Source organism: Macaca nemestrina, chromosome 17, assembly GCF_043159975.1.
Source record: "Macaca nemestrina isolate mMacNem1 chromosome 17, mMacNem.hap1, whole genome shotgun sequence".
Classification (NCBI taxonomy): Eukaryota; Metazoa; Chordata; class Mammalia; order Primates; family Cercopithecidae; genus Macaca; species Macaca nemestrina.
The window spans coordinates 68,632,054-68,751,375 of NC_092141.1; the positions used below are offsets into that span (position 1 = coordinate 68,632,054).

Below are 119,322 nucleotides of genomic sequence, written 5' to 3' on the forward strand. Positions count from 1 at the left end.
GATGTTAGGCTCCTAGTGGCGCTAGTAGCAGTGGGGCGGGGCTCCGCCTGGCCCAGCGGGGCATCTCACTCCAGCTCCTCGCTGGGGCTCCCGCCCTTGGGAGCTCCATCCTGCCGGCCTCCCTCCCTCCCAGGATCTCATTATATCCCTAAGAGAAACTGACAGCCTCAATATCTTACTTTGCAAATATAGTTTATTCCTTCAATAAAGCCGCCTTCGCAGGGGAATGTTTAAGACCCGCTCTCCCCCGAGAGCCTCATTTGAATTTCTAAAGTCTTCAGTAGGCTTCTCCAATGGGGCAGCTGGGTGAGGAGAACGCAGCAGCCGCTTACAGGGGATTCATTTCCTGTCTGGGTCTCCGCCGCCGCCGCCAATGGGGGAGCTGAACTGACAGAGAGGACTGCTGGCTGCCTGGATGCTGGTGGGCAGAGGACAGGGAGGCCTTGGCCTGAGTTTGTCCTCTGGTTGGGGCGAGGGGGTGCAGACCTGGCTCATGCTCACGTGGGTGAATCTGTGCATTCACTTGGGGGCCTCCAGCCTCCATTCCTGTAGCCCAGGTTCTTCCTCGAGGGCTCAGATCAGGGGCTCCTCCACGGGACCTCTCAGCCCAGGAGCTACTCTATGGGGTCCCCCTGCCCAGGGACCCCTCCGCTGTGTCTCTATACCGAGGGGCCCACAGACAGTATCTCTCAGAGGCCCAGGCCACCGTTCCCTGGGGATGGGGCCTCCTCCCTGACTGGACCCCCTCACTCCAGGGCAGCCCCCATCCCAGGCCCCCGTGGGAGTCTCTAATTAAAGGCCCGGCACGCCCCTTGGGGACTCATTAGGCCCGCTGTGCAGAGAACATTTAATCATTGCTCAGAGCATCGATTGGAAAATCAATTTCTTTGTCTCTCCGCACGCGGCGCTGGAGAAGTGGGGGGAGCGCTGACCTCCTTCTGCTGCCATGTAAAGTGCTGCACATTTAATCAGGGAACAGAAATCAATTAGCCACTTACGAGGCTGGCTTTAGTTACCGAGTCGGCAGGGCCTGCGCTGCAGTTTGACGCTGACAGAAGCGAATCTCAACGCGCTGGGCTGGTCAGCACCGGCCCGTCCCCACAGCTATCCAGGGCCCTCGGCTTCTCTTTCCCACGCACCAGCACCTGCCATCTAGACAGGCCCCCTAGACCCGCCCCACAGAACCCCTGGGAAGGCTCCCAACCCTCCAGCCTCCCTCACTAACCTCCTTTCCGGTGCTCAGTTCTGTCAACCCTGAGAAGCCACCTGGAGACTCAGATGCAAATCTCAGCTGTGCTGCAGAACGCGGAGACAGGTGCCTGTAATCCCAGCACTTTGGGAGGCCAAGCCTGGCGCATTGCTTGAGGTTAGGAGTTCGAGACCAGCCTTGCCAATATGGTGAAACCCCTCTACAAAAAATAAATACAAAAATTAGTCGAGTGTGGTGATGCACACTTGTAATCTCAGCGACTTGGGAAGCTGAGGCACAAGAATCGCTTGAACCCAGGAGGTGAGGTTGCGGTGGGCCGGGATAGGGCCATTGCATTCCAGCCTGGGTGACAGAGCAAGACTCTGTCTCAAAAAAAAAAAAAAAAAATTATATGGACATGGTGTTGCACACCTGTTGTCCCAGATACTGGGGGAGGGGGGATTGCTGAGCCCAGGAGGTCCAGACCTCAGTGAGCCGTTATTGAGCCACTGCACTCCAGTCTAGGCACCAAAGCAAAACCCTGTCTCAAAAATAAAGAAATAAATAAATTAATTTAATTTAATTATACAAAATAAACACAAACCTCAGCTTTTCTTCCTACTGGCTTCCATGATATCAGTGAAGTTTTGAACTGGACTTTCAAGCACACTTTGCTCATCAGATGGGAATAGTAATAGTTACCTACCTCACCAGCGTGTTCTGGAAATTCAATGTGATCATCTTTATTAAGCTCCTACCAAATCAAGCTCAATTGAAGAGAACTTTGAACTCACATCAGCAGGACCATGCCCTTCCCACCCCACAGTCAGCCAGGGCAGACGAGGGGATGGTGTGCGTGTGAGTGGGAAGGGGGACCTCTGGCCACTGTTACCCTTCAGCACAAGGACAGGTGGGCCCAGTGTCCCCATTTGCCCACTTTCATTTCCCCACTGCCTCCTGGGGGTTGAGCCGGAAGCCCCTTTGCACCTACTCTCCACCTCCTATTTGTGCACCTCCTATAGCCACGCATGCTGGCTGCTCCCTCACCTGTGACTGTGCCCCCCTTCAGGCTTTCCAGTGATGTCTCACGCACCCAGAGTTACATACACCCAATTACACAGAGTTGGACGCGGTCTGCACGGCCCATTACACACAGTTTCGCAGTTTCTCCCACAGTTGCAGTCCCAGCCTCCTGGTGCTCACATGCAGCTGCGCACACAAGCACCCTCACCCAGTGCCACCCGCATGGGTTCACCTGTGGGCCCCCACCCCAGAGTTGCACACTGGTGGCACACACGCATGCACACACACGCACTCACACTGGTTCTGTAATAATATTAGACATGCCATTTCTTTTTCATGACAGTTCCGGTGGAGATGCTCAGAGCTGTCACTTGGATGAAAAATAATGCATAATCCTCGTCTTCCTTCCTTCCCTTCCTTTTCTTTCTTCCCTGTTTAATGAGCTCCTAAAAATATTCCTTGCCGTCTCGCTGAGGCTGTGGGCTAAGTATGAGTCGGGCCTCCCCCCCTCAACTGTCACCATCCTTGTTGTTTCCCTCAGCCCCCTGAGTGGGATGGGGGATGAAGGGGTACAGTGAGTCCTGGTGGTTGGCCCAGTGGAGGTCAGGCCAAGGGGCTCTTATCCAGGCCTCCCGAAGATCTCGGAGTCCCACTTGTCCCCTCTCCTGGCTAGCCCACTTGAGGTGGGGATGAGAGAAACAGAGACATGGGGGAAGAAAGATAGGCAGGAACCTCCTTTCGGTACCTGACCACCGTCGGCCACTCCCTCTGCAGCGCCTGACCAACTGCACAAGACCAACCTTACCTATCACCCCTCTACCTCAAGAGGAAAAAGTCCCTCTCCACCCCCTTGCACACCTGGTTCATCCTCCCTCCCAGAACCCGAAGTGAAGGGGAATGGGAGGGACAGTCAGAGCCCCTCTGAACCGCCAGCTTCTCCCAGCACCTTATCTTGGCTCTGTTGGGAAAACTGCAATGCTCAGTTTCCTCCAGTTCATCCTTTAAGCCCTAGATCAAAGTCACCTCCTCCCTGAAGCCTTCCTGATTCACACAGGAGATATTTGTTCACTGCAGGTATCAACACACTTTAATAATAATAAAATTCATCAGCCAGGCATGGTGGCTCATGCCTGTAATCCCAGCACTTTGGGAGGCCAAGAGGGGGGATCACCTGAGGTCAGGAGTTCAAGACCAGCCTGGCCAAGATGGTGAAACCCCCGTCTCTACTAAAAATACAAGAGTAACCGGGAGTGGTGGTGCATGCCTGCAGTCTCAGCTACTCGGGAGGTGGAGATAGAGGCAGGAGAGTTGCTTGAACCCGGGAGGCAGAGGTTGCAGTGAGCCAAGATAGTGCCACTGCACTCCAGCCTGGGCGACAGAGCAAGACTCCATCTCTAAATAAATAAACAAATTAATTAATTAATTTACCAAAGAAAGCTATTGTGTGTGGTACCTGGTGGGAACTCTCTTTATGGGACTCTCGCCCCTATGTGTCATTTCCTTATTTACGTGGGTCACTCTCACTGGATCTGAGTCCCTCCAGGCTGGGGACCTTACTAGCCCACCCAGCTCTGGCTGAGTGAGAACTTGTATGCCCCGAGCTGTTGAAGGGACAGAGTCAGGGGCCTGAATGTTCATCCAGTTCCTGCCAACATTCACTGAGTCTTGGGAAAGGCAAAGCTCTCTCTAGGCCTTGGTTTCTCCATCTGTAATATGAGAGAGCTGGGTCAGGTGGTGTCTGAGAGCTCGGAGGTCTCTTGCAGCTCGGGTAATCTTCATTCTGTGATTCTCTACAGTGTCAAGCACAGTAAGGCTTTCTAATGCTTTTCACATCCCACCTTACTGGGTGCAAGGGGCTGGGTGGTGCGACAAACAGGACAAGAAGCTCTCTGCACAGCTATCTGGAGCTTTGTTTTCCCAGCCTTTCCTCTGTCTCTCACTTCTTCCATGCCTGTTTTTTTGTTCTAGTCTCCTTAATTCCACTTGTATGACTTCCTTTCATTCTGTTCCTTTTCTTGCTTTTTCTGGGCCCGCATCCTACCCATTAGAGGCTCATAGCGAGCAACCCCCTCCACCTCCTTTCCTCTGCCTCCCTCCCCCAGCTCCACCTGCTTCAGAAGCCCCTCCCCGTGGCCTCCCCATCTCATCCCAGCAGCTCCAGTCCCGAAAGGTTAAGCTAATAGCAACTCCCTCCCCATCAGCTGCTCTTGTTTGCTCTACATAATTGCAGGAGATGGGGGCTGAGATGGGAGGGCCCTCTCAGTGGTTACGAGGTATAGGGAGGGGACTGTGCGGCTTTGTCCCTGGGAAGCGGGGCTGGGGGAAGGTGGTACTTACAGAAATGGGGTAGTGGGCTGTGTGGGAGCTGATCCAATGGGACAAGAATTGGGCAGAAGGCCATAGATGCCTACAGAAGGGGGAATGGAGTCCAGAGAGGGGCTACAAAAGAGGAAAATAATCATAACACTGGCCATAGGTGGCATTTATCAAGCATGTACTATCTGCCAGGCACTGTGTCAAGCACTTTACTGGCTTTGTCTCACTGAATCTTCCCAACAGTCCCAGGAGGCTGGTTCAGCTTTTGGGAACATTATTTTTTTTCTTGTGCCCATTTTACAGGAAACTGAAGCTCCAGGAGGCTAAATCATTGCCTGAAGTCATGTGTTGCTAAATGGCAGAGCCTCAAGCAGAGACTGCTGTTAATCGCTCCTGCTCAGAAGGGCTCAGTGCTTGCAGGGACCTGGGAGGCCATTGGGCCTAGCCCATTCATTGTCCAGAGGGACAGAGGGAAATAGACTTGTCTAAATTCACACAGCAAGTTGTTGGCACAACTACGCAGAGAATTCAAGCCTGATACAGAAGGAGCTTGGATCATCTTCTGAGCCTAAGTCCCCCTGGAGACTTCCTGTGGATGCGTGCTTGGGTGAAGGGTGGCGATGTAGATAAGGCCAGCCCCAACTGGAGGAGGCCATGGTGTGCGTGGTGTGCGTGTTATGTGCACAGTAGGGGGGAGGCCCACCTGGAGAGCTCCACCTGTCTGCCAGGGAACAGCAGCCCTGGCCTTCTGCTGGTTTGAGTATCTCCAGTAATTCATCAGAAGCCTAGTGGAGCCCAGAGCAGCACACATAGAAGGTGGGGCAGGCTGTGTCACAGCCAGTGGGAGTGAATTTAGATCAACCCTGAGAATTTGAATCTGGAAGTCAGCATGCCTGGGTCTCAGTCCATCTCAGCTGCAGACTTGGGGCTGTGTTGGCCTCCACATTCCTGCCTCCCATCTCAGGTCCTGTCTCACTGGCACATCTGCTTCAATCAGGACAGCCTGCCTCTTGTTTTCCTCCAAGCAATGGACACTCTCAAGGCAGGTACTGCCTCCCACTTTAGATTTGAGGACTTCCCAAAGCAAGGACTCTTATCACATTAGAGCTTCCAGGACAGTGATTGAGTCTCCTCCATCAGAGTAAACATTCACCTAAGGCTGAGATTGTGTCTCCCCCATCAGAGGCCCCCTCCAGCCTCTATCCCTGTGATCTGATGGTCACAGCAGCTCCAGCATTGGCTCCATCCTGAAACATCCCCCCTACCCCCACTCCATCCCCATCTCATAGCAATGAGTTATCCTGTCCCTTCCCGGCTCCTGCCTGGGGACCCATGAGACTTCCCTTGCAGTGATGTGCTATTGGATGGGTTCAGCTCTGCCCAAGTGGCCCCCTTACCTCTGCCTGGCCCCTTAGCAATGGTTGTCAGAGCAGCTACCCTCTGTCCTTTCGTAGTGAGCATCCATAGGCCCCTGGCTGGGTATGAACTTTTCCTACCACTCACACCACCAATGGGACCCTCATGACAATATAGTGGCAGGGCTAGGGGAGAGGGGTGCCTCAAAGGCCATCTTTCTTGAGAGGGGGTCTTCTAGGCTCTGCTGGGACACACTGCCTCTTGAAGTAGGGAAGCTCTCTCTTGTGGAGAACGACCTGCTCCTGGAGAAACTGTCCTCAGAGGAAGCCAAAATCCATCTCCCTGTGACTGTCCCATGGAAATCCAATGCTCCCGCTCATCTGTCTGCAACTCTGCTACAGTGCTGGGGTACTCCCACATCTGCAGCTCACCGCATGCCCGGGTGCAGGCCCCCAGCTCCGACCAGCCCTACAGGGGGCAGCTGTGAAGGGCCTGGCAGACGAGCAGGCGATCTCATTTGTATTCTGAGTGGCCAGGCTGGGCCATGGCTTTCTCCAAGATAACCCTATCCTCTCCCTCAGCTCCGTCTTTCAAAACTTCTCCAAGCAGCATCAATAATGGGAATCGATTCATCAATGAGCATCCTGGCCTCGCAGGCCGCATCCCCGCTGCGGAGCTTTGCTGCATCCCTAAGTACTTCAGCTTCTTGCCCACTCCATCCCCCATGTCCCATGCAGCACTTCTAGGGACCTGGCCCTGCCTTCCAGCCTGCCAGGATCCCAGGAGACCAAGCCTCCACCTCTGCCTCCGGACAGCTTTACTTTAGCTGAGCAAGGAGGATAGCCTGAGCCTGGAGGAAGACATGAGGGCAGGGAACCTGGGGCTGAGCTCAGAGCTGCTTGAGCCCTTCAAGCCCCATTCAGAGTGGGAGAGGGGGTGTCATGCCTTAGAGATGTGGGGACTGACCCCCTTATCCCAGCCTCTAAACACTGACGACCCAACATCAACCTCTTAACACTGCCTAGCCAAGACTGATCATCTGCCAAAGTACTGACTACACACTGACCCAACCCAACCTCCTAACAATGATGTCCCAGGCCCAGCCAACAGTGTAATGTCTCCCCAACCATCTACTGATCAGCTTGATAGCCCAACAGTAGTACGGAAGGACAACCAGAACCAACTGCCTGGCATGACCACCCATCACTGAGATCGCTACAACCAACATCCAATAATGACCTTCCCAACAGACCTCCCCTAGTGGACCACCCCAGATTACCTGTCCCTAACCATTCTCCACTGCCTGTCTATCCAACAAGGATCCCCCAATCACTGATCATCATGTCACTTCCTGCTGGACCCTTGTGTGTCACCAGCAGCTCTTCAGTTGGCTGCTGGCTACAGCTAGATTTCCTTGGCACTGGATGGAACTAATCTGAACCTCCTCCAGCTCCTAGGACTTGTCCAGTTGGCCAGTGGTTGAGCTGTTGGGTGTCTAGACCTGTCCCTCTCCTTCTCACCAGACCCTATCGACTCCTACCAGCCAGTACTGCCCAGCTGCACTAGAGTTGGGATGGGAAGAATTTTCTTCACTTCAGAGGAAGGAGGAGAGAGGGGAGGCAGAGGAGGCCTGGAAGGGCAGAGACGAGGCAGAGGCTGGGAGCAAGGGGAGGAGGAAAAAAGGAGTTAAGAAATGGCCAGGGCAGGTCAGGCACGGTGGCTCATGCCTGTAATCCCAGCACTTTGGGAGGCCGAGGTGGGAGGATCACTTGAGGTCGGAGTTCGAGACCAGCCTGGCCAACCTGGTAAAACCCTCTTTCTACTAAAAACACAAAAATTAGCTGGGCGTGGTGGCAGATGCCTGTAATTCCAGCTACTCGGGAAGCTGAGGCTGGAGAATTGCTCGAACCCGGGAGGTGGAGGTTGCAGTGATCCGAGATCACGCCATTGCACTCCAGCCTGGGCGACAAGAGCAAAATTCCATCTCAAAAAAAAAAAAAAAGAGAGAGAGAGAGAAAGAAAGAAATGGCCAGGGCAGAAAGGAGGCTGAGAAGTGGGAAGGGGGTGCAGTTCTCAGCATGTAGGCCCTGCGTGCTGCCTCGGCCCCTCCTGACCCCTCCTGGCTGCCCCTACTTAATGGAAAGCTCCACAGAGACTCAGAGACTCAAGCAGAGCAACGGCTCCTGATCCCCCTTCATCAAGGACCGAGGACCAGGGCCATTTATTAGACGAGGGAGCAGCTGCTGTGAGCCCAGGGGCCGAGTGGCAGGAATTCACTCCGTCTCTGGAAGCTGTGGCTTGGCCCCAGCCTCCTGGGTTGGGAGGCTGTCTGTCCACCCTTGTGCTCTGTGGGATCCACCTGGGGATCTGCATGTGCTAACTGTAATCCCTGCCTGCTGCCAACCTTGGAGCCAGGCCCAGGAGATTCCACTCAGGGAGAAACCGGCTCCTGGACTGACTCTGACTTGCCATGGTCAAGTCATGTCCCTTCCCCAGGCCTCAGCTTCCCCATCATTCAATGAGGAGACTCAGTTCTTTCTCTGAGGAAGGATGCTGTCTCCGGCTGCCCTGAGGGGTGATCTCTGGGCTCTCTTTGTCCATAGGCCCCCTGGACTTGTCTGGAGTTGAAACAAGGCTGAGCCCAGTGGCAATGACTTCTGGATTCTGGGTCCTTTATCTGCTCTCTAGCCCCGCTTTGGGAACCCAGGGAGAGTCACCATCTGTTCGGGTGCTGGACTCACATCACCGGCTGAAGCCAGGGGGGCTCAGAAGCTGGAAGGCTGCTCAGGGCTGCTGGCTCAAGACAGAGGGCGAATGTGGGAAGCATGAAGGGCTTGAGGAGCTGAGTAAATTGGAGATGGGGGAGATGGAAGGCAGGCCAGATGTCAAGACGCTCATCCCACTTCCACTGGCCACCTCCAGACGATAGGGCAGAAACTCATAGAGTGATGCAAGGACTGTCCTCTATCATGAGAATGTTCCGAGTTGGTGGGAAGGAGATGAGATGTCCCAGTGGTTGCTCCCAGCTGCCGGAGTCTCTGAGACTTGGAGTCTAATGCTGACCAGGCAGCAGCTGCCTTCTCTGCTGTTTCCTGCAGGGGTGGGGACAAGGGAGATGGATAAGATGTGGCTCCTGATGGATGGGTCCTTTCTCTCCAGTGGAGGAGATGGGACTGTTGTCCAAGAAATCACAAGAGTACAGCATTCATTGAGCCTCTACGTGTAGATACACACACACAGACACAGACACAGACACACACACACACACAAACACACACACACACTCAAAGACGGCAGGAGTGAGGTTGCTTGGTATAGACCACAGGAGTTTAAGGAAGGAAGAACTCAGGAGGCTTCAGACAGCTTGGAAGGCTTCAGCAGGAGTCAGGAGTTAGTCTGGGTCTTCAGGACTCCCAGGACACGGCTTCATGGAGAGGAGGGAAGGCATTCCAGGCAGAGGGAACAGCCCGGTCGAAGGCACAGAGAGGGGATGGTGGGAACATGGGCGATAGAACCAGCTCCAGGAGCCAAGGGTGCAAGCAGGATATGGAAGAAGTTGAGGAGGAGTGGTGGCTAGGGGACTTCTCAAATGCCCTTTTATTTTATTTTTATGTTTTAATTTTTTGAGACAGAGTCTCCCTTTGTCACCCAGGCTGGAGTGCAGTGGCATAATCTTGGCTCACTGCAGCCTCCGCCTCCTGGGTTCAGGCGATTCTCCTGACTCAGCCTCCCGAGTAGCTGGGACTACCAGCGTGCACCACTATGCTTGGCTAATTTTTGTATTTTTGGTAGAGACGGGGTTTCACCATGTTACTCAGGCTGATCTCGAACTCCTGACCTCAAATGATCCACCTGCTTCGGCCTCCCAAAGTGCTGGGATTACAGGCATGAGTCACCGCGCCTGGCCTCAAATGCCCTTTTAAGGCACAAAGATTATTTTCTGATCCCCACATATGAGCATATGGTATGATTGGTTGTGTGTGCTTAAGGGAGAAATGGGCAAGATGTTTGAAATGTGGGCCATTTTGGAAAAGCAGGCAATTTTGGCAGTGGAATCTTTTTCTTTTGCATTTTCCCAGCCCTTCCTAACTTGCAGGTCATACCGGGTGGAGCTGGGGGCCATCTTCCAGGAACCTGCATCCCCAGAGGTGGATAGAGGAAGGGTACCATTTCCAGAGGACACAGCCAAGGACCTCATACCTACATGAGGTGCAGGGCCCTGGGTGTCCTGCTTCCTGACTTTGCCTGCCTGCCCTAAACTAAGCTGCCCTTCCCACTTTAGTTCAAAACCAATCCTGTTCCTGCTGGTCCCAGGCCTCTGAACAGGATGGCAATCAATGAACAATTTGCTGCTATTTGTAGATCTCATTTCCCTGCTGGTCCCTCAACCCTAGCTGGTCCTGACCAAGTTCAGCCCTGCCCACCCTACTCAGTCAGATGCACTGGCACTGTGCCCATCCACTCGGAGTCCCATGCTCAGTACTGAGGCTCAGTACCAGGGGAGCCGCAGCCCAGAGGCCCCTGCAGGGGGCCGGGCTTATCCTTTAGCTGGGACTAGAGGGTATGGATCCCTGAGAGCCTAGAGGAGATAAAGACAAAGCACAGACTCAGGAATCTGAATTGTTTAAAAAAAAAAAAAAAACCCTCCAAGGGATTCAAGGGAAGCTGGTACAAGAATTGCTGGGAAATGAACAGCATTCCCACCTGCCAGCTGTGTGACTTTACTTACCTTCTCTGTGCCTCAGCATCCTCATCTGTGAAATGACAGCACCAAGAGCTCTGGCCTCAAGCCTCTGCCTGGAGGGTTAACAGAGGAAAAGTAGGCATAGGTCTTAACTGAAAGCCAAGCACTTAACAGGCATTCGTCAATGATTGATAGCAGCAAGTGAGACCAAGGGCCAGGAGCACCAGCACACTGGCCTTCTGCCTGGCCAGCCAGCCCCTCCTGGACATGCTTGGGGTCCCTGGGTGGGTAAGCTTGGTAACCTGTCCCAGAGCAGTGTGCCCATGCTGCACTCGAGGTCCACATTAGTCTCCTGGGTGATGAGTGGGAGAGGCTCCCAGGAGGATGAGCAGGGGTAGGCTGGGCCTGGTGGAGGGAAACAAAACTTTGACTCCCTAGGAGCTCCTGATCTGCCAGTCGGGATGATGCTGTTTGAGGAAGCTGTAAGGTGTCGCCTTTAGGAGGGGTAAGGGAGGAGTCCCAGCAGGAGGCTAGACACTTCCAGGGGTGGTCAGTCCCTCAGGTCAAAGGGAAAGCCATAGAAAGCCTGGGGCGGTGGGGCCAGTAAGGCAGAGGGGAGCTGGATGCTTCCTTCCCACCGGGGACAGGTAGTTAATTCCAAATAACCACAATCTTTTCTATTCTTTGATATATCTCTCTCTGTGTTTCCTTGCCTGTATGCATGGTAAAGCTTTCTCTTCTTCAAAGGGGCCCCAGGTGCCCAAGACTCCCTTCCCACTACCTTGAGACACACAGGGCATAACAGTTACAGATGTGATCGAGTTCAGCTCAGCTTGCTTGGTTTCTTTTTTCAACTTTATTGAATATAATTTACATACAATACAATGTACACGTTTTAAGTGTTCAGTTTGATGAGTTTTGACAAATTTATAGACACATAATTACCACTACAATGAAGATATAGAGCATTTGCCTCATCCCAAAAAGCTCCCCTGTGCCTCTTCCCAGTAGTTCCCCACCCTTCCCCCAGTCCCCGGCAACCACTGATCTGCTTTCTGTCACTATAGATTAGATTTGTCTTTTCTGGATTTTCATGTAAATGGAATTATGTAATATGCACGCTTGGTTTCTGGCTGCTTTAACTGAGCAGGATGTTGATGAGATTCATCCTTGTTTTTATGGCGGTAGTTTACTCTTTTTGTTGCTCATAAGTATCCCATTGTTTGCACTAACAATCTGGCCACTTGCTGATGGACATTTGTCTTATTTCCAGGGTTTCAGTTGTTGTGAATAAAGCTACCATGAGCATGTGTGCACATACAAGTCTGAGTAAACATATATTTTCATTTTTCTTGGTTAAATACTTAAAAGTGGGATAACCGAATCTTGTGGTTATTGTATGCTTAACTTTTCAAGAAACTGACAAACTGTTTTCTGAAGTAGTTGTACTATTGTACACTTCTATTATCAGCGTGTGAGAGTTCCAGTTGCTCCACAACCTCATCGACACTTACCATAGTCAGTCTTCCAATGGCTGTGCAGTGTATCTAATTGTGGTCTTAATTTGCATTTCCCTGATAATGAATAATATTGAATATTTTTTCATGAACGCACTGGCCATTCTCTCTCTTCTTTTGACCCTTTTACAATGGGATTGTTTGTCTCCTTCCTATTGAATTGTAAGAGTTTGCTAGATACAAGTTCTTTGTCAGATATATGTATTGAAAATATTTTCTCCCAGGATATGGCTTGCTTTATTTTCTTTTCTTTTTTTTTTTTTTTTTTGAGACGGAGTCTCGCTCTGTCGCCCAGGCTGGAGTGCAATGGCCGGATCTCAGCTCACTGCAAGCTCCGCCTCCCGGGTTCACGCCATTCTCCTGCCTCAGCCTCCCGAGTAGCTGGGACTACAGGCGCCCGCCACCTCGCCCGGCTAGTTTTTTGTATTTTTTTAAGTAGAGACGAGGTTTCACCGGGTTAGCCAGGATGGTCTCGATCTCCTGACCTCGTGATCCACCCGTCTCGGCCTCCCAAAGTGCTGGGATTACAGGCTTGAGCCACCGCGCCCGGCCCTTTATTTTCTTAGTTGTTTAAATCTTGATTCTAGGCTGGGCACAGTGGCTCATGTCTGTAAACCCAGCACTTACGGAGGCCAAGGCTGGTGGATCACCTGAGGTCAGGAGGTTGAGACCAGCCTGGCCAACATGGTGAAACCCCATCTATACTAAAAATATAAAAATTAGCCGGGTATGGTGGCACATGCCTGTAATCCCAGCTACTCAGGAGGCTGAGGAGTAGAACCACTTGAGCCCGGGAGGCAGAGTTAGCAGTGAGCCAAGATTGCGCCACTGCACTCCAGCCTGGGCAACAAGAGTGAGACTCTGTCTCAAAAAAAAAACAAAGAAAAAAAGGAAAAAAGAATCTTGATTATATTAGTTCCATGTTGTGCATTCTTCAGCAAGTTACTTAGTCTTTCTGACCCTTCGTTTCCTTATCAATAAAATGGGGCTAAAAGTACCTAGCATATAGAAGTGTTATGACATTTAACTCAATTAATATATGTAAAATACCTAAGCCCAGAGGAGGTCCTCAACTCATAGTGGTTATTACTGCTATTATTAGGCTGGTGCAAAAGTAATTTGCTATTAGTTTCAATGACAAAAACTGCAATAACTTTTGCAACAACCTAATATTTTCGGGCAGTTAATGGCCTCTCTTTCCTGTCTCCTGGATCTGGCCCTGATGGGGTGATATCTCTTTTCTGTCCACCTGGCTCCTGAGGATCCCATGCGCAGGCAAGGCAGGGGCAAGATGGGAATAGGATGATGACCTAAGTCATCCTGTGCCCATTCTGCCCAGACACACAAATTTGGGAACCACAGAGTACTGAGCCCAGGGGCCCACCAACCTGGAGCCTCAGAGAAAAGGAAAATGTCTCTGGGACCCCATACCTTCTACTCGTGGACCCATATGTATGCCACCCCATCACACTCTGCCTGGCACCTGCACACACTCAGACACTTACATGGGAAGAGAAATGCAGTGATCACTCTACTCCCCAACCCCCACTGCCACTGGTCCGGAAGAGCCGGCTTACTGGCCAGACCATGTATAATTCAGAGGTTTGGCCCAAAATAGTTCTAGTCAGGCCCAGCTTCTCCAGTGGGGGTTAGGGAAGAAGCAGGAGCAGCAAAGGGAGTGGGGAGAGGCATCTCAACTTGGAGAAGATCCTAGAGTCTGCCCCCCGCCCTGGGTTCCTGGGCAGAGCCTGGGGGCCAGGGGAGCTTCAGAGCAGCCTAAAGCACTCACTTCCCAAATTCCCTCTCCCCCACACACATCCCCAAATCCTCCCACCCTGGGGAGACAGGGTCACCTGCAGGCAGCTGGGAGTACCAACAGCTGGCCATTCACATCTGCTGGGGCCTGGAGTCCCCACCTGTGTGTGTCAGGCTCCCCAACACCTCCCTAGAGCCCAGGCTGAGAGGGACACTGCTGAGTTCTCAGGCATCTTTGTCCCAGGTCTCCTGTTTTCACTTCACCAATCAATCAGTTGATAAGTCCACAAATATTTACTGAGCACACGTCTGGGCAAAGCTGGGTCCTAGGACATCAGAGGGCACCTGGCTGTGCATGGAGAGGCTCAGAACTTGCTGAGGAGGCAGGAAATTCACAGAAAGGACAAAGACTGGGTCAGAGAGGGACAGGCCATGGAGCTAGGGATGCAGGCAGGGAAAGGCTTCCAGCTGAAAGCCTGACTTGAGCTGGGCCTGCCCAGGTGAAGGCCTGGATTCAGGGAGATGGAAAGGCAGGTGGGAGGGACAGGGTTGGCTGGATGGGGGCGGAGGGTCTGAGGCTATCTGGATGTTAGTAAGAAGATTGGCTGATGGAACTGGAGTCACATGAGGAAGACATGGGGCAGGCCTGGCATGGCCCACAACCTTTGGTAGTTCAACGAGGATGGGGACTACACCATATACAACCCCCGGGGGTTTCCCAAGATTCTCCAACATGGTGTTAAGTGCTTTGCTTTGGAGTCAGCCTACTGGGATTCAAATCCCAAAATCACTATGTCATTGCCCCATGACTTTGGGCAAGTGACTTAAGGTGTGTTTTCTCATGTGTTAAATGGGGGTAATAACAGTCTGTACCGGCCGGGTGCTGTGGCTCACACCTGTAATCCCAGCACTTTGGGAGGCTAAGGCGGGTAGATCACTTGAGGTCAGAAGTTCAAGACCACCCTGGTCAACATGGTGAAACCCCTTCTCTATTAAAAATACAAAAATTGGCCAGGTGTCACTGCACGCCAACCTGGGTGACAAAGCTAGACTCCATCTCAAAAAAAAAAAAAAAAAAAAAAGTCTGTATCTCTTGCCTTGTTGAAGAGATTAAGTAAGAAGTGAACATATGTTGGGAGACCGAGGTGGGCAGATTACCATAGATCAAGAGTTCGAGCCAACATGGAGAAACCCTGTCTCTACTAAAAATATAAAAACATTTGCTGGGCGTGGTGGCAGATGCTTGTAATCCCAGCTACTCAGGAGGCTGAGGCAGGAGAATCGCTTGAACCCCGGAGGTGGAGGTTGCGGTGAGTCGATATCTTGCCACTGCACTTCGGCCTAGGCGAAAGAGTGACACTCCGTCGCAAAAAATATACAAAAAGAAGTGCACAAATGGTGCTCAGCCTAGCCTCCCACGCTCTTCCCACCTGCGTGGAGAGAGACACAGCAGCACAGAGTGTCTTCAGGACCTGGGTGACTGACCAGGAAAGAGTGTTACTGCCCAACAGTGAAGAGATGGTGTTGGTGAGCCGGGCGCAGTGGCTCACGCCTGTAATCCCAGCACTTTGGGAGGCTGAGGCGGGTGGATCATTTGAGATCAGGAGTTTGAGATTAGCCTGGCCAACATGGCAAAACCCTGTCTTTACCTAAAAATACAAAAATTAGCCAGGTTTGGTGGCACGCACCTGTAGTCCCAGCTACTCAGGAGGCTGAGGCACAGGAATCGCTTGATCCGGTGAGGCAGAGGTTGCAGTGAGCTGAGATCACGCCACTGCCCTCCAGCCTGGGTGACAGAATGAGACTCCATCTTAAAAAAAAAAAAAAAAAGGCTGGGCGCGGTGGCTCACGCCTGTAATCCCAGCACTTTGGGAGGCCAAGACAGGCAGATCACGAGGTCAGGAGATCGAGACCATCCTGGCTAACACGGTGAAACCCTGTCTCTACTAAAAATACAAAAAAATTAGCTGGGCATGGTGGCGGGCGCCTGTAGTCCTAGCTACTCGGGAGGCTGAGGCAGGAGAATGGCGTGAACCTGGGAGGTGGAGCTTGCAGTGAGCCGAGATTGCGCCACTGCACTCCAACCTGGGCGACACAGCAAAACTCCATCTCAAAAAGTAAATAAATAAATAAAATAAATAAATAAGAGAGATGGTGCTGGTGGACAGAAAGCAAGAGGGCTTCCTGACAGAGGAGGTCTTTGAGCTGTGATTTCAGACAAGGTGCCTGATCCAGAACTCCTAGAGACAATGTGAACTGGTGGGCCCAGTGATATGGGGGCCATGTTATCCATGGGGCACCATACTTCCCATGACACCCTGGGAGTCACGGGAGGGTTTTGGTTTTGCTTTCCTGTGTTTTTTCTCTGCAGAGTCTGCACGAGGGTTGCTTCGACTCTAAGTTCTGAAAGGCTCCTTTCCTTCTCTCCAGTTCGGGCTCCATCCATCTCTTTGGGCCTCTGGCTCAGTCTCTCCATCACTCTGCCTCCACCTCTTTTGGTCTCACTAATTTTGTCTTTCCCTGAGCCCCTTTCTCCCTCTCTTCCTTGTTCCAAGCCTCTACAGGCTCTGATTCCATCTTCCCCACCTCTCCTTTGCGCTCTCTCTCTCTCTCTCTCTCTCTCTCTTTCTTTCATCTCTCCAGGGACCTTTGTAAAACTCTGCACTCTCTTCCTGGAGACTGGGGGCAGCTGGGGAGTGGGGACCAGAGTCCCCGCCTCTAGGGGACCCATGCCCCAGGCCCAGCTCTGTTGATTAGGGCTTTTCTTCAGAGGGCTAGAGACATCAATGACTGTTACAAGCCTCACCAATGCTGCTAATATTAGCCCAGGAAGGCAGCTCACTGATGGATTAGGAGAAATTAAGAATTCAAATTCTGTAATTTGAATTGGAGGGCTGCTGCTTGCTGACAGCTAATACTTCCCCAGAAATTAATGAGTGAAGGAGGGATGGCAGCACTGGTTTTCTTCTTTGACAATAAAATTTCCCCCCCACCCCACCCCCGTGATCCACGCCTTTGAAACCCCCATCTCCAGGCAGGCACTTGCCTGAAGGACTGGGGTCCTGTTTGTCTCAGATCTTATTTGTGGATCCCAGAAACTCTTGGGAACTGGCCTCTCATTCCCAGCTGAGCCCTCTGCATCTGCCTGCTGGTGCCTCAGCATGAGGCCAGCTGGCTCTGGGAGAGGCGAGGTGAAGCTGGAGAAAGGACAGGGTCAGGGCACCGGCAGAGCTTGCTTTCAGTTCCCTCCTGGCTGCGTGTGACCCTGACAAAGGTCTGAACCTGTCTGTAAAATGGAAATTATAATTCCCCGCGTTAGGGGATGTTGGAGGCTCAGAGGCAAGCATCTCATGGCTACCTTCCTCTCTCGCTGCTTCCCTTTCTCCCTGGGCATTTCTGCTGTTTGGTCCTTCAGAATTCCCACCAACCTCCTCTCAGCCAAACCACACTGAGACCTCCTAGGAACTGCCTCCTCCAGGAAGTCTCCCTGGGCTTTGTTCTATTGGGATTGACTGGCTGCTGAGTGCTCACGGCCTCGTTTCTGACCCATCTCTCCTGCTGTCCCAGAGTTTTAGATGATTTCTAAGAAGAGGGTGTCCTGTCTCCCAAACCAGATTGTTATTCTCCTGGAGGTGGCATTGGCCCTGTGCCTCAAACCCAACAGGTGCTCAATACCTGGCAAATAAATTGAACCAACACCTTCTGTCCTCTTTGCGCCTGCCTCACTGTCCTTCCACCCGTGCCCAGTGATGCATGTTGATGGCAGGTGAGTGCTGGTGCTGGGGTCTGGCCAGTCTTCCCTGCAGTCCCAGTGCCCATGTCTTGGGTGTGTGTGGGGGAGGGGCGGTGGGGAAGACACATTCCTGCTGTGAGTAGCACATTCTCCAAAATGGTACCTTCAAGGCATTATGTATATGTATGTATGTGTGTATATATATACACATACACACACACCTACATATATACACATTTATATATATTTGCCATATATATATATAAGTGGTGCCATCACAGCTCATTGCAGCCTTGACCTCCCAGGCTCAAGTGATCCTCCTACTTTAGCCTCTAGCTGAGACTATAGGCATGGCTGTACCCAACTAAATTTTTTTTTTTTTTTGAGATGGAGTCTTGCTCTGTCACCCAGGATGGAGTGCAATGGTGAGATCTCGGCTCATTGCAACCTCTGCCTCCCAGGTTCGAGCGATTCTTCTGCCTCAGCCTCATGAGTAGCTGGGACTACAGGCACGCACCACCACACCCAGCTAATTTTTGTATTTTTAGTAGAGATGGGGTTTCACCATATTAGCCAGGCTGGTCTGGAACTCCTGACCTTGTGATCTGCCCACCTCGGCCTCCCAAAGGGCTGGGATTACAGGCATGAGCCACTGCGCCCGGCCACCCAGCTAAATTTTTAAAATTTTTAACTTTTTGTAGAGACTAGGTCTCCTAACATTGCCCAGGCTGATCTCAAACTCCTGGGCTCAAGTGATCCATCAGCCTCAGCCCCCCAAAGTGCTGAGATTACAGGCATGAGCCACCTAAGTGATTTTTTAAAAAAAGTGTTGACTGAGGCAGGAGGATCACTTAAGCCCAGGAGTTCGAAGTTACAGTGAGCAATGACTGGGCTACTGCACTCCAGCCTGGGTGACAGAGCAAGACTCTATCTCTAAAAAAATAAGAAATATTTTAAAAGTGTTGACTGGGCACTGTGGCTTATACTTGTAATCTCAGCATTTTGGAAGGCTAAGGTGGGAGGATTGCTTGAGCTCAGGAGGTTGAGACTAGCCTGACCAACATAGTAAGACCCCATTTCTTTTTCTTTCTTTTTTTTTTCTTTGAGATGGAGTCTCCCTCTTTCATCCAGGCTGTAGTGCAGTGGCGAGATCTCGGCTCACTGCAAGCTCCGACTCCTGTGTTCACACCATTCTCCTGCCTCAGCCTCCCGAGTAGCTGGGACTACAGGCGCCCGCCACCACGCCTGGCTAATTTTTTTGTATTTTTAGTAGAGACGGGGTTTCAGCGTGTTAGCCAGGATGGTCTCAAACTCCTGACCTCGTGATCCGCCCATCTTGGCCTTCCAAAGTGCTGGGATTACAGGCGGGAGCCACCGCGCCCGGCCAGTAAGTCTCCATTTCTACGAAAAATTTAAAATATTAACCAGGAACGGTGGTGTGCACCTGTAGTCTCAGCTTCTCATGAGGCTGAAGCAGGAGAATTGCTTGAGCCTGGGAGGTAGAGGCTGCAGTGAACTATGATGGAGCCAATGCACTCCAGCCTGGGTAACAGAGCAAGACCTCATTTCTAAACAAAATAAACAATATTTTAAAAAGTGTTGACATGCTGTCTGTTAAGGTGTTGAGAAAAGGAGTTATAGAGAGCCCTGAGAAAGCCAGACCTCAAGACAATGAAGATGCGTCCTTCCTCCTGGCCCCTCAACTTTTCAGGCATACCTCACCCCTCCCCTCCTGCCCCAATCCCAGGCCCACTCTCACTCCTGGCACCTGGCTGAGCTCTGGCTCGGGGTGGTGAGGGACATCCTTAGCTGCCAGGCAGATGGGCTCTACAAGGCTCGGTGCCTACAAGCCCTTGCAGAATTGGCCACCAAAAAGTTGGTGCTGGACTTTCTAGCCTCATGGAGAGCCAGGGCACAAGGAGAACCAGCGCAAATGGCTTCCTTCGTTCCTGGGAGGGGTCTTGGGGGTCACCTAGGACCCTCTCTTTGACAGATGGGTAAACTAAAGCTCAGAAAGGTTAGCATATGTTCAAACAAACACCAGTCATCTGTCTAGCAGGGAGAAAGGGTGATCCCAGGAGCAGATAAATCCAAATCCCTTTCGAAGGCCCTCCTGGATCCTGGAAAATCAAATGTTCTTTCCAACTCTGCTTCCTCGGGCTAGCGTTTGAGCAAAAGTCTACTCCAGGTGGGCTGGGGGTGGGGTCAGAGAAGGGAAGGAGATTGGCAGAAAAGTAGTTTTCTATGTGGCTGAGGGGTGCTTTGGGCAGGAGACAGGCTTCTAGGAACCTGTCCCCTCCAACCGCCTCCATGACCCACTTGCCTGGGAAGCCTTTCCCCCCACACCCATTTTCTCTTTCCGACTGAGGCTTACCCTGGATGTAGGATGAACGTGGGGGGCCTGGGGAGAGGCAGGGGGCTGGGAAGCAGTCCTGTCTGCCTTTCGAACCTCATGGGCGGGTGGGGGTCCTGCCTGACATTCCCATGCTGCTCCCACCCCCGCGTGGCTCCTCTGATGCCCAAATCGCCTTTTCCCAGATCCAATTAAAACAGCATTTGGAGCAAGGTTGAAATAATCACATAATCATTTTCTCCAGTAAAGTTACTGGCTGGAGCCCGATTTGAAAGCTGAGCTGGTAATTGAATCTGAGGGGCAGCGACAGAAGAGGAGCTGGCGGGGAGCGATGAGGACTCTGTGGGGCCCAGAGGCTCCTGGCTATGATTACCCCTCCTACCGCTGGTAATAGAAGGTGTTGAAACTCCCTCCTACTGTCCATCCCCATCTCACTCCCTCCATCTAGTCACAGACATCTCCTGGGGCTATAGAACTCCCAGACTTCAACAGGACAACAGGCCCAGAGCCCATGCCATCACACTTTTTCAGTTCACAGGCCAGATTGGGGAGGCCACCTGCCCATAGTCACCCAGAGAGGTCAAGCAAAGCCAGGAATCCAACCCAGGTCTCGGACTCTCCAGCCACTGCTTTTTTTTTTTTTTTTTTTCTACAGAATTTTGCTCTGTCCTCCAGGCTGGAATGCAATGGCACGATCTTGGCTCACTGCAACCTCTGCCTCCCGGGTTCAAGCGATTCTCCTGCCTCAGCTTCCTGAGTAGTTGGAATTACAGGCGTGTACCACCATACCTGGCTAATTTTTGTATTTTAGTAGAGACGGGGTTCCACCATGTTGGCCAGGCTGGTTTCGAACTCCTGATCTCAGGTGATCCACCCGCCTCAGCCTCCCAAAGTGCTGGGATTACAAGAGTGAGCCACCGTGCCCGGCCCAGCCACTGCTTTGATCTCCACTTCAGGTTTCCTGACTCCTGGGCCCTCCCCACCCTCTCCTGCTCTGCCCATCTTCCTCCACCATCTCCCAGGATTTCCTGGTCCCACCCTATCCTCTCTGTAGCGGGGAGGGGAAGGGACTATCTGCATGATATCTGGGCCAGCGGGCTGTGCAGCAGGGGTCCCTGCACATCAACAGCTGACATGCCCAGACTGCGCAGCCCTGCTTGATCCTCCACCATGTCCTTCCTCTCAGCATTCGACTGGGGGCTCAGACTATCTGCCATGTGTGGCTCATTCATTTCTTCCCTCCTTCCTTTCTTTCCTCCACTCTAAATACTCTTTATGTCCCTACTGCCTGTGAGGCCCTGAGCAGGGTCCTCCCACAATCGGGAGGTATAGACGGAGCGGCAGCTGTGCTCACGGGCCCCTGGCAGATATGAGCAAGTTAACACAACAAGAGGGGGCTGTCACCTGCAGCTGGGGGATGGGGCATCCTGGCTGAAGTGACCTCTAAGTTGACATTTCAAAGCTGAAGAGGCATGCATGACTCAAGACAAATGCAAAGGCTTGAAGCAGGAAACGCCCGGGTGTGATCCTGGGCAAGTTGAGGTCTCAGTTTCCTCATCTCTAGAATGAACTCCTGGCTCAGTTTGCCTCGTGAGATTCTGGGGAAGAACAAACATGGAGGTGTCTGTAAGATGGAAAATCCCACTTAACAGATGATTGTTTTTTGTTTTTTTTTTTTTTTTTTGAGACAAGATTCCACCTTTGTTGAGGCTGGAGTGCAGTGGTATAATCACAGCTCACTGCAGCCTCAAACTCCTGGGCTCAAGCAATCCTCCTGCCTCAGCTTCCCCAGTAGCTGGGATTACAGACGTGAGCAACCTTGCCTGGCTAATTTTCTTTCTTAAAATTTTGTGTAGAGACAGGGGTCCTCCTATGTTGCCTGGGCTGGTCTTGAACTACTGGCCTCAAGTGATCCTCCCACCTCAGCCTCCCAAGGTCGAGGATTAAGGCGTGACTAGGTGCTGGAATTACAGGCGTGACCCATTGTGCCCAGCCAATGATTGTTGCTAATGGAGGGCATCTGTCCCCTATCCCAGACAAGGGACAGAGTCTGGGGGTGGGGTGGGTCAGTGGTCAGGGTGGTGAGGGAGGCTGGAGGTGGGAGGAATGAGAATCAAGGACTTGCTCTGCAGAGTCCTTGCGGCTATTCGAGATTGGAAGCCAGCAGCTGGATGGGGGTATTGTCTCACCACATGGCTGGGAGTTGTGGGAATGGAAGAAACCATAGGATTTGGCCGGGTGCGGTGGTTCACACCTGTAATCCTAGCAATTTGGGAGGCCGAGGCAGGCGGATCACCTGAGGTCAGGAGTTCGAGACCAGCCTGGCCAACATGGTGAAACCCCGTCTCTATTAAAAATAAAAACTAGCTGGGGGTGGTGGTGCGTGCCTGTAATCCCAGCTACTCGGGAGGCTGAGGCAGGAGGATCGCTTGAACCTGGGAGATGGAGGTTGCAGTGAGCCGAGATCGCACCATTGCACTCCAGGGTGGGTGGCAGAGCAAAGAAACCACAGGGTTGGTGGCTGCTGGCAGGGCTAAATCTGGTTCCTCTGGCCAGTGCCCAGCTTTCCCACACTCACTACCCTCTGGGCCTGGGGCACTCTAAGTCCCAGGAGTCAAGGTGGGACTCTAAAGGAATCTAGTCCCCTCCCTGCACCTCTCAGCCAATCAATATCTACTCTGCCCTCCCTGCCTTCAGCAGGGTCAGTGCCAGATGTGCCATCCTGGAACTGCCTGATTAGTTGAGGGAGCAACCCCTCTGCCCACCCCTCATCATGGAGGCTCTTGGAGAGACCTAGACATGGGCAAGCTTTGTGCCCTGCAAATGGCTCAGTGGCACCAACCACTGAGCTACGTGCCCTTGGGCCCTCATAAGACCATGCCTGCAGCCCCAGTGGCCTTCTGGGCACAGCTGGCCTCCTGGTCAGCAGCTGTAGGGGTGAACCACGGTTCTCATTAGAGCTTAATTAATCAATTGAGTTAATCAGACAGCTGTGATGTGCTGTGGTTGCAGATGGGGGTGGGAGAGGGAGAGAGTTGGAGTGCGAGGGACTGGTAAGGTGAGCTAGGGCTGGCAGGGCCTGGGGTGGCAGCAGAGCCTGGTGGATTGGCAAGGGAGGAGGGCACTGGAAAGGAGGATGAATGATCCTGACAAAGGCCTGTGACGGGTTGCTCTGAAAGGTGACCTTGGCAAGGTGCCAGTGACCGAGCCTTGGGGAGGAGGAAGTAGGACCTCTCCCACCTCCAGCTTCCTCTCTCATTTTTTATCTTGTCACGTGTGTCTCCAAAGCTTTTTGAAATCCTCCACTGAATGGAATGGGAAAAGGACACAAAGACAAAAAAAAGGTAGGTCCTTACATTCCCAGTGATCCCAGTCTGAGCAGGGAGGCCAGAGGTCTACTGGCAGCACAGATAGAGACTCAGACTAAGAGATGGAGACAGAGACACAGTGTCTCTCCAGGTGAGCTGCTCAGGCTTGGACATCTGGACTGGGTGGATGATGGGCAGGAGCCAGAGGGACCAGAGCCAAGGGTGGGCGGGAGTCCAGTAAGAATATTCGGAGGAGGGGAGCGCCTGAGTGGGGTTTACAATATGATGTGCAAAATCTTGTTTCATCTATTTTTTTCTCACGTCCGACCTTGGTGTTACTTTGGGGTGGGGAGTGAGCAGGTCCGGAAGTACAATGGTGGGAAGTGGATTCTGAGAGGACTCACGGACGCCCGGATAGCTCTGCCCTCCAGGGGCTTCCATTTCCAGAGGCTTACCGGGAGTCTGAGGCTGTGAGAGAGAAAGATCCAGGGCCTGGGACATGCAAGGGGCTACGGGAGATGGATCAGAGGAGGGCAGGCATTTCTGATGAGGCTACCTGGCAAGGGTTCCCAGAAGCGGTGGCATTTGAGCCAGGCCTTGCAGAATGGATGGATTTCAATCAGCAGAATTGGGTGTGGAGAGGAAGAAGGATGTTGCAGGAGGAGAAACGGCCCAGGCAAAGGCAGGGAGGCTGGACAGCCTTAGGCAGGGCCAGTTGGCACAGTAAGTTGGGTTGGAAACAAGGTTGTTTCTTGTGTCAGGTGGAAAGAGTTTGATGGTGAAGGGCTCCTAGAATGCCAAACCAAGAAGTTTGAAAGGGAATTTGGTAGACACTAGGAATCACTGTAAGTCTCTAACTGGGAAGAATAGGCTGAAAGTTAGTTGTACAGAGAGGATGTCTACGGAAATAGTTCTTTGTAGAATGGAAACAAGAAGGAAGAAACCTGAAACAAGAAGAAAGAAAGGCCAGGTGTGGTGGCTCATGCCTGTCATCCCAGCACTTTGGGAGGCCGAGGCAGGCAGATCACGACGTCAGGAGTTCAAGACCAGCCTGGCCAACATAGTGAAACCCCGTCTCTACTAAAAATACAAAAATTAGCCGGGCATGGTTGTGCATGCCTGTAGTCCCAGCTACTTAAGAGGCCGAGGCAGGAGAATTGCTTGAACCCGGGAAGCAGAGGTTGTGGTGAGCCGAGATTGTGCCACTGCACTCTAGCCTGGGCAACACAGCGAGACTCCATCTCAAAAAAAAAAAAAAGCCGGGCACGGTGGTTCAAGCCTATAATCCCAGCACTTTGGGAGGCTGAGACGGGCGGATCACGAGATCAGGAGATCGAGATCATCCTGGCTAAGACGGTGAAACCCTGTCTCTACTATAAAACACACACACACCACAAAAAAAAAAAAAAAAAAAAAAAAAAAAAGAAGAAAGAAGAAAGAAAGGCCGGCTGGGCACGGTGGCTGACGTCTGTAATCCCAGCACTTTGGGAGGCCGAGGCGGGTGGATCACTTGAGGTCGGGAGTTCGAGACCAGCCTGACCAACATGGAGAAATGCTCTCTCTACTAAAAAATACAAAATTAGCGGAGCATGGTGCTGCATGTCTGTAATACCTGCTACTTGGGAGGTTGAGGCGGGAGAATCACTTGAACCTGGGATGGGGAGGTTGCAGTGAGCTGAGATTGTGCCATTGCACTGTAGCCTAGGCAACAAGAGCAAAACTTAGTCTCAAAAAAAAAAAAAATGAAAAGAAAAGAAAAGCCAAGTGCAGAGGCTCATGCCTGTCATCCCAACACCTTGGGAGGCAGGGGTGGGAGAATTACTTGAGGCCAGGAGTCCGAGTCACCCTGGGCAACATTGCAAGGCCCCATCTGCACAAAAAAAGAAAAAAAATTAGCTGGGTGTGGTGGCATGCAGCTGTAGTCCTAGTTACTTTCGAGGCTGAGGAGGGAGGATCACTTGAGCCCAACAGTTATAGACTGCAGTGAGCTATGATCATGCCACCGCACTCCAACCTGGGTGACAGAGCAAGATGTGGGGTAAAAATAAATAAATAAATAAATAAATAAGAGGCTGGGCCAGGTGGCTCACACCTATAATCCCAGCACTTTGGGAGGCCAAGGCAGGTAGATCATCTGAGCCCAGGAATTTGAGACCAGCCTGGGTAATATGGCGAAATCTGGTCTCTACCAAAAATACAAAAAATTAGCTGGATGTGGTGTTGCATGCCTAGGGTCCCAGCTACTTGGAAGGCTGAGGTGGAAGGATCTCTTGAGCCCAGAAGGTTGAGGCTGCAGTGAGCCATGTTTGTGCCACTGCACTCCAGCCTTGGTGACTGAGGGAGATCCCCTAAAAAAAAAAAAAAAAAAAAAAAAAAAGTTAAATCCCAGATCTATTCCTTAGTTGCAGAGTCTGCAGAAGAAATAACTGAGGGGCTGGGCACCTCAAAGTGTAATCCCAGCACTTTTGGAGGCTGAGGCAGGTGGATCACCTGAGGTCAGGAGTTCAAGACCACCCTGGCCAACACGGTGAAACCCTGTCTCTACTAAAAATACAAAAATTAGCCGGGTATGGTGGCAGTGCCTATAATCCAACTAGTCGGAGACTGAAGCAGGAGAATCACTTGAACTTGGGGGGTGGAGGTTGCAGTGAGCCGAGATTGCGCCACTTCACTCCAGCCTGGAAAGAGTGAAACTCAAAAAACAAAACAAAAAAAGATATAACTGAGGGCTCACTGTGGCTCTCAGGGACCTGGAAGGTGGGCTGGGGGCTTGGTCCTGGGGTAGCCTGGTGCTTCTCTCCACATTCCTTCCCAGGCAGGGCAATTGTGCAGCTAGGACAGGGAAGACCAGTGGGAAGTAGGGGCTGTGACCACTTGGGCACAAGATCAGCTGGCCCAGGTGTGAGAGATTCAGGTTTCCAGGTCCTCTTCTCTGGCTCCCAGCATCAGTAGAAAATGTCAGACTAGACCCACAAGGGCCTCCCTGCCAGCATTCGGCTGCCCTCGCATTGCCCCAAAATAGCCCTGTCCACTCCATCCCACAAACTCTCACGCCTAGAGCAGCTGAGAAGGAGGGCCTGGGTATCCTGGCCCCAACCCAGCGTGTCCAGCGCACTCACTGCTGGATGTGCTGTGTGGCTCTCAGAAAATCACACCCTCTCTGGGCGTCCCATCCTACCCTCTTTCTCCAGCCTCCCCCTGAAGTTGGAGGGTCCCTGCAGACTGTGGGAGCACAGCCAGCAATAGCCAACCAAGGGAGAGGTGGCCTTGAAAGGGGCTCCCTCCCTCTCTCTCTCCCTCCTCACTTTCTCTTTTCCTCTCGCACGTTCGTGGCTTATAAGCACGCTGTCTTTGTGCAGGAAACCTTTTTACAGCCTTTAAAGCAGGGTTGATCACAGCTATTCCCATTTGAGTGATGGTGCACCTCCGAGAGGGGACTTACCTTAGATGCTACAGCCAGACTAGACACTGACTGGGAATGAGAAGTTCCCAAGCCCAGCTGTCAGGCTCTTCCCTGCAAACCAGCTGCTCTAGTTGCCAGGGAACTCCGGAAAGCGGAGCTCAGTGTCTGCCCCAGCCCAGCCCCTATCCTGGCGAACTGGCCATTAGTCAGTCGGCGGCCTCCCCCAGAGAGTCCCTGCTGGGGCACTGTAATGCCTCAGAAGCCAGAAAGTTGCTCCCACCCCCAGCAAAAGGGGGGCTCTGCCTTGTATTTCTCAGGGGTTCACTTCACCTTCCGCCTCCAGAGGTCCCTCCTCACTATCATGGGGGGCAGGTGTTGGGGCAGAAGCTCCTATCCTGCGGGCTTCTCATTCCAGATCTGTGCTGGCCCAATGTGATAGCTCCCGCCACATGTGGCTTCAGGGCACCTGGAATGTGGCTAGTGCCACGTGCTGAAATGATATTTTAGATATATTGGGTTAAGTTAAAAAATATTAAATTGAGGCCGGGTACAGTGGCTCATACCTGTAATCTCAGCACTTTGGGAGGCCGAGGTGGGTGGATCACCTGAGGTCAGGAGTTTGAGACCAGCCTGACTAATATGAAGAAACTCTGTCTCTACTAAAAATATAAAATTAGCCGGGCGTGGTGGTGCATGCCAGCAATCCCAGCTACTCAGGAAGCTGAGGCAGTAGAATCGCTTGAACCTGGGAGGTGGAGGTTGCAGTGAGCCGAAGTTGCGCCACTGCACTCCAGACTGGGCAACAAGAATGAAACTCCGTCTCAAAAAAAAAAAAAAAATTATATATAATATATATATATATATTTAATTTGAAGTGTTTCTTTTTACTTTTTACTTTTTTTTTTTTTTAGACAGGTTTTCATTCTGTTGCCCAAAGTGCAGTGGTGCAATCACAGCTCACTGCAGTTTCAACCTCCTGGGCTCGAGTGATCCTCTCAGCTCAGCCTCTCATGTAGCTGAGACTACAGCTATGTGCCACCACTCCTGGCTAATATTTCTGTAGACGCGACGTATCCCTATGTTGCCCAGGCTGGTCTTGAACTGATCCTCCTGCCTCAGCCTCCCAAAGTGTTGGGATTACAGGCATGAACACCATACCTGGCCTGTTTTTACCTTTTAAAATGTGACTATTAGAACATTTAACAGTACATTGGCCAGGCGCGGTGGCTCGTGCCCGTATCCCAGCACTTTGGGAGCCAAGGCAGGCAGATCACCTGAGGTTGGGGGTTCGAGACCAGCCTGACCAATATGGGGAAACCCCATCTCTACAAAAATTACAAAATTAGCCGGGCGTGGTGGCACATGTCTGTAATCCCAGCTACCCGGGAGGCTGACGCAGAACAATTACTTGAACCCAGGAGGCGGAGGTTGTAGTGAGCAGAGATTGCGCCATTGCACTCCAGCCTGGGCAACAAGAGCGAAACTCCATCTCCAAAAAAAAAAAGAACATTTAACAGTACATATATGGGCTGGGTGCAGTGGCTCATTCCTGTAATCTCAACACTTTGGGAGACTGAGGTGGGAGGATCACCTGAGGCCAGGAATTTGAAACCAGTTCGGGCAACATAGTGAGACTCCCATCTCTACAAAAAATACAAACAAATAAACTAACAAAAAATCCCCCAAAACTAGCCAGGTGCTCAGGAGGCTAAGGTGAGAGGATCACTTGAGCCCAGGAGGTTGAGGCCGTAATGAGCTGTGATTGTGCCACTGCACTGCAGCCTGGGCCACAGAGGGAGACCTTGTCTCTAAAGCAAATTAATTAAAAAAAAAATTTTTTTAAGTGCATAGGTGGCTCTCAGTATATTTCTACTGGGCAGGGCTCCCCAGATAGCAATAGCCCCTCAGCCCTGTCCAGTGTTTTGTATAATCTCATTTAAAAACTCTGAGACCAGTGGGATGGGGGACGCCTGCCTCTATTTTACAGACAAGGAAGGTGATACTCTATGAGGTCAGATGACTTGGTCAAGGTCATATAGCCAGGAAGGGGTGGAGGCCCAGGTTTTCCTGACTCTAGATCTGAGCAATCCAGAGAGATGTACCTGCTTCCCATGGGCATCGACCCACACTGGATCACTCACTACCCCCAGCCCCTGCTGCAGCCACTGCCCCCTCCCCACACTCTAGGAATCTTCCACTAGAAACAGCCCCCTGACAAATTCCATTAAGATGAATGCCTCTTGGGCCTCTGTTGAAGCTGGAGTCTTGATTTGAGTTAGACTCTGTGGCTTACGATTCCCCGTCAAAGCTGGTACCTTTGCCCTGCAACTAAAGGCATGGCTCCTTTGTACCTGCTGCCACTCACACACATCAGGGTAGAAGAAGCAATGGCCACTGCTCCCTGGAACATGCCCATTTCTCTCCCACCCATGCTCCTCCACCTGGGTTCCGCCTTATCTAGCTACTCCTTGAAGATGGGCATATTCAGTGATGCTAGGGGACTGTTTCTTTAATTTCCCCCCGTCTGTCCCTGGAACGTGATAAAAATACCCAGCATTGATCTTTTTTTCTTCCTTTTCTGCCAGGGTAATGTTTACCCAGGTGTCAATCAGGAGAAGAATTTGGCTTCCTAATTTCTCTTCTCCTCCCTGGGGGCCGCACATCTCCCCGCCTCGCATGGACACTGAGCTGGAATCAAGGTTACTAATAATCCCCCAGCACACACAGACACCGAGAGCACATATATTAAAGTCACATATTGATTTATATTTTCGGGTCCCTCTGCCTTTCTGCCCAGCCTCAGCCTTTCTCTCTGCCAAGGAGAAAAAAGAATTACAAAGCTATATTTATCGCCAAGATGTTTAGTGTAAAGAGCATTGTGTCCGAAGGTAATTCCCGTCCCCCCACCCTCTTTGGGGGTATTTAAAAAAAATAGTGTGACATTGCCTATCCATAAACATTTATCTTTTTGCTGTTCGTTCTTTCAATTTTCCCTGAGGGAACCAATGAGAGATTTAAGGTAGATTGTCAGAAGGACTTCCTGGCTTGACAAATGGTGGGCTGCCATCCCCAAAGAGGCTGGTGGGGTTGTTTTGCCAGCAGAGATAATCATGTTGCAGGTAGGGGTAGGGTGGGTAAGAGTGAGTGTAGAAGGCAGAGCAATGGATTCAGCAGTCTCTAGAGGTCACCCCAGGCTGGGTGTGGTGGCTCATGCCTATAATCCCAGCATTTTGAGAGGCTGAGGCGGGAGCATCACTTGAGACCAGGAGTTTGAAACCAGCCTGGGCAACATGGTAAGACCCTAAAAGAAAAAGAAAAAATTAGCCATGCATTATGATGGTGCACATCTGTAGTCCTAGCTATTCAGGAGGGTCACTTGGGCCTAGAAGTTCAAGGTTACAGTGAGCTATGATGGCTCTGCTGCACTCTCATTTGGGCGACAGAGTGAGATCCTGTCTCTAAAAAAATAAAAATAATAATAAAAGTTCGGACACCGTGGCTCACACCTGTAATCCCAGCATTTTGGGAGGTCGAGGCAGGCAGATCACGAGGTCAGGATATAAAACCATCTTGGCCAACATGGTGAAACCCTGTCTCTACTAAAATACAAAAAATTAGCCGGGCATGGTGGCACGCGCCTGTAGTCCCAGCTACTCTGGAGGCTGAGGCAGGGCAATTGCTTGAACCCGGGAGGCAGAGGTTACGGTGAGCCAAGATCACGCCACTGCACTCCAGCCTGGCAACAGGGCAAGACTCTGCCTCAAAATAACTAACTAACTAACTAAATAATAAAAGAGATTACACACCAGTTCAAATAGCACCTCATAATTACTGGCTGTGGTCCCATTTCACAGGTGGGAAAATCAAGGAGTGAGTTTGCTTCCCATTGGCAGGGAACTCAGACTCTGGATTCCATGTCAACCTTGCCTTTCCACCTGGACTCAGGATTTGATGGGAAAATAACTTTCCTCCAGGTGGGGCTGACTCCTGCACTGAGATCCTGGGGGCGGGATAGCTGGGGGTAGTGCTGGCGGGGGAGGAGCTTCATTCTTTAAAAACGGCTCTCAAAGCACTAAGCCTGAGGCTCACAGTCTTCCCCTAAACTCTCCTCCCACCCAGAGGCCCTGTCACTCTGGCAGAGCAGACATTTAAAAATGCCAGGCTAGGTAGGCATTTGACTCCAGTTCCCTCAGGGGCTCTTGGGATGGGAGCAGTGTTGAGCATGGGAAAGGAGACTCCCACACAAACTTGGCCCCATCTTCTTCATGCCGGTTGTGAGTTTCCTCCCCTCTCCCATACTTCACTGACTCCTCACAAATGCTCTGGGAGGTAGAGGGTGTCAGCCGCATTTTATATGTGGAAAACTGAGGTTAAGTACTTGACTAGCAACATGCAGCCAGGAGAAGGCAAAGCCTCAACTACAGCCCAGCTGTCCTGATTCCCCCCTGCCACAGGGCTGGCCTCCTGGTACTTAGCTTGGCAAGGGTCAGGAGCCCTTGGTGACCTTCTTCAGATCCCTCCCGCCTGCTTGCCTGGCTGCGGCCTTGGGATCATGGCTCTCTCACTCTCCACCCCTGGTACTGAAAAAGCGGCTTCTCTTTTGGTTGTGCCCAGATGCACTCGGGCTGGGGGTCAGGACTTTCCCTGATGGAGCTTGACCAGGGTCCTGGGGCATGTCCAGCCCCTGCCAGGCACTCTGGGGATGCTGACTGCTGCTTTTCCTTTGGTATTTTTCAGTGGCTTGGTTGAGTCGCCTGGAACTCACTGTCCCTCACTTCATTCTAGAGCCTATTTTACCCCGTAGCGGGTGAGAACTAATATCTGTGGAAAGTCACTGTGTGCCAGCTCTGGGCAGGGTGCTGTCCCTCCATGCTGTTGACCCCACAAGGTGAAGTTTGAGCCCACATGTTATGGGGGGACTCCGAGGCTCAGGGAGCATAAGTAACTTCCTCAAGGTCACCCAGCGGGTAAGGGGAGTTCCTAGGATAGGGCCTGGTCTTCCTGACCCCAAGTCCTTGCTTTGGAGCTCACTCCACCCATCTGCTGTCTCCATCAGACAAGCCAGGTGGGGACAGGGGCCAGACAGCACAGGGCGCGGCGGGAATCAGCAACGAGGACCCTCCCGGGGAACTTTTCCCATTGAAAATCTGTTCCCTCGCGGCCACGGGTGATGTATGGCTGGAGCTGATGAAAAACGTGCAGCGGGATGGAGGAGGGCGGCGCGGGCGGCCCAGGCGGGGGCAGAGTGGCATTGAGATTCCGCGGGGTGCGTGGGGCGGCGCGGGCCCTGACACCGGCCGGGTAATTGATCTGGAGGTGCCAATTTGCAGCAACTAAATATTTAGTTTCTGCCTTTGCCCGCTCCGCGCTCTGCTCAAACAAACTTCAATTAAAAGCGAAAAGCGAGGGGTGGGAAGGCGACTCGCCCGGGTCCCTGCGGTCCGATCGATGGCGCGGAGCCCGCGGGCTGGCGAGCGCGGCGCTCAGGGCGGGGACACGACGGACGTGGGCCGGGCGGGCGCCCTCTTCCGGATCGCCGAGCATCGGGCGCCCGGCCCGCGGGAGGCAGCGCCCGAGGGAGGGATGGCGGAGGCTGCGCCAGGAGCCCGGGAGCCGCGGCTTCAGCTCAGTTCATCTGAGCGGAGGCGCGGCCACCGTGTGCCGGGGGAGGGGGGGGGGTCACACACAGGGCCAACCCCAACACCTCCACCGCGGAGTGTGAGCCTGTGTACTAGGCTAGAGAACCCGGGGAAGGAGGGGTCACTGGGCGCTGACCCTGCTCTCCCCATGCACCTCTCCAAACAAACTTGCTTGGAGATTGCCTTGCTGTTAGGTGCAATCACTCAGGTCTTTCCTGAGAGCCACTTGATGCTGGGTGCACTGGGCTCCAAAGCCCGACTGCTCTCCCATGTCTGTCCACTCCTCTGCTCTTGGGCTGGCCAAAGAGCTGCCAGTGGATCCATCCCAGGACCCACTTGGAGGGGACAGAAGGGGAGGGCTCGGAATTGGGAGAAGCGCAGTGAGATCCTGAGGGGTTGGAGAAGGGCCTGGGAGGTGGCCACAGCTTGAAGCAGAGGAGGAGATTATTGGGTCACAGTTGCCTTTTTGGGGGTTCAAGACAAACAGCAACAATAGTTATTCACTGGGTGAAGTTAGCCCACGGGGAAGTTTCTCTTCCTCAAGGATCTTCCAGTCCTTTGAGGGTAGAGGGGAAGGGCTGGGAAGAAAAGCTGACCGTTGTGTGCGAGGCAGAGCATCTCTGGTCAGCGGGGTAGGGCAGCCTGGGGCACAGGAACAGTTCTGGGAGAGATGTGATGGGAGGAGGTGGGGCTGGCAAAGAGGCATCCAGGTTGGCATAGAAGGCAGAGGTAGATTCAGACCCAAGGAAAGAGGAAGGGAGCTGGGGTCCTTTCATCTGAGTGAAATTTTCTTGAGGGTCAGAGGCGGGAGCTGAGGCAGAGGAGCTGGGACAGTGAGGGCGGGGGACCTTGGCCTCTCCCACATTTCTGTGCCCTACCTTTTGGGGTGGAAGACTTACTTCTTCACCAGATGAGGCTGCTGCTAGTTCACTCAGCTGCGGGCTGTAGCCCCTTTCCTCCCCACTCCCTGTTGACCCCTTCCCCTGTCCTCCTAGGTACCCCCTTGGCCCACAGCAGGCTGTGAGAGCACAGGTCTTGCTTGTGTGGACCCCAGCCTCCAGGCCATCAGACGCCCACTCCTCGGTGCACAGGGATCTGGGAGAGGGTGGTCCCGCTATCTCAGCTTCTATCCCTTTTGACACTAAGATGTCTCGCTTTCCGAACTCTCATCCACACTCAGCTCCCAGCTCAGTCTCTCTTAGTGGCTAGGGCTACCAATCTCCCCATCACAGGGATGGGGAGAAGCTGGATCCAGAGCTCCACATAAGGCTGAGGATGAGCCTGGGGCTGGACTGCCCCCCAGGAGCCTCCCCACCCTCCACCCCTCAGGGGTAGGGGGCTGCAGTACTCCCAGCTTTCTGCCTGAAGCCCGTTCCCAGCCTGCAAGCTGGGCACCTGCTCCCTTGAAATCCCTCCCTCCCTCTCCCTCCCTGAGCACTGAGCTGTGGAGCAGAATGATTTCCTGTAATTGGCCAGCAATCCAGCCGCCTGACTTGTTCTATCGACATGCTGGTTAGCTGGAAATTGTATTGGAATCTGAGTGACTGGGAGGGGAAGGAAAGGTGGGGAGCAAAGAAAGGCAGTTTGGGTCCCAGCTGGGTGCAGCCTCAGCTCTGCAGGTGGGATGAGGAACCACCAGCCACGTCTCTCCTGGAGGGAGCAGGAAAGCAACCTATAGCACCACATCACCTCCTTCCTTTTGCTCCTTCTCTCCCACCATGTCCGGGGGTCTCCCTGCCCACTCCTATATGCCCCCATGGCCTTAAGTCATCACTGCCATCGCATTCCCCCTTCTGCTCTGAGACTGTTTCCTTCTGACCTAAAGTGCCTTTGCGAGAACTCAGGGCGCTCTGCAGCACGCCTATCCTGCTCCCATTCAATTTCTAGCCATGGAGGCTCATCATGGAATGCCCCAAACCTTCCCCTGCCTCTGCCCTGCCCCCTATGAGGAGAGAGAGAGAGAGAGAGAATGAACATTTGAAGAAGAGTTGTCAATTACTAAAGAGCCAAAGTGTATAACAGGGGCAGTGCAGATAGCTGGACGGGCACTGTACCGGGAGTCCAGAAGCTTGGTAGTTATACCTGTTGGCTACTTGGGCCCCTTGGCTCAACCTCTGAGCCTCTGTAAAATTCTGGACCTGTCTCCCTCACACAGCTGGGAGATTTCAAGGGGATAACCGGAACGTGCTTTGTAAACTGTGAAACTGCGAATGACCCTCGGACCAGGGGGTGTTTTAGAGGACTGCCTGTGCCCTTTGTCCCTCGCCAGAAGGTGTGTGCGTCTGCACCCTCGCTGGTGTCCTGACTGCTCCGCGCCAGGTGCTAAGGCCCAAAGTGAGGGAACGGAACGCGGAGGCTGCAGCGTCCCGTGGCCCTCGCGGTGGGTGGGCAGAGGGGACACATTCTTTGGCATCCGGGGCCCGCGGCCCAGGCTCAGAGTACTTGGGGGAACAACTCAGCTTTTAAGTTAGCGCCTGCAGTCAGGCAGAGCCTCCGCGCCCACCCGGCGCGCGCTCCCGCGGCCGCAGCTCGGCAGGAGTCTGAGGCCGCCCGCGGCCCGGGAGGACGACAGTTAGGCGGTTCGGCGAGGGCCCGCCGCGGAGGCCCGGCCCAGCCTGGGAGCGTGCTGCCACCTGCCGGCCTAACGGCAAGCCGCCAGCTCGGGCGCGGGCCTGGGTACCGGTGGCCCGACCTCTGAGGTTGCTGAGCCGCCTCAACCTCGTCCCCTTCGGAGAAAGTAGGCCTTGTTTTAAGGCCGCCTTGGACCCCCAAGGCCAGCAAGGGGAGCCCAAGGCAGGGAGGCAAGAGGAGCTGGAGAGGGAGCTGTGGCGAGGCCCGGACAGGGCAGGGTCGAATCAGAGGTTTCTCCACACCTGCCATGCTCTGACATTCCTGCTTCAAGCTCAGCTCACTGGGTCAGGGAAGAAGTTAATTCTCTGGAACTTTACAGTTTGCTAAGGGTTTTCAGTGTCCTCCACTATGAAGCCTTATGATGTTTGAGTAGAAACTAAAGGTGGGGCCGGGTGCGGTGGCTCACGCCTGTAATCCCAGCAGTTTGGGAACCAAGGCGGGAGGATTACGAGATCAGGAGATCGAGACTATCCTGGCTAACACGGTGAAACCCCGTCTCTACTAAAAAAAAAAAATATATATATATATATATACACACACACACACACACACACACACACACACACACACACATACATACATACATATACATACACAAAAAATTGGCTGGGCGTGATGGCGGGCGCCTATAGTCCCAGCTACTCGGGAGGCTGAGGCAGGAGAATGGCATGAACCCGGGAGGCGGAGCTTGCAGTGAGCAGAGATGGCGCCACTGCACTCCAGCCTGGGCGACAGGGCGAGACTCCCTCTCAACAACAAAAAAACCCTAAAGGCAGGAGGTCACATGGCAAGCGGAGCCAGAACCCCAGCCCGAGCCCCAACCCCAGGCTCCAGCTCCTCCTGACAAGAGGCTCAGGGCGCAGAAGAGAGTTCAGAAGCCTGGCTCTGCAACCTGGACCAAATCCAGCTTTCTGAGCCTGGGATGGAAATAATCAGTGTTATGTTAACTATAGGGCCTTACACATCCAGCAGTGCCTGGCATACTGTGGATACAAGGAAGTGCCATTTCCTCAATTATTGGGGTGACAGGGCACTGTGGGGGTCCATACCTTCCCTCTCCTTTCCCCCTCCTGTAGGATCGCACCAAACGGAGGGAGCAGCAGGCTCCTGCCACCCGCATCCTGCCTGGCCACCCATCCGGCAGCCCACCACTGCCTTACCTGGCCCTTCTTTGCCCCTTAGGGGTTTGCAGGAAGTTAATGAGCTAGACTCAGCACAAGCAGCTCTGGGAAAGGGGGCACTAAGTATGGCCACCACAGCATTCGCATCCGTCACACTCATTTCTAGCCTTAATAGGCTTCTGGCTGCAGGATCAACACATCAGCAGGTCTGCAGGCCCTGGCAGGGAAGGCTGATGTCTGCGCTGGTCTAATTGGGATGGGGAAGGCAGATGGGGAGGCAGCGCAAGGTGTGAAGCTGCCCCAGCCCCTCTATCCACGTCTCACAAAGGTACCTTGGGCCTGGCTGCAGTCCTACTGGGACCCAGGGAGAAGCCTGATGGTGAGTGTACCTCCTGGGGCCCTCCCTCCCGCTGGGCTCTGGGAGGACTCCAGTCCGGTGTGGGAAGAAGCCAAGTCTGAGAACCTTGGTTGGTCTGGGGCATTTCAGATCACACACTTTATTAAACAACAGCGGGCCAGGCTGTGCACTAAGAACACAGAGATGAGTAAGACACTGTCCCTGTCCCCTGAGGGCTTACAGTCTAGTAGGAAAAACCAGGCAACTTTTGGCTAATTACCATACTGTTGGATTAAGGTGAAACGTTGAGGGGGAGTTGGTATCCTAGACCACCTAACCCAGCCTGGGGCTTCAGACAGTGCCTGAACTGAGAGTTAGTTGTATGTTTAAAAAAAAAAAAAGAGAGAGAGAGAAAAAGAAAGAAAGAAAATAAAAGGTATCCCAGACCAGGAGCAGCAGGTTGAAGGCACAGAGGCAAGAAATAGCAAGCATGGTGCACATGGAGTACCAAGAGGTCCAGGTGAGGAGCAGGTGGGAGGCAATGAGCAGGATGTGAGAGCACTGCACAAACCCTACATGGGGAGAGGGGTCTCCCAGAAGAGGCTGGCCCTGCCTGCTACAGCGTTACCCACGAGAGAATCCTTGCTGCGTGCTGGCCGGGAGCTCAACCTAGGGGAGGGCCTTGTTGACTCTGTTTGAACATGGAAACCCTTGGTCCAACATGATTTTCCGTGGTCCACTGAGGAGGTTTAAGCCATAATGGGTTAGGTGCTCAGAGAGGGTTCAAGCCCAGTGAACCCTTTGCCTCCCAGCTCTGAGGAGGGCCACAGAGCCAGTACTCCCTACCCCCGCCCACAGAAATGTATAGCAGTCTCTGACTGCTGCTTTCACACACCATCACAGCTGCTGTTCTGTAGGTGGTGCTTGGGGAAGGTGGGAAGGAGAGCAGGCTGTTTCTTGACCTCAAACAGGATACACTCCAGAGAAGGGATGGCCTGGTACAGAGGCCCAGCCCCAGTTCAGAGAGTCCGTGTGTGTGTGTGTGGGTGGGTGGGTGTGGGTGTGGAGGGAGCTGGGAGGAAACAGGATGTGTACCTGCCTTCAGCCTCCAAGGAGACAGATGGAGGCCTGGGGCTCCCTGCCTTGAGTGCCTCGCTAGGCGTAAGGCAGAAGGTAGCGGGTGAGCAGGTAGAGGAGGCTGGCAATGGCAGCGAGCCCTGTGAGGACCCCGAGCCTCAGAGGCAGGTATTCCAGGGAGCGTTCCAACTCAGCGTGCAAGAGGATGACCTGGCGTTTGGTGACGCTCCACTCGCCCGAGTTGTCTAGGACATGGCGGGCCATGCGGGCCTTGTCTGTCAGGGGCAGCTGGGCATTGATGCGGGCCTCTGCGTCCTTGCGGTTCAGGCTGTTCCGCCGCATCAGCCGTGCCAGCTGTGTGTCCCGGTCACTAAGGACAGGGCAAAAGGGCACTGTAGGTCCTGCCTCCCTCTCACCCCAAGTTACAGGGCTAGGCAGCCCTGCCAGGCCCAGCCTGGAGCAGAGAGTATGGAGACTGGATCTTCCCTCCAGCCCTACCCTGCTCTGGGCTACTCAGGGTCCCACAGCCAGGGAGGGAGGCCTGGAAGCTCTCTGGCTGCCGCCCACCCCACTCCACTCACTGCGAGGACTCCAGAGCTCTATGGGCTACCAAAACCCCTTAATACAAACAAGGAGGGGAACTCTGGCCACAGGTTGTTTTGTTTTTGTTTTTGTTTTGCCATCTGGGGTCTCTTTGCTTTGCTACTAGACCTGAGATTCCCCAGTCATAAAGTGGGAAGATTTCATCACCTGGAACTGGCTACATCCTGGATCCCTGGATGGGTGACCTTTACTGAAAGGCCTATGCCTGTGAGCTAGACGCTTCCTGTGGTTCCCCTGCGGGCCTGGGCCTGCAGTATCAAAAATATCTCCTTGGGCCATCACAAAGACCCCTCTCCTTGCTGCTACACCCCTCCCCTGAACATTTAGAGTAAAAGGACTGTGCTGAGATGGTATCTGTTGTGCTTAATGCCACTGATCATGTGGGACAGACAAGCCCAAGGTGCTTCAAAGAGGATCAAGGACATGAGAATTAGTCCCCTTAGTAGTGGGACAGGATTCAGCACTGCAGATTAGGCTGGACAATACCAAGTCTCCCAACTCCAAGAGAAATTTAAAGAATACCTCCTTCACCCACCCTGAGGTCACCATCCGGGTCCTTCCTCAGGAAACTCCCTCTCTTGCCTTGGGCTACAGTCAGTCGTCGGAGCGGGGTTATCTCTAACACCCCTCTAGCTCTAAGAGCTACTTCAGCCCCTCAATGAGGAGAAGAGCAGAAAGGGTTGCAGCAGCTGTTTTCTACCATTTGGGGTCTTTCTGCCGTGTCACTAGGCCTGAGTTTTCCCAGTTATAAAATGGAAGGGTTTGATCACTACAGTTTGGTTCCTTCTTTTTTTTTTTTTCTGAGACAGAATCTCACTCTGTCGCCCAGGCTGGAGTGTAGTGGCATGATCGTGGCTCACTGCAACCTCTACCCTCTGGGTTCAAATGAGTCTCCTGCCTCAGCCTCCTGAGTAGCAGGGATTACCAGCATGTGCCACCACGCCCAGCTAATTTTTGTATTTTGTTTTTTTGTTTTTGAGATGGAGTCTCGCCTGCCCAGGCTGGAGTGCAGTGGCACAATCTCTGCTCACTGTAGCCTCTGCCTCCTGGGTTCAAGAGATCTTCCTGCCTCAGCCTCCCAAGTAGCTGGGATTACATGTGTGCAACACCATGCCTGGCTAATTTTTGCATTTTTAGTAGAGATGGGCTTTCACCATGTTGGCCATCCTGACCTCAGGTGATCCACCTGCATCGGCCTCCCAAAGTGCTGGGATTACAGGCGTGAGCCACTGCGCGTGGTGTTTTTTTTTTTTTTCAATAAATATAGAGACGACGTCTTGCTGTGTTGCCTACACTGGTCTCAAACTCCTGGGCTCAAGCGATCCTCCCACCTCGGCAGTTTGGTCCCTTCTTAGGGATTCTGGGAAGCAGACCAAGTGAGGCCAGAAACAAGTGCAGCCACTCGCCATGAAAATGAACTACACAAGCTATAGATTTCCTCTGTTATGGATTCAGTGTACTGTTGCCATTGTGGGGCCAATACCTGCCTGGCTGAGAACAACTAAATCCAGCCTTCATCAGGGAGACCACATATCTGTGGGTTGGAGAATCTGGTGTGAGAATGGAGATGGCCTGGGGCTCCCAGTAGGTGTACGTCCTCCTGAAAGTGTGGCCCAGACCACAGAGCCTCCTGGATGTGGGGAAGCACCTCCAACAGCCCTTCCTGGGGCTCAGAAATGGTCCCATCCTAGTTAGTCTAAGGCTTGGTACAATTTGTGGTAATAGGATTTTTACCCACTTATTCCACAATCGACAAATTTTTCAAAAACATGAAATTGGCTGGGCACAGTGGCTCATGCCTATAATCCCAGCACTTTGGGAGGCCAAGGAGGAGGATCACTGAACTCAGGAGCTTGAGACCAGCCTGGGCCACACAGCAAGACCCAATCTCTACAAAAAATAAAAAATTAGTCAAGTGTGATGATGCATGCTTGCAATCCTAGCTACTCAAGAGGCTGAGGTGGGAGGACTTCTTGAGCCCAGGAGGTTGAGGCTGTAGTAAGCTGTGGTCGTGCCACTGCACTCCAGCCTGAGTGACAAAGTGACACTCTGTCTTAAAAAAAAAGAAAACAGCATGAAATAATGTTTTGGTACAATCACACTTTGGGAGATGTCCTAAGTAACTTCAAATGCATCAGGGGTAGTCTCTCAGTTGAAGAAATCCACAAGGGAGTCCTTATTTTTGTAAAGCCTAGATCCCTTTGGTGAAAAGCATCACCACCTCTCTGGCATCTCTCGAGTTATACACCCATACCCACGAAAGCAGGGCATGAGTGGCACCCAGGACCCTGGCAAAGGCTCCTCTGGCTGGTGAGTGGGGCTGAAGGTTTCCTGGAGAGCACACATGATCAACAAAGCCCCACTCACCCACCAAAACCGATGGCCACCTCTGCTCTTGGCAAACAGACCAACCTCAAAGAAAAGCACAGGAAGGGTCGAGCACAGTGGCTTATGCCTGTAATCCCAGCACTTTGGGAGGCTGAGGCAGGAGGATCACAAGGACAGGAGTTCAAGACCAGCCTGACCAACATGGTGAAACCCCGTCTCTACTAAAAATACAAAACTTAGCCGGGCATGGTGGCGTGTGCCTGTAATCCCAGCTACTCAGGAGGCTGAGGCAGGAGAATCACTTGAACCTGGGAGGCAGAGATTGCAGTGAGCTGAGATCACGCCACTGTACTCCAGCCTGGGTGACAGAGTGAGACTCCAACTCAAAAAAAAAAAAAAAAAAGCAAAGCACAGGAAGGACAAACAGCCAGAGGTGGGCGCAGGGTCATCTGGCGACTGCACATGCAGGTGTCGGCCCCTGCTCTGTCTGTCTTCTCCTCTACACTCTAAGATCCTTTTTCTTTTATTTTTTTGAGACGGAGTCTCGCTCTGTCGCCCAGACTGGAGTGCAGTGGTGCAATCTCAGCTCACTGCAAGCTCCGCCTCCAGGGTTCACATCATTCTCCTGCCTCATCCTCCTGAATAGCTGGGACTACAGGCACCTGCCACCATGCTCAGCTAATTCTTTTTTGTATTTTTAGTAGAGACGGGGTTTCACTGTGTTAGCCAGGATGGTCATGATCTCCTGACCTCATGATACCCACCTTGGCCTCCCAAAGTGCTGGGATTACAGGCATGAGCCACCGCGCTTGGCCTTTGTGTTTTTTTTCTTTTTTTTTTTTTTGAGACAGGGTTTCATTCTTGTTGCCCAGGCTGGAGTGCAATGGCGCGATCTTGGCTCACTGCAACCTCCATCTCCTGGGTTCAAGCGATTCTCCTACCTCAGCCTCCCGAGTAGCTGGGATTACAGGCACGCACCACCATGCCTGGCTAATTTTTGTATTTTTAGTAGAGAAGGGGTTTCTCCATGTTGGTCAGGCTGGTCTTGAACTCCTGACCTCAGGTGATCCACCCGCCTTGGCCTCCCAAAGTGCTGGGATTACAGGTGTGAGCCACTGCACTTGGCCTTTTTTTTGAGATGGAGTTTTGCTTGCTTTTGTCATGCAGGCTGGAGTGCAATGGTGCAATCTCTGTTCACTGCAACCTCCGCCTCCTGGGTTCAAGCGATTCTCTGGCCTCAGCCTCCCAAGCAGCTGGGATTACAGGTACCTGCCACAACGTCTGGCTAGTTTTTGTATTTTTAGTAGAGACGGGGTTTCACCATGTTGGCCAGGCTGGTCTCGAACTCCTGACCTCAGGTGATTCACCCACGTCGGCCTCCCAAAGTGGTGGGATTACAGTCGTGAGCCACTGCACCTGGCCTCTAAGATCCTTTAAAAAAAAAAATGTTTTTATCCCTAGGTACAAAGTTCCAATTGTGCTACTAAGGCGAAGAGAATTTCAGGTCTTCGTGGGGTCTGCCTGACCTTAGTTGACAGCCTCACAAACAGGGAATGAAGAACCCAAAGAGGCTGCGGGTTTACTCACGTGAGGTAGCACGGCCCGGTGGGGGAGCTGAGAGGATGCCTATGTCCCTGCATTGGGCTCAAGGGATTCAGACTGGGCTTTCAATGAGAGCCCATGGGGACCCAGGGGGAAAGGCAAGGGAATTTTCAGGGCACTGAGTACTCCAGGCTACGCCTCCAGTGTGCTGGGAGCCTCCTATGCCTTAAGCTCCTGAGAGTCAACCTATGCCCGAAATACTGGCAGAGCCAAGTGCCCACCTGTGTGTCTCCTGTCCTTGTGGGTGGCATCCAGGAAGTTTCTGGGTGGCAGAGATAACCTGCAGACTCATCTCCTCTCTCACCCCACTGGGACAGGGACTCATTTTCCCTCACAGGTTGATCCTCCTCTGTTTGTCAAACCTGGATTCTGGTTGGCTCCATGTCCTGGGGAATTCTGAGAACAAAGCTCCTTCCTTAGCTGGGCTGTGACAGTCCCTTCCACGAAACCTTCTGCTCATAACAGGTGTTGCCAAAGGGTAACCCTGGACACATTCCGTAACTACCCCCTCTCTAATTTTATCTTCAGTAACTCAGGAATATCAACACCTGTCCTGACCACCTCCCACTGACAGGCAAACTGTGCAAAGTAATAAAAGTGCTACAGGAGGAAGAAGGAGCCACTAAGTAACAGTGTCCCAGGGCGAGGCCAGGCATCTGGGCTGAAGTACCTGCAATGGCCAGCAGGGGGAGCGCTCCCCAAACACTAGAGAAGCCCGGGGGCCATCCCTTTCCATACCTGCCCCCAGGATTATCTGCATGAGGCACAAAGGTTGGTTTGTGCCTGGGCACTGCGGCCCAAACCCCCATGCCTCCTGGCCGCCCCATGGGGAAAGGGCAAAGTGCAAAATGATGTGGGCTGTTTCCCAGATGCCCCAGTGGTCACTCACCAGTATACTACCACGGTGTGCTTCATATACTTGAGCAACTTCTTGGTCTCAAACAGCAGGGGGATATCCAGAATCACGTAGCGGTATCCTGGGGAGAGGTTGGAAAACCCCCAAGTTCAATTCTGCAAGCACATGCTGGGGACTGATGATATGCTGGGCCCTACCGTCCAAGGGGCCTTCCAAGGACACACATACCCTGCACACTAGCCGGTTCCAATGCCGTGCAGAGCAGAAGGCTGCAAAAAATCATTTCTGGATGGCTGATCAGGGAAGACCTTGTAGAAGGGCTGTCATTTGTGCTGGCCTTGAAAAGTAGGGGGCAGGTCTTTTGATACTTGAAAATGAGAAGGTGAAGATGAGGATTCCATGAATGAGGACCAGCACAGCACAAGAAGACGGAGATTCTACTGTGCGGGCTGAAGCAGAGGCCTCAGGCCGTGTGAGGCAAGGAGGTGATCAGGGAAGGCACTAAGGGTTTAGTTCACCTTGATCTTAAATCTCAAGTTGTTATTTCTCAGAAAAAACAAACAAACAAACAAAACACCCAAAAGATAGGTTCTCCCCAAAAAGCCGGTTGCAGGCCCAGCTCTGCTGACAAGAGCCAAGGTGGGCTGTCTCTACCAACTCTCCATGAGAGGCTCACATGGGGGCAGTACCAGCAGAAGGAAGCTGCTTCTCCCATCAGAGGCAGACCTACAGCCAGGGTAAGGCCTGGATCTGGAGGCAGAGGGGGCAGTTATGACTAATACTGTATAACACTCCCGCAGGGTAAAAGGCACTGGCTGGACCTCCTACTTTAAGCCAAGGCCAGTCAAGGGAGGCACCCCCACCCACTGTGAATGAGCACATCCCTAGGCTGCTGTGGGCTACACGCTCCTCGTTCTTTTTAGGTCAGTGACCCCTGTGCATGGGTACAAAGCTGGGAGGGCTCCAGGATAGCAAGGAGGGTAACGGACAGGGAAATGCTTCTCTGCCCAGAGACCCCTGGCCTGGCTGGGGCAGGAGACTGCACCCTTGGAGCATCCCACTCCAAACACTTCCAAGCACAGAACCAGACACACATCACACCAATTCCAGGGGTGTCACGGGCAACTGGCACTCAAAGTGATGCAAGGACAATAGGGGTAGGGGGTGGCAATCTCAGCTGCTTGGTTTCCTGTTCCCCAGGACCTGCTGCTCAGTAAGCCCAAGAGAAGCCCACAGTTGAACAAAGGGGTTAAAACCATGGGCTCTGATGATACACTTTGGTTGGTAGTCCCCCGCTTCCCCACCATGTGACCTTGGGCCCCCTTCTGTATAAACCTCATCTGTGTAAATGAGTAAAAAGAATACCTACTTCACAGGATGATAGTAAAGATGAAATGAGCCTTGAATACATGTGAACCACGCAGCACTCTTCACCAGTTCCTCGCTAGGTGCCCCAAAATGATAGTTACTGCTGCAGGGGGAGGCCAGCAGTGCGGTGCGCCCCCCAACTTGGAGCAGAAGCCAAGACAGACCAGATCCTCTCTGGGCCTCTTATCTCCCTTTCCTGCTTAGCTCCCATCACTTTCCTCTCCCCTCGCCGTCCTTTCTCCGGCCCCTCTGGGGAGTACATGGTCAGCTCTTTGGTTCACCAGCAAAGGGCTATTCAGCTGTCACATCCCTCCTGCTTGATAAGCTCTGCAAACCATCCTGACTCTATTAAGACATCCGTCTGCCTACACAGAGAAGTCCCCAACAGCTGGTGATCTTATCTGACGTTTGATTATACCAACTTTGACAGTTGTATTTGTTATACTCATCAGGGAAAAACTGGGACTGTGGAAGCCACAGCTGTCGTCCCCATTTTTCACCTTATCGAGCTGAAAAGGGCTCTCTGGCTTTTATTTAAGTGGTGGTGGTTGGGGAGGCGGGAGGCTGGGTGGATGACACAGTGAAAGAGCTTTGGAGCGGGTGACATTATCCGATGTTTAATTTCAGAAGGGGAGAGCCAGTGCCGCCTGGAAGCCCTGCAGATGCACCGGTAACTGGCCTGGGAGAGAATGCAGAAAGGGCAGGAATGAAAGGCAGACGACTTCACTCTGGGTGGGGGACAGGAAGGATACTGGTGCAGCATAGGAGGCAGCACAAAGAGTCCAGAGGGAGGACTCTCCTTGAGGGAGGCAAGGAGGAGGCCTGTGGCGCAGTGCTGAGAAGGAGCATACACATTGGTTCAGCAGGCAAGATGTGGGAGCCAGCTCCAGCCCGGCCGGGAGGGGGTTGGGGTCAGCATCATGGATGTCTGTTGAGTCATCCCTCATTTGGAGGCAGGTACTGGCCAGAGAGGGATGAGGGTGGGGGAGGTTGCCCACTCAAGGCATGACAGAATAAGGGGCTTGGCCATGGTCACAGTGTAAAAAGCTCCCCCAGCCAGGAACAGTGGCTCAAGCTTATAATCCCAGAACTTTGGGAGGGCGAGGCAGGCAGATCATGAGGTCAGGAGTTTGAGACCAGCCTGGCCAATAGAGTGAAACCCCATCTCTACTAAAAATACAAAAATTAACCAGGTGTGGCGGCGTGTGCCTGTAGTCCCAGCCACTCGGGAGGCTGGGGGCAGAAGAATCGCTTGAACCTGGGAAGGGAGGTTGCAGTGAGCCGAGATCGTGCCACTGCACTCCAGCCTGGGTGACAGAGTGAGACTCCATCTCAAAAAATAAAAATAAAAAAAAAAACCCTCCCCCATACTCTTGTGGAAGTAAAGTCTCAGTGTAATGACTGAGAGTGGGGAGACAGGCAGCCAGGCCTTCAACTCGGAGGACCAGGCTGGAGGCCACATGTGCCAAAGGCTGGCAGGCAAATCTCCAGCAGCCCTAGGCCAGCCTTTTGCCAGTTTCCAAGCCACCACCCTCTATCCTCCCTCCCACTTCTCCTGGTGATTGACCTCATCCTGGAAAGTAAGCATCAGGCCACCCCTGTGCAATGCTGTCCTGAAGAACACGGCTTAGGCCAGGTGCTGTGGCTCATGCCTGTAATCCCAGCACTTTGGGAGGACAAGGTGGGAGGATTGCTTGAGGTCAGGAGTTTGAGACCACTCTGGCCAGCATAGTGAGACCTCATCTCTAAAAATAAAATAAAATAAAATAAAAAAGAACAGGGCTTGAACCGTGGCATATAGCTTGGAAGAAGGTTCTTGCCAACTGGCCCCAGGCCCCTCCTTTTCAAATACTCCCCTCTTTTCCATCTGGGCACTGCCTGGCTGTCCCCACACCTGCACCTAACTCTCTATGGAGCCCAAGCTGCAGAGGATAGTCCCCACACAGCACCCTTTCCCCACCCACCCTGGCCATCTTGGTCCCTCCCCAATTTGCAGTCTACAAACTTGCTTTCCCAGATGGCTCAGCCAGACCCAAACCTGCCCCTGACTGCAGTTTACATGTGTGATAACTGACAGTCACTGACCTGGACCCTCAGTCTTCCTAACATGCTCACGTTGGAATTTTTCTTTTTCTTTTCTTTTCTTTTTTTGAGATGGAGTCTTGCTCTGTTGCCCAGACAGTCTGAGTACAGGGTGCAATCTCGGTTCACTGCAACCTCCACCTCTCAGGTTAAAGCGATTCTCCTGCCTCAACCTCCCAAGTAGCTGGGATTACAGGTGCACACCACCATGCCCAGCTAATTTTTGTATTTTTAGTAGAGACAGGGTTTCACCACATTGGCCAGGCTGGTCTTGAACTCCTGACTGCAAGTGATCTGCCTACCTCAGCCTCCCAAAGTGCTGGGATTACAGGCATGAGCCACTGTGCCCAGCCTCATGTTAGATTATTATCCCCGCTGCACAGATGAAAAAGTGAGCTGAGGGCTAGATCACTCAATGAGGTCACACAGCTAGAAACTGTCAGGGTTGGGATTTGAACTCAGATCTATGGCTCCATTATTCACCAGCTCTTATTACTCCCATCCCTACTGGAAAAACCAACTTACTTCCTGGGCTCATGGCTCGAAAGCCTCATGTGTCTCTTCTCTTTAAACTGTCAGCCTCCTTAAGAGCTGAGGGCACGTGCTTCTTTCCTCTGGGGCTGGCACGGGGCTCTGCGTGGAGGGGGTGCCAGTAAGCAGTATGAACTCATCAGCTGGGATAACCAGCTCCCCTACCCTGGCCAAACTTTCTGCAGAGGAGAAGGGCCCTGGCCCTGGAAGGAGAGGGTGTTGCCCCCAACCCTGCCCCAGGCCCCGGCACTCACCCCGGAGGAAGTACTTGAAGGTCTCCTTCATCATCTCCTTGCGGATCTCAGGGTGGGTGATGGCGTTGAGCAGCTGCCGCCGGTCAGGTTGGTTAAAGATCAGATCCCCCAGGACCTTGCGATTTATGTCGCCGTTCTCCAGCAAGACCTCAGTGCCGAAGGCCTCTACGATGCGCCGGTGGGCAGGGTATCCTGGCTGCACAACTGTGGCAGGAGGAAAAAGCTGGGTCACTCCCTGGAGCCTCAGGGCCAGCCAGAGGACCTCAGTGACCAGGGGCAAAATGATAGGGGAACTTGGGTGCTTCTTTCAGGTGGAGCAAAAGCAAAATGAGGGGAGAGAAAGCAGTGAAGGAAGAGCAGAGTGTACACGATCCCTTGTGCTGGGAATGGGGCAAAGCTGGGGGGTTTCTAAAAAGGGAAAAGTAAATAGAAGAGCAGAGATGGCAAACATGGGGCAGGGACAGAAGTCAGACCAGGGTCGACAGGAGCCTTCCCCTCCTCTGAGACTTATAAAAAGGGAGGTGTGGCAGAAGGCTGGAAGCACGGGGAGCTGCTGTGCATGGACCCCCAACCTGCCCCTCCAACTCACCATGCCGGGCCATGACGTCCACGTCAATCACTGCACAGCCCAGCTGCTGGAACACCTGGATCACTGAGCTCTTGCCTGAGGCAATGCCCCCTGTCAGGCCCACCAGGAACATCTTCCCAGGAAAGATAGCTGTCCGCGAGACTATGGAGCCAGGAGCCACAGAATCACTGGAGAGCAGGGCAAGCGTGGCCGATGGGGGCAGTCCACCAGAGGAGTGCCAGAAGAACCTGCCTGGGAGAGGCCAGAGGCCCTGATCAGTTTGGGCCAATAATTGGGAGAGAGGAGGCAAAGGAAGTAAAAGGAGATAGCTTGGCTGGGCAGGGACATGTCCTGAGCGTGGGGTGCTCTGGAGCCATCTGGAGAGGAGAAACTCTCCAGGAAAGGTCTCCAGTATTCTTTTAAAACACTCACAAAGAAGGCAAATCCCAGCACTTTGGGAGGCCGAGGTGGGTGGATCACCTGAGGTCAGGAGTTTGAGACCAGCCTGGCCAACATGGTGAAACTCCATCTCTACTAAAAATACAAAAATTTACAAAAAAAATTAGCGGCCTGGCGCGGCAGCTCAAGCCTGTAATCCCAGCACTTTGGGAGGCTGAGACGGGTGGATCACGAGGTCAGGAGATCAAGACCATCCTGGCTAACATGGTGAAACCCGGTCTCTACTAAAAAACACAAAAAACTGGCCGGGCGAGGTGGCGGGCGCCTGTAGTCCCAGTTACTCGGGAGGCTGAGGCAGGAGAATGGCATAAACCCAGGAGGCAGAGCTTGCAGTGAGCTGAGATCGGGCCACTGCACTCCAGACTGGGCAACAGAGCGAGACTCTGTCTCAAAAAAAATTATTTTTATTAATAAATTAGCTGGGCATAGTGGCAGGCACCTGTAGTCCCAGCTACTTGGGAGGCTGAGTTAGGAGAATGGTGTGAACCCAGGAGGCGGAGCTTGCAGTGAGCTGAGATTGAGCCACTGCACTCCAGCCTGGGCGACTGAGCGAGACTCCGCCTCAAAAAAACCAAAAAATACAAAAATACAAAACTTAGCTGGGTGTGGTGGCGTGCACCTAGAATTCTAGTTACTCAGAAGGCTGAGGCAAGAGGATCGCTTGAACCTCGGAGGTGGAAGTTGCAGTAAGTTGAGTTCCTGCCACTGCACTCCAGCCTGGGTGACAGAGCCAGATTCCTTCTCAAAAAAAAAAAAAAAAAAAAAAAAAAAAAGGCAAACGAACAGTATCAATTCAGCAATCAAAATGCTGAACAGGCAGGGCAAGTTCGGATGCTGTTAGGCAGCATGCTTTCTGGACAAGGCAGGAACTCGTTGGAGGCCAACTTCCTAGAGGAAGGAGACACCTGTCTCTCTCTGCGATGGACCCATGGCACTCTTCAGATACCCACAGGTCCCCTTGACCTTTACTTTCTAGTCTACGAGACTGAGGCTTAAAGGGAAGAAATGGCCTGCCTGCAGCCATCCACGGAAGTTGCAGGAGAGACCACAAAAGAGTCCAGGTGCTTGGGCCCTCTTTTGCTCCAAAGCCTCCTCCCCACAGAAGGTCCCATGGATCACTTCCCCTTCAATGCCAGCACAAGGACTGCCTGGGTGGCTGGTCTAGATGGAGACGCACAATCCTCTTCTTCAACCAATAAGTGGCCCAGATGGGGAACTGAGCCGCAAGTAGTGGCTCAGCAGCCACTAAGACTGAGGTTTAGAAAAGTACCAGTCTTGCCAAGAAGGAATGTGAGGGAAAGGCCTGGAGGCTGGGCGATGCTGGGGGTGTGACTTTGAGCTGGCGTCGTGGTTTGTGGCTCCCTCAAACCAAGAAGCAGCAGCAAAGCACAAAGGTTGGGGCATGGCTTCTTCACACCCAGCTCCTCCACTCACATGTGCTGCAACCCCAGGCAAGCCGCTTGCCTCCCTGAACCTTAGTTTTCTCATCCATAAAATGAGGTTTTATGGATCATAAGACTGCCTTGGCTGGGCGCGGTGGCTCACGCCTGTAATCCCAGCACTTCAGGAGGCCGAGGCAGGCAGATCACGAGGTCAGGAGATGGAGACCATCCTGGCTAACATGGTGAAATCCTGTCTCTACTAAAAATACAAAAAGTTAACCGGGCATGGTGGCACGCGCCTGTAGTCCCAGCTGCCCGGGAGGCTGACACAGGAGAATCGCTCGAACCCAGGAGGTGGAGGTTGCAGTAAGCTGAGATCATGCCATTGCACTCCAGCCTGGGCAACAGAGCAAGACTCCGTCTCAAAAAAAAAAAAAAAAGAAAGATAGAAAAAAAACCAGGCACAGTGGCTCAAGCCTGTAATCCCAACACTTTGGGAGGCCGAGATGGGCGATCGCTTGAGCTCAGGAGTTTGAGACCAGCCTGGGTAACGTGGTGAAACCTCATTTCTACTAAACATAGAAAAATTAGCTGGGTGTGGTGGCAGGTGCCTGTAATCCCAGCTACTCGAGAGGCTGAGGCAGGAGAACTGCTTGAACCCAGGAGGCAGAGGTTGCAGTAAGCGGAGATCTCGTCCTTGCACTCAAGCCTGGGTGACAGAGCGAGACTCTGTCAAAAAAAAAAAAAAAAGGCTCGGAGTGGTAGCTCAAGTCTATAATCCCAGCACTTTGGGAGGCCAACACGGGCAGATTACCTGAGGTCAGGAGTCTGAGACCAGCCTGGCCAACATGGCGAAACCCCATCTCTACTAAAAATACAAAAATTAGCTGACTGTGGTGGCACGCACCTGAAATCCCAGCTACTTGGGAGGCTGAGGCAGGAGAATCGCTTGAACCTGGGAGGTGGAGGTTGCAGTGAGCCGACATCACTCCCCTGCGCTCCAGCCTGGGTGACAGAGACTCTATCTCAAAAAAAATAAAGACTGCCTCATAGGGTTGTTGTGCAGACTGAATGAGAAAATGCATATGCAGGCCGAGCACGGTGGCTCACGCCTGTAATCTCAGCACTTCGGGAGGCCACAGTGGGTGGATCACCTGAGGTCAGGAGTTCAAGACCAGCCTGGCCAACATGGTGAAACCCCATCTCTACTAAAAATACAAAAATTAGCTGGGCATGGTAGCGGGCGCCTGTAATCCCAGTTACTCAAGAGCCTGAGGCACGAGAATCGCTTGAACCTGGGAGGTGGAGGGTGCAGTGAGCCGAGATCACGCCCCTGCACTCCAGCCTGGGTGACAGAGCGAGACTCTGTCTCAGAGAAAAAAAAAAGAAAAAGAAAATGCATCTGCAGTCCATGGAATGTTGCTTGATAAATGCTAAATGTTCCAAAAATGGAAGTGAGGATAGTGATACAGGGTGAAAAGTAGGAGTTACAGTTCCATTGCAAGGCATAGAAAGAAAAAAAAAAAAAAAGACTTTCATGAAATCATGTCCCTATTCCTCCAACCTCAGACTATCACACCGTAGACTTTTAAAAAGTCATGGTGCATTTTCTGGAGTAAATGAGGTTACCATGTTGTGGACTTTGTTCCCAGGCTGGAAGCAATTAAATCAAAGGGCAGGTCTCTCCCACCCTTCCTTCAGCCTCAAATCACTTCTCCAGGACTGTGAAATCTGTCATAGGACTTTTTTTGTTGCTGTTAAGCAGCAGACTTACTGTCCTAATTACACTTTGCTTGAGCTTACACTGAAATGAGTTTGCCTCCCGTGAGGACGCACCAAATGACAGGGGAGGCAGCTGCTTGGATGTGGCTGAGTTGGTGCTTGGCTTGGGGCAGCAGGGGACCAACCTAGAAATTGAAATCTGCCACTGCTCATTCTCACCCCGGAAAGCCAGAAGTGGAAAGAGGAAACTATCCACCACGGAGTCATCATCCAAATGGACAGACCTAGCTACATTATTCAACTATTTAACAATCATTTCTAGGCCACGCACGGTGCTCACGCCTGTAATCCCAGTGCTTTGGGAGGCTGAGGCAGGAGGATTGCTTGAGACCAGGAGTTCGAGGCCAGCCTGGGCAACATAGCAAGGCTCTCTCTATTAAAAACAATAATTTCGCCGGGCGCGGTGGCTCAAGCCTGTAATCCCAGCACTTTGGGAGGCCGAGGCGGGTGGATCACGAGGTCAGGAGATCGAGACTATCCTGGCTAACATGGTGAAACCCCGTCTCTACTAAAAATACAAAAAACTAGCCGGGCGTGGTGGCGGGCGCCTGTAGTCTCAGCTACTTGGGAGGCTGAGGCGGAAGAATGGCGTGAACCCGGGAGGCGGAGCTTGCAGTGAGCCGAGATCACGCCACTGCACTCCAGCCTGGGAGACACAGCGAGACTCCGTCTCAAAAAAAAAAAAAACAAAAAACAAAAAACAATAATTTCTCCTCAATCTCTCTGAGGCTGGTGATCTCCTTCCGGGTCACAAAAAGGACAGGGTTCAGTTGTAAAAACAAACAAACAAAACAAACAAACAAAATGTCAGCCACTCAGCTGAAGTTTTCAAATAGAAAATCTAGAAAGAACTTTTTTTTTTTTTGAGATGGAATTTCACTCTTGCTGTTGCCCACGGAGTGCAATGGTGCATCTCAGCTCACTGCAACCTCTGCCTCCCGGGTACAAGCGATTCTCCTGCCTCAGACTCCCAAGTAGTTGGGATTACAGGCAGCTGCCACCATGCCCAGTTAGTTTTTCTATTTTTAGTAGAGATGGGGTTTCACCATGTTGGCCATGGCTGGTCTCGAACTCCTGACCTCAGGTGATCCACCCACCTCAGCCTCCCAAAGTACTGGGATTACAAGCGTGAACCACCACATCCAGCCTCAAGAGCCTTTTTTTTTTTTTTTTGAGATGGAGTCTTGCTCTGTTGCCCAGCTTGGAGCACAGCGGCGCAATCTCAGTTCATTGTAAGCTCCGCCTCCCAGGTTCACACCATTCTCCTGCCTCAACCTCCTAACTGGGACTACAGGCACCGCCACCATGCTCGGCAATTTTTTTTGTATTTTTAGTAGAGACAGGGTTTCACCGGGTTAGCCAGGATGGTCTTGATCTCCTGACCTTGTGATCCGCCCGCCTCGGCCTCCCAAAGTGCTGGGATTACAGGCGTGAGCCACCGTGCCCAGCCCGCAAAAGCTTTTTTAATTCGCACCGTACTATTGTCCCTAAAGTAATGACAGTCTGTTTCTCTCCACCAAAGCCCAGTCTGGAGGAATGGGAATGGGACTTCAGACTAGGCCAGGACTAGCGAACAGGCAAGGGCCAGGTTTCCACAGGGCCCTGATCTCTCGTCTCTGCAAGCAAGCGACAGTTACTAGGTCATCCAACCTTGCCAGGTTCAGCTGAAGGAGCTGGAAGACCATCCATCCCCCTGTACACAGATGCCCAGGTCCCTCCTGATACCTATTAAATCTGAATCTCTGGGGATGGAGCTGCCTGGACAGTTCTTTTTTTTTTCTTTTCTTGAGACAAGAGTCTCTCTCTGGTCCCCAGACTGGCGGTGCAATCTGGGCTCACTGCAACCTCTGCCTCTTGGGTTCAAGAGATTGTCCTGCCTCAGCCTCCCGAGTAGCTAGGATTACAGGCATGCGCCACTATGCCTGGCTGACTTTTTTGTATTTTTAATAGAGACGAGGTTTCACCATGTTGGCCTGGCTGGCTCGAACTCCTGACCTCAGGTGATCCGTCTGCCCAGGCAGTTCTGATGTGTAACAGGGCTCAGGATAAATTCTAACTCTTCTTTTACAGCAGTGGAGACTGAGGACCAGAGAAGGGAGGGAACTTCCCACCAACAGCTATTAGCAAAGGCTGGATGGAATTCAGGGCTCCTAACCCCTAGTCTAGACCCCTGCCTTTAAAGTACTCAAGGAATGAAAAATTAATTTACCTTTAGACTAATGAGACAAAGTAAGGAAGATGAATCTGTTTGTAGGCAAATCAATTCAGAGCCAAAGATAAATAATTTCTTGATTATCATACTGTTTTCTTCCTGCAGAATGGGGGGTGAGGGGATGTGTGGACAATGGCCAGAGCACAGATGTAAATTCCAGCCTCCTGGGTTACCTAATGAGTATCTTCCCTTCTCAGTGCCTTGACCGAGCATCTGTGGAAACAGACCAACAGCTGTTTGGCCTCCGTCAGGAAGGCCAAGGGGATGAAGGAGCACACGCCCCGGGAGGCTCCGGGTCCCCAACTTCAAGGGCCTCGACAAGTAACAGCTGTTCCTGTCCAACGAGCCCCTCTGTAGCTCATTCCTTCACTAACCATCCACCGAGCTCCTCTGTGCTCTGCAGGAACGGTGCCAGGGACCTCTTGGATAACCAGAGGAAAATAAAAGTCTTGCCCCTTGGGAAAACTGGAGCGCTAGATAGTACCAGATGAAAACATCTAAGAACAGAGCGCTGACAGGTGAGCAGGAATGGTCACGTGGTGCTGGCCCTGGGCCTGCTGTATGAGTGCCTTCCCACTCACTTGGCTGCGCACAGATCTGCTGGGATCTGCCAGGGAGGAAGCTGCAGCCCACGGTCCTCCCAAAGCTCAGCAAGGAGGAAATGGAGGCTTAGGTACCCAGCGGCCTCCAAGTCCCACCTAGACCTGCCGGCAGCTCCCTTGTCAAGCCCACATGAACAAACGACCACCTTTGATCACCTGTGTTCATGACCCTCTTCCTGCTCTGGTCAAGTCATCATTCTACAGAATCCGATCTGGCTTCCCACATTCCACTGCCGCTTACACAGAGGCAGTACATTCCTCACAGCAAGTGCTAAACCTGGCTATAATCTGAATTTAATGTGAAACTTACAAAAGATACAGACACCCAGGTTCCATCTACCCCAGCCCACTGAATCTGAATCAGTTAGGCCTAGAACCACAGCTAAAATGAAAGGCTGTGGACTGGAAGTGGAAAGTCCTGGGTCCTCGTCTCTGAATTCTGTCACTGCAGGAAGTCTTCTCTCCAGCCTGGCCCAGGGTGGTAAGGACTCCATACAAGAAACAGGTGAGCCCCGGGTGCCTTCCTTCCTCTGAGCCTCAGTCCCCACACTTGTGAGTGAGAGGGGCTGGACTTTCAGCACCAAGAACGGCGCGGCTCCCCGGGGAGGCTGGGAGTCACACTGGTGACTTCTTCCTCCTCTTCAGTGGTTCAGAGCTCTCCTGGGAGCGGTCAATAAATGCTCCCCTGGGGCCGGGCGCAGTGGCCTGTAATCTCAGCACTTTGGGAGGCCAGGGTGGGTGGATCACTTGAGACCAGGAGTTTGAGACCAGCCTGGCCAACATGGCGAAACCCTGTCTCTACTAAAAATACAAAAATTAGCTAGGTGTGGTGGCACACGCCTGTAATCCCAGCTATTCAGGAGGCTGAGGCAGGGGAATCGCTTGAACCCAGGAGGCGGAGGTTGCGGTCAGCTGAGATTGCGCCACTGCACTCCAGCCTGGGCAACAAGAGTGAAACTCCATCTCAAAAAAAAAAAAAAAAAAAGCTCCCCTGGCAAACCAAGGGATGACATTACTGTTGGTGGCTGGGAATCTTCCTCCTCAACACCAAAAGCTGTTCACAGAGCTGGCTTGGCTGGAAGAGGAAGGACAACACCAAGCCACAGTAACAGAGAAGGAGCCGATGCCCTGTGCAGGAGAAATGGAAGCTGGATTCTGGAACCAATCCCAGGTATGGGATTCATCAGCCAAGGAGGAGCCAGAAGGAAAAGCAGGCCTCGGATCCCAGGGAAGCCACACCCTATCCTTTCTTTTCCTCATTCTCCATGTCAGTGAAAGGCAGCAGGGTGCAAAAAAAAAGGGCAAGGAGTTTGGGTTAGAGCTGGTGCCTGCGCCCCAAATCTGCAGTGAAGCTCTAAGGCCTGTGAAATGACGATCAGATTCTATTGTGCTCCATAATGGTGGGCTCTTCTGCATCAGGTGTCTCCAGATTGCCTTTCAGTTTTTACTTCTTGGGCCCAGTAGCCCCGAGAAGAGTAAGTATATTCAGAGAATGGTCTGTCTTAGAATCTCCCCGGCAGTGTTTCTCTTAGGGAAAAATTAATGGGCTAAATAAAGCTCTACTGCTCTGGGAGGTCTGGCCAAGTTCTAATCCCACTAGGCCCATTCTGTTAGCCTAAGCCACCAGCACCTGTGCCCGGACCACTCCAGTAGCCTCATGACCTGGTCCCTGCCTGGCTTCTCCCCAAGGTAGCCAGGGTCATGGTTTAAAGGAGTCATCTGATCATGTCACTCCCATCTGAAACCTTCACTGCCTTCTCCCGCCTCCTCCTGGCCCTTTACAGGGGTCTCCAGGCCCTGTATGACTCCCTCATTCACTCCCTGTCCATGCCTGGTGCCTGTCACACTGATCTTCCTTCTGTCCCTGAACATGCGGGCTCTTTTTGACCCCAAAGGCTCTATGGCGGTGTTCCCTCTGCCAGACTCACCTTAGGGCTAACTCCTCTTCAGTCACCCTGTACTGACTGTGTCAACCAATCAGACACCAGGCACGGGAAGGAGTGGGGGGAGGTGGGAGAGAATGGGGGGAATGGGTAAAACAATATTAACTCACAGTACCAGTAAGTGTGGTGGTGGTAAGTGGGTAAGGGTATCAAGAGCAGTGGTGGGCCGTGCATGGTGGTTCACGCCTGCAATCACAGCACTTTGGGAGGCCAAGGTGGGAGGATCACTGGAGCCCAGAAGTTAGAGGCCAGCCTGGGCAACAAAGCAAGATCTTGTCTCTTAAAATAAAGAAAAAAATTAGCTGGGCATGATGGCATGTGTCTGTAGTCCCAGCTACTCGAGAGGCTGAGGTGGGAGAATTGCTTGAGCCCAGGAGTTGGAGGCTGCAGTAAGCCATGACTGTACCATTGCACTCCAGCCTGGGTGCAGAACAAGACCCTGACTTCAAAAAAAAAAAAAAAAAGAAAGAAAAAGAGTGACAGGCACATCATTGTCTGAGCCAGGACCTGAAGCAAGTCACATCCCCTGGAGCAGCCTCATCCAATCCCCCAACCCAAATGAGGCCCCTGCCATCTCTCATCACTCCATTTACTTTCCCTCCTTTAGACTCGTCATGCTTTGGACTTTTATTTCTGTTCATATGACTTTTTTTTCTCTTCTTTGAGACAGGGTCTCGCTCTGTCACCTTCTTCCTTTGCGAGAGCTCAGGAGTTATGTTGGAGGCAAATTCTGTTGCTTCTCATCTCCCATTCAACAGTCCCACTCCTGCATGTGCCGGGCCAGGACCTGGCTCCCTTGGTTTGCAGCCCCTGTCCTCCTCCCCTTGCCGCCTCTCAGGATTTCACACTGGGCCCGCCTGACCAGCCAGAGAGAACTGCTCTCCTAAGGGGGTGTATCTGTTTTGCACCAATGATCAATATAATCATTCATGAAAATGAGTCATTCCCTGCCTTGGGACCCAATTATTTCTCGAGGAACCAGTAGTTGCAAAAATAAATTGTTTGCCAGTTAACTATTAAGTGCTATTTTTATATACGGCTTCCCCACTCCTAATCTTTCATTATTGGTGAGAGGTTGTTGTTTAAACCTTCAAGTCCAAGTTCTCTTCATGGGTTAGGCCCATTAAGCCACCACCTCCTCCAGGCTGCTAGTTACCTGGAGAGAGCCACAAAGAAAGGAGCTGGCATCTGCCTCCCTCTGCCTCCTCCCTGCTCCCTTTGCCAACACCAAGGGCAGGGAGGGGACAGGTCTCTCTTCACTACTTGAGCACTCTCCAGGCACAAACCGGCACTCCAGCTTTCATGAATGGGCAGGGAGGCTGTTTGGACTGGACTACTTTGTTGCCATGTATGCAAAAAAAGGATCACAGTGACTGCACATTCTCAGAGGGTTCAGAATCAAAGGGACCTTGGTTGGGATTAGCTCTGTCCCTTAACTAGCTGTATGGCTGTAGGCAATTTATTTCCGCATTCTGAGCTTCTCTTTCCTTGAGTATAAAATAGGATTTGCGCTTGAACCTGGGAGGCAGAGGTTGCAGTGAGCTGAGATTGTGCCACTGCACTCCAGCCTGGGTGACAGAGTGAGACTCTGTCTCAAAAAAAAAAAAAAGATTTGTAATGACTACTCATGGGGTCGTGTCAGGAATAAATGAGGTGACATAGGTCACAGTCACCTCATCTTCCCCAACTCACTGTGTGACATGTCACAGCCACTGCAGTCTACTCCATTTGTAGTGTGATGGGTTACTTACGGGTGTATGTGCGCTGTTTGAACCCTGCAGACTGGGCGGTAAGCCAAGGCCATGGTGCCCAGCCGAGAAGCAGGTGTCCCTGAGAACCCAAACATCCTAGGGCATAGCTGGGCACATAGCAAAGAAAACAGTCTCATCACACACACAGGAGGCAAAGAGCCAGAAAATTAGCTTAAAGGCAGCCTGGAGATGGGAGGCGGCACAGATGCCCAGAGCTGTCCTGCTGTCACCGAGGAGTGCCGTGCATTTAAGTCCTAATCCGCTCACCTACTCGCCACGCTGGACTCGTTCGAATCATTCTTTGGTCTCTCGGCTCCCTCCCGATTTGGGGGAATGTTTTTCTATACTATTCTGGGTTTTTCTCATAACACTGTTTCCCTAAAGAGCACCTCCCTCCTTCCACTTGTATAGGCCAAAAGCCTTGGAGTACTCCTGGCCTCTCTCATACCCTTCATCCAACCCGCAGTGCCCAGCCAGCGCTACTTCCCACCTGCACAGCCCACCCAGAAGCCCTCTGGTGCATGAGTGCCACCATCTCGCTGCTGAATCCCTACAGCAGCCTCTGAGCCACTTCCTGCTGCACCTTTGCTCCCCAATAGTCTGTTCCTAACGAAGCAGCTAGTGTGACCCTTTGAAATGCAAGTCGCATCATGTCAGGCCTCTGCTCACAGCCCTCTAACAGTTCCCATCTCCGTGGCTACAAGCCAAGTCCATGGAGAGTCCTACAGGAGCCTCAAGAAAGACGCTGCTATGTCCTCCCAGCATCTCCAACCACTCCCCTCTAGATCACTGCCCTCAGGCCTGTGTCTCAATGTCCCCACAGTCCCAGACAAGGCTCTTCCCCAGAGGACTGCCCCATTCACTCCCCTCTCTGCCCAATCTTCCCCCATCAGAGACTGTCAGGTCCTGTCCCGCTGAACCCAACCCCTGTCTGGAACTGGCTGGAATCCACTTAAAAGCTGTGGCAAGCGGCCGGGCGCGGTGGCTCACACCTGTAATCCCAGCACTTTGGGAGGCTGAGGCGGGCGGATCACCTGAGGTCAGGAGTTTGGGACCAGCCTGGCCAACATAGTGAAATCCTGTCTCTACTAAAAATACAAAAATTAGCCAGGTGTGGCATGTGCCTGTAGTCCCAGCTACTCAGGAGGCTGAGGCAGGAGAATCACTTAAACCCAGGAAGGGGAGGCTGCAGTGAGCAAAGATTGCACCACTGCACTCCAGCCTGGGCAACAGAGCAAGACTCCGTCTCAAAAAAAAAAAAGATACTTGTTGAATTAATACATAAACCATGCAGCAAAATATTCAGCTCATGGGCAAGCTGGAACTCAACAGTAACTTTTGTTTTGTTTTGTTTTGTTTTTTTAGACGGAGTCTCGCTCTGTTACCCAGGCTGGAAGGCAGTGGCGCGATTTCAGCTCACTGTAACCTCTACCTCCTGGGTTCAACCTCTACCTGCCTTAGCCTCCCGAGTAGCTGGGATTACAGGCACCTGCCACCACACCCGGCTAATTTGTTTTGTGTTTTTAGTAGAGACGGGGTTTCACCATGTTGGCCAGGCTGGTTTTGAACTCCTGACCTCAAGTGATCCACTCGCCTCAGCCTCCCAAAGTGCTAGGATTACAGGCGTGAGCCACTGTGCCAGGCAACATCAACTATTTTAAAATAAGAATCACAAAACCTTTCCACATTACTTCCCACCTCCACATTCCTGGACTGACAATATATTGAGCTAAAAGATGAGGAAACTGTGAGAGAGAATGCCTAGGAAGCTGAGTTTCCCAGCAGGCAGGAACTAGAGTGTAAGAGCAGCACTTTCTCAAAGTGAGGAAATGAAAGTTATAGGAAGTTCTGGCCCGGCGCGGTGGCTCACACCTGTAATCCCAGCATTTTGGGAGGCCGAGGAGGATGGATCACAAGGTCAGGAGTTCAAGACCAGTCTGGCCAATATAGTGAAACCCTATCTCTACCAAAAATACAAAAATTAGCCAGGTGTGGTGGTGCGTGCCTGTAGTCCCAGCTACTCGGGAGGCTGAGGCAGGAGAATTGCTTGAACCCAGGAGGTAGAGGTTGCAGTGAGCCGAGGTTGTGCCATTGCATTCCAGCCTGTGTGACAGAGCAAGATTCCGTCTCAAAAAAAAAAGAAAAAGAAAAAGAAGCTCTATGTTTGCCCACAGTAGTGCCAGGTGGCCTACACACAGGAGAATGGGAACACCTAGGGGAAGCATGAAGATTTTCCAAGGGGCACAAAGGCAGAGTTTCAGTGTCATAAATTTCCAACTCAATTCCCACTGGCTCTCCTACCCAGCTCCTCCTTCACACTCACCCATCTCCCATGTTTCAGAGAAAGGCATAATCACCCACCCATGCTAAATCATACTGAGGTGTGTGGTCCCAAACGGTGAAAATCCCCTAGGCACCAGAAAGGGCAATTCAAAAGGTCAGTATTCATGCTAAGAAAGTGACTGCCTACGGTGACTAAGGAAAAATCCTTGCATGAGTCAGGTGGTTTCTAAACCTTGGCCTTCAAGAAAGTTAAAGGAGGACCTAAAAGAACTGGGGACTGAGAGATTAATAATCGGATGTGATTTTTCAGCCCACAATTCAGAAGGTGTTCAAAGAACTGAGTGATATTGCTGAAACAAAACGCCTTCAACTCCTGTGTATTTAATTTACATGAAGAAACTTTTTCAATGGTTACAGCCAAAGGAAAAAAAAGCACTCTGCTCATTCTAGTAAATATACAAATAAACATGGATAGACACGTGAGTTTAAAAAAGCTCCACCCAGCTTATTTTTTTTTTAAGACAGAGTCTCACTCCATTGTCTAGGCTGGAATGCAGTGGTGTGATCACAGCTCAGTGAAGTTTCAACCCTCCTGGGCTCAGGTGATTCTCCCACTTCAGCCTCCCAAGTAGCTGGGACTACAGGCATGCACCAACATGCCCAGCTAATTTTTAAAAATTTTTTGTAGAGATGAGGTTTTGCTGTGTTGCCCTGGCTAGTCTCTCTCTTTATTTTTCTTTCTTTTTTTTTTTTTGAGACGGAGTCTCACCCTGTCGCCCAGGCTGGAATGCAGTGGCGCGATCTCGGCTCACTGCAACCTCTGCCTCCCGGGTTCAAATGATTCTCCTGCCTCAGCCTCCCCAGTAGCTGGGATTACAGGCACACGCCACCACACCCGCCTAACTTTTGTATCTTTAGTAGAGACGGGGCTTCACCATGTTGGTCAGGCTGGTCTTGAACTCCTAAACTTGTGATCCACCCACCTTGGCCTCCCAAAGTGCTGGGATTACAGGTGTGAGCCACCACACCTGGCCCCTGGCTAGTCTCAAACACCTGAGCTGAAGCAATCTGCCTGCCCTGGCCTCCCAAAGTGTTGAGATTACAAGCATGAGCCACCATGCCTGGCCCACTTAGCTTATTAAGAGAAATACTCAAAACTTTGTTTACGTTGTTTTTATCAATTGTGTATTTTATAATTGTGACAACTCAATCAAAAAGAAACATTTAATACTCATAACACAATTTTTAAAAAGTTTAATTTTGTATGTATTTTTGTTGCAGAGAAATAGGATGATAAACCAAAGGCTTTCAGGCATAAAATGTATTATTACATGGTCAGGCACAGTGTCTCATGCATATAATCCCAGCACTTTGGGAAGTCAAGGCAGGAGGATCACTTGAGCCCAGGAGTTCAAGACCAGCCTGGGCAACATAGTGAGACTCTGTCTCTACAAAAAAACTGAAAAAAAAAAAAAAAAATTAGCTGGAATCCCAGCACTCTGGGAGGCTGATGTAGGCAGATCACTTGAGGCCAGGAGTTTGAGACCAGCCTGCCTGGCCAATATGGCGAAAGCCCATCTCTACTAAAAATACAAAAATTAGGCCAGGCGCGGTGGTCACGCCTGTAATCCCAGCACTTTGGCAGTCCAAGGCGGGCGGATCACGAGGTCGGGAGTTTGAGACCTGCCTGGTCAATATGATGAAACCCCATCTCTACTAAAAATACAAAAATTAGCCGGGCATGGTGGTGCATGCCTGTAGTCCCAGCTATTTGGGAGGCTGAGGCAGAAGAATTGCTTGAACCCGGGAGGCGGAGGTTGTAGTGAGCCAAGATTGTGCCACTGCACTCCAGCCTGGGTGACAGAGCAAGACTCTGTCTCAAAGAAAAACAAAACAAAAATTAGCCAGGCGTGGTGGCGTGCACCTGTAATCCCAGCTACTCAGGAGGCTGAGCCTTGAGAAGCATTTGAACCTGGGAGGTAGAGGCTGCAGTGAGCCAAGACTGTACCACTGCACTCCAGCCTGGTGACACAGTGAGACAGACTCTGTCTCAGAAAGAAAGAAAGAACCATAAAACTAGCCAGCCAGCAGCCCTCAGGGGTGTTCTGCCTATGGCGTAGCCATTCTTTATTCCATTACTTATCTAATAATCTTGCTTTCATTTGAAAAAAAAAAAAAATTGGCCGAGCATGGTGGCGAAAACTGCAGTCCCAGCTACTGGGGAAGCTAAGGTGGGAGTATTGCTTGAGCCCAAGAGGTCAAGACTGCAGTGAGCTGTGATCCCGCCACTGCACTCCAGCCTGGGTGACAGATGGAGACCCTGTCTCAAAAAAAACCAAAAACTATTACATTAGAAAAAACTTCTGTGAGGAAACAAAGTGGAAATACGAGTTCAAGAAGGAAAAAGGGCCAAGCATGGTGGCTCACACCTCTAATCCCAGCACTTTTGGAGGCTGAGATGGGATGATCACTTGAGACCAGGAGTCAGCCTGTGCAACATAGCAAGACCTCGTCTCTACTAAAAATAAAAAGAATAATCAGCCATACGTGGTGACAGACACCTGTAGTCTTAGCTACTTTGGCAGCTGAGGTGGGAGGATTGAGCTCAGCAGGTCAAGGTTGCAGTAACTGGTGAATGCCACTGCACTCCAGCTTGAACAACACAGCAAGATCCCATCTCAGAAAAAAAAAAAAAAAAAGGAAAAAAGAAAGATTCGAAATTTCGATGGTTAAATAAAAAGTGGTTCTTTTTTTTTTTTTCAAAAGATGAGGGGAAATCAAATCAAATGGTACGTAGACTTCCCTGCAAGTTTAAATGAGGATTTTAACAGCTTTATTTTAAAATATCAACATTCACAATTAACCAGAAATTTTATCCTCTGTAACCTTCAAAATAAAAATTTGAAAGTTTCAATCTAAAGCTGTCAATTTAAAACTGTGCCAGCAGGTAATTTTCTTTCTATTTTCCGTTTTTTGTTTGTTTTTGAAACAGAGTCTTGTTCTTGTCACCCAGGCTGGAGTGCAGTGGCATGATCTTGGCTCACTGCGACCTCTGCTTCCCGAGTTCAAGTAATTCTCCTGCCTCGACCTCCTGAGTAGCTGGGATTGCAGGCACTTGCCAACACGCCCAGCTAATTTTTTTGTATTTTTAGTAGAGACGGAGTTTCACCATGTTGGCCAGGCTGGTCTCAAACTCCTGACCTCAGGTGATCTGCCTGCCTTGGCCTCCCAAAGTACTGGGATTACCAGGCATGAGCCACCGCGCTCGGCCTCCCAGCAGGTAATTTTCTTTTCTTTCTCTTTTTTTTTTTTTGAGACGGAGTCTCGCTCTGTTGCCCAGGTTGGAGTGCAGTGGCACGATCTCAGCTCACTACAACCTCCGCCTCCTGGGTTCAAGTGATTCTTCTGCCTCAGCCTCCCGAGTAGCTGGGCCTACAGGCATGCACCACCACGTCCGGCTAATTTTTTTGTATTTTTAGTTAGATGGAGTTTTAGTTAGAACTCCTAACCTCAGGTGATCCACCCTCCTCTGTCTCCCAAAGCGCTGGGATTGCAGGCGTGAGCCACCATGCCCGGCCCATCGGGTAATTTTCAAAACAAAGCTAAGCTCGTGGCTTGCCTGCCTTCAGCTATGAGCCCTCTTCTTTTCTCCTTAAGGTACAGGCACCAAGAGAGGCTCCGAGACCCTGTAAAGGTTATTTACCAGCGGGACAGATTCAGACCTTGGTGAAGACAGACAGAAGAGGATTTGGTGGGAATTTAGGGCCCTGTTGAGACAAAAACCACCCGAACCCGCCTGTCCACTTTCTATCCATCCACCAGATCTCTAGCATTTCACCCCTTTCCACAGGCTTATGCCAGCACTGCGCCACACCAACTCAATCTTGATTTATTTAGGTAAAATGAGTACTCTCCCTCCAGCAAAAACAAACACATTTTAGACATAAAACATATTCAAAGGCTTCCATTTCTTCACTTTTAGAATTGAGACTTAATGTCAAAGTTCACTCGGGTAGTTTGAATCATTTTCCCGTAACTCAGGGACAGAGTGAAAAATCTTTGAAAACTCTGTAAGCAAACACCTGAGATGCCAACACCTCCTTTGCGGAGCTGGGGAAGGAAGAGACGGGTGGCCCGACGGCCTCCCTTACTAGTGGGTGGGCGGGAGATCCACGCCGCCCCAGTCCCTGGGGTCTTCACTAAAACCTTAACTGTCCGGCCTCCCGGGGGAGAGGGAAGCGGAGGAGAGAGGTCTGAAAATTGGGGATGATCACTCAGCTCAACAGCAAAGCACTTTACACCCACCCTCTGAGACAGATACCGTAGCTTTATTCCCATTTTTCAGATGAGCAAACTTGGGGTCGGAAAGATACCCCAAAGTTACACAACTGAAGTGGCAGAAGCTAGATTCAAGAATTAATCGGCCCGCAAAGCTCTAAAGGGCAGTGTCTTTGGTCTGATCCTGAGTTTGAATCCACAATCTCCAGCCCTTTCTAGCTGTAAACCTTCCTGAGCGTCCTCAGCCCTAAAACAGAAAATAACACCTTGCTTGGCAGGGTTGCTGTCAAGACAATGGGCCATGGATATAAAAGCGCTTGCTTGCCTTAGTGCTGGCCGCACACGATGCGCTCAAAACATCGTAACTCAGGCTTTCCAAAGAGGCGCCTACGCCCCACTAGGCAGCGAAACTGGGGCGCCCGGGGCTATGGCAGCCCCGCGTAGAAGCCTCGGCCAGGGCCCGCCCCCTCCCCGGGGCCCGGCTGGCTCCCACCGGCCGGCTCCCACCGGCCCGCGCGGCGCGCTACGTACCCAGCACCTCTGACCCGGCCCAGGCCTCCGCCTCTAGCCCAATTTCCGCGGCGCTTACAGGCCAGCTCAGCGGGCGAGGCGGGACCTCGGGGGCGCGGACCGGACGTCCGCCCAGCAGGCGCGACAGGGAGAGGTTGGGCGCGCAGGCGGGCGCGCGGGCGGGCGGGGCCGGCCGAGGGAGGTTGGGAGGGAGGGAGGTTGGGAGGGAGGGAGGTTGGGAGGGAGGGAGGTTGGGAGGGAGGGAGGTTGGGAGGGAGGGAGGTTGGGAGGGAGGGAGGTTGGGAGGGAGGGAGGGCGGGCGAGCGGGGCCGGGAGAGGCGGGGCGGGCGGACGCGGGAGAGGCGGGCGGACGCGGGAGAGGCGGGCGGACGCGGGAGAGGCGGGCGGACGCGGGAGAGGCGGGCGGACGCGGGAGAGGCGGGCGGACGCGGGAGAGGCCCCGGAACGCGGTACAGAGGCCCCGGAACGCGGTACAGAGGTCCCGCAACCCCCGACCTGGAGCCGTAACTTTTCCTTTCCCCGGAGCGGGGAAGGAGAGAGAGGAGAGGGGCAAAACTGCAGGGTCCTAACTTCAGGTATAAAGCTCGGCCACTCAGTACTTATGCAGCCTTGGCAGTGGTGATCATGAGCACTTTGTGGGATTATCTCAGGCCGCACAGCCTGGACAACATGGCCAAATCCCGTCTCTACTATAAATACAAAAATTAGCTGGCCATGGTGGCGGGCACCTGTAATCCCCAGCTACACGGGAGGCTGAGGCAGGAGAATTGCTTGAACCCGGGAGGTGCAGGTTGCAGTGAGCCAAAGAAACAAAAAATCTATAGTTACCTAGTTATGCCTCACATAGAGCAGGAAGTTGGGGGGTTTTTTTGTTTGTTTTTTGAGACAAAGTTTCGCTCTATCGCCCAGGCTGGGTGCAGTGGCGGGATCTTGGCTCACTGCAGCCTCTGCCTCCCAGGTTCAAGTGATTCTCCTGCCACAGCTTCCCGAGTAGCTGGGACTACAGGAGTGTGCCACCACACCCGGCTTTTTTTTTCTTTTTTCTTTTGCTTTTGAGATGGAGTTTTGCTCTTGTTGCCCAGGCTGGAGTGCAATGGCACGATCTTGGCCCACCGCAACCTCTACCTCCCGGGTTCAAGCGATTCTCCCGCCTCAGCCTCCCAAGTAGCTGGAATTACAGGCATGCACCACCATGCCTGGCTAATTTTTGTATTTTTAGTAGAGACGGGGTTTCTCCTTGTTGGTCAGGCTGGTCTCGAACTCCCGACCTCAAGTGATCCGCCCACCTCGGCCTACCAAAGTGCTGGGATTACAGGTGAGCCACCACGCCTGGCCCAATTTTGTATTTTTAGTAGAGATAGGGTTTCACCATGTTGGCCAGGCTGGTCTGGAACTCCTGACCTAGGTGATCCACCCACCTCAGCCTCCCAAAGTGCTAGGATTACAGGCGTCAGCCACCATGCCCAGCACATCAGGCTAATTTTTGTATTTTTAGTAGAGATGGGGTTTCACCATGTTAGCCAGGCTGGTCTCGAACTCCTGACCTCAGGTGATCCACCCCGGCCTCCCAAAGTGCTGGGATTACTGGCATGAGCCCCCGCACCTGGCCTGGCTTTATTATTATTATTCTTATCTCTGACCCCCTCTTCACTGCAGCTGCAAATAGGATAATCACATTGAACAGCAGTCTTGGACCCCAGAGAGTTGAGTGTGATGACCGTTCTCAGACTGAGTGGGCATCTTTGACTGCCTTCCAAAGTCAAATATAGATGACAGGATTATCTGCCGCTTTGGATCATAATTACTTACGTTTATGCCACTGATATATAAACAGAGTTGACTATATTTAGTTCTGTGTTTTATTTGTGTTTTCTTTTTTTTTTTTTTTTGAGAGGGAGTCTCGCTCTGTCGCCCGGGCTGGAGTGCAGTGGCCGGATATCAGCTCACTGCAAGCTCCGCCTCCTGGGTTTACACCATTCTCCTGCCTCAGCGTCCCGAGTAGCTGGGACTACAGGCGCCCGCCACCTCACCCGGCTAGTTTTTTGTATTTTTTAGTAGAGACGGGGTTTCACCGTGTTAGCCAGGATGGTCTCGATCTCCTGACCTCGTGATCCGCCCGTCTCGGCCTCCCAAAGTGCTGGGATTACAGGCTTGAGCCACCGCGCCCGGCCTTATTTGTGTTTTCTTTCCCTGAGTCAGATGGGAACTGTTTCTTACCGCCCTGCCATTCTTCCCATGTTGAGATCTTTCCCAAAGGCAAAGATCATTTCCCTTTTTGGCCATGGAGCGCTCTGATGGTAAGAATTAGTCCTCTCATCACCCACCACACTCAACCCAAATAGGAAATTTCAACTAATGGGAACCATGTCTTTGGGTGCTCTTCTCGGGATTCAGGTGAGATTACTCAATCACAAGAGTGAGACTCAGGGACTGAAACATTCAATCAAGGGTAAAAACAGATTAAAATATTGCAGTTACCTTTTTTCCCCTGACATAGAATACACACTGGAGTCACAGTTACCTTTTAGTAACCGATTTCCTTGAGTGAATAGTGTATCAGAAAATGGGACTTTTAGGCCGGGCGCGGTGGCTCAAGCCTGTAATCCCAACACTTTGGGAGGCCGAGACGGGCGGATCACGAGGTCAGGAGATCGAGACCATCCTGGCTAACACGGTGAAACCCCGTCTCTACTAAAAAATACAAAAAACTAGCCGGGCGAAGTGGCGGGCGCCTGTAGTCCCAGCTACTTGGGAGGCTGAGGCGGGAGAATGGCGTGAACCCGGGAGGCGGAGCTTGCAGTGAGCTGAGATCCGGCCACTGCACTCCAGCCTGGGCGACAGAGCATGACTCAGTCTCAAAAAAAAAAAAAAAAAAAAAGAAAGAAAATGGGACTTTTATGGTGGCAAAGAATTCAGAGGGTCTAGGGGCACAGAGATCCGGATTTGTATACCAATCTGCCAGTTAACCAGCTATGTGATTGTGCAATTTACCAACCTCTCAGGGCCACATTTTTTCATCGTCAAAAAGGTGAATATGGCCAGGCACGGTGGCTCACTCCTCTAATCCCAGCACTTTGGGAGGCCGAAGTGGGCAGATCACGAGGTCAGGAGTTCAAGACCAGCCTAACTAACATGGTGAAACCCTGTCTCTACTAAAATTACAAAAATTAGTCAGGTGTGGTGGCGTGCACCTTTAATCCCAGCTACTCAGGAGGCAGAGGCAAGAGAATTGCTTGAACCCGGGAGGCGGGGGTTGCAGTGAGCCGAGATTGCACCACTGCACTCCAGCCTGGGCGTCAGAGCGAGACTCTGTCTCAAAATAAAACAAAACAAAAAAGGTGAATAATAATAATAGGACCTATATTGTAGACTTGTTGAGAGGATTAAATGAGATAAGGTACGAAAGGCCTTACTACAGAATCTGGCATATCAGTACTTATTAAAGAAAGAGTCGATGTGGGCTGGGTGCCCCGGCTCACGTCTGTAATCCCAGCACTTTGAGGGGTTGGGGTAGGAAGATACCCCAGGAGTACCCCAGGAGTTCGAGACCAGCCTGGGCAACAAGGCGAGACCCTCGTCTCTACAAAAAATACAAAAATTAGCCGGGTGTCGTGGCTCACGCCTGTAGTCCTAAGTACTCGGGAGCCTGAGGTGGGAGGATAGCTTGATTGCAGTGAAGCGTGATCTTGAGCCACTGCACTCCAGCCTGGGCGACAGAGGGCAACCCTATTTAAATTAAAAAAAAAAAAAAAAAAAAAAAAAAAGTCGTTGTGGAAGATTCTTGTGGGGAATTAAAGGGACCATGTGTGCGCGAAAGAGCTTGGCGAAGATCAGTACCTGGAGGCCAAGATGCGGCGAGCCCTGCCTCCCTAGCAGTGGGGTCTCCTAGCTTAGGGTCAGTGCATCGCACACAAAAATCCACTGCCTCTCATAAGACCTTGAACTGCCAATGACCGGGGGTTGCCCAGACTCCCGAGTGAGGAAGGCGGCCAGGAGTCAACTCGGCTTCTTGCAGAAAAGCCCACTCCAAGAAGGCCTGGGGCATTCTGGCTCCAGGCGGGTCACACCCGCTGGCCTCAGGCCCTTTCACTTACCCGGGAAAGGTAACGGTCCTTAACGGCAGTCAATAACGGCTCCCAGCGGCCCAGGCACTGGCCAGGGCAGGCTGAAATCAAACCTTGGATTTTGGAACCTCCACGCCTGAAACCCTAAACCAGCATCGAACTACAACTCCCAGCATGCCAGGCGGCCGCCCGGTTCCGAAGGGTCGGTCCCACCAACCTTGCGCCCCTTCTTTCCTCAAAGCGTGGCCGAATGCCTAGGCTTCCGGGTATTAGTGGCCCCGCCCCTTGACCCTACCGGAGCCGTCCCTGGTGATTCCTGGGTATTGCAGTCAGTTTCCTGGGAAAGAGTCGCTCCTAGTGGCAGCTCCCCTCGCCAGAAAAACTACAAAACCCAGAATGCAGCGCAAATCCCCCTTGTCCAATAGGAACCCCCCATGTAGCGGGGCGCAGAGCCCCGCTCTCGCAACTCAAGATGGCGGACGAGAGTGAGACAGCAGTGAAGCCGCTGGCATCTCCGCTGCTGCAGATGATGGAAGGGAACGGGAACGGCCATGAGCACTGCAGCGATTGCGAGAATGAGGAGGACAACAGCTACAACCGGGGGTAACGAAATCCTCGGAGTCCAATTCCCGTCCAGCCTCCCACAACCTGGGTCTCTGGGGTGCGGGGAAGTCACCGGGAGCTTAGTCTAGCACCACCCTCATATTCTTATTGGCTAAGTCACTAGGATCCTGCCTGGCGATTGGTTACTACCTTTGTCATTTACCAAGGGTGGGTGCTCTGGATATTAAGGGCCGGAGACGTTCAGTACTTTTATTATGTAAAAGTTCTATGCAATGTTCCACTCGTGTGCTTCAGGCCAGTCCTGGGAAAAGAGCATGTTGGACGATGGTTTTCGATGGTACAACACAGGACAGTCTAGTAACAGTACAGTTCAAAGGGAACGTTACTTTATAGACGTGTTGTTTGAGCAACGTGACTAGCAATAAACGAATAATAAAACATTTCGCAGCAGTTCACTCTCAGTGGGGAAATTCATCAGACTATACAAGCTGCATATATAATTATATTGTAAAATATCACTACGAGAGAATCCCAAAATATAAACTCACCTTATAAACCCTATGTAATTAACGATATGATAATGCTTTGATTTACATGGTTTCCATTGCTCCAGTCATAAGTATCCTGAACAATATATTAATATAATTAGATCTTCGAACATCTTTGCCTTGTTAACTTTGCAGAGTAGCCCCAGGCTTCAAGAAATGAGCGATGTTGCTTCTTGGAGAGTATTTGGAATCCTCGGGCTCCATACTGCCTATCCTGTACTTTAGGGTCTTGCCATTAGTTACTATTTGTTCCTAGGGATGAAGAAACGTACCAGGCATTTGAATGTTGAATTCTTTTTCCAAATTAGTTTTTAACTTCTGTAAGCCACAGCTTATCCATCTTTCTTCACATGGTTAGTGCCTGGCACTGGCACTCACGCTGTCTCTCCCTATCTTACTGTCTATATTTGTAGATATATTTTTAAACTGAAAGTCGTGAGAGATTTTTGGGTGTATAACTTGCTGAGTTTGAGGTAGTCTGATTTTCATAGCCAGCTTGTTGTTTGCAGTATTGGTGGTAGTCCAGATATAAAGGTAGAAGATTGAGGTCTTTGTAGAAACTTAAAAAAAAAGAAAAAATCTGATACCTTGTATAGAGGGGAGAACAAAGTATTACAGTCATGTGCTGCCCAAGGATTGTGTAGAAGAGATGGTCCCACAAAATTATAGTACATATATTGTATCCTTTCTATGTTTAGGTATGCTTAGATACACAAATACTTACCACTGTGTTATAGTTGCCTGCAGTACTCAGTAACATGCGGTAGCCTATTGCTCCTAGGCTACAAACCTGTATAGCGTGTTACTGTAATGTATACCGTTTAGCCTAGGCACTTAGTAGGCTATACCATCTAGGTTTGTGTAAGTACACCCTATGATGTCTGCAAGATAAAAATCACCTAACCATGCATTTCCCAGCACACATCCCTGACGTTCAGTGAAGGATGACTGTATTTAAGTGGTTTATAACCTGCTTGTGGCGAATCTTAGGTTAAAAGATCTACCTAGCTTTTATGTTCTTCAACCAGCATTAAAAATCACAGGAAGGGCTGGGCGCAGTGGCTCATGCCTGTAATCCCAGCACTTTGGGAGGCAGAGGCGGGCAGATCACGAGGTCAGGAGATCGAGACCATCCTGGCTAACACTGTGAAACCCTGTCCCTCCTAAAAATACAAAAAATTTAGCCGCGCGTGGTGGTGGGTGTCTGTGGTCCCAGCTACTCAGGAGGCTGAGGCAGGAGAATGGCGTGAACCCAGGAGGCAGAGCTTGCAGTGAGCTGAGATCATGCCACTGCACTCCAGCCTGGGCTACAGAGCGAGACTCTGTCTCAAAAAAAAAAAAAAAAGTCACAGAAAGAATGTAGAGGAATAGGAAGGTTGCCAAATTTAGTTTTTATTGCTATAACTCACAACAGATCTAATGTAATAAAAGTCTTGTTTTGAAGTTTGATGTTCCTAAAAATGGAAGAGCTGAGAAAGAGGAAGTAGGAACAGGAAGAAGGGAAAGTGAAGCTCTCCTGAGTAGAGATCTGAATCACAGATGAGAGTTGGTGAATGTGAAAGTCATTCCAGAAGTGAAAGTGTGGCATTTTCTTTGCTCTTTTTATAGTTGCTTTTATTTTTCTCTTCTTAACTGTTGTCCTGACCAGTGTCCTTAGGTTTGTGCCCTGTAACCTGTGAATCACTTTGCAAAACTGTGTGCCGGAAAATTATTTTATTGGCCTGGTATGGTAGCTCACATCTGTAATCCCAGCACTTTGGGAGGCTGAGGCAGGCGGATCACTTGAGGTCAGGAGTTCGAGACCAGCCTGACCAACATGGTGAAACCCCGTCTCCACTAAAAATACAAAGTTTAGCTGGACGTGGTGGTGCACGCCTGTAGTCTCAGCTACTCGGGAGGCTGAAGCAGGAGAATCCCTTGAACCTGGGAGGTGGAGGCTGCAGTGAACTGAGATTGCGCCACTGCACTCCAGCCTGGGCAACAGAGCAAGAACCTGTCTCAAAAAAAAAGGGTGGTGTGCAGTGGCTCATGCCTGTAATCCCATCACTTTGGGAGGCTGAGACGGGTGGATCATGAGGTCAAGAGATTGAGACCATCCTGGCCACCATGGTGAAATCCAGTCTCTATTAATAATAGAAAAATTAGCTGGGCATGGTGGTGCATACCTGTAGCCCCAGCTACTCTGGAGGCTGAAGCAGGAGAATCGCCTGAATCTGGGAGGCGGAGGTTGCAGTGAGCTGAGATCGCGCCACTGCACACCAGCTTGGCAACAGAGCAAGACTCCATCTCCAAAAAAAAAAAAAAAACCAAATAAAATTATTTTATTTGTAGCAGAAATAAGTAATAACCTTAAAAAAACGTTGACAGTTTGCAGTGGTGTTTCTGTGCATGGTTATGGTCTGGGTGAAAAAATTATGTTTATTAGCATCCCAAATCTAAAGGTCTGTGAAAATGAGTTTGGAGGTAGCCGGTGAAAAACCAAGGGCCTAGTCTGGAGGAGAGAGTCTAATTCTGGCACTAAGAATCCGGGGGAGAGTCAACATTTTTACATGAACTTTAAGAGGAAATGGTTTTGGGGAGAAGCAGCAATTTGGGAAAATGTAGCACGGCACAGTGGAAAAGCATGGACTTTGGAATCATATAAATCTGGTCTCAGGCCAGGTGCGGTGGCTCACGCCTGTAATCCAAGCACTTTGGGAGGCTGAGGTGGGCAGATCACTTGTGGTCAGGAGTTTGAGACCAGCCTGGTCAGCATAGTGAAACCTCATCTGTACTAAAAATACAAAAATTAGCTGGGCGTAGTGGCAGGCACCTGTAATCCCAGCTACTCGGGAGGCTGAGGCAGGAGAATCGCTTGAAACCAGGGAGCAGAGGTTGCAGTGAGCTGAGATCTCTCCACTGCACTCCAGCCTGGGCAATAGAGCAAGCCTCTGATCTGAAAATCTCATCTCAAAGGTTGGCTCTGACGCTTAATAGTCCTGTGACCTTGGGAAAGGTACTTAACTCAGAGTTATAGGGATTAAATGAGATAACATCTGGAATGCACTCCTCTTCCTCCCTCCTCCTCTTTCTTCACATCTTCCCTAACCTCCCAGCTTGTCCCTCTGCTCTTATTACGTGCTGTATTGTAGCTTTTATCATAACAATAAATGTAACTACATATTTGGTAATGTTTCTTAATGTGTCTGGTACCTGTCTCATCTGACAGTAAGGTGCATGTAAACAGGATTGTGTCTTCAAAATGCCTAGCACTTAGTGGGCATTAGTGAATATTTGCTGTATGAATGAATGGCAGATATTAAAGTACCTAGCTTAATATTAGTGGAGTTTTATCTCACCTCACCAAGTGAGAGGATGTCAGATTTTTCTTACATACACGTTTTCTCTCCCCAAATAGTTCTCATTGTAAGCCTTACTACAATTTTTATGAAATACCTACAGAGGCTGGGCGCGGTGGCTCACGCCTGTAATCCCAGAACTTTGGGAGGCCAAGGCGGGTGGATCACGAGGTCAGGAGATCAAGACCATCCTGGCTAACACAGTGAAACCCCATCTCTACTAAAAATACAAAAAATTAGCTAGGCATGATGGCGGGTGCCTGTAGTCCCAGCTATTCGGGAGGCTGAGGCAGGAGAGTGGCGTGAACCTGGGAGGCAGAGCTTACAGTGAGCCGAGATTGCGCCACTGTACTCCAGCCTGGGTGACAGAGTGAGACTCCATCTCAAAAAAAAAAAAAAGAAAGAAAAAAAAAAGAAATACCTACAGAAATCAAGAAGCTCCAATTTGTTGTGGAAGCTTTCCACTGTGTTTTGCTTCTTGAAATGTTTTTTGTCTTTACTTAATATTATTTAAAATCTTCTCAAAAATCATGTAAAAGTTGACAGAGAAGTTTTCCTTTCAATGCTAGAGAGTCTAAAATGTGTAATATACAATAAAGGTTAATCATAGTTCAAGCTAACCTTTATTCTCTTAGGCCCTTTTTTTTTTTCTTTTTTTGAGACGGAGTCTCGCTCTGTTGCCCAGGCTGGAGTGCAGTGGCATGATCTCTGCTCACTGCAAACTCTGCCTGCCAGGTACACACCATTCTCCTGCCTCAGCCTCCCAAGTAGCTGGGACTACAGGTGCCTGCCACCACGCCCGGCTAATTTTTTTGTACTTTTAGTAGAGACGGCGTTTCATCGAGTTAGTCAGGATGGTCTCGATCTTCTGACCTTGTGATCTGCCCACCTCGGCCTCCCAAAGTGCTGGTATTACAGACATGGGCCACCATGCCCGGCCATTTAAAAAAAAGTTTTTTTAAAGAGACTGTGTCTCACTATGTTGCCCAGGCTAGTCTCAAACTCCTGGGTTCAAGTGATCCTCCTGCTTTAGCCTCCCAAAGTGCTGAGATTGTAAGCATGAGCCACCACACCCAGCTTCCTGGGCTCTTTTTCAGGAACTAAAGTCACAGTGCTCTATGCTAATAAAATGAGCTAAATTCATGTACTGGATTCATGGGAAATGCGGTTGTATTATTTCCTTTTTTTTTTTTTTGGAGACAGAGTCTCACTCTGTTGCCCAGGCTGGAGTGCCATGGCATGATCTCGGCTCACTGCAACCTCTGCCTCCCAGGTTCAAGAAATTCTGCCTCAGCCTTCTGAGTAGCTGGGACTACAGGAGCACACTGCCACGCCCAGCTAATTATTCGTATTTTAGTAGAGACGAGGTTTCACCATGTTGCCCAGGCTGGTCTCGAACTCCTGAGCTCAGGCAGTCTGCCTGCCTTAGCCTCCCAAAGTGCTAGGATTACAGGTGTGAGCCACCACGCCCAGCCAGTTGTATTAGTTTCTTATGTCTCTTTGTATATGAGTTTAGTTCTTGATTTTTCTAGTCTTGTGTTTCCTCCATAATTAAATCAGCATAAACATTTGATGAATATAAAACTTCATGTAGTTGTGTGTAGTGGCTCACGCCTGTAACCTCAGCACATTGGGAGGCTGAGGCGGAAAAATCACTTGAGCCCAGGAGTTCGAGACAAGCCTGGGCAACACGGTGAGACCCCATCTCTATAAATAAAAACAAAAAACCCCAAACCCTTCATGTATACATATATACGTATATATGTATACATGCATACATATGTAATGTGTATGGATGCATCTCTTCAGTTTTTCTATTTAAAAAATTTTTAATTTAATTTTTTTTTTTTTTTGAGATGGAGTCTCACTCTGTTGCCCAGGCTGGAGTGCAGTGGCGCGATCTCGGTTCACTGCAGGCTCTGCCTCCCGGGTTCATGCCATTCTCCTGCCTCAGCCTCCTGAGTAGCTGGAACTACAGGTGCCCACCACCACGCCCAACTAATTTTTTGTATTTTTAATAGAGACAGAGTTTCACCATGTTAACCAGGATGGTCTTGATCTCCTGACCTCATGATCTGCCCGCCTCGGCCTCTCAAAGTTCTGGGATTACAGGCGTGAGCCACTGCGCCTGGCCTAATTTTTAAGTTATTGTTATTACTTTGGAAGCAGGGCCTCGCTCTGTTGCCCAGTACAGTGGTGTGATCATGGCTTACTGCGGCCTTTGACCTGGACTCTAGCAATCCTCCCACCTCAGCCTCCCAAGTAGCTAGGACTGTAGACATGCACCATCGTTCCTGGCTAATTTTCTTTTTAAAAATTTTCTGTAGAGATGGGGTTGCACTATTTAGCCCAGGCTGGTCTCAAACTACTGGCCTCAAGTGATGCTCCCACCTTGGCCTCCCAAACGGCTGGGATCGTGGGCATAAGCTCCTGCGCCCAGCCAGTTTTGTTTGTTTTTTACTGCACTCAATTTCCCCCAGTTACGTGCCTAGCATAATTATCCTGAACAATTTAGAGGACAGTCAGACTAAGATAATCTTTATGCAGCATCCCCCTGTAGTTCGTGATTCATCTATATGGTTTAATTTGATTTTTTTTTTTTAATGAGAGTCTTTCCAAGAAGTATTGCCAAAGAATAAATCTCATCAGTTGGCAGATTTTAATTTGGGGATAATAAGTGAAGTTTGTCTGAGTGTTTTGGAACAAAAAAGAACTTTTAGACTATTATGTTCCAGGAGTCTTTCAGAATTTATTTTGCAGTGTCTTCAGTATCATTGAGATCCTAGTAAGCATGGGTCAAGAGCCCTCCGACAAGAGGTGCCTCATCTCCATCCGGCTCTCTTACTCCTTGGGACAGGTTAACATGGATTCTTTATAAGTTCTCTTCACTTCCTGGTTACAAGATATTATCCCTTGTGAAAACTTAGGAGGAAAGAAAAGTCTTTCTGAAAATACATTCCTTAAAGCTAGCCTTACTTGCTTTTGTTTTTTTCTTCAGCTTCTCCAAGAGTCATTCTTTCCATATTTATTTGATGGTTTATAGCTGCAGCTAGCTCTTGGAAAGAAGAAATCTTTTTAGTTCCTTTTTAATTTCTCCCTTCAACTTTTGGTTTTTCAAAACTAGATCAAAGCAGAATGGAAAGAGAAACCTCATCACTGATATCAAATAAGCGTTCTAATTTTGTTTCCCAATTAAGTGGCAATTAAAAAGAAACTAATCAAGAGCTGCTTCAAAGAGAAGAGACTGGAAAGCAGAAGAAATGGAAAGTAAATGAGAGCCTATTTCAGGGACTCGCTGCTCATGGCAAAGCAGTTTTGCTGATTTTTCACATTGTTCAACTAATATGCTCACGCTAAAATTCCCCAGCTTGACTAAGTTGGCAGTTAACCCTTTCCCTATAGAGCCCATAGATTCATGAGCCATAAATTTAGTAACTTCAGGAGGATGCTACTTTAACTCTTTCTCTTTAGCTTTTTATCTGAAATCTACCCTTCAAGCCTCTCTTCTAATTCCTCAAAGATGTCGTCCTTGTGATTGTTACATTTAAGGGACACAAAATCTGGTGTTCTCTATTGAGAGCGCCAAAAATACTAAACCGGAATTCCTCCACAGGCTCAGTATTAGCCTCAAAAATGTCCCAGCACTTTGAGAGGCTGAGATGGGCAGATCACTTGAGGTCAGGAGTTCGAGACCAGCTGGGCCAACATGGCAAAACCCCATCTGTACTAAAAATACAAAAAATTAGCTGGGCGTGGTGGTGTGGCCCTGTAGTGCCAGCTATATGGGAGGCTGAGACAGGAGAATCACTTGAACTTGGGAGGCAGAGGTAGCAGTGAGCCTATATGGCGCCACTGCACTTCAGTCTGGGCGAGAGAGAGAGACTCCATCTCAAAAAAATAGACAAAAAAAAAAAAAAAAAAAAAAAACTTTCTAGAGCTGCTCTGAGAGGCAACTGAGGAGTCACTATGGTTAAGTGTTTAGTAAAAGTTACTATTATCACTATGTAGTGGGCATTGTGCTAAGCCCTTTACGTGGATTATATCCTCCAGGATTTCACTTATGAAGACTTTAGGGTTTTTGTTTGTTTGTTTGTTTCTTTTTTTGAGACAGAGTCTCAAAAAATGGTCTCTGAACAGCATTTGATTTTACCTTGGAGTTGCAAAGTCAAAGTCTTAACTTGCCAAACAAACTCAATGTGGAATTTACACATTTGTCTCATTCCGGTTTTAAGCAGTTTAGTATAGCAGAGCTTTTGTGACCTCTGAAAAACAGTTATCGTCCATGACAAGAATTGGCTTGTTCACCCTCAGTACTCTCAAAAAAAGACTGTTGCCCAAGCTGGAGTGCAGTGGCATGATCTTAACGCACTGCAACCTCCGCCTTCCAAGTTGAAGCAATTCTTGTGTCTTAATCTCCCAAGTAGCTGGGATCACAGACATGCACCACCATACCCGGCTAACTTTTGTAGTTTTAGTAGAGACGGGGTTTCACCATCTTGGCCAGGCTGGTCTTGAACTCCTGACCTTGTGATCCATCTGCCTTCACCTCCCAAAGTGCTGACATTAGAGGCGTGAGCCATCGTGCCTGGCCAGACTTATTTATTTATTTATTTATTTATTTATTTCAGACAGAGTCTTGCTCTGTTGCCCAGGCTGGAGTGCAGTGGTGTGATCTCAGCTCACCACACCCTCCATCTTCCAGGTTCTAGCGATTCTCCTGCCTCAGCCTCTTGGGTAGCTGGGACTACAGGCGTGCGCCACCCTGCCCAGCTAATTTTTGTATTTTTAGTAGAGACGGAGTTTCACTATGTTGGCCAGGCTGGTCTTGGAACTCCTAACCTCGTGATCTGCCCGCCTCAGCCTCTCAAAGTGCTGGCATTACAGGCATGAGCCACCACCGTGCCCAGCCAGACTTCAGTTTTTATAGTGAGGCTTGAGATTTGCATCTCCGCTGGTCTCTTTGACACCTCAGAGGATCCATTCTGAACTTGCTAGATTTCTTTCCCCTGCTGAATTGACTTCTGCATCTTGAATCTGCAGCAGTGTGAATCCTATCTTTGGATCCATTTAACAGCCTATGGATGTTCCCAAACTTGGGAACCAGTTTGTCTCTCCATGATAGACAAATATTTTTTTCAGAAGTCATTCTAATCACGCCACTGCACTCCAGCCTGGGCAACAAAGTGAGACGCCGTCTCAAAAAAAAAAGAAGTCATTCTAGTGGGTGAGATTTCTGCCAGCATTGAGCCACTGCTCAAAACATTCTTGATAATGGTCTCTGAACAGCATTTGATTTTACCTTGGAGTTGCAAAGTCAAAGTCCTAACTTGCCAAACAGACTCAATGTGGAATTTACACATTTGTCTCATTCCAGTTTTAAGCAGTTTACTATAGCAGAGTTTTTGTGACCTCTGAAAAGCAGTTATCGTCCATGACAAGAATTGGCTCGTTCACCCTCAGTACTCTGGCTTACTATCCCAGGGAGGGCCGAGGGTGGCAGCGAAAGTGGTCTTTTGTAATCCCTTCTTACAACTTGCTGTTCTTTTCACAGACCTCCCAGGGTACCTTTTTGTGTGTGTGTGTGAGATGGAGTCTCACTCTGTCACTCAGGCTGGAGTGTGGTGGCGTGATCTCGGCTCACTGCAACCTCTGCCTCCTGGGTTCAAACGATTCTCCCGCCTCAGCCTCCCAAGTAGCTGGGATTACAGGCACCTGCCACCATGCCCAGCTAATTTTTGTATTTTTTAGTAGAGACGGGGTTTCGCTATGTTGGCCAGGCTTGTCTTGAGCTCCAGACCTTAGGTGATCTACCCGCCTTGGCCTCCCAAAGTGCTGGGATTACAGGCATGAGCCACTGTGCCCAGCCCCAGGGTACCTTGATGGCAGTACTAAAGTGTTTTTATTTTTCCCATCATTTGGGATTCACAAGCAGTTTTTGATGTGACTAATTGGTGGGAATGTGCAGAGTCGGGGGCAGAAGTACAGGGACTAGACAGCTGATACTGATTCATGCCATGTCGTTTCCTTCTGGGCATCTTTGCCATTTCTTTCACCTCTCTTTGGGCTTTCTGAGTACTAATAGGATTACTAGTGAACTTACCATACTTCAAGAGTTAATTGATTTGCAAAAGGATTTCCTGATGTCTAAAAGTAGAATCAAAAGGATATTAGAGGTTAGGGTTTATTTTAACAAGTTTCTCTGGAAAATTTGTATTTCAGCCCAAAAAATTCACTTTTTTTTTTTTTTTTTTTTTTTTTTTTTTGAGACAAGGTTTCACTCTGTCACCCCGGTCGTAGTGCCGTGGTGCAGTCCTCCTACGTCAACCTCCCAGGTGACCAGGACTACAGGCTAATTTTTTGGTCTCTGTATATAGAGACAAGGTCTCACTATATTGCACAGGCTGGTCTCCAACTCCTGTCTTTTTTTTTCAGAGGTAGAAAACACGTGGCGATTGGTCCAAGTGCAGTGGTGTCTACGACTAATTTGTCATAACCAGTTATAGATTTCTTTATTTCTTTTCCACTCCCCCTGCTTCACGTGACTAGCATTTAAAAAATACAAGCAAAAAAACAAGTGGCCATGAGATCTGAGAGCTACAGTGAAAAAAAAAAAAAGTGGCCAAATTTTGTGAATTTTATTTCCCAAACTTTTTTTTTCTTATGTTGTAAACCAGTGGTCTGTGTTTAAGACATTGAAACCATTAGAAATAGTTAGAGTGGAGCTTTTTTGTTTGTGTTTTATTTACTTATTAGAGATGGGGTCTCACTTTGTCACCCAGGGTGGAGTACAGTGGCTGTTCACAAGCGTGGTCGTGGTGCACTGCTCCGTCATCAGACTCCTGGGCTCAAGAGATCCTCCCGCCTCAGCTTCCTGAGTAGCTGGGACTACAAATTCACGCCACCACACCTGGCTGGACCTGTTTTAACTTTTCAAGGAGTAGGACAGAGCCTAAGAAGAGAGAAGACAATGAATAAGAAAATTAGGGCTGGACATGGTAGCTCACATCTGTAATCCCAGCATTTTGGGAAGCTGAGGCAGGTGGATAGCTTGAGCCCAGGAATTCAAGACCAGCCTGGGCAACATAGTGAAACCCTGTCTCTACAAAACGTATAAAAATTAGCCAAGTATGGTGGCGTACGCCCGTAGTCCCAGCTACTCAGGAGGCTGAGGTGAGACGATTGCTTGAACCTGGGAGGTTGAGGCTGCAGTGAGCCACGATTGTGCCACTGCACTCCAGCCTGGGTGACAGAGCAAGAACCTGTCAAAAAAAAAAAAATTCATTATATTTTTATTTGAGATGGAGTCTCACTCAGGCTGAGTGCAGTGGTGTGATCTTAGCTCACTGCAACCTCCCCCTCCCAGGTTCAAGCGATTCTCCTGCCTCAGCCTCCCAAGTAGCTGGGATTACAGTTGTGCACCACCACACCTGGCTAATGTTTCTATTTTTTTTTGGTAGAGATGGGGTTTCACCATGTTGGCCAGACTGGTCCCAAACTCCTGACCTCAGGTGATCCACCCACTTTGGCCTCGCAAAGTGCGGGGATTACAGGTGTGAGCCACTGCGCCTGGCCTATTTTTTTTTAATTAAAAAACAAAGTTGAGAATTTAAAATCTCAATCAGTAGCTCAAGAGCACAGCATTTCCATTGCTCTCATGGAATATTAACACAGCTGTCCTGTGCAAACAGTACTAAAGATGTTTTGCTGACCCTCTTTTGGGCTCTAGCTTTTCAAGGTCTTATTTTAGTCTATTATGCCTGTAAAGCATCAGTCAGGCATATAACTGTTGAACTGTTAACTGTGTGCTCAGCACAACTAGAGGTGCTGTTGGAAACGGCTGTATAAGATGTAGTCTGGCCGGGTGCAGTGACTCACGCCTGTAATCCCAGCGCTGTAGGAGGCTGAGGCAGATCACTTGAGGCCAGGAGTTCGAGACCAGCCTGGCCAACATGGTGAAACTCCGTCTCTGCTAAAAATACAAAAATTAGCCGGGCATGGTGGCACATGCCTGAAATCCCAGCTTCTCAGGAGGCTGAGGAAGAGAATTGCTTGAACCCAGGAGGCGGAGATTGCAGTGAGCCAAGATCACGCCACTGCATGCCAGCCTGGGCAACAGAGCAAGACTCTGTCTCAAAAATAAAAAAGATGTAGTCCTTGTTCTTAGGAAATTTTTAACGTCATTGGGAAGCCAAAAAAGCAATATAGTATTATATGTAAAAGTGTTTTAGGAGATTATAGTTTTAAAACAGGCAGACATCAGAGAACTAGAGTAGTCAGAACTTTCTGGATAAAACATGGCTCACTTTCCTCATTACTTCTAATGCTTACTCCTCTCAAACACCAAAACTGTGTTCTATAGCTTAGTGTGAGGAAACAATATTCTCTTGGCTTTGGAGGATTCTCAAGTCAGTTCTTATAGGGAACGAAGCCATAGGCTTTGAGGGGAAATGGCCCCAAGTCTTTAGAGATTGATGGCTCCTCCCTAGATGCTAGTTGGTTAGTTGATAACCAATTTGCCTTACATTTCTGGGCTTTGGTTTCCTCATCTATAAACAACAAGTTAAGCCAGATGGTTCTGAGATTCCAGTGTTGGAGGCTCAGCTTCCCCTCCCCTGTGATAGAGCTTTTTCTTCCCAGGCATGCAGTTTTGAGCGGATTGCATCATCCAGTTAGACTGAGAGGAGGCTCCACATATGGACCCTCGCTGCTCGTGTTGTCTGGAAGTTCCTCTTCTCTTGCCGTTCATCTGCCAGCTTGCCCTTACCTCCCACCCGCTCACATACCCAGCACTGCGTTCTATTTCTAGAAATAAGTACTGAAGTTCGTTTTCCATCTCCTCCCCAAGGTCTGAATTTATACAAGAGAGTCCTTAGGATGTCTTACATCTTTGAACTTGGAATATTTTGGCCTTCATTAAAAGATGACATTTCTTGATTGCTTTTCTGCTCTGTTCCTGGACCTTTTATTCTAATTCACCCTGTATTTGCTGGGTTGGTCATTGATGAATTGATCAACTTTAGAATATAAGTCTCATAATTTTTCTATGAACTGCCATCTCCCTTCTTGAGGAGGAGGCGCTTCTGTCACTGCACCAAGGCAAACTTGACTTAATTCTCTACTCTGTTTTGGAACCAAGTGAAACAAGTTGGACTTTGATTTGCTATATTCTAAGATTCTGATTCTGGCCAATCTCAGTTTGAATTAAGGTGAGTGACAGCTTAGATCTCTTAGAGATTTCTGTTTCAGTGTGCTGAATCGTAGCATGCCCTAGGATTCCCACCCAGTGGGTGTGGACTTCAAATCTCTTTAAAAAGGATGCCAGCCAGACACGGTGGCTCATGCCTGTAATCCCAGCACTTTGGGAGGCCAAGGCAGGAGGATTGCTTGAGTCCAGGAGTTTGAGCCCAGCCTAAAATTAGCCAGGCATGGTGATGCACGCCTGTAGTCGCAATTACTCAGGATGCTGAAGCAGGAGGATTGCTTGAGCCCAGGAGTTGGAGGCAGGAGTTGGAGGCTGCAGTGAGCCATGATCGTGCCACTGCACTCCAGCCTGGGTGACAAAGCAAGACCTTGTCTCAAAAATGAACAAACAGGCAGGTGTACTGGCTCATGCCTGTAATCCCAGCATGTTGGGAGGCTGAGGTGGGTGGATCACTTGAGGTCAGGAGTCCAAGACCAGACTGGCCAACATGGTGAAACCCTGTCTCTACTAAAAATACAAAAATTAGCTGGGCCTGATGGTGGGTGCCTGTAATTGCAGCTACTAAGGAGGCCGAGGTATGAGAATTGCTTGAACCTGGGAGGTGGAGGTTGCAGTGAGCCGAGATCACACCACTGCACTACAGCCTGGGCAACAGAGCGAGACTCAGTCTTTAAAAAAAATTAAAATGGCCGGGCGCGGTGGCTCACGCCTGTAATCCCTGCACTTTGGGAGGCCAAGGCTGGCAGATCATGAGGTCAGGAGTTCGAGACCAGCCTGGCCAACATGGTGAAACTTTTGTCTCTACTAAAAGTACAAAAAATTAGCCGGGCATTGTGGTGCATGCCTGTAGTCCCAGCTACTCGGAAGGCTGAGGCAGGAGAATCACTGAACCCAGGAGGCGGAGGTTGCAGTTAGCTGAGAACACGCCACTGCACTCCAGTCTGGCAACAGAGCAAGACTCTGTCTCAAAAAAAAAAAAAAAAAAAAAAGGCCAGGCATGGCGCTCACAGCCTGTAATCTAATCTTAGCACTTTGGGAGGCCGAGGTGGGCAGATCACCTGAGGTCAGAAGTTCAAGACCAGCCTGAACAACACGGTGAAACTCCATCTCTGCTAAAAATACAAAAATTAGCCGGGCATGGTGTTGTGTGCCTGTAATCCCAGCTACCCAGAAGGCTGAGGCAGAAGAATCGTTGGAATCTGCGATGAGGAGGCCGCAGTGAGCCGAGATTGTGCTGTTGCACTCCAGCCTGGGTGACAAGGCGAGCCTCCATCTCAAAAACAAAAAAACATGAATCAACAAACAAACAAAAAATGATGCCAGATTCCTGGAGAAGGATTAGCCTGGCTTCTGTGGGGTCCTCTAGTTTTGTTTTCCCTTAGTCCAAATTGAGGCCATTCTTCTGTGAAATGGCATTGGCTTGCTAGGATGCTTTTTGAAGTCCTACTTTCAAGGCCTCTGAGCTTGGTTTCCTATGAATAATTAAAATTATTATAATTACCATGAAAGCTAACTGTAGCAGACTCCTTGCAAATCTGGTTTTGCTGAATTGGTTGTCCTCTGTTTGGGGGTGTTGACTGTAAGACTGTGTGAACTCATAGTGTGTCCTCATGGATGGGGCTCAATACTTGGTAGCTCAGTGAAAATGACTGATTAAAGGAAAAAAAAAATGCAGCTAGAAGCAGGGGCTCACGCCTGTAATCCCAGCACTTTGGGAGACTGAGACAGGTGAATCACCTGAGGTCAGGAGTTTGAGACCAGACTGACCAACATGGTGAAACCCCGTCTCTACTAAAAATACAAAAATTAGCTGGGCGTGGTGGCACATGCTTGTAATCCCAACTACTTGGTAGGCTGCGGCAGGAGAATCCCTTGAACCTGGGAGGCGGAAGCTGCAATGAGCTGAGATTGTGCCATTGCACTCCAGCCTGGGCAACAAGAGTGAAACTGTGTCTCAAAACAACAACAACAACAACAACAAGACTTCCCTTGTTAGCCATGTACTTGATATACAAGTTGAAACAGGATTGTTGCTCAGTGACTGGCTGCGTGTACAAATTCAAGCCAATATAAGGACAATGAAATTTGCTCTCTGATTTTATTTTCAGTCTTGGAGATTTCTAGACATTTGTATTGGCAATGCATAAAGCAGAACAAGAGTTCAGCCCAAGATCCGTACACAAAAAGTGGATTCATGAGGTGATAGCTACATGGAAGTATCTCCACACAATAGCAAGAACAAAGGCAGGAAGGTAGTTTTTACAGTGATTTTGCATATTTGTAAAGACTTTTAAAGTTGAAAGAAGTAATTTCTTCTATTTTCCCTGTGTGAAATTAATGTTTAGTAAGTATCCAGTTGGTTAATCTACAGCAGTTCTTCACCTTACCTTTTTGATTCTTTCTTTTGTAGAATTATAAAAAGTTACTCGTATGGTAATTCATATGCTGGGACCAGATAATTTGTTCCATAAGCTGATATGAATAAGAATTTATATTATAAATTGTATCCAACAGTGGTACACTGCTTTGTGTCCAACAGTGGTACACTGCTTTGTCTCCTAATGTCAGGCAGGGTTTTTTTGTTTGTTTGTTTGTTTGTTTTTTTGAGACGGAGTTTTGCTCTTGTTGCCCAGGCTGGCGTGCAGTGGTGCAATCTTGGCTCACCACAACCTCTACCTCCCAGGTTCAAATGATTCTCCTGCCACAGCCTCCCGAGTAGCAGGGATTACAGGCATGTGCCACCACGCCTGGCTAATTTTATATTTTTAGTAGAGATGGGATTTCTCCGTGTTGGTCAGGCTGGTCTCGAACTCCTGATCTTAGGTGATCTGCCTGCCTTGGCCTCCCAAAGTGCTGGGATTACAGGCGTGAGCCACCACACCTGGCCTATGAGCAAGTTTTTAAACCTTTTTTTTTTTTTGAGATGGAGTTTTGCTCTTTTGCCCAGGCTGGAGTGCAATGGCGTGATCTCAGCTCACCGCAACCTCCGCCTCCCGGGTTCAAGCGATTCTCTTGCCTCAGCCTCTCGAGTAGCTGGGATTACAGGCATGCGCCACCATGCCTGGCTAATTTTTGTGTTTTTAGTAGAGACAGGGTTTCTCCATGTTGGTCAGGCTGGTCTTGAACTCCCGACCTTGGGTGATCTACCCACCTCAGCCTCCCAAAGTGCTGGGATTACAGGCGTGAGCCACCGCACCAGGCCAAGTTTTTAAATCTTATAATACTGCACATAATCCTGAGACTGATGTGAAAATATCTGGAGTAGGAAAACCACAGAGTTGTCCTAGGCTGCAGATGGTCCTGTGTGCGATAACAAAATTGAGTTATTAAGAAGAAGAAGTTATCTTTAGGCCATAAATGACTCTATGGTTTCTGTTCTTTGCCATGGCCTTGGGGGTTTTGCTGAGCATCTGGTTTTGAGGAAGTTACCTTATTTCCCCTTTGAATGTTCTCAGTCTTCCTTCTATGTTAATGCCTTCTGGGTCTCATTAAATATCATACCAAGTAGGTGCACTTGTATCTAGACTTCATTACCTTATGCTTGGACCAAAGGAACCTCCAGACTTATCTGGATCTCTCCCTGTCACAGTCTTTCTGCATCAGGGACATTGAGAGGCCCGGCCAGATGGAAGCTGTGGGAGGCAAGGGTGGACAGCCTAAGTGGGAACTGAGGGTGATGGGCCTAGGGAAAAATTGGGCTTGACACCTTCCAAGTTAAGAAGCTGCCGTCACTCTAGGATTTCAAGCATGAGAGAGACACATGGAAAGCCGTTTTCACAGAGGTGAGTCCCACAGCTATATAGAGTTCAGGTGATACAGAACGATTGTGAAAGCAGAGAGATCCAGAAAAGGCTGGAGGTAACTCCAGGGGTAAGGTCATGAAGTCTGGATGTGAGCCTTTCTCCCAGGAACAGGAAGAGATAGGAGAATCTGAAGACGTTCTATGATGGGAAATGGCAGCATGTGATTTCAGATCATTGTCTCCCTGTATATATGCATATATACAGTATCTCTCTGTGAGATGAGAGTAGTATTTATAATAACTCCCAGGCATTTTGAGACCCTGAAGTCTTTCTGAATTATAAATGGTATTTACCATAATGTTAATGGAAAAATGTATTTTACGTTGTTTTAATTCTTGGGGTTTTGGGTTTTTTTTTTTTTTTTTTTTTTTTGAGACAGTGTCTGGCTCTATTGCCCAGGCTGGAGCATAGTTGTGTGATTTTGGCTCACTGCAGCCTCCTTCTCCCAGGCTTCAAGCCACCCTCTCAACTTAGCCTCCCAAGTAGTTGGGACTACAGGTGTGCACCACCACACCTGGCTAATTTTTGGATTTGTGGTAGAGACAGGGTTTCACCATGTTGCCCAGGCTGGTCTCAGACTCCTGAGCTCAAGTGATCTGCCTGCCTCGGCCTCCCAAAGTTTTGGGATTGTGGGCATAACCCACCATGCCAGACCTTTCAATTCTTTGAGAATTGGTTATCTAGAATATACAGTTAAAATTATCCCTGCATTTAGCTGATCCTACAGATTAGGATTCACTGTACTCAGGTTGGACTCCTAATTTTGACTTTTCTTTTTTTTTTCCTTTGCTTTTTCTTTTTCTTTTCTTTTCTTTTTTTTTTTTTTTTTTTTGAGACGGAGTCTCGCTCTGTCACCCAGGCTGGAGTGCAGTGGCCGGATCTCAGCTCACTGCAAGCTCCGCCTCCCAGGTTTACGCCATTCTCCTGCCTCAGCCTCCCGAGTAGCTGGGACTACAGGCGCCCGCCACCTCTCCCGGCTAGTTTTTTGTATTTTTTTTTAGTAGAGATGGGGTTTCACCGTGTTAGCCAGGATGGTCTCGATCTCCTGACCTCGTGATCCGCCCGTCTCGGCCTCCCAGAGTGCTGGTATTACAGGTGTGAGCCACCGCGCCTGGCCTTTTTTTTTTTCTGAGATGGAGTCTTGCTCTGTCGCCCAGTGCTGGAGTGCAATGGCACGACATTGGCTCACTGCAACTGCTGCCTCCCGGGCTCAAGCAATTCTCCTGCCTCAGCCTCCCAAGTAGCTGGGATTACAGGCACGTGCCACCACACCTGGCTAATTTTGTATTTTTAGTCGAGATGGGGTTTCACCATGTTGGTCAGGCTGGTCTTGAACTCCTGACCTCTTGACCTGCCCGCTGTGGCTTCCCAAAGTGCTGGGATTACAGGCATAAACCACCACGCCCAGCCAGTTTTGACTTTTCAATGTAGCTAAGAGGCTGAGCATGGTGGCTCACACATGTAATCCCAGCACTTTGGGAGTTCAAGGCAGGAGGATCACTCAAACCTAGAGTTTGAGACCAGCCTGGGTAACATAGGGAGACCCTATTTTTTTTTTTTTTTTTTTTTTTTTTTTTTTGAGACGGAGTCTTGCTCTGTCGCCCGGGCTGGAGTGCAGTGGCCGGATCTCAGCTCACTGCAAGCTCCAACTCCCAGGTTTATGCCATTCTCCTGCCTCAGCCTCCCGTGTAGCTGGGACTACAGGCGCCCGCCACCACATCCGGCTAGTTTTTTGTATTTTTTTAGTAGAGACGGGGTTTCACTGTATTAGCCAGGATGGTGTCGATCTCCTGACCTCGTGATCCACCCGTCTCGGCCTCCCAAAGTGCTGGGATTACAGGCTTGAGCCACTGCGCCCGGCCGGGAGACCCTATTTTTTAAATTAAAAACGAAATTAATGAGGCTAAGAAACTATTTGCTTCATTGATTGGGTGTGTCATGTAGGGAAAAGCAGCATAAGGAAGTCCCCTTGATCACATGCACACATGTACACTTGCATACACACATACATGTTTCTTGTGATCTCTCTATGGCAGGAGTAACTGGGTGCTATTGTTGTTTTAGTTTCCCAAGATTCTTAATGCTGTGTTTTGCCAGTGGTGATCCCTCAGTCTGAGCTTGCCAACAGTTGTCCTCAATTCTGCAGACCTGATTTAGGCATTTCTTTTTTTTCCCTTTTTTTTTTTTTTTTTTTGAGATGGAGTTCCACTCTTGTTTCCCAGGCTGCAGTGCAGTGGCGCGATCTCGGCTCACAGCAACCTCTGCCTCCCGGGTTCAAGCGATTCTCCTGCCTTAGCCTCCCGAGTAGCTGGGATTACAGGCATGCACCACCACGCCCAGCTTATTTTGTATTTTTAATAGAGACAAACTTTCTCCATGTTGGTCAGGCTGGTCTTGAACTCCAGGCCTCAGGTGATCCGCCTGCCTCGGCCTCCCAAAGTGCTGGGATTACAAATGTGAGCCACCTCGCCCAGCCTTTTCCTTTTTTTTTTGAGACAGAGTCTCTCTGTCTGTTGCCCAGGCTGGAGTGCAGTGGCATGATCTCGGCCCACTGCAAGCTCCACCTCCTGTGTTCACACGATTCTCCTGCCTCAGCCTCCCGAGTAGCTGGGACTACAGGCGCCCACCACCACGCCCGGCTACTTTTTTATATTTTAAGTAGAAACAGGGTTTCACCGTCTTAGCCAGGATGGTCTTGATCTCCTGACTTCGTGATCCGCCCGCCTTGGCCTCCCAAAGTGCTGGGATTATAGGCGTGGGCCACTGCACCCAGCCACCTTTTCCTTTTTTTTGAGACAGGGTCTGTCTCTGTCATCCAGGCTGGGGTGCAGTGACGTGATCTCAACTCACTGCAGCCTCCATCTCCCGGGTTCAAGCAGTTCTCCTGCCTCAGCCTCCTGAGTAGCTGGGAGTACAGGCATGTGCCACCAGGCCCCAGCTAGTTTTTGTATTTCTAGTAGAAACAGGGTTTTGCCATGTTGGCCAGTCTGGCCTCAAACTCCTGACCTCAAGTGATCCACCTGCCTCAGCCTCCCAAAGTGTTGGAATTACAGGTTTAAGCTACTGCACCTGGCCAATTTAGGCATTTCTCATGATTGACCAGTTTGGACACAAATTGCGGCAATGTTAATGTGCCTTTTTCCTCATCCCTCACTCCCTTTTCGTACTGTCTTGTGCTCCAGATCCAACTGGGGAAAATAATGAAACCTAATACATTTGGGAGGTGGAGGAAGGAAGGGCAACGCATTCCAGAAAGCCCACCACTGCCTTTTGGCTGTCATCCTTTTACATTCAGAGTTCAAGGAAGTATTGTGGTATGAATGCCTTGTTAACAATTATCATTTGTGGCTGGGCGCGGTGGCTCAAGCCTGTAATCCCAGCACTTTGGGAGGCCAAGGTGGGTGGATCACGAGGTCAGGAGATCGAGACCATCCTGGCTAACACGGTGAAACCCCGTCTCTACTACAAAATACAAAAACCTAGCCGGGTGTGGTGGCGGGTGCCTGTAGTCCCAGCTACTCGGAGGCTGAGGCAGGAGAATGGCGTGAACCCGGGAGGCGGAGTTTGCAGTGAGCCGAGATCGCGCCACTGCACTCCAGCCTGGGTGACACAGCGAGACTCCGTCTAAAAAAAAAAACAAAAAACAAAAAACAATTATCATTTGCGTTTGGTGCCATTACCCTGGCAATCTAAAGAAAATAAGCAACATAAAAGCAAGAACGGAAAAGGCCCTTTCACACAAATAGGACATCCCTTGCCCAGCACTCCCTCCCTGAAAGCCAAGGGGGCGCGAGTCAGGAGGAGTGCTGGTGTCCTCCAAATGCCCTTTCTGGACCTGGGTTCTTCAGCCTGCTTCTGAAGCCAAAGGCTTGATTAAGGAAGGTCTGAGTCCACAGAAAGCTCTTTGTCATGGGTAGCACAAAACAGATTTTTTTTTTTAAATCCTGCATCAGTATTTACTTTTTGTTACAGTGGTTTGAGTCCAGCCAATGACACTGGAGCCAAAAAGAAGAAAAAGAAACAAAAAAAGAAGAAAGAAAAAGGCAGTGAGACAGATTCAACCCAGGATCAGCCTGTAAAGGTAACAAGGAGGCTCTGTTTTTTGTGACTGAGTCACTTTTTCACATGAGAGAGTTTTGACGTGAATGTATGGGAACAACTTGGATTGACATTCTCCACTGGTATTACTTCAAGATGGAAGAGTTGGATCCCACTGCTGTCCTCTGCTGCCCTAGACCTAGGTGACGAAACTGCTCTCAGTACCCTAAAAGACACGGCAAGTCAGACACTGACTCCCAATCATGGTGCCCATCAGAATGGACAGGTGCATACTGCATGTGCTGCTGTGCCAGTGCCCCGGGGAGCTACGTGTGACAGCTCCTGGTGCCTAGAGCAGTGGTTCTCTGTCTTAAGTCCCCACCGCTCTGACAATGAAAGGCCCCCCTTTCTTTTTGAGACAGGGTCTTACTCTGTTGCCCAAGCTAGAGTGCAGAGCATGATTATAGCTCACTACAGCCTCCACTCCTGGGCTCAAGTGATCCTCCCACCTCAGCCTCCCAAGTAGCTGGAACTGCAGGTGCATGCCACCACACCTGTCCAATTTTTTTTTTTTTTAATTTTTTGTAGAGATGGAGTCTCACTGTGTTACCCAAGCTGAGTCTTGAACTCCTGGGCTCAAGCAGTCCTCCTGCCTCAGCCTCCCAGAGTGCTGGGATTACAAGCATGAGCCACTGCGTTCAGCCAGAGACCTCTTCTTAAGACCTTCATATATTTGCAAACATTCTCTTAATGCCATAGTCCTTATAATGAAAACCATGAGTCCCACAGAGTCTTTCTGAGTTGTACTCCATGAGAACCACTGGCCTAAGGCTTACAACCCGAGAGTGATGCACTGGCATGAAACCCAGAGATATGGGAAAGGATCGTTTTGTTTCTTAAATAAAACATCATTACAAAATAAAACAATTTCAGGTAAGTCTTGTCTTCCTCAAAGTAGCTGACAAGGGCAAGGGGACAACTCAAACATATTCATAATTCACCTTTTAAAACTGTCTCTGAGACCAGGCACGGTGGCTCACGCCTGTAATCCCAGCACTTTGGGAGGCCGAAGCGGGTGGATCACCTGAGGTCAGGAGTTCAAGACCAGCCTGGCCAACATGGTGAAACCCCATCTCTACTAAAAATACAAAAAATTAGCTGGGCGTGGTGGTAGGCGCCTGTAATACCAGCTACTTGGGGGCTGAGGCAGGAGAATCGCTTGAAAACCCAGGAGGCGGAGGTTGCAGTGAGCTGAGATCATGCCACTGCACTCCAGCCTGGGCAACACAGTGGGACTCTGCCTCAGAAAATAAAAATTAAGTGGCCAGTCACGGTGGCTCACACCTGTAATCCCAGCATGTTGGGAGGCCAGGGCGGGTGGATCACGAGGTCAGGAGTTTGAGACCAGCCCGGCCAACGTGGTGAAACCCCACCTCTACTAAAGATACAAAAAAAAAATTAGCCAGGCGTGGTGGCACGTGCCTGTAATCCCAGCTACTCAAGAGGCTGAGGCAGGAGAATCGCTTGAACCCAGGAGGTAGAGGTTGCAGTGAGCCGAGATTGCACCATTGCACTTCAGCCTGGGCAATAGGGCGAGATTCCATCTCAAATAAATAAATAAGTAAATAAATAAATAAATAAAATTTTTAACAACAACAACAAAAAAGAACTGCCTCTGAAACAGTTTATAAGCCTCGCAAAAGTCCATTCTCATTCCGGTATACCCACGTTTTGCTTTCTGCCTCAAATGTTATGCTTCAACTTGAATCTACTACCTTATTGAGATATGACTTCAAGTAATTTTTTGCTATTTCAAATATAAAACCCACTATGAAAAAAATACCATTATTATTTAATATCATGTTGCACTTCATTTAAATTAGCTCCAAACCAACCATCACCATCCCTACAAGGTAGGTGGGGGTCTTCCCTTTTTTTTTTTTTTTTTTTTTTGAGACGGAGTCTTGCTCTGTCGCCCAGGCTGGAGTGCAGTGGCGCAATCTCGGCTCACTGCGAGCTCCACCTCCCGGGTTCATGCCATTCTCCTGCCTCAGCCTCCCGAGTAGCTGGGACTACAGGCGCCCGCCAACATGCCCGGCTAATATTTTGTGTTTTTAGTAGAGATGGGGTTTCACCGTGTTAGCCAGGATGGTCTCGATCTCCTGACCTCTTGATCTGCCTGCCTCGGCCTCCCAAAGTGCTGGGATTACAGGCGTGAGCCACCGTGCCCAGCCTGGGTCTTCCCTTTTTATTTATTTAGTTTATTTTTGAGACTCTGTCATTCAGGTTGGAGTGCAGCAGTACGAACATGGCTGACCACAGCCTCATCCTCCTGGGCTCAAGCAGTCTTCCCACCTCAGCCTCCCAAGTAGCCAGGACTACAGGTGCACACCACAACACCCGGCTCATTTTTTGATTGATTGTAGACACGGGGTCTCCCCACGTTGCCCAGGTTGATCTCTAACTCAGGCTCAAGCTGCCATGGCCTCCTAAGTTGGTGAGATTACAGGAGTGAGCCACTATACATGGCCGATAATTTATTTAATAAACAGCAAGGGGCAGAAAATTAAAATGCCACCTCCCAGGACTAAGCAATATGAACATACTAGTTTATATTGTTGCTTTCCTTTATAATCTAAGTGAAAAATAGAAAAGTAAATAAAAGTATTAGAAGAAAATGTATGTATTTTTATTAACCTAAGTCTGACATAGGACCCAGAAGCCATAAAACAGAAATTGACAAATATAAAACTTTGTAGAAGTCAAAAGATAAACAACAATCTGGGAAAATATTTGCAACATACGTATTAGTTTAAAATGATTGAATAGGCAGTTCAAAAAGAAAAAAATGTTTAATCAGTGAATAAGATGGTTAAAGTCATAATGGAAGAAATGACCATTAAAGCGATAGTTTTTTCTCTTAGATTGGTATAGATTAAGGCTTGGTAAACTTTTTTTTTTTTTAAATCGGGACAACGGTCTCACTATATTGCCCAGACTGGCCTTGAACTCCTGGGCTTAAGCAGTCCTCCTGCCTCAGCCTCCCAAAGTCCTGGGGTTACAGGTGTGAGCCACCACGCTCAACTGAGGCTTGGTAAATGTAACGGTGAGGGTCTAGAGCTACTCTCTTACACTGTTCATTGGATTATTGATAGTCTCTTTTTAGAGAGCAAATTGATGATAAATAATTTCAAAAGTACATACCTTTTGACCCAGCAAGCCTCTTTCTTAACTTCATCCTACAGAAATATATATCCCAGTGGGTAAAAATAGATGTATAAGAAAATTTATGACGGGTGTGGTGGCCTATAATCCCAGCATTTTGGGAGGCTGAGGTGGGCAGATTGCTTGAGCCCAGGAGTTCGAGGCCAGCCTGGGCAACATATTGAGACCCCCATCTCAACAAAAAAACAAAGAAAAAAATTATCTGGGCCTGGTGGCCCATGCCTATAGGCCCAGCTACTCAAGAAGCTGAAGTGGGAGGATCCCTTCAGCCCATGAGGTTGAGGCCACAGTGAGCCATAATTGTGCCACTGCACTCCAGCCTGGGCGACAGAGTGAGACCCTGTCTCGAAAAGAAATTCACTGCAACATTGTTGTATTACTGAAGAACAAAATCACTAAAATGCCTATGAGTAGGGGGCTGGCTAAATATACTGTGGTCCATGCATACAGTGGATACAGCAGATTTAGTTGGTAGAATGGGTAGGCCCATGTGTTTTCACCTGGAAAAGTCTCTAAGACATAGCTTTAAAGAGCAGTTTGGGCCGGGCGCGGTGGCTCACGCCTGTAATCCCAGCACTTTGGGAAGCCGAGGCGGGCGGATCACAAGGTCAGGAGATCGAGACCACGGTGAAACCCCGTTTCTACTAAAAATACAAAAAATTAGCCGGGCGCGGTTGTGGGCGCCTGTAGTCCCAGCTACTCGGGAGGCTGAGGCAGGAGAATGGCGTGAACCCGGGAGGCGGAGCTTGCAGTGAGCCGAGATCGCGCCACTGCACTCCAGCCTGGGCGACAGAGCGAGACTCCGTCTCAAAAAAAAAAAAAAAAAAGAGCAGTTTGTACGATAATATTATATGATCCACTTTTAGTTTTTGAAAAGTGTGTGTGTGCATTTGGAACTTGCATGCAAAAAAGTCTGGAATTATATTTGCCTCTTCTCACCTTCCCAAGTGAAGATTGTTGATGACAAGCATTATATTTGGGGGATGGGATTGTTGGGTGTTTACTTTCTGTGTGTCTTACACATTTCTGCATTATTTGAAATTTATATTGAGCATGTATTACTTTTGCCATCAAACAACATAAGACTAGTAAGGAGAGAAACCCTGCAGGCTGCACACACCCATCATACAGCTCATTGTCAACCACTTTTTCTTCGGTTGTAATGACCTCTGGGATTAGGACAGAGGAACCAAACCCCTTCTTTGAGTTGTACCTCATAACTCTTTTTTTTTTTTTTTTGAGATAGAGTCTTGCTCTGTCACCCAGGCTGGAGTGCAGTGGCGCAATCTTGACTCACCACAACATCTGCCTCCCAGGTTCAAGCAATTCTGTCTCAGCCTCCTGAGTAGCTGGGATTACAGGGACATGCCGCCATGCCTGGCTAATTTTTTGTATTTTAGTAGAGACAGGGTTTCACCGTGTTGCCAAGGCTGGTCTTGAACTACTGAACTCAGGCAGTCCACCTCCCTCAGCCTCCCAAAGTGCTAGGATTATACCACCGCGCCCAGCACTCTTTTTTTTTTTTTTTTTTTTTTTTTTGAGACAGAGTCTAGCTTTGTCACCCAGGCTGGAGTGCAATGGCACTATCTCAGCTCACTGCATCCTCCACCTACCAGTTTGAAGTAATTCTTCTGCCTTAGCCTCCCCAAATCGCTGGGATTACAGGTGCCTGCCACCATACCTGGCTAATTTTTGTATTTTTAGTAGAGACAGGGTTTCACCATGTTGGTCGGGTGGGTCTTGAACTCCTAACCTCAAGTGATCCACCTGCCTTGGCCTCCGAAAGTGCTAGGATTACAGGCATGAGCCACTGCACCCAGCCCCCCTTAACTCTTGAACTCATAATTAATCAAAAGTCATACTAATATAATGCACCTTTTCTCTCCTCAACTTTGTCTTGTCCAGATGAACTCTTTGCCAGCAGAGAGGATCCAGGAAATACAGAAGGCCATTGAGCTGTTCTCAGTGGGTCAGGGACCTGCCAAAACCATGGAGGAGGCTAGCAAGCGAAGCTACCAGTTCTGGGATACGCAGCCCGTCCCCAAGCTGGGTATGTATATGCTCGCTTTCTTTGCCAGGTCGGGGTGATGGATCTGCCTCAGCTGTGCCTTCATGAGGGTTTCATGCTGAATTATTGTAGGGAGGGCAGTAGAGTCCTGGAATTCCTTGGTAGTTTTTCAGAGGGTGGTCTTTAAAAATGCAGCATAAAGACTATCATTCAAAGACCTTAACATTTTATAGCAGCACACATTGAGAACAAATAATGATTCTTGCCAACAGCAGTGGCTCACACCTATAATCTCAGCACTTTGGGAGACTGAGGTGGGAGAATTGTTTGAGCCCAAAAGTTCGAGACTAGCCTGGGCAACATAGTGAGAACCTTGTTTCCACAAAAAGTGGAAAAAAAAAAAAAATGCACCTGTAGTCCCAGCTACTCAGGAGGCTGAGGTGGGAAGATCGCTTGAACCTGGGAGGTCAAGGCAGCAGTGAGCTGAGATCACACCACCGCACTCCAGCCTACATGACAGGAGTGAGACCCCCAACTCAAAAAATGAACAAACCAAAAACCCCCCCAAAAAACAGAACTGTTGGCACATGAAGAGTGGAAATGTCTGCCCAGAGGTCTTTTTTCCATTTAGGTTTATAGAGAGTTTGTCTTGTTTGTCTGGGCACATGTTTATTCCTGGAATGGGCAAGTCCCCAGCCTCTTCCCCTTTGTCTCCTAGCCAATGCATGCTTACTAAATGCAAAGTGGTTTGCGATGTTGCTTAGCAGTGATGGTTCAACACCGGGAATGTCATATATAGGTTTCATCAACACCCCTTAAAAAGCTATAATGAACTGCTAAAGGGGTGGAATAAGCAGATTGTCTAAAAGGATTCTAGAAGGGACTGGATCCTGTTAGACGTGCCTGCCAAGACTGAGCCAAGCCAACCTTGATGGCTAACTTCAGGACTCAGCTGACAAAGTTTCTGAAGTGGTTGTATCATGATTCTGGACCCATTGGTGGCCTAGTTCCTGTTTTCTTTGTGACTGGGAAAGTAAGTATGTTGAAAAAAAAACATGTTCCAACACCAAATGTAAATGACTTTCAGCTCGTCCACATTACTACTTCTCTCCAGAAACACAATGAGACTTGACTAGTGTGTTCAGTGCAGAGGAGGAGGTTAGGGCAGGGCCAGGCAGGGTAGGGCCAAAGACTGGTGAGGGGAAGAAGGCAGCTGTGCCCAAGGAGATTTGTCTGCTGCGGAGGTTGGGAGCAGCTACTCCATGAGGCCTGCAGACCTGCAGGATGGGCATTGCCTAATTGCTAGTAGAAATGCAGTTTGTCAGGCCCGACCCCAAAGCTGCAGAATCAGAACTGCCAGAGGATTTCTGTCCACTTTGAAAGTTTGAGAAGCTCTGCTCTAGAGCGGATGCAGTTCTCAGAAGCTTCTTCACAACAGAAGCAAGCTGAGTAGGTGCATCCTCACAGGTGAAGGAGAGCAGAGCACTGCCCGGGTGGACAAGAGGGGTGCCGATTCCCCCATCACCTTGTGTGTTTGGCTGCCCTAATCGGCCAGGTCCCAGGCCCACTGGCTAAGCCCTCCAGCAAGGCTTTGGGCCATAGGGTGGGGTCCCAGTGACCAGGTTCTCGCTGAGGAGCAGGAACGATGTAGAGAGCCACACATCTTATCTCCAAATGAAATCCCTGATGAGGTATTATGTGGTGGCTGCCATATATCTTGGCTGTGTTTTCAGATGGCATTTTGGAGTTTTGGTTTGATTTTATTTTTCCTGAGGAATTTGCAAATGAGTAACCTTGCTACATTCTTCACAGATAGTGTCTCCTGGTAAAGAGGCAGATTGAGGCCAGGCGCAGTGGCTCATGCCTGTAATCCCAGCACTTTGGGAGGCCGAGGCGGGCGGATCACCTGAGGTCAGGAGTTTGAGACCAGCCTGGCCAACATGGTAAAACCTTGTCTCTACTAAAAATACAAAAACTAGCTGGGCGTGGTGGCACGGGCCTGCGATCCCAGCTACTCGAGGGTCTGAGGCTGGAGAATTGCTTGAACCTGGGGAGACGGAGGTTTCAGTGAGCTGAGATCGCACCACTACACTCCAGCCTGGGCAGCAGAGCAAGACTGCATCTCAAAAATAAATTAAAAAAAGAAAAAAAAAAAAAGAGGCAGATTGGGATTAATTTGCTTCTGTTCCTCTTCAGCCCAGCAATACTTTGTTTTCCTCTCACCTGTAAATGTAGAAAGTGCTTCAGTTTAGTTCTCAGAAAGCTCAAGAGAAAACCACACAGTTGGTCATACGGGCCCTGACACTTTGAGGAAGGAGGAACAAGGTCTGGGTTTATTTCTTCTGGTTTTGCCTCCTGTGCAGTGTGTGGTGTGGGACTCTGTGGAAGAGTGTTTGCCCTGAGCATCTGACTAGTCTGTCTTTGAGGTCCAGGGTCAGTCAAGCCCCAGTTAGGTTCCTTTGTTTGTGTCAGCCTGTAGAAAGTGCCACCTTGGCAGGCGTGTTAGCCTGCATGGCTGAGGCATCACCCTAGTTCTGAGTTTTCTCAGGGGTGGTGTTATCTACAGCTTCTTGCCCTAATTTTTTTTCACTTAAATGGAGGACTAATGATTATAAATCTCATGCATTGTGTTTTTACAGCACTCCCTACCTTCTTGGGAGAGTTTTAATTAGATGGTATTCCACTAAAGAGACCTACGAGTCTCTTTGTCTCTCTCATTTATTTATTTATTTATTTATTTATTTTTGAGACAGAGTCTCACTCACTCTGTCACCCAGGCCGGAGTGCAGTGGCGTGATCTCGGCTCACTGCAACCTCTGCCTTCCGGGTTCAAGCTATTCTCTGCCTCAGCCTCCCAAGTAGCTGGGATTATAGGCGCCCGCCACCACGCCTGGCTAATTTTTGTATTTTTAGTAGATGTGTTTCACCATCTTGGCCAGGCTGGTCTTGAACTCCTGACCTCGTGATCCACCTGCCTCAGCCTCCCAAAGTGCTAGGATTACAGGCGTGAGCCACTGCACCCGGCCCTCTTTTATTTTCTTGAGACAGGATCTCGTTCTGCTGCCCAGGCTGGAGTGCAGTGGCATGATATGGCTTTCTACAGCCTTGATCTCCTGGGCTCAAGCAGTCCTCCTACCTTAGCCTCCTGAGTAGCTGGGACTACAGGTGCCTGCCACCATGCCTGGATAATTTTTAAATTTTTTGTGGAGATAGGGTTTCACTCTGTTGCCCAGGCTGGTCTCAAACTCTTAGGCTCAAGCTGTCCTCCTGTCTCAGCCTCCCAAAGTGCTGGGATTACAGGCGTAAGCTACTGCACCTGGCTGAGACCTGCAATTCTTTAGAAGCTTAAAATTATCCTAGGTTTTTTATTTTAAGCTTGGAAAGGCCTTCTTTTTTTTTTTTTTTTTTTTTGAGACGGAGTCTCGCTCTGTAGCCCAGGCTGGAGTGCAGTGGCCGGATCTCAGCTCACTGCAAGCTCCGCCTCCCGGGTTCACGCCATTCTCCGGCCTCAGCCTCCCGAGTAGCTGGAACTACAGGCGCCCGCCACCTCGCCCGGCTAGTTTTTTGTATTTCTTAGTAGAGACGGGTTTCACCGTGTTATCCAGAATGGTCTCGATCTCCTGACCTCGTGATCCACCCGTCTCGGCCTCCCAAAGTGCTGGGATTACAGGCTTGAGCCACCGCGCCCGGCCTGGAAAGGCCTTCTTAGGCCAGGTGTCATGGCTCAATGTAATCCCAGCACTTTGGGAGGCCAAAGCAGGAGGATTGCTTGAGCCCAGCAGCTAAAGTCCAGCCCGGACAACAGGGTAAGACCTCGTCTCTACAGAAAAATTTAAAAATTAGCCAGACAGACCGGGCGCGGTGGCTCAAGCCTGTAATCCCAGCACTTTGGGAGGCCGAGACGAGCGGATCACGAGGTCAGGAGATCGAGACCATCCTGGCTAACACGGTGAAACTAAAAAAAATACAAAAAACTAGCCGGGCGAGGTGGCAGGCACCTGTAGTCCCAGCTACTTGGGAGGCTAAGGCAGGAGAATGGCGTAAACCCGGGAGGCGGAGCTTGCAGAAGCTGAGATCTGGCCACTGCACTCCAGCCTGGGCGACAGAGCGAGACTCCGTCTCAAAAGAAAAAAAAATTAGCCAGACATGGTAGCACATGCCTGTGGTCCCAGTTTCTCAGGAGGCTGAGGTGGGAGGATCGCTTGAGTCCTGGAGGTCGAGGCTGGAGTGAACCATGATTGTGCCACTGCCCTCCAGCCTGGGTGACAGAGCGAGTCCCTGTCTCAAAGATTAAAAAATAAATAAAAATGAAAGGCCTGGCCGGGCGCGGTGGCTCAAGCCTGTAATCCCAGCACTTTGGGAGGCCGAGACGGGTGGATCACCAGGTCAGGAGATCGAGACCATCCTGGCTAACACGGTGAAACCCCGTCTCTACTAAAAAATACAAAAAACTAGCCGGGCGAGGTGGCGGGCACCTGTAGTCCCAGCTGCTCGGGAGGCTGAGGCAGGAGAATGGCGTGAACCCGGGAGGCGGAGCTTGCAGTGAGCCGAGATCCGGCCACTGCACTCCAGCCCGGGCGACAGAGCGAGACTCCGTCTCAAAAAAAAAAAAAAAATGAAAGGCCTTAGCAGAACTGTTTTAGTCTGTATAACAACTGTAAGAGCCCTCAGATGAACTTTTGATCTCCCCCTTCAGATCATGTCATTCTTCTTTTTAAAGTCACCCCTTTCCCACTCATGTCAATGGATATAGTATCCTTTTCTGTCTTTGGTCAGTGTAATGCAGTGTGGCCACTCTGTTTTAAACAGTAACTGTCACAGGGGAGGATGTGCACTCACCTGGTTTCCATGGGTCCCAGAGGGAAGCTTCCCCTCTCTTTTCCCTCTCCCTGGTTTTTATTTGGTTTAATGTTTTCATTAAAGCATCTCAGACATTCTCATTTATCTGAAGTCCTTCACAATTGCACCGCATTGCTTAGTTTGGGGTCTTTGATGTTTGATGTCACAGAAGGAATTTTGGGGGAAGAGTGTGCAGAAAGAAACCCATTGAAAGCTCAGGGTTTTCTTTAAACTTCCAGATTCTTTTAAAGCAAGTTCGAAGTGTCATCCTTAGTCATTTATTTGTTCATGTCGGCCTTGAGAGAGTTGGCTGCATTCTTGCTGTGCTCTGCAGAGCAGCCTTCCACCCCTGCTCAGCAGGAGGTACTCAAAGGCTGTTGTAAGGGAGAGGGCAGGCTGCTCCCCACAGAGCAGGACAAGCAGAGGCCATGATGCTGGCACCAGACCAAGGACAGCACAGGAGCCTTGGGCTGCTGCTTGGCATCAAGGGCACTCCACAGTGGGAGTCTAGTAAAAGTGGCTGAGTCCCTTCTCAGTGTTTCCTGTAGCTCTACTTTTTCACACCCACCCTGCCCCACATAGTCCACCTGCAGCCTGACTGACTCCTAATTATCCTCGAGGCCTTGCCTTTACATATTTCCTCTGAGAGGTCTTTCCTGACACACACAGACACAGGTCTTGCCATGCCGGGTGGGACGTGCCTCCTCGCTCGTCTCTTTGGTGTTCATGATGGTGAGGACCTGTGTCTGTTGCATTCGCCAGCCCCTGCCACAGAACTGGCACATTCTAGGATTCAGTGAACACTTGGTGAAGGAGTGAGGGAATGGAAGCGCCTATTGCGTGCAGGACCTAGTAGCCAGCCTAAATGAGAAAATTTAGCCTCGAGGTTATTTTAGTACAGTAGGGAAGACCATCAGTATTCTTGGCCATGGAAATAATTAAGGGGGGAAAAAAGGTTCTAAAGTATATAGGAAAAGTATAAATTCAATACAAGTTGGGAAATCAGCACCTAGATAAGACTAGAGGGTCTGGCCCTCAGCTTTGTAGGCTCAAAAATGTTTTTTTAATATACATAGCTGTCAGTTGGAAGCAGATTGACTTAAATTCACAAGAGCTACTTTATGAATAATCAAATGGTGGGTTTTGGCTGGGTGTGGTGGCTCATGCTATAATCCCAGCATTTTGGGAGGCCAAGGCAGGAGGATCACTTGAGTCTAGGAGTTCGAGACCAGCCTGGGCAACAGTAAGACCTCATCCCCCCTCTATGAAAAGTAAAATTAGCCAGGCGTGGTGGCGCATGCCTGTAGTCCCAACCCCTCGAGAGGCTGAGATGGGTGGATCGTTTGGGCCTAGGAGGTTGAGGCTATAAGTGAACCAGGGTTACGCCACTGCATTCCAGCCTGGGCAACAGCAAGACCCCGTCTCACCTGGTCATGAGCTTCCTGACTGGGGAAGAAAAATATGACCTCTCTCCCAAGCAAACCTGTTGGGAAGCCTGATTACCAATAGAGCAGGCTGCTTCCCTGCTGTGTGTCCCTGCCCTTTCCAGATCCTGACCCTCAGCACGTGGATAATGACTCATTTATTTACTTTTCCCCAGAAATTGGTATGTCTTGTGAGGACAGGGACTTGGTCCTTTTTCCTGCTGTGCACTAGGGGCTGCATGGTCACTGAGTCACTGGTGCATGGTTGGTGCTCAGTAATGTGTCTGATGAAGAGGGTGAGATGATCAGTGCTGGTGGTGGTGTCGTGCACTGTGGCCTCATGCAGCTCTTTCCACCACCCTTGCCCCACAGATTCATTCTGGGAAGGTCTAGAACTGCCTGTTACCTGTTAGAATGAAATGTTTGGACTTTGGGTGGCCGAGGCTGGTGGATCACTTGAGGCCAGGGGTTTGAAACCAGCCTGGCCAACATGGTGAAACCCCATCTCTACTAAAAAAAAAAAACCTCCAAAATTAGCCAGCACGGTGGTGGGCACCTGCAATTCCAGCCACTCGGGAGGCTGAGGCAGGAGAATCTCTTGAACCAGGGAGGTAAAGGTTGCAGTGAGCCAAGATCGCACTGCTGCACTCCAACCTGGGCGACAGAATGAGACTCTGTCTCAAAAAAAAAAAAAAAAAAAAAATTGGATCAGGAGTCTGTAAGTCAGTAAAAGCATGAATTGAGTGCCTAGTATATACTGAGGCCTTTGCTAAGAACACTGTTACTGAGTTGGTCCCTTTTGAAGACTCGTTTTCCAAAATGCACTAAACATTGCCTTCTTCCCAGTGTAAACATGAGTGAGCCCAGTGTGGAACCGAAATCATCCCAAGGATGACAATTCAGTGTGAATCTCTCAGCATTTATGAGTCCGATTGAGCTCTGATAGGAATGAGGGCTGTGTCTTTGGAGCACTCCCGCAGAGGAGGGGCCTATGCTGCTCAGGGAGGGGATGTTGTGTCATGGTGACTTCCCGGCAACACTGTGTAGACTTGGTGATTCAGCCCAAAGGCACTTGCAGGACTCTAAACACTGAGGGCCTGAGTTGGCAGGAGCAGTTAACTGGCTCACACTGCTGAAAGCCAAGGCTGGCAGGGCCACGATTGAGCCTGGCGCCTAGAAGCCATCATCTGGTTCAGAAATGGGCCCAGTACATTGTTGTTGCTGTTGACACAAAAGCAGCCTTGTTGTGACTCCTTACAAACCCATCCAGATTGATGGGCCTGGGCCAGGGCCCTGACAGCAGCACTCTTTACACCAACCAGGAGGCAGGAAGCCAAATTACTAAAGATAAATGTTTGTCATTCAGTGACCCAAGGGAGATTTAAATGGATTTCCCAAACACGAACCACCTTGGATCCCAGTGATTGTCCTGAGGTTTTGCCATGAATTGGCCCTCAGTTAGGGGCTAAGGGTAGCTGGAAAGACGGTTTGCAGTTGCCAAGCACAGAATGTTCTTCAGATGGAGGGCTCCTAGGGACAGGAGGAATTTGCTCTGGTTGAGTTTTGAGCTGAGCCATTTACTGCCCTGAGGGGGCAAAGGGTGAGGCTCACAGCTGTGTTCTTCTTTCAGGCGAAGTGGTGAACACCCATGGCCCCGTGGAGCCTGACAAGGACAATATCCGCCAGGAGCCCTACACCCTGCCCCAGGGCTTCACCTGGGATGCCTTGGACCTGGGCGACCGTGGTGTGGTGAGTGGGCCCTCAGAAAGTTACACCTGCGGGTAGGAGCCACTTTCACAGTAAGCCCTGCAGTCTCACCGAGACCACGTCTCCTCGAGCCGTAGAGAGCTGAGCCAAGGAGGTCTGAATAGACCCCCTTCTGTAACTTCCTGGGGTAAGGCCAAGACTCCACATAAATAGCTCTTAGCTTTTCTGGCAGGTTGAAAGTTAACCTCTATAGCTCCCCAGCGTGGATACCTGTTTTTCATTTATTCTTTTTTGTTCATTCATTTATTTCCTTGTTTTCTTTCTAGTCTGTCTCCTGACTAGAGCAGCTGGGGCTGCTAAATGAGGCCCTGTCCTCCCCTTTCCACCCCGGCCACCCAGAGCCCCTTGTTTTGACCTGAGGGATTTATTTCCCTTGTAAAGAATGATGAAAATGTCACCTGGCAAATCCCACCACTTTGAGAGGCCGAGGCAGGTGGACCATGAGGTCAGGAGTTTGAGACCAGTCTGACCAACATAATAAAAGCCCGTCTCTACTAAAAATACAAAAAATTAGCCAGGTGTGGTGGTACACGCCTGTAATCCCAGCTACTCGGGAGGCTGAGGCAGGAGAATCATGTGAACCTGGGAGGGGGAGGTTGCAGTGAACTGAGATTGCACCACTGCACTCCAGCCCAGGCGACAGTGCGAGACTCTTTGTCTCAAAAAAAAAAAAAAAATTCTGTTGACATTTTCTTTTTTTTTTTTTTTTGAGACGGAGTCTTGCTCTGTTGCCTGGGCTGGAGTGGCAGTGGCATCCTCTCAGCTCACTGCAGTCTCCACCTCCTGGGTTCAAGCGATTCTCCTGCCTCAACCTTCCGAGTAGCTGGGATTACAAGTGAGTGCCACCACACCCAGCTAATTTTTATATTTTTAGAAGAGGCGGTGTGTCACCATGTTGGCCAGGCTGATTTTGAACTCCTGACCTCAGATGATCCTCCCGCCTCGGCCTCCCAAAATGCTGGGATTACAGGCATGAGCCACTGTGCCTGGCCTTTTATTTATTTATTTATTTTGAGACAGAGTCTGGTTCTGTTGCCCAGGCTGGAGTGCAGTGGCACGATCTTGGCTCACCCCAACCTCTGCCTGCCGGGTTCAAGCAATTCTCCTGCCTCAGCCTCCCGAGTAGCTGAGATTACAAGCATCTGTCACCGTGCCTGGCTAGTTTTTGTGTTTTTAGTAGAGACGGGGTTTCACTATGTTGACCAGTCTGGTCTCTAACTCTTGACCTCGTCATCTGCCCGTCTGGGCCTCCCAAAGTGCTGGGATTACAGGCGTGAGCCACTACGCCCAGCCTTTTGTTGTTGTTGTTTTTTTTTTTTTTTTGAGGTGCAGTCTTGCTGTCTTTCAGGCTGGAGTGCAATGGCACCATCTCGGCTCATGCAACCTCCGACTCCTGGGTTCAAGCAATTCTCCTGCCTCAGCCTCCCCAGTGGCTGGGATTACAGGCGTCTGCCACCACACCCAGCTAATTTTTTTATTTCTTAGTAGAGATGGGGTTTCATTTCATTGGCCAGGCTGGTCTTGAACTTCTGACCTCAGGTGATCTGCCCACCTCAGCCTCCCGAAGTGCTGGGATTACAGACTTGAGCCACCACACCTGGCCAACAGAATTTTTTAGTACCAAAGTTGGGCCAGCAGATGGAGATAGCTGAGAAGGCAGAAAAAGGCCTTTGTGGCTAGGTGTGGTGGCTCACACCTGTAATCCCAACAATTTGGGAGTCTAAGGTGGGAAGATCGCTTGAGCGCAGGAGTTCAAAATCAATCAGCCTGGTCAATATAGTGAGACTGCCCCCCCTACAAAAGAAAAAATAATAATAATTAGCCTGGCATGGTAGTATGCACCAGTAGTCTCAGCTACCCAGGAGGCTGAAGTAGGAGGATCGCTTGATCCCAGGAGTTGGAGGCTGCGGTGAGCCATGATCACACCAGTGCACTCTGGCCTGAGTAACAGAGTGAGACCATATCTCGAAAAGAAAGGAAAAAAAGGCCTTTGTTTGAGCCAGATGGTAAAAATGAGACAATATGGGAAATAGCAGTGACTCTCCGTGGAGTAATTTCTTGACTAGCTTTGAGAGTCATCCCTGCACAGCACTTCACAGAAGTCGAGACCAGTGGCTCTCCCCTGTTGATGGCGCAGAATGATGAAGTGGTTGGTTAGGTGGCATTCTCGGTCTGCCACTCTGCTACGTGATGGCTCCGTTTTCTACTCTAACTAGGGTGCTTGCTCCAAGAGTTCCTACCATGCCAGGGGGCAGAGGGATTTGTGAGACTCCACGTCGTTTTTGGTGGTTTGCTTCATCCTTCTGAAAAGCCTAGAGCCCCAGGGTATTGGAGTGGGTCTCCTTCCTGGCAGAATACCTCCAAGTGAGCTGCTTATTTCTTCACAGCTGAAAGAACTATACACCCTCCTGAATGAGAACTATGTGGAAGATGATGACAACATGTTCCGGTTTGATTATTCCCCAGAGTTTCTTTTGTGGTAAGTTGTAGGGGCTTTCTTGAGGTTCTTGAGGGCAAGGTGTAGAGCAGAACCACCACAGGGCACCAGAGTTTTCATCCCTGCCAGGGGCCAACCTTTGAATGGCAAATGAGTGTGTCATTTTTGAGTTCCTGCATCTGAAGGAGACTTGCTTTCACTGGCGCTTAGAATTGCAGCCTTGTTTAAGACAATTGACTGGGTGAGGGAGACCTTCGTAGAGTTGGTACCCAGGGAAGAGGTATTCATTGTCTGGTGACTTTATATAAGAAAGGAAAGCGCATGAGACCTACTAAGACTGAAAGAAAAGAAGGCACATTTTCTATCTAGTTCCTGAGCATGCTCAGTTGTATAGCCTTTCCTGGCTGAGCCATCCACCTGCCCAGGCCACGTTTAATATCCAGGAAGAGAGAGGCATGGGCCGAAATAGAGAGGGACTACCTGAAAGGGAAGGAAGAATTTGCACCAGAAGGAGGGAGACGGAGACCAGAGCTCCAGGGTTGCCACAATCAGCTCTCAACCATGGGACCCACCGTCCTTTGAACCAAAGATGCCAGTCCCTTGGTTCAAGCTGTCAAAATGAACACACAGAAATTGGATCAGGCATGAAATCCTCAGTATGATAACCTTGGGTTGGATGAGTAACTAGGCCAAGTGGGATGAGTAGCCAGAAATGGTGATGGCTCGATTCTGTGTGTCCAGGAGGGCTTGGCCCTAAAGAGAATTCAGCTGTTAACCCCCAGGGAGGTGGTAGCACCAGGTCAAAACCAAATTTGACTGTGGAACCCAAACAGCTTGTCCAGCCTGCTGGCAAGCAGCACAACAACCCCAGCCTCTCTTTTCCAGGGCTCTCCGGCCACCCGGCTGGCTCCCCCAGTGGCACTGCGGGGTTCGAGTGGTCTCAAGTCGGAAATTGGTTGGGTTTATTAGCGCCATCCCAGCAAACATCCATATCTATGACACGTAAGCACCAGCACCTACCCCCAACCCCCACAACACCGCCATCCTGCTTGGTCTGGGAGGGAGGAGAGAAAGGCTGAACAATGTGCCCCATTAAAGAAAGAGGGACAGTCTCAGGAAGGGAGGACGCCCAGCTGCTGGGACTGCAGATTCATCTTAGGAACCACCTGTTCTGCTCAGAGTCCCAGTTGGCTCCCTTGTTCGTGGCCCAGGTTGGAAGGAGCCCAGCCTGAGACCTGGTGTGCCTGCTCAGCAGAGGCTTGTTTTTATTATTTTGTAAATTTTATAGAGGCAAGGTCTTGCTATGTTGCCCGCGCTGGTCTCAAACTCCTGAGCTCAAGCGATCCACTCACCTCTCTCCCCCAAGAGTGCTGGGATTATAGGCGTGAGCCACCGTGCCTGGCCAGAGGCTTTTCTTAGTCTCACTGTGTTGCCCAGGCTGGAGTGCAGTGGTGCAAATCTTGGTTCACTGCAACCTCCACCTCCAGGGTTCAAACAATTCTCCTGCCTCAGCCTCCCAAGTAGCTGGGATTACAGGCATGCACCACCATACCTGGCTAATCAGAGGCTCATTTTTGAATGCCTGTACCAGTCACACATGGAAGCTCTTGAACAGCAGCAGAAATGGGCCAGAGCCAGTGTGACCCAGATTCAGATAGTCCTTGGGGCCTGTGATCTCTGCTCTTCATTTTCCCTGGAAGTGTCCAAACCATCTGCCTGCCACAGTCTTCAGGGCTTATCAGCTGTGTTATTGAGGGAATCAGAACCTTGAAACCCTAGAATTGCCTTGACCTGCCCCACGGGTTCCCTGTGCTGCTTCCCTGCATGCTAACGGTGGGATTCCCCAGCCGACTCCTAGGGATTCGTCAGGGAGATGCTGGTGGTGCCTTCAAATAAAGGCGTTTGCTTGAGTCCCACCTTCCTTTGGAAATAGACTCTGTTGAAGTGAGGCAGGCTCCTGGCCTGGTGGAGCGTGGTGGGGAGTCCCAGTACTGAGTGCAGGTGGCAGCTAAAAGCACACCTGTGCTGCAGACCTGGTCCTTCCAGGTGTGGCTGCACGTGCTTGAGGGGATCACCATTCCCTTCCCTGTTAAAAACCTTGTCACCTGGATGTTTCCCCTCTTAGAGAGAAGAAGATGGTGGAGATCAACTTCCTGTGTGTCCACAAGAAGCTGCGTTCCAAGAGGGTGGCTCCAGTCCTGATCCGTGAGATTACCAGGCGGGTTCACCTGGAGGGCATCTTCCAAGCTGTTTACACTGCTGGGGTGGTACTACCAAAGCCCGTTGGCACCTGCAGGTAAAACTGTCTTCCTGTAAGTCCTTTAAAATACTGGTGTCTGCACTCTACTTGAGGAGCATGGGCCACTGTGAGTCACAGCTCCGCCTTTAGCGTCCCACCTCTGGAGTATCTGGTAAGGCGGGCACCTGGTGCCTGCAGGAGCCAGATTGGGAGTGTGGAGAGGGCAGGAGGGTTGTAGGGATGGCAGACTGGCAAGTCTGTCCCTACCTTGTCTGGAGGGCTCTTGGTGTCTGCTGGCTGCTGCTATTTGGAGATGGTGGGGGGCGGTACTGATGGTTTGTGTTTGTTTTTAGGGATGAGCTCAAATCTGGATTTTTATGGGAAATGTCCTAAAATTTTACATGGTTGGCTCAATTTGTTTTGAATATTGTGTGCACCAAATAGAGCAAGTCTGCTATGTGATCTAAGGGCAACCTCTGCCTTAGAAAGTTGTTTGAAACAATTGAGTAATCTCTCCCTAGAGAACTTTAAAAGTAAAAACACCAGGTGTGAAGGCAGAAGAGTAGGGAGGAGGGTGAGTGCCTCTGCCATCATCTTCTGGGCATGACTATAGCCCTTTTCCGTTGACTTGATTCTAGGAGTGAGGATTGCTCTCTCCAGACAACCGCTGTAGCAAAGGAATAGTTTTGGAAATTGAGCAAGAAAAATAGGGAGAAAGAAGATCTAGGAGGAGCTTTGGCAGCACTCACTGGGGGGAGGCTGGAGAGCAGGGTGACACCACTGGCTCCGGAGGCACCTGATGTGTCTCTCACGCCACCTGCTGGCCAGCTGGGGTCTCCCTGCCATTGTCCTTGTAATAGGGATTGGCCAGAACCCTGAGGACAGGACATTTGTGTCCCCACAGGTATTGGCATCGGTCCCTAAACCCACGGAAGCTGATTGAAGTGAAGTTCTCCCACCTGAGCAGAAATATGACCATGCAGCGCACCATGAAGCTCTACCGACTGCCAGAGGCCAGTGGTGCCCCGGGTGGTGGACAGAGAACAGAGAGAGGGCAAGGAGAGCCTGGCTGTCAGCAGGAGAGAAGGGCTCTGGGTGGAGAGGGGCTTTCTCCTACCGGAAAAGTGAACCAGCCCATAGTCTTCAGATTTCCTGGACTTTCTATTTCTGTTTTCTGCAGCAGGATTTTATTTTAGTTTAACTTTCTCAGTTCCTCTGAGCCTGTGCCTGGACTAGCTTCTCTGCCATCTGTTGAAAGGCTCAGAGAACACCTATTCCCTGTAATTTTAGCCTAAGTAAAGCTTAAATAGAATGATGGATCCACTTAGTGAACCTTCATACACATGGCAGCGTGTTCCAAAGCCCTGCGCAGATGCACTCGAGGGTCTGTGGCACCCCTCTGCCAGGCCAGGTGAGGGGTGACCTGAGCTTGTGAGGGAAGCCCTGATTTCTAATCCCAATTTCCCTACCCAGATTTGGCACTGAAGGACTGGGCAGCTTTAAAGTGAGCTGCTTTTCTCTTCTGGGTCTCAGTTTTCCTAGTTTCCCAAAGAAACAAATGCTCCAACTGTGGCTGGCTTCAGGTAGGGAGTCTTTTTTTTTTTTTGAGACAGGGTCTCTCTCTGTTGCCCAGGCTGGAGTACAGTGGCAGTCACAGCTCACTGCAGCCTTGACCTCCCAGACTCAAGTGATTCTCCCACCTCAGCCTCCCAAGTAGCTGGGACTACAGGCGTTCGCCACCATGCCCAGCTAATTTTTGTTTCTATAGAAACGGGGTTTTGCTGCTGGGCACGGTGGCTCACGCCTGTAATCCCAGCACTTTGGGATGCTGAGGTGGGCAGATCACAAGGTCAGGAGAGCGAGACCATCCTGGCTAATACGGTGAAACCCCATCTCTAGTAAAAATACAAAAAATTAGCCGGTCATGGAGTGGCAGGCGCCTGTAGTCCCAGCTACTCAGGAGGCTGAGGCAGGAGAATGGCATGAACCGAGGTGGTGGAGCTTGTAGTGAGCCGAGAACGCACCACTGCACTCCAGCCTAGGCGACAGAGCGGGATTCCGTCTCAAAACAAAAGAAAACAAAAAAAGAAACAGGGTTTTGCCATATTGCCCAGGCTCATCTGAACTCCTGGGCTCAAGTGATCCACCTACCTCCAGCCTCTCAAAGTGCTGGGATTCCAGGTGTGAGCCACCTTGCCCATCCCAGTAGGGATTCTTAAAATCCCTTCTCCGGCCGGGTGGTGGCTCACGCCTGGAATCCCAGTACTTTGGGAGGCTGAGGCGGGCAGATCATGAGGTCAAGAGATTCACTGCCAACATGGTGAAACCCTGTCTCTACTAAAAACAAAAATTAGCTGGGTGTGGTACGTGCCTGTAGTCCCAGCTACTTGAGAGGCTGAGGCAGGAGAATCACTTGAACCTGGGAGGCAGAGGTTGCAGTGAGCCGAGATCGCACCACTGCACTCCAGCCCAGCGACAGAGCAAGACTCCGTCTCAAAAAAAAAAAAAAAAAGAGGAAAATCCCTTCTTTTTCCTCGAAGTGCTTCTGGTTGGCCATCAGTCCACACAGTTACTGAGTTCCTGCTGACGTGAGGGCTGCCTGCCTGGACTTCTCAGCCTCTAAACAGGATTGATCACTCTGAAATCAGGCTAATCCACCAACGGATTGAGGTCATTAGTGTCCCATCTTGAGAGGCTGCTGCAGTACCGTCAGACACTGCCAAAAGCACAGGTTTGGGGGACTGTGGTATGTGTCTTCTGCCTTCTGTTCTCGTGACAAATCTGCCCTGCGTTCTAGGCCGGTGGGCAGGCGGGCAGAGAGCATTCTTAGAGTGCTGTGGCAGCCAGAAGACTGCCTCACCCATATCGGGGTGGAAACCCCAGCATGGCTGTGTTTTCAGTCCAGGATTTGAGGTATCATTATGGGAGCTGCCATGTAGAATGAGGTCAGTGAGTGTTCCCTAGAGAGACGAGGATTTAGCAAGGAATTTTAGAGGCTGGAGGTTCTAGAACTGAAGTTTTAAAAGCAATTCCTGCACTGGGAAGCATTGTGTCAGGCACTGACTGAGGCCTGTAAACTGTGACACCACCCTGCTTGCAGATTGCCCCAAGCCCACCTTTGTGTATCTGAGCCTCTGGGGATGTTCTACCAGCCCGGTATTTGCACCACAGCATCATATGGTTTCATTCCACTGAAGCATTTTTCTAGCAAAAGCAGCTGCCGGGTGGGACGCTGACTGGGGATGAAATCCTGGGAGTATGCTGCTTTTCTTCTGCATTTAACTTGCAGCCATGGCTCTCTGGGAAGTACTGGTGTAACAGTGTCTGGGCGGGCAGACCCTGGCTAGGCCCTGGGGTCTGTGAAGTGCTCTAAGTCTAGCAGAGAGCGAGCAGTGAGTATGGGATGGCATCAGTCACAGTTCAGTAAGAAAGAAGCCTGTGAGGACCGCTGGGCTGCATGGGCAGAAGGTACAGCTAGAAAGGCCACCCTGGCCCAAGGGTAGAAAGTCTTGTGCTCTGGGGCGGGGAGTTTGAAACAAGGGTGGAGCATGAAGGGTTGTGTTTTCTTAGGAAGTCAGTCTGGGGCCATGTGGATGACTGATGGATGCAGCAGCCTGAGTCCTCCTGGACTAGGAGGGAAAGGGCTAGAAGATATGGAAGAGGCAGGCCCTGTGCCTGAGGAGAGATGCACGGGGGTGCAGGGAGCCTCCAAATGACCAGGGATTCTCTCTTGAGGGCCTGATCTATCCTCACCATGGATAGACCCAGGGTGATCAGCTCATCTCACTCCATCTCTTCTGTCTTGCTTCCAGACTCCCAAGACAGCTGGGCTGCGACCAATGGAAACAAAGGACATTCCAGTAGTGCACCAGCTCCTCACCAGGTACTTGAAGCAATTTCACCTTACGCCCGTCATGAGCCAGGAGGAGGTGGAGCACTGGTTCTACCCCCAGGAGAATATCATTGACACTTTCGTGGTGGAGGTGAGTCAGGGAGTGGTGTTCCAGGCCTCTAATGCGTTCCCAGAGAGGCATCCCCCTGAGTGGCCGGGTTCCCAGGGCTTGAGTGTTGGCACCCTAGACTTCCTTGACCATCCGTGTTTGGTCCTCCCTAAAAACAAGGAGTTGGTGCTTGAATTTGCTGAAAAGATACCTTTGGATCTGGCTTGAGCCCTTCTCCCCCTCTGCCCCACTTTGATAACACAGAATAGAGAGAACTGAGCCCCGCTTAATCCTTCAGGAAAGCCTGCAATTCCCTGCCTGTCCCAACTTAACCCAGTGCTGACCAGACGTAGGAGACACAGTCTAGGGGGGATGTGAACTGCAAGAAGAGGTCCCTGCTGGTGCCCCTGCTGGGAAAGAGGTTTGGCAGTTTCAGTCTACGATCACGGCTCTGTCCTCAAGTGCCCTGAGCCAACATCCCTCCTCCTCCCCACATGTCCTGTTGCAGTTTCCACCTGTTTATCTAGAGGGGCAGAGCTGCCTGAAGGCAGAGCAAAAGAAAACATTTTGTTCCTGGGCCACAGTGCCACTGTACATGCTTGACATTGCCTCTTTATTGCCTTCCCTTCAGAACTCAAACGGAGAGGTGACGGATTTCCTGAGCTTTTATACGCTGCCCTCCACCATCATGAACCATCCAACCCACAAGAGTCTCAAAGCTGCTTATTCTTTCTACAATGTTCACACCCAGACCCCTCTTCTAGACCTCATGAGCGACGCCCTTGTCCTCGCCAAAATGGTGAGAAGCAGACCAGGGGCTCTCTGGAGATGTGCGGGGAAGGGGCAGTGGAGCCATGGTGAGCACAGCTCCCGGGACGCAGCCTCCCATGGGCTGGGAGGCTCCGAGTCCTCCTCACCTCCTGTTCTGCTTAGGCAGGGTTCCTGCAGTTTTTAGCCAGAAACTCAAAACTCGGAAGGAGCAAGGAGCATCCGAAGTGAAGGCATTGAACTCCTCCTGATTCATTTCAGTGAGTTTCATTCTCACAGGAGGCACCACCAAGGAGCCTGAATAGCCAGGCCTGCCCTGGGAGGACACGGGTTCTCCTCACAGCTTTCCCAGCGTGGGAAAGGGGTGATTGCTCTCTGTCGTGGTGAGTCATCGGAGTGTCTGACTGCCAGCAGCGGGTGGAGAGCCCGTCGGTCAGTGCTTCGCTGTGGGTTCTGGTGACCTCCTGCACCCAGCCCAGCCTGCTGTGGGCAAGCTGGTCCCTGCCCTGTGAGAGCTTCTGCTCCAGTTGGTGAGGTTTAGGAAGCATCTTCACAGTCTCCAAGCGACACAGCAGGTGTCACATAACATGAGGTGCACTGAGGGCCTGAGAGTTGGAGTATACATGGAGTAAGGAAGCAACACAAACCCCAGGTAGCTGATGGGAGCCAGCTTCTCAGAGGAAGGGGCTCAGGGCTTGGACTCCAGAGAGGACTGTGGAAATGACTAGAGTTTCAGGGAGGCATAACCAGGAATAGCAAGAGCCCCAGTCTGGACACTGAGTACCTATGTGTATACTCAGAGGGAGACTGGGCAGAGGCCAGGCTGGAGGGGGCGCCCAGAGTGTCCTGAGAACCGCCTGGAGAGCGGGGAGTAATGCAGAAGCAGCAGAGCTTCTGAGGGAACCTTGTTCTTGTGGCTGCCCACAGGACAGCTTTGAAATGGCAGCAAAGGGTTAGGAAGGAGGCCATCCCCACCTGTCCTCACCTGTTCTTGTTTCTCCCTGCTGCTTTGCAGAAAGGGTTTGATGTGTTCAATGCACTGGATCTCATGGAGAACAAAACCTTCCTGGAGAAGCTCAAGTTTGGCATAGGGGACGGCAACCTGCAGTATTACCTTTACAATTGGAAATGCCCCAGCATGGGGGCAGAGAAGGTGGGCACCATGCAGCCAGAGTCCAGGCTGCCCAACCCAGGGAATCAGTGTCTCCAGCAGAAACCGGGCCATGGGTTGGGGAGACAGCTGCAGTCTGGGTCCTTGTTACCTGGAGTTGAGCCTTTGAAAATGCCCTCCCTCCCATCCTGGCTAACACTGTGAAACCCCTTCTCTACTACAAAAAAAAATTAGCCAGGCGTGGTGGCAGGCACCTGTAGTCCCAGCTACTCGGGAAGCTGAGGCAGGAGAATGGCGTTAACCCGGGAGGCGGAGCTTGCAGTGAGCCGAGATCGCGCCACTTCACTCCAGCCTGGGCGACAGAGCGAGACTCCGTCTGAAAAAAAAAAAAAAAAGAAAGAAAGAAAAGAAAATGCCCTCCCTCTGCCCTCTGCTGGCCAGACCAGCAGGTCAGCGTTCCCCTCTCAGCAACTGGTGTGAGGATGGCAGAGGGGACAGAGCCACACAGGAGCAGGAAGGCCTTCCCACCTGAGGGAACCGTGGAAGTTGAGTTGCCCACAGTTTGCCAGGAGGGTAGGGCTGCGGGGTCTCTGAGGAGGTTTCCTCTCCCGAGCTGCTGCCCTCTTCCTGGCATGACACTTTCTTAGCCCTTCCTCCCCCAGCGCCACAGGGGACATGGGGGTGAGCTGGAGCGTGGACCAGTTTTCCCTGGGAGGTCTGATGGACATGTGAACCCTGGTGTGGAGGTTGAGCACGGGGCCAGCTGGGTGTGAGTCTGCTCCCACAGCACAAGCGGTGGACCCCGGGCCCAGCCAGTCGGAACTTCGGGGATGGGGGGTGTGGGAGAGTCTTTGGACCACTGTCGACTCAGCTCTGCCTCTCCCTGTTGGCTCTCCTAGGTTGGACTGGTGTTACAATAACCAGTCACCACTGAGATTCTGGATAAAGCCACTGAAAATTCGAACCAGGAAATGGAACCCCACCACTGTTGGTCCAATTTTCACACACGTGAGAATCCCTGGCAAAGGGAGCAGAACTGAACCGGCTTTACCAAACCGCCAGCGAACTTGACAATTGTATTGCGATGGCGTGGGCTGCGTGACGTCACCTCCGGTCGTGTCTCTGGTCTCCGTGTTTTCCAGTTAATTACATCTTCATGCAGCCATGATCAAGGGAATGTAACTGCTGAAAACTAGCTCGTGATTGGCATATAATGGAGTTAACGGGTGAATAATAAAAGTATATATATATATTATATATATATAAATATTTTAAATATCTTTCATGTTCCAAATGTGCAAGGATGTTTGGTCTTTAATGAAAAGCTGAATCCAGATCATTCCTCAGAATGAGGACCCGAGGACAGTGGCAGACAGACGCGTTGGCACAGTCATGGTTTCCTCCAGAGGAGACATCGACTTATCTTGGGGAAAAAGAGGATCTGGAGAACCGCATCCAGCTCCCCTTCTGAATCAGCTGGGATGACTGGCTTTGAGAAGGAAGGGAAGGTGGAACAGGCTCAGATCTCACTGGATGGCACATGGAGCTCTTGGCTGGGGCTGACGCTGGGCAGGGACTTTCTTGCAGGGCCAGACCTGCCTGCATTTTGAGACACAGCAATGGGACGGTCCGCAGCAGCAGACCTCATTGATCGAGTCCCTTCTTCCATCCCCTTGACCTGCTCCCTGTAGGAAGTCATCCTGCCAACTGATTCAAAAGGGCTCTTTAGCCAGCTGTTGCCAACCTTATAGGGATGAGTCCCCTGTGAGATTTTGCTTTTCCACTGCCTGGGATGACTGGCAGTTTGAAGAGGCCCTTGGACCTCCTTGTAGCATCAGGGACCTTTGGAGACCATATCAGTGTAAGCCCTGCTTAGCTCATCTTAGAGCAAAGAGCCAGCACCCTGATGTCCCCAGGGTGGCTGGGCAGGAGTGGCATGGGGCCAATACCCAGACCCCTTCAGCCACCAGCCCCTGGCCTGTGCCTTCCAACCCATTAGCCATTTCTTGTTGTGCCCCTTTCCAAGATACAGCCTGCAAGTGGCAGCAAGAAGTGGTGATTAGAGGCAGATCTGGACTTGGCAACAGAAATGGTTTCCCATCACCATTGTCTGAGTCTGACTTTTGCTGATGCTGTTTTGTGGATTTTTATGGTAGTGATGGTTGTTGATGCTGCCAGTTTCCCAAAAAATAATCAAGCCTCTGGCCGCATGTCTGTCGATGTAGGCATTCTTGAGTGGTGTTCAGCCACGCGGCCTGGGCAGAATTGGGCTGTGGAATTGTCAGGAACCCACTTCCAGGCTTGGATGTGATTTTTGCTCTAGAGAGAAGCAAGTGGTGGGGAGGAGGTAGCATGACGTGTGGCGTGTGGGGCTTCCTTGCTGCCGTCACCTCTCCACTCATACGGGAATGAAGCCTTAGCCAGGAGGCCAGGCTGAGCCCTGTGCCACTCACCGAAGCCACACTCTGCAGGCCAGCAGGGGCTTGTTTCAGGTTGTGGGTTTTGGTGTGGTTTGTCAGAGGCTAATTCTGCAGAGTTGCCAAAACCAGAAGACGTCGTATGCTCGGGATGGGGGCCGTGCCACCTGTGGGAATGCTGCCCGCTCTGCAGATTGCTGCTAGAGCCAGCAACTTCACTAAGGTGGATTTTCGTCAGAGGCCTGCAGGGGCCTCCCTTTTCCCATTGTTCCTGTGCTGCAAACTGTAGGCCCCAGCAATCGTGACTGACGTTGACTCCTTGACTCCAAGAAACCGAGACCAAAGAAGCTGCTGTTCTTAGCAAGATGCGCACTGCATTCCGCAGACGGGAGGAGTCGGAGAGGCAGGGGGCTTGCTTTCAGCCTCACAGACAACAGTTGCACAGCGCCTCAAGTCCCAGAGTGACTCACCCTGTCCAGACCTTTGAGGATATCAAAGAATAAAGTGCCCAAGTCTTTCCTACCTTGGGGGAACCTGGAACTTGGAAAGGCTCCCTGTCCTAGTCTTGGTCTGTTCTGGGCCAGGTCCCAGCTTGAGCTGCCTCTGAGATTTGGGCTGTGCGGATCTCTGGAGTGAGCTCTGTTTCGGTTGACCCAGGTCATGGAATGGAAACGGTGAGGCCCCAGTGGCTGTTCTGGAAGAAACAGATCTCCTGGCAAAGGCCCAGGCATCTCCCTCACTGAAATCAGGTTCCCTGCTCCTTGGACTCTGCTTTATCTCACGGTGAGAACCCTGCCCAGGTGTGCAGGGGATGGCTTGGGGGCTGCTTGCTGCTCATCTGATTTTTGTCCCAGTAGTCCCTGTGTTCTTCATTCAAACCCTTCTGGGACTTCAGGTCAGAGAGCACCATCCCAGGGGTCAGGGCCTCCCCACAGAAGCCCTGCAGTGTGGTGGCATCATGGCTGGCTTGAACCAAGCAAAGGAAGGACCCTGAAGCCTTCACGCTAACCCTCCTTGAGCAGCCGCTGTTGGAAGGCCCCCTGGGCCTGGCCCCCCCCCGCCACCCAGTCCTCCCAGCTGCCATGTTTCAAAGACGCCTTTACCTCCTGCCTTTGGATTGACTGCATTTGACCATGGACTCCAGTCTGTGTAGGGAGAGAGCTGAGTAGGAGGCCTCCGCTCCGGATCGAGGTTTGTACAGGGCTCGTTTCCCCACACGTGCCTGTTTCTGAAGAGGCTCCTGTCTTCTTTGAAGGCCGGCCCACACCCAGCTACTTTAACATCAGGTTTATGGAAAACGTCAGGCCTTCCCCACAACTCCCGTGTAACTGGTATCACTCCCCTACTTGCTGGCTCTCAGAAGCCCAGGGGAGTCCCTGTGCTCCTGAATTCTTTCCCCAGAGATGACCAGCATTTAACCAACCTAAGGGCCCAAAGGCCTTGGATAGCTGCATGGAGCTGTGGTCTAGGAGAGGGAGGGGCACCAGATGCTAGGTCAGGGGAGGGGGCAGGAGTGTCCCTCCCGTCAGTGCCTACCCACCTGTGAGGCAGCCTTCTGACGGCCTGGCCCACATTCCCCAGAACCAGGGGAGGCCTGAGGCTTCAGTTTTGCTCTGCTGCAAAATGAAGGCAGGCCCACAAGCCGACTGCACCTAGGGAGGCTGTTGAGGACAATTTCATTCCATTAAATTAAAAAATACTGACTGGCTGGCAGGCAGGTGCCACATCTGGGAACAGGGACGGGGGAGCTTCACCTTTTTGTCTTGGCTTTTCATTGGGCTGTGGGGGGGGGCATCCATTCCCAGGGTGGGGGAGGAAATACCAAATGCATTGTTGTTCTGCTCAATACATCTCACTTGTTTCTAATAAAGAAAGCAGCTGAACAAACCCTTTTGTCCTGGTATTCCTGGTCAGCAGGTGACAGTGGAAGAAACGGAGTGCTGAGGCCCAGGCTGGAGCCAGGACGACAGGGCTCGGCCACAGAGGCCCTCAAGCCCACAGCATCAGGCCAGCTTCCAAAGGCCTTCCTTTAAGGCTGCCCTTCTTCCAGGGCAAAGTTGTTGTTGTCAGACCTTTCCCACCCGCCAGAGACGAGCTGGTATTGACCCAGGTTCACTCCAAGTTAGAGCAGCAGCTGGGCTCTCAACCAGCACCTGAGCACCTCAGTGCAGGAGTCGGCCCAGGCGTTCCCAGCTGAGCACAGAGCAGCCCCCTTGGTCCAGGTCAGCAGTGGCTCCTCCGGTGGAGGTGCAGGCCCCGCGCCTTCCCACTATGCCCAGCTGTCATGTCTCTCCTCCTGCGCCATTGGCCAGGTGGTTCTTTGAGTCACTAGGGGTGCATTTTAACATGGCAAGTTGCTGGGCCCCAGTAGCTGTGTTTAAGACTTCCCATTCCCCCTGTTCTCATCCTCTGGAACTTACCCTTTCCCTGACCCCCTGATCCTTTCGGGTCCATGGCTGGTGCCTCCAAGCCCCTTTCCAGGGAAGCTGACAAGACACAGGACCTGCATGACCCCTCTAAAGCCCCCCAACCCTCCTGTCCCAAACCAAGTCACTCAGGCTCCTATGGCCCACACCTTCTTTCCTGCCCTTAGCTTTGGACTGAGAACATAGCCCTATGTGTGGTTTCCACCCATGGGCCTCTGGGGTAAAAAGCTGTGATTTCGGGCTGGGCGCGGTGGCTCATGCCTGTAATCCCAGCACTTTGGGGAGGCCAAGGCAGGCAGATCATGA

General features: G+C 50.6%; 2 protein-coding genes across 8 annotated transcripts; one reads left to right on the top strand and one right to left on the bottom strand.

The window, feature by feature from the left end:
• Nucleotides 1-8,836: 8,836 nt before the first annotated feature.
• LOC105468836 (dephospho-CoA kinase domain containing) lies at nucleotides 8,837-69,184 on the bottom strand. Of its 7 annotated transcripts, XM_071083293.1 has the most exons (6): nucleotides 68,952-69,184; nucleotides 47,656-47,886; nucleotides 47,067-47,270; nucleotides 42,865-42,952; nucleotides 10,614-10,681; nucleotides 8,837-8,976 (listed from the first exon to the last, which is right to left on the bottom strand). In XM_071083293.1, the coding sequence occupies exons 2-6, from the start codon at nucleotides 47,765-47,767 to the stop codon at nucleotides 8,852-8,854; spliced, it is 597 nt and encodes a 198-aa protein (XP_070939394.1). In that variant the 5' UTR covers nucleotides 47,768-47,886; nucleotides 68,952-69,184; the 3' UTR covers nucleotides 8,837-8,851. The 7 variants fall into 7 exon arrangements, with proteins under 7 accessions (XP_070939394.1, XP_011717556.1, XP_011717551.1 ...); XM_011719254.3 differs by lacking the exons at nucleotides 8,837-8,976; nucleotides 10,614-10,681 and adding an exon at nucleotides 36,497-37,812 and having other exon boundaries at nucleotides 47,656-47,882; nucleotides 68,952-69,183; XM_011719249.3 differs by lacking the exons at nucleotides 8,837-8,976; nucleotides 10,614-10,681 and adding an exon at nucleotides 36,497-37,812 and having other exon boundaries at nucleotides 68,952-69,182.
• Nucleotides 69,185-69,357: 173 nt separating this feature from the next.
• On the top strand, nucleotides 69,358-115,453 carry LOC105468831 (N-myristoyltransferase 1). Its single transcript, XM_011719236.3, has 12 exons — nucleotides 69,358-69,524; nucleotides 90,349-90,457; nucleotides 95,545-95,689; nucleotides 103,541-103,659; nucleotides 106,065-106,156; nucleotides 107,000-107,116; nucleotides 108,240-108,410; nucleotides 109,258-109,366; nucleotides 112,166-112,336; nucleotides 112,926-113,093; nucleotides 114,078-114,215; nucleotides 115,073-115,453. Exons 1-12 carry the CDS (start codon nucleotides 69,394-69,396, stop codon nucleotides 115,091-115,093), a joined length of 1,491 nt encoding a protein of 496 aa, XP_011717538.1. The 5' UTR covers nucleotides 69,358-69,393; the 3' UTR covers nucleotides 115,094-115,453.
• The last annotated feature ends 3,869 nt before the right edge of the window (nucleotides 115,454-119,322 follow it).

Excerpts from the sequence above, each read along its gene's own strand:
- LOC105468836 (XM_011719254.3), bottom strand. The coding sequence starts at position 47,767 with ATGTTCCTGGTGGGCCTGACAGGGGGCATTGCCTCAGGCAAGAGCTCA. Across the intron at positions 42,953-47,066 it reads CTTCAAGTACTTCCTCCGGG|GATACCGCTACGTGATTCTG; the intron begins GTGAGTGCCGGG and ends ACCTCTCCCCAG. Across the intron at positions 37,813-42,864 it reads CACACCGTGGTAGTATACTG|TGACCGGGACACACAGCTGG; the intron begins GTGAGTGACCAC and ends CCCTGTCCTTAG.
- LOC105468831 (XM_011719236.3), top strand. The coding sequence starts at position 69,394 with ATGGCGGACGAGAGTGAGACAGCAGTGAAGCCGCTGGCATCTCCGCTG. Across the intron at positions 107,117-108,239 it reads AACATCCATATCTATGACAC|AGAGAAGAAGATGGTGGAGA; the intron begins GTAAGCACCAGC and ends TTCCCCTCTTAG. Across the intron at positions 108,411-109,257 it reads AAGCCCGTTGGCACCTGCAG|GTATTGGCATCGGTCCCTAA; the intron begins GTAAAACTGTCT and ends GTGTCCCCACAG.